The sequence below is a fragment of the Arachis hypogaea genome, chromosome 16, assembly GCF_003086295.3.
Source record: "Arachis hypogaea cultivar Tifrunner chromosome 16, arahy.Tifrunner.gnm2.J5K5, whole genome shotgun sequence".
Lineage (NCBI taxonomy): Eukaryota > Viridiplantae > Streptophyta > Magnoliopsida > Fabales > Fabaceae > Arachis > Arachis hypogaea.
Window position 1 is genome coordinate 8,112,497 of NC_092051.1, and position 115,806 is coordinate 8,228,302.

The window sequence follows — 115,806 nt, forward strand, 5'->3', positions numbered from 1 at the left end:
ATCAAGATGCCATATGATTACATGCAATAATAGTTTGGTCAAAGTTTGAAGTAACGGTCATTTTTCACAAAATTCAGAACTCATTGTGATTTGTGGCTTTATTCCTACACAATGCTAAGTTCCAACTACCGAGCATGTGTTTTACTTTTACAGACATGCTATTTATTTTTTAATCCTTTTCATGATAAAGGAGTCAAAGTGCCAATATGCCTGCATTACAAATACAAGGCATTTCTGTTCAGTCTTGAAAGATTACCATTTGGATGTAACGTTGTTTGGGTGATTATGGATCGACTAATAAAGTTGGTTCACTTTTTATCTATTCGAATGAGTTGTACGTTGGAGGAGCTAGCATGTTTGTACATTAAAGAGATCGTGGGGTTGCATGACGTGCCTACCACTATAATATCCGACAGAGATCCTCATTTCACCTCAAGGTGCTGGGGCTCTTTCCAATGGGCATTTGGAACTCAGTTAAACTTGAGTACTGCGTATCACCCTCAAAGCGATGGTCAATCAGAGAGAACAATCCAAACCCTAGAGGATATGTTGAGGGCTTGTGTTTTGGACCAGCCGACGAGTTGGGATCGGTATATGCCACTAGTAGAGTTTGCGTATAATATCAGCTACCATGCGAGCATCGGAATGACTCCGTATGAGGCTCTGTATGGGAGAAAGTGTCAATCTCCTCTATGTTGGTATGAAGCTGAGACAAAAAGCTTGTTAGGGCCTAAAATGATAGCTGAAACTACTGAACAAATCAAGAAAATCCAAAGCCAGATGCTTGTTGTTCAAAGCCGTCAGAAGAGCTACGCCGATCAGAGGCGGAAACATTTAGAGTTCGAGGAAGGAGGGCATGTGTTTTTGAAGGTTACTCCAACAACCGGAGTGGGTAGAGCAATCAAAACAAAGAAACTAAACCCCCGTTATATTGGTCCGTTTCAAATTCTAAAGAGGATTGGACCGGTAGCTTATTGGATTGCTTTACCGCTGCATTTTTCGAACCTGCACGACGTGTTTCACATGTCGCAGCTTTGGAAGTATACTCTCGATGCAAGTCATGTTCTAGAACCCGAGTCGGTTCAAGTAAAAGAAAATTTGACACTTCTAGTAACCCCGATGAGGATTGACGACACCAGCATCAAACGATTGCGTGGGAAAGAGGTTTCATTAGTTAAAGTAGTTTGAAGTCGGCTTGGTATCGAAGAACACACTTGGAAACTCGAATCTGATATGCGGAAGGACTACCTACATCTTTTTTCAGATAACTGAATCTGAATTTTTTGAAGGCAAAATTTTTAATTAGGTGGGTAGGATGTAAATTCCGTAAAATTAACAAATAATTAGTCAATAAATTAATTTTTAATAAAAGAGACTAGAAAATTGAATTTTAGAGTTTAATGTGGCAGGATCAATTAAAATATGAATTTTGACACTAATTTTAATTTTGGGCCGAACAGGCCAAATTGGACCTGTATTAGGCCCAAGGCCCAACCCAATGACTCTTTAATGAAGGCAACAGCCTTCCCTTCTTCCAATTAAATATAACACACGTTGAAATGAAGGGGAGCTCGAAAACCCTTGCCCCAAATTCAATCCGGAGTTTCGATCACCGCACCGTTTGTGGCCACGCGACCGCAGCGTCGAGCTCTACAAAATCCAGTCCTTGATTAGGTATGGAATCCACTTTTTCCTCCCCAAATTTCGAAATTCAATGTGTAATTATGTTAAATTTTGCTTGATTTCGGTGTTTAGGTTTGAATTAACTTGCGAGTATTGCCGGATTTAGCTCACTTGAGCTGTGGGTAAGGTAAGCACCCTCAAATCTTTGGTATATATGTTAAATTAGTGAACTATATATTCATTGTGGTGATAAATGTGATCTTAGATTGAAATTGGTTGTTGATTGGAGTCAAAGTGAGAATTTGGAAGCATGAGATCAAGTTTTTGGAGGCTGGGTTTCGTTGGTGAGGGGCCGAAGTTGAGGAACTTGTGGTATGGTGAATGCTTGAGGTGTTCCGGGATTAACGAGGAATCGGCCAAGATATGGTTTCGGTTTCTTGTAACTAAAATATAATGTGTTGTGAAAACTTAGGCTATATGACCTAGGATAGGTTGAACCATGTATCGTTGTATATTGTGTTGAATTGAATGTAAATGTGGAATGGTTGAGTTGGTTATTATTAGGCACGAGAAAGTTGATGGTGTTGATGAATATATATATATATGAGTTGTTGATATGAATTATGTTGTTATTGGAAATGAATTATTGTGTGGAAGTGATTATATTTGTGAAATTAGTAAAATTGGTGTAATATAGAGTAGAATTGGTATATTGGAAAATGTTGGGACTTGGTTTGATGTGGTTTGGCAAGTTTTAAAATGGGATGGAATTGTTATGTTGTGAATATTGAGGTTTAGAATTCTTGTGAAATTTTGTCAAAGATTGATTTTTAACGAAACTTCGGCGAGTCATAACTCGGCTTCCGTACCTCCGATTTTTGCCAAATCTGTTTTGAATGAAAATTGGGTCCGAGAAGTTATACGCGTCGGAAGTTTAGTGTGTAAAATTAAAATTCTGCAGCACTTAGCCATTTTTGCCATCCTGCAGAATTTGCGTACACGACCACCTACATGCAACGCAGCCATTCCTTTCGGGTTTGGTGCATCGCGTATGTGAGCAGGGTATGCATACGCGAGAACTGGGTTTTTGAGGGGTTGCGTACACGACCACCTGCATGCGATGCGGCCATTCCTTTCGGGTTTGGTGCCTCGCGTACTCGCGCAAGCCAAAATACACCCCCGTGTATGCGAGACCATCCATGCATACGTGAAGCCTGTTTTCAGAAAAGTGAATTTTATGGTTTAAAACATAATTTGGAACCTCTAAACCTATATTTTTACTCTTTTAGCCCCTAAACCTTAGTTGTAAGTTGAAGGATGAGGTGAAGTTAGGAAGGGGTGGTAACTTGGAGATAAAGAAAGCTTGAGATGAAATGAATTATATATGAGAAGTGCAAATATGTGTTATGTATGTGATGAATATGGCCATTGTGAATTATTATGAATGAGTATGAGTAACTATAAATGAACATGAATTATTATGAGGTTTATGCACTTCTTTATTTGAGATACGAGTTTTTCTGGGTAGATGCAGTGGCTTACCACCACGTGCTCCAAGTTGAGACTCGATATTCTGTTGACCCTACGTCGCAAAATGTGGTCGAGCACTTTAACTCCCTGGAAATTCCCCCAATGAGAGGAATTTATTTATATTTGAGAAAAAGCTATGCATAGACTCTTCCGGATGCACGCACGAGGGACTGTCTAAGGTTTAGCAGCCGGACATATCAGGTTGGTTTGATAACCGACAGATGAGACTCATCAACCATAAGGCAGGCATACATCATATGCATTTGTCTATTTGTTTTGGTTTGCATTCTTGAGTTTGCCAATTTGATATCCATGCTTAACTACTATATGCTTTGTTCTTTGTATTTATAAACTACCTATGTTTTCCTTGTTTATTGTTTGTCTGTGCAACTGAGACACCCATCATCTAGAGAAGGAGTGACGAGGACAGTTCTACCGGTATCCTGGAAGGTTGGACGAAAGGCGGTGAACTTAGGGACTTAGGTTAGAATTGTGATAAAACCAGGAATCCTTAAACTTAGATACCTCGCCTTATTTTATGGTCTTAAATTTTAGTTTTAAGTTTGAATCTTTTGTCAGAAGTTTTAAGATCGCCTTTGGCTTTTCCGCGACATTATATGTTAGTTATGTGGGCACTGTTACCATATTGAGAACCTCTAGTTCTCACCCCATACATATTTTGTAGTTTTTAGATGCAGGGCGTGAGGCACCTCGTTGAGGCATTCTGGAAGTTTCTGAAGCGAAGAACTCTTGCCTTTTGGGATTCTATTTTGGTTCTTGATATATGTGTAGATAATTTATATCTCCATTGTATATATTATGTTTTATCCCTCTTAGAGGTTGATTTGGAGAAACAGGTTCTGTAAACAATATTTTGGGTCTTTTTGGGATTCTTATGTATATATGTAGATATGTTTATATGCTCCGTCCGGTTTTAACTTCGCGAGCCGAGTCAGAAATTTTGTTATCTGTATCTTGGAACTCTCTTGTATATATATGGATTAAGTACGATTTTGATCCCTAAGATAGGGGTTAAAATTTTGTTGTCCCCGGTCTTTTTTCGCTATAAAATGGTCCCAAAGATTTCAATTTTTTTTAAATCATCCTTTGGACGAAAATGCCCTTGCTCTTTCGTCTCCAAAATGCAGAAACAGAAGCAGGCAGAAGCAGAATGCAGAAGCAAAAAGCAAAAGCAGTGAAACAACAACCACTAGAAGAATAACACCAACAACAATGGATAATGAAATCAGAGCAACAACAAAAGCAAAACTAGAAGCAAAAGCAAAAACAGAAACAGAAGCAGCAATGGCGAGGAGCATCAACGACCGAGCGAGGAGGAGGAGTAGAAACGATGAGCGGCGCGCGAGTGGCGGCGGTGGCACTAAACGCGGTCTCCCTCTCCCTTCCGATCTCTTTTTTCTCCCTTGCTCTCTGTCTCCCCCCTCTTCATCCGTGTGTGTGTGGCTGTTTCCCCTTCCCCTTCTTCCCTCCCCCTCCCATTCTCTTTCTTTCCCCCTCCCCCCAATTCTCTTTCTTCCCCTTTCATCGTTCCCTTTCTTTCGTTTTATTTTATAATTTTTTTAATTAGGGGTAATTTGGTAATAAAAATAAAAAATTTGGTAAAAAAGTACGATTTTAAAACAAACTGAAACTTTGGGATTATTTTGTAGCAAAAAAAAGGCCGGGAACGAAAAAATTTTTTAACCCCTACCTTAGGGACCAAAATTATACTTAACCCTATATATATCCATGCTTAGTTTATTCTTATCTTGCTTCGGTCACGTTAACGTTTACGAGAGTGCTGCGCCTTTTCTATTTAACGCTTTTATCTTAATTTTCCTTCAAAGGCTCCTAGATAAAACTTCTTTTTAACTATATTATATATAAGATTTTACTTTTAGAGGTGGTAATACCTCACCACCTCTATTTTATGACTTAAGCATAAGACTCTATGTGGTTGGGTGTTACAGGTGCGATAGCAGTGACAGGGATGAGAAAGCTTGAGGTTCAGTATAGTGACGTTTAGGGAGAAGTGTGCGAGTTTTGGGATGCCAAATGATGTCGTTTGTGGAAGTGAAAAAAAAAAACAAAAAAAAAATTATGATCCAGTCCGAGTCATGTAAATTGATCGGTTCGACCGGATCTAATAATAATTGTGTTTATTGTTATTGTCATAAAAAACCGATTTTATTCTGATTTATTAAAAAATTCAAAAATAACTGGTTCATTAATACGTTCAATAATAACATGACACGTAAGCATCTTTAAAAAAAGAGTGAATACTCAATCCGACTCCTGACAATTACCTCAAAAAGACTATGAGACCCTTAACAAAAATAAATACCCAATTTGGCCCCTGAATTTTATTTTTATGGGACTGATTAGCCTCTATGCTAAAAAAACAAAAAAAAAGTACTAATCAGTCCCATAAAAGTAAAGTTCAGGAATCGGGTTGGGTATTTTTTTTTATTAAGAGTCTCGTTGTCTTTTGAGATCATTGTCAGGGACCGTTTAAGGTTTTTCTCTTAAAAAGAAAACGTTTTATGCGTCTTTACGAGAGTATCCGCCATAAGAGATTCCTTAGAACTGAAACGGATCCTCTCAATTTTTTTTAACAATTGAGGGAGTAAAGTAGTGACGGATCCAGAAAATTTTGATAGTGGGGGCAAAAAAAATACATATATAATAATAATAATAATAATAATTTTTATAATAAAAATATTATGTGTACATAAAAATTAGTTATCAAAATATTTATTAATCATTATGTATTCGTATATAAATATATGTATTGTTTAATTTATTTTTAATATGTATTTTTTATTTCAATATATATATATATATATAGGTAGTTATTTTTTATGTAAATATAACATAATTAGTTTTTATAATATCTAATTTTATAAATTAAAACACTAAAATAATCATGTATAAATAGGTAAATATCTGTCTTTTTATATAAGATAATGCTACATATTCATATTTTTTTTGTTAACCAAGTCCAATCAAATTTGTCTATGACAACAAAAATCAGTTATGACTAATATTATTTTAAGTTTTATTATTTAACTTGATTAGACTTAATTAGTTCATAAAAAGACTTGGATGTGTAGTATTTCTTTTACATATATATAAGTAAATACTTAGAGGTAACGACCAAATCAGTACCCGAAAGATTCAAACGCTGACATTTTGGTACCTGACTATTGTTATTGACAAAATGGTACCTGAATGTTTTAAAAATTTGCCAAGCGTGTCCTCGTGCTTGCCGGACCATGGCTCCGGCGAGTAAGATGCTTACGTGTTCATCGGTTTTTGCTGACAAGAGAAGTTTATTTTGAGTTAGAATTTGTAATTAAAAATATTATTCCAAACCCTAATCCCTCCCCCTCCTTCATCGTAGCCCCCTTTCCCTTTCCCTTTCCCTTTCCCTCTCCATCGCAGCCCCCTTCCCTCTCCTTCCCTCTCATATCATCTCATCTCATCTCATCTCATTTCTGCAATAAAAAAGAATAACAATCTAATATCTCAAAATTCCATCCTTTCAAAGCAACTACAAACCAAAACAATAGTGGATCTAGCACTAGAGGAGCTACAATTCCTGAACATCCCAGAAATCTGTTACCTTTTCTTCCTCTTCGCTTTCTCTCTCCTCTCCACCGCCGCCTCCGTCTTTACCGTCGCTTCCCTCTACACCAACAAAGATGTCTCCTTTTCCTCCACCATCTCTGCAATCCCCAAAATCTTCAAGCGTTTGTTCATCACTTACCTCTGGGCCACGCTTTTGATGTTCATCTGTAACTTTGTCTTCGTGATTTTCTTAGTTTTGCTTATTATAGCAATTGATACACAGAACTCGTTTCTGCAGTTTTTCACGGTTATTGTGGGTGTGTTGGTCATTGTGAATTTGGTGGGATTGTTGGTGTAGAACATTTTTTACTGTTTACAAGAGTTACCATCACCAAGAGATTGATGAGAGTGCTTTACATGATCATCTTGGTAAGAAATTTGGGCGTTTGTAGGTGAATTTTTTCTTTTTCTTCTTTTTTTAATGTAATTGATGGAATAGTGTAATACATTTGGAAAGAAACACAAATAGTATTGGTAGATTGTAATTTAAATTGTGATATTGTATTCTATTGTGCATGCTTCTATCTGTGCCTTTATATGATCTGCGATGGGAGGGAGAGAAAACAGGACAGCAATGGAAAGGGAAAGGGAATGGGGCTGCGATAGAGAGAGAAAGGGAAGGGGGAGTGTGTTGGAGGGCTGCAATGGGATGGAGGGGGAGGGGGCTGCGTTGGGTAGGGGAGGGCTGCGATGGGGAGGGAGATGGAGGGGAAGTTTGCGTTGGGAGGGAGGGCTTTGGGTTTGGGGGGTGGTTTGCCATGTCACCAAAATACGGTGGTCATTTCAGCATTGTGTTTGCCGGAGATTTGCTCCGGCGAGCACGAGAACACGCTTGGCAAATTTTTAAAATATTCAGGTACCATTTTGTCAATAACAATAGTCAGGTACCAAAATGTCAGCGTTTGAATCTTTCGGGTACTGATTTGGTCATTACCTCTAAATACTTATTTAAAAATTTACTTCTTATACAATTAGAAGTCAATTCTTATTGAGATTCATAGTTGAAAAAGTTCTTTCAATTAATGTAGTTATAGAAAAAAATTAAAACTAATATAAAAAAAAAGATAAATAACACTCTTTCGAGCTGATTTCTAAGAGAAAACACAAATTTCATTTAAATTGAGAATTGATCATTCTAATGACATCTAATATAAAATTTTTAAATTGACTATGAAGTACCAAAAGTTGAGTAAAAAATTATTGTGGAGTCAAATTTAATAATTTAGTGGGGGCAAATAAATATTAGAGAAAAGGACAAATCGGTCCCTGACCTTTTTTTCGGAAGACATTTTCGTCCCTGATGATTGGAAAATACAATGATGTCCCTGACCCTTAAAAATTGTGGACAAATCTATCCCCCGTTAAACTCAGCCCGTTAGCCCCGTCGGAAAATGCTGAGGTGGTTGTCGTGGCTCTGACGTGGACGTAACGGGATGACACCTTGGCAGGACTTTCTGAAAATAGGACATATTAGTCCTCAGCATCCAAAACGACGCCGTTTCCCCCCCACCCCCAATCTTTCAAATTCTTGAACCATATTCCCTCGATTGCATAGAAAGGGTGAAGCTGGTGAATGAAGAAAGGGAGCATGGCATCGATGGGGTATCATCTTGCTCGCGAAGAAGTGGAGGTGTAGGAAGAGAAGAGCAATTCGCTGAAGGTTCTGGTCCTAATGGGAAGGATGGCAAAGATGGGGTGTCACGGAAGTGCTTCTGTGGAGAACACGCCATCATGTTCATGTCGAAGACGAGCAGCAACCCTAACAGATTATTTCTCAACTGTCCGTTTTATAAGGTATGTATAACTATGTAGGAATCTGTTAGTGTTAAGGGTTAGGGTAACCCAGGTTTTCATGGTGATATATGTGGACTGATTTTGTGCAGGTGAGACAACCCCATTGCAAAAAATTTTTTGTGGTTGGATGAGCATATTGGAAGGCTTGGGTTGAGTGATTCAAGGTTCCAGGCAGAGAAGGAATTTGGTGACGTTGAAGAGCATCAATGGAAGCATGGCATGGAAAAGAAGATCAGTTGTTTTGAGAAGAGGATAGTTGCTTTAGAGTCCAAAAAAAATCCAATAAGATGGTGTATATATGTGATTTTAATTGTCCTGATTGCTGGTATTTTAAGTTGTAAGAACTGATTGATGGTTGAATATGATAAATTTTGTTACGTGTTGCCTGGAAAAATTTGAACATGTTCTTTCTAGAAATGTATGAATTTTTAGCATGTATATTGCAAGGTACAGCAGAAAATGAAAGCTGGAAAAATAACAGATAATCAAACATTGAGTAACTGGCATCAAACCTTTGAACCTAAACATTGTTCATTGTAAGTGACAACCCAAAAAAAGGACGACTAGTTGGTTAGTAATGTTTGCACATGTATGGCATGCTACCATTAACAAGTTTTTGCTGAACCATAAACAGGTAACCAAAAAACTGACTGATACAAAAAAAAAAGATAGTTTTGGTCTGGAAGTTGCCATAAAGGTTTACAGCAGGACACATTTGTTACAAAATAAGATAAGACTTGACTTGCTTCATTCCTTGGAGTCCTTGGACGCTGAGACATTTGGTTTAGATGGTTGTGGAGCCTGTTGAGGCTGTGCAGCTGCTTGCGTGCTAGATGGGACTTGGTGAACTGCTTCTTGGTGCTGTGTGCTAGATGGTGCTTGGTGAACTGCTTGACCAAGTGGAGTAGGTGACCTGAAAATCTCCTGTTTTGGTCTGAACTTTGACGGTTTAGGTTGAGCTGTGCCGGTGACCATGGATGGAACATTTCCTGGGGCCTAAAGGGCTGGTTTAAACTTGGGGCGGCTGGCCTGCCACTAGAAACCGTTGGGGTAGGTGGTCCTAATACAATTGTTGATCTTGTAACTCTTGTTGGAACAGGTGCAACATTCGTCGCACTTGGACCAGCTCCGCTCGGAACCTGCCATAATAGATGCCAATATAATCAGGCAATAATTACTCAGTACATATACTAAACAGCTTATAATGACAAATAATTGAACAGTTACAGTAGGTTGTTGCTGTTGGGGTGTTGAGCTGCTTGACTGGCTGTTTGAAGCATCCTGGATATAATGGTCAAATTAGTTGACAATTTAATATGAAGACATATTAGTCCCTCAGGAATAATATACTAATACAAATCAATCCTTGAAGATTCAGGTACTAAGACATAAAAATTTCCTACCCCTGCATTGTCCGGTTGCACACTAGGATTATCACCACCTCCTCCTTGATCATTCGGCCCATCAGCCTCCTGACCACCAGTATTATCCCCTGCACTATTTTCTCCTCTAATATTTACCCTGGTCCTTTCTGAACTCTCTTCTGTTCAACCTTAGACTTTCCATTTGACCCTTGCCTCTTTGCAACTAGCTTCTTTGGGGTGACTATCTTTTTTCTACCCTTCGTGCTTCTTTTTCTCTTACAACCAGTCCCCTCGCCATTACTGTCACTCTCACTACTAGAGGTCTCCACTCCAGCTGGTGGAAGTTTGTACAGCACATCCTTCGTGCTTTCGTACCCGTCATCTGATGAAGAGGATGTCTTCAGTTCCTCTAATATCTCATCCACATCCACATCCACTGCCCCATTACCATCCCTTCCAGCATCTTCAACAACCTCAGGGACATCTACTCCGTGATTAAAGTATATATGGAACTCAGCAGTGTTTTGGTTCTTCGATATGTTATCTCGCATTGCATTTATCCCAGCATCCCCAGTTAACTTGTTCAAACCCGACTCAATGTCGCTACTTGTGGGATCATACCAGTATACTTCCCTGTATGACTGGTATCCCAAACCCTTGAATAACATAACAAGGTATCCGAAGTTCACAAAGTCCAGGTCCATCTCAAGAACCTCTTTTCCTTCCTATTTTCATAAACCAGGGCTCCATCAATCCCTCTGACAAACTTCCCTCTATGGTGAAAAATCGGCACCACAAAAACATCAACCATCTGAAATTAACCAATGATCAACAACGTATCAGTCCAGAAACAGTTACCAAAAGTATGAAGGAAACTCCTTTGCCCAAACACAATCCCTCATACTAATCCTACCCATAACGTTTTCAAAAGAGTTTTTCCACCGCATTATACCCCCTGTTTCCCACACTCTCAACATGCACACACACTGCATTCACCCATTCTTCGCACCACGATAACCAAAACTTAAACGAAAAGCATCACGATCTTATCTTCTAAGGAAGACAGCAAGTACGACCTCCATGAAACCCTCCTTCTTGGCCTTCCATAGCAACTTCACGACGAACCGAGTGATCTTCCACGTAGTGTAATTTTTGGAGGGAGAAATAGGGGGAGGAACTTTGATCGTTGGTCTTCTTAGGTTTTCAGTAATTCAGAGGAGAAAACATGGGTGTTATGGGTATTGCATATGGGAATTAAACTGTATTTGGAGGGGTGGGGGAGAAACGGCGTCGTTTTGGACGCTGGGGACTAATATGTCCTATTTTCAAAAAGTCTTGCCAAGGTGTCATCCCGTTACGTCCACGTCAGAGCCACGGCAGCCACCTCAGCATTTTCCGACGGGACTAACGGGCTGAGTTTAACGGGGGATAGATCTGTCCACAATTTTTAAGGGTTAAGGACATCATTGTATTTTCCAATCATCGGAGACGAAAATGTCTTCCGAAAAAAAGGTTAGGGACCGATTTGTCCTTTTCTCAAATTATTACCATATATTACTAAAAAAAATTTCAAATCGTAGCGAGGGCGATTGCCCCCACACTCATATACATACATTTGTCTCTGGAGTAAAGTATGATCTTTCATCATTAATTTTATAAATGTGACAAAAAATAAATATAAAACTATAAAAAAGAGAACAACAAAAAATTAAAAATTACACTTTATACTCTTAATTTTTTTTAACAATTAAGAGAATCCATTTCCCTTAGAACCTATGCGAATTTTTTATTTTTAATATTGGAGTGGTAGTGGTGTTTTTCTTAAATGTGAATTGTTGGAGTGTTATACTTAAATGTGAGATCGTTTAACTAGAGGTACAGAAATCGGACCGACTGATTTGTGAGAGGTACACAAATCGGTCCCAGAGATTTCTGAGAGGTACACAAATCGGTTCTAGAAATTTGTGTTAAAAAAATTAAAAAATTTTAAGTACAGAAATCGGTCCCAAGAATTTGTATACTTCCACAATTTTAAAAAATACCAAAAATTACCATATTAAAGCATATCACTACTTTTACTTCTATAACAAAAAAAATTAGCCAATCTATGCACCTTTTCCGACAAAACTACTCGTTCATTTCCATCGTATTGCATCCTTATCAAAATATTCTCCATCACATTGGAAAGTCTATCTGGGTAGGAATGATTAAATTTCACCGACCTCCTCCTTTATTTGTGTTATTTTTCTTTGTTTTTTTCTAAATTAAACCTAATTCATTGTTATTAGGAAATCGGTTCCGCTACGTTACCAACAGCATATCTGCCAACTTCTGCCAACTCTTATTTATAATTATGTTTCATGGAAGTGTGTTCGTAGATGTGTCTAATAAAAATATTTTTTTTATAGCTGTATTTAATAGAAGTGTCTTTATAGATATATTTTCTGGATGTGTCTTTTTATATATGTATTTAAAATATATTAATTATTAGACACATCCATAAACACACTTCTATGAAACACAATTATAAATAAGAGTTGACAGAAGTTGACAGATAATATGTTGGTACCCTATACTTTTCCTTAAGAAATTGATAGGACTGTGGGGTATTGGTCTACCAATTAATCAGTTTGTTTCTACTTTTTTTTTTTTAAAAAAAAACGTCTATAGTATTTTTTTTAACAAAAATTATCGCCTAATATTAACTTGATACATTATTATTTATTAAAGTATGATGAAACATTTTATTATCATGTGCTGGTATATTATCTCCGAAACCATATTTAAGAAAAAGAAAAACAGTTCTAGAAAATAACCATTGCCATAATAGTTATAAGTTCTTAGATTTGATAATGATCTTTGTTCAACTTTAATCCACGTAAAAAACATCAAGTCCTTGGTTATATCAAACGGATAAGCACGGATATAGTACCTAGCAATCTTATTTTGGGTCCCAAGTCCCAACTCATTTTTCTCATCCCAAATTCGTGGGACATACATATTAATGCATAAGAATGGTACTCTAGTTCCAACATCCCCAACATGAATGAGGGTAGCCATATTAAAAAAAGATTTACTCCTTACATTCTTTAATAATATGTTCTTTACATACATTTAAAATTTACTTTCGCCTAGACAGCATTGGATTCATTGTCTACTATGAAACTTTTAACTAATTACTCTGTTTACAGCAATAGGGGAGCTAACGGATTCTTGAAGAATTTTAAAAGGAATTTAAAATTATTAATAAAAAATAAAATATTAAGTAATTTTTTTCTAAATGTAATGAATTTATAAGTTTTTGAAAATTATATTAGATAGAGTTTATTTTGTGATGTTCAAGATCGGTAAATCTATTTATACAATTTTGTAAGGACTTATTTAGTATTTCTTTTTGAAAAAAAAAACTACCAAAATTTCACAAAATTATCTAGTGAATTGTTCACCGAGTCGAAGGTAAGAATACTTACCAGAAATTCATGCTCTAGTTAGCATTCGTCAAAAGATATAGAGATTAGAATTGGATTACATATATATGAGATGTCTGTTAAATTTTTTATTTATAGTATTTAAAAAATATATTATATTTTTAAATTATTTACTTAAATCTTAATATTTAGATAATTATCTGCACAACTAATAAATTAAATATTCGATATATTCATTATTCACATTATTTAATATTTTTATTATTTATCTATATTTTTTTATTAATAAATTAATCATTAGATTAACTTTGTTGGAGAGATGCTACTTTATATAGTGTGAGATTAGATGAAAACTTAATTAATTTGATAATTGAAAATTTTTAAATAATTTAATATATTTTTATTATTTAACTATTTTAAACTATCAAATTCACATCAAATAACTACAGTAAATTTCCACCGTAAGATTAATGATTTTGACTGATTTTCCAGCTAAATGATTGAGATGAGAGAGCAGGTGGCATGGTGGCAGGTTAGCAGGTAAGTTGCCCCAGCAGGGGAACCAGAAACCCACGTGGCACCCAACATTGCACCTTCCTCCCAACTCATAATACTTTCAAAACCTATCAATTTACATTCTTACCCTCACTCAGTCCTAGCCGTTACACATCATCTAAAAACCCTCCACAACAGCGCCCTACAAAGGGCATTTCAGTAACTCCACAGCATCACCCCCTTCCCCTCTTAACAGTTGATCCATTCTCTATCTCACTTCACTCACTCACACTGAAAACCAAAAACAGAAACAAAACGCTCGCACACTGAAACTCTTCACTCTCTCTTTCTCTCTCTTAGGGTTTTGGTTCTGTTGTTAACGTCATGGCTTCGTCTTCCTCTGATCCCGGCAAGTCAGATGCCGGAGGCGGCGCTGCGGACACGTCGGAGGCGGTGGTGGCAGCTGCCAACGATCAGCTTCTGCTGTACAGGGGACTCAAGAAGGCGAAGAAGGAGAGAGGCTGCACCGCCAAAGAGCGTATCAGTAAGATGCCACCGTGCGCCGCCGGCAAACGCAGTTCCATATACCGCGGCGTTACCAGGTTTGCTACAAATATTACTAACCGAATTCAGATTGCGCGTTAGTTCTGATCTTAGTGTGTGCTAAACAGAAGGTTGAAATGAAAAATTGAGATTTGCTTTGTGCTTTTTGTGACTTAGTAACTGTTGCAACTTGCAAGTTGCAACTGACTCTGATAGACTAATAACAATAGCTTACTATGTTATAGCATATTTGTGTTTTCGTTTTTTCGGGTTAGCTTAAGTTTAAAATAGCTTGTGAATAAAAGAAATTTTCTATAGATGATTATTAATCCGAAATTATGATGCTTTTACTTTTAATTATGATTTAAGGTTCTGCTGATTTATTTATGAATTTTTGTTACGAGTTTTCTTTATGATTTTGGACTCATGTTGGAGTGTCATGAATGATATATCATTAGGCATAGATGGACTGGTCGTTATGAAGCACATCTTTGGGATAAGAGTACGTGGAACCAGAATCAGAATAAGAAAGGGAAGCAAGGTTCTGCTCTGGATATACCTTCCTCTGTTTTCTGTTTTCTGTTTTCTGTCTCTTACTAATTTTGTTTGTAAATATATGAAGGTATTTCTTAATACTAACGTTGTTTATATGTTGTGCATGAATTTATTGGTAAAAAATTCTTTGGGATGCCAGTTTACTTGGGTAAGTTATCCCTTTTCCTTTGGTTTTTCTTTCTTTCTTTCTTTTGTTGGTAAACGAATGTGTTTGTTTTCAACAGGAGCTTATGATGATGAGGAGGCAGCAGCTAGAGCATATGATCTTGCTGCTTTGAAATACTGGGGTCCAGGAACGCTTATTAACTTCCCAGTAAGATGATACTAGTAGTATTAATTTTAAGTAAAATCTGTTCTGATGTTCCTAGATGAAATTGATGCCCTGCATTTTTTTTACTGCTTCAGATTTTTCTGGCAAAATATTATTTGGAGATATTTATAGTTTATTTATTTATTTTTAAGCTTGATTTCTGTGCTATAGGTGACTGATTATACAAGAGATCTTGATGAAATGCAAAATGTTTCCAGGGAGGAATACCTTGCGTCTTTGCGTCGGTGCGTTACTACTTAGCCAAAATATTTCTTTAACATGTATCATACTGCTGCTTACCCCTGATGCTTTCTGCAGGAAGAGCAGTGGTTTTTCAAGAGGAATATCAAAATACCGTGCCCTCTCCAGGTGCGAAACATCAAAGTTCTGCCAGAGGCGTCCAGTAATAAATATATACACAATCACACAAAGATGAACACACAAATAAATTTTTACCTGTTGTCTTTTTTAATTTGTGCTTGTTCTCTGCCAGAAAGCTGTGTTATGCACTCATGGATAAGTTTGTTCCTGAGCTTTTCTGGCACATAATTTTATTTTATTTTATTTTTTTTTAAATAATAATAAAGCGTGTCTAGGTTGTGGATAGCTATTTTTCCCCAAGTTTTGGAGAGGCAAAAAATCCCTTCAAAGTAACTAGAGGTTCTTAGCATTATTTTATGCCCCAATTAGATTGAATAATTGTTTATGTTTATTTATACTTTAAATTGTCTGACTTTAATATTAGATCTGTATTCTCGTTTCCAAGTCTGTGTGGTTATTTGATCTAGTTATCATCCACTTGTGTATGATTTTTAACTTCCAACATTTTATTTTGCATGTGGTGATACTAAAAAATAGTCGATGGGAGCCGTATGGTCGTATAGCAGGATCAGATTACTTCAATAGCATGCAGTATGGTATGTTCTAATAAGTTTTAAGTTCAGTTTAATCTTCTAATAAAAATGGAGTTATTTTGTAGGGACCTTCAATGCCTATTGAAAAGAAATTTGATGAAATAATTTGTTAACTCTTCCTGTTTTATAATCTTTTTCACTGATGTTTAACATTAACATTAAAAATACAGGTGATGATTCAGCAGCAGAAAGTGACTACATGAGTGGTTTTTGCATAGAAAGAAAGATTGATTTAACAAGTCACATCAAATGGTGGGCATCTAACAAAAATCGACAACCTGATAGTGGGACAAGATTATCAGAAGAAAAGAAACACGGATTTGCTGGAGATGTTTGTAGTGAACTTAAGACACTGGAGCAGAAAGTGCAACCTACTGAGCCATACCAAATGCCAAAGTTAGGTCAGCCTCACAATGAGAAAAAACATAAAAGTTCTTCAGGATCTGCCTTAAGTATTTTGTCACAATCCGCTGCTTACAAGAGTTTGCAAGAGAAAGCAGCAAAGAGACAGGAGAATAGTACAGAAAATGATGAGAATGAAAACAAGAATATAGTCAATAAGTTGGATCATGGCAAAGCAGTTGAGAAATCATCAAATCATGAGGATGGAAATGACCGACTTGACATTGCAATGGGAATGAGCGGAGCTTTGTCACTTCAAAGAAACGTTTACCCGTTGACTCCATTCTTGTCTGCCCCACTCTTGACGGCCTACAACTCTGTGGATCCATTGGGAGATCCCGTTCTCTGGACATCTATTGTTCCCATACTTCCAGCTGGCATGATTTCTCGTACAGCTGAGGTTGGTATAAACTAAACTTATAGATCTTTCTACATTGTCCAATGGGGAGTTATAAAAGTCTTAAATATGAACCAATTTGTTATATTAATAATGTCTTATTAAATCCAAATGAAATTCGAAAAATACATTTAGAGGATGTGGTAAGATGAGAATTTCTTCAAGATTTTCTTGTAGGTTCACCTTACCAATATCACTTGGAATTGCAGGTTACCAAGACTGAGACTAGTTCAACATACACTATGTTTCAGCCAGAGGAATGAATCGGACACTCAGAAATCTCTGACTGAGAAGAAGGGCAAGTGCCTCAAGAACCGAGTTTCTATCAAAGTTGGGCAGTAAAAATGTTGAAGAAGCTCAAACTGGTCCTAGAGAATGCTCTCACTGATTCTTCTGCAAATGGATAAGCACAAGCATTCTCATGGTAATACAAATGATATATACATACATAGAGAGAGGGGTTTAGCATAAGTTTTACATGGGTTTAGTTCGTCCGAGAAAAATAAATTTTACCTGATGTTTATTTCAAAATTCAAGATCAGACGTGTATCAGTTGATATCTCTATCATGTATATTACACCAACATTATCGACAAATTTTGATTTAATTTGAAATGTTCTGTACAGAATAAGTGGTAGAGTCATGCAATAAGGTTATGAATTAATATGCAGAGGATTTTCTGTATTGCTCAGGAAATTTGTTATTTTGGCATTGATCTCCCTCCGGGAATGAGATGAATTACATAGTTTACAGTTTAAGTTTTAGTCAAGAGAGATGTTTAATATTTGTATTATGTTTTAGTAAGGAGTGCAACATTCCTTATTTAGTAAAGAGTGTTTAAGGATGAATCTTTAGAAATATGTTTTTTTAAATATGCACTAATCTTGCATTAAGGAAAAAGGGAAATACAGGCTCAAATCAACATGCCAACATTGAAAAACTGAACGTTTTGATGGAATATGATGAAATTTATCCGCAGCAAAGGCTTGCATCAGACGGAGACTACTTATGAAACATGCAAAAAAAAAAAAAAAATTAGGTCTTTCGCATTTCATATCAAATTATCAATCCATGCATAGTTCATAGCATTATTATTAGGGCATTTTAAATTCTGTTGTACTATGGTTTTCAAACACGAGACGAGTATGAGACCGCTAATTAATTAAGATAATAGAACATGCCATTAATTTAATCAACAGTGTAACTAACCAACCAGGGTATCAAGTATCAACTATCAAGTATCAACCAAGGACAACTAATTATTAGGTAGATTGCAAACAAGCCAAAAAAACATTTTAAGACCAAGTGAAAAGAAACATAAAAAAAAAATATTTAGAACCAAAAGAAAAGAAACATTCGAAATCTAATAAAAAAAACATCTAAATTTATTGTTAAAAAAAAATCAAAATCTAACAAAAAAAATATTCGAAATCTAATAAAAAAAATATCTAAATTTATTGTAAAAAAAAATCAAAATCTAACAAAAAAAAAATATCTGAAACGTAACCAAAAAAACATGTAAAATTATTGTAAAAGAATATCCAAAATCTAATAAAAAAAATATAAATTTTAAACACAATAAAAGCTCTTTTAATTATGATAAAAAAAAATATATCACTTTTGGAGGTTTCTTATACTTAGATTTTGAATGTTTAAATTTTAGAAATTTTAAACTTTTTTTTTCTAGAAATGTGCAATAAAAAATAAATAAAAAAACTATTAAAAAATAACTTATCATTTCAAATATTTCTTATACCTGAATTTTAAATATTTAAATTTTAGAGATTTTAAATGTTCTTCTAGTAATATACTATACGATCAAAAATAAATAAAAACAAACAATACTTCTAAATTTCAAATGTTTAAATTTTAAAAGTTTTTGATAATTTTTTTTCTATAATTTTAGATGTTTTGTTTTATTAAGTTTTGAATGTTATTTTCTATGATTTTATATTTTTTTTCTATTAAGTTTTAGAGTTTTTTCAATAATTTTAGATTTTTTTTATTTAGTATTTTGTTATAAAATTGACTAATTTATTAAAATATTGACTAAAAAATGTGTTGGTTACCTAGACTTTTTCTTTGATCAAACATATCTTAGTCTCTAATTCTCTAGCACAAAAAATTTAAAATCGATTAAAGAGGAAGTTTTGTAAAAGTTACAAGGAAGAAAAATGTATATTTTACAAATAGAAAAGAAGGGAGTGTCATTTTTGCATCTCTCAAGAGAGGAAAGTAGAATTTTCTCCATAAATAATAAAGCTTCTACCAAAATCTTTCCCAGAGCCCAGCCATGCATGCACACTACATTTCTAATTTTTTGAGTGGTGTATTAAGTATGGATCCCGTTAGGAACACAATGGACTATTTGTATATAATGTGTACAATGGGCTATTGAGTTACAAAATAAACATCCTCATACTAACTAGAATAACCATCCGAGTACTAGCGATAATAAACATCTTCTCAAAAGCTTAAAATTATATATCTAATACTCCATAAACCTCTATTGTACACATTATATAAATATTCTATTGACTTCTCATACTTTTCTATTAAGTATACATTCCGGAGGGGGGACTGATGTAAACTCTGATTTTGGTGCTTTTTATTGTCTTGAAATATGGAGAAAATTATTAGTGGAAAAAAAAGCCAACTCTTAAAATATCGACAAATTAGTAGTTAGGATCTGCAATGTGTACCAAGAAAATAAGAATAAGAATTAAGCCAAAATTCGAGCAACGTGTTGATCGAGTTACTATAGAAGTAATTAAATTATATAATAACTGATTAGTCATCATCCATAAGCCAAGTTATTTTATTGACCAGCTGTCATTTGTTGTTATTTCTTAACTTGGAACTTTTAAGTTTCAATAACTTCAAATTTCTACGGCTAAGTGTCAAAAAATAAATAAGGTTGATACCTTTTCCACAAAGAAATATTTGTCCTCCCCCTTGTCTTTCAAGATTTTAGGTTTTAGACCAATCTTGCTCAAATGCTGAAATAGATATCGTCTTTTTCGTTTTAGACATTAAAGTCTTTTTTTAGTACATCAATATTAAGAATATTTAAATCCCTTATATCATACCCAACATTCAATTTCTTACCATCTGAAATTTACTTATTATTTAAGGCATAACGAAATAATTTTAAGCAATTAAGGCATCTTTTTCTTCCATGGGAAATTTTATGTGGAAAAGAATGGAGTGATGAAAAAGGGATGCAACAACGTAATTCTTCCAATAACTACTTATTTACTTGGTTGGGAACACAATCTTGAAAATGACTTATGAGTTATGAGATGAAATATGATTGAATGAAGAAATGACATTCAATTTTTGAGTACAAGTTATGCCATTCTCCTAAGTCTTAAACTCTTAAATCAATCTTAGTCCCTACCTCAGCCTCAAATATCTATCTAAATAGTAAGTATCAATCACAAAATTGTTGGATATCTTGACAGCTAAGGGATAGCTTTTTGTTTTTCTTTCCTTCTAATTTTTTGAATTTTCAAACAAAAAATTATAAAAGAAAAAAAAGAAAGGAGATAGTTACATATATTTTTTGGGAGACATTCCGATAAAGATGCTTAAAATGTCTTTTTTTTAAAATGTTTGTTATTAACTAAAATTTAATACATATAATTGATTAAATTATATTATTTTTGTCAAAATTAGATCAGACAAATTGATTTAGTCAAAAAATCGGTAAACAAAACCTTAAATCGATTTAAATTAATATTCTTTTTTATAAAAAATGACTACAATAACCTTATTATAGAAAATGACTAAAATATTTTTATTATATATTTTTTTAATTTTATAAATCCTAAATTCTAACCCTATAACCAAACAAAGAAAAGAAATGGGGTTAGAATTTAAGATTCTTTTATATATATATATATAAAAGAATATTTTAGTCATTTTTTAGGGTAGAAATATTGTAATTATTTTTTATAAAAAAAATATTAATTTAGACCGATTTAAGATATAATTTATCGATTTTTTGGCCAAATCAATTTATCTGATCTAATTTTGATAAAAATAACATAGTTTAATCAATTATATATATTAAATTTTAATTATTTAAAAACATCTTTAAAAAAAGATGTTTTAAGCGTCTTTATCTAAGTAGCTCCCATATTTTTTTAGATATTGGTAAAATTTTGGTGTACAATTCAGTTATTGAATTTTATGGTATTTTTTAAAATTTAGGAAGTTGCACAATACACCCTGCGTATATTGACGGTCTATTTCCCACATATTGTATATTTTAAATCATGTTCCGTCCTTATAATTTTATAAAATATTATAAAATTTAATAATTAAGTATTACATTAAAGTTTTATCAATATCTAAAAAATTTAGCTAGCTAACTACAAGTAATAAATAAAATATTTATTATTTTTATTATTTACGACAAATTTAAAGAATAAGAAGCACAAAAAGGCAAGAGGAAGTAAAAATAAAAACAAAAACAACTTATCTTCAATTTTTTCCCTTTATTATTTTGGGGTAATACATTAGTTTCTTTCAAAGGGAATATGCTCTCTAAAGCTTCGTTGGGATAGAGAACTATTCTCCAAGTTGGTAACCATTTAATTTAGTCCATCACATATTTGATTAAAATGTAAGAGACAAACCACAAAATTGGAAAAGAAAAACACACACACAAAATAAAATCGTGTTCAATTAATTCTGTTTGTTTATTTGCTTCGAAAAGGCACATTTCTTTTATTTTATATTAATAAAATAACATTTATTTTTGAAAAAAAAAAATGCACATTTCTTTTATCTTATTTTATGACAGGATAACTATTGAATAAATAAATAGGATTTTATACTTTGGTTTTACTTTTACATCAAACTTGATATATCTAATTAAATAATCATAACAGGGTATAAAAAGTGAATGGTAGCACTTTATTTTTATTTTTTTAAATACATATAATATACATTTGTTTGCTTGCCAATCTTTCTTAATTCTTACCGGATTCCCCATTGATAAGGATTAGAAAATTTATAAGATTTTATTTTTTGCTTGAAGTCCAATAAACAATAATTAAGAACGTCTCTTAGTATAAGAAAAGAATCACAAGCAGGGGAGAAGGAAGATTTGAAGCTTCAAACTCAATGATGAGCCATTTACTCAGAGACAACAATTTTATTGGTGCACCAAACATATTTGATGATATTTATATGAGGTCCAATAATTAATTTGTATTCCACAATTAACTAATCAGCAACTAAATTATTAAATATTAATTATGCAATCTATTTGTCTGTGTGCGGAATGAGATAATGGAATATATTATCTTTTAATTCTAAATAATCTTTTGGATTTTTTAAAGAAAAAAGTAATTTTTTAATTATATAAATGTGTGAATATAATTCTTTTTTTAAATACTCATATTAGAAAAAATAAAAAATATTTTATTCTAAACAAGAAATATGTTACTTTTTAAAGATATAAAATTTAAGAAGATTTTAATAATTTGTCTAATACACAAAATATTTCTTATATTTTCTATCTAAATACAAAATTATTTTTGGATTTGTTTTGATGAGCATTTAGAATTATTTTCAAAATATTATTTTAAAAATAAAATACTTTGATGTTTGAAATATCTCGTATAAAAATATTTTTATTTATGAATTATACTTGAGTACAATAATAAAAAATGTTTTTTCTCTATTTACATATTCAAACATTTTTCTAAAATTAAAAAATATTTTTTAAAAATGAAAATGATAACTTTTAAAAAAAAATATTTCTATTGTTCTTACGTATACTTAAAAAAATTTGTCATACATAGTAAAAAGCCTAAAAAGAATATTTTTTATTAAGAAATATTTTTCTTATAACTCAATGGCAACCTTTATTCTAATTGATTGATGTATTTATCGCTAAACGGCAAATATTTCACGCACAGTTGTGTAGAGTCTCTATCTCTATTTGTGATTGCCAAAATTGACCGATCAACCCTCTTAACCACCCAAACCATGTTGCATGCATTGAGAATATAGAATAATGTAGAAATTCAGGTACCGTCGACTTCACGTGAAATCAGATAGTCATTAGATAATTTTATTGATTTGACTAAATTTTTATCTAACAACTCTCAAATATCAACTTCACGTGAAGTGAACTTCACCTGAGTTTTCACCTAATCAGTAATACATTGATTCAAGTCTATAGTTAAATTAACATATTTTTTTTTGGTGCACTGTAGTGACATATAATCAAATATGGAGCAAACCAAACAAAAAATAAAAAATAATAAAAGATCATCATTCTTTTTAAAAAGAAAATTGAGGTGTAAAACTAAAACTAATATACGAAGGGACGGCTATAAAGTGAACAATAATTAGAGTCATCTCTTATCCATTTTAGTTATATTAATAATTTAATATAAGTCAATTACCGACCAATCCCAAATTCCCAACCTTTAACGAGAACAATAGAAACATTTATCTTATCTTGTATATTTTTTTTGCACAAAGCTCATAATAAATTATGAAAGAGAAAGTACAAGGAGCTAATAAAATATTTATACAATATGTATAATAGAGATTTAGAAAGTATTAGAGATATAATCATTAGTGTTATCTTTTTTTATTAGCTGAAATTTTTGGGATGAATAATATCATGATATGATATTAGAACTCTAAATCCGAAAGGTAAAAAGTTCGATCCTTGTTGAACCCGAAAATCAGTTGTCTCCCTAACGGGACTCATTATGAAAATATATATTAAATTATACAATAATAAAAATTAAGTGTCCAAGCTTTTTTAAAACTAAATTTTAAATTAAGTCGTCATGCACTTTTTTTTTTTTAAATTATAACACATTATTGTGGTTGTGTTCTTTTGCTTATTTTTTATCTTCTTTTATCTTTTTCGTTAGTTTATTTTTTTATGCTTCTTTTTTCAATGTTATCATTGGATTATTGTTATTGCTGTTACTACTACCTTTTTCTTCTTTTACTATCGTCTTTTTTTTTCTTCGTCTTTTTTTCATATCATTATTATTATCTATTTTTTTTCATTTTTTCATTTTTATATATATTTAACAAAAATATTAAACACATAATTTTTTTGATACACAATAAAAATAATTTACTTGGTTTCTCAATATTTTCATTCCTATTACCAGAGAAAAGATTTGCTTAATTTTTGGAGCATAATGATCAAATTTACTATTGTAATTGACATATATTTTATCATTATCCTTCTTAATTAGTTTTTTGCTATTATTAATGAACAAAGATACATATACTATATGCTAAAATAAAATCACAACATATGTCCTTAATAATCTTAGACCGCTGCTATTAGCCGCCTATAATAGACTTTTATTGATTAAACTATAAATATGATTGAATATTGACATTTGACCCCACCAAATTGACTAATAAAACAAATTGTAGTGGGACCAATTATTTAATTTGAATCTTTATAGAAGAAACATGCCCTCACTCTTATGACTTTCCAATTACATTCCTTATCCTATATACGCCTTACCCTACGAAGCTTCTGTTTATAGTTCAACTGTTCAATCATATTTAATTTTCCACAAAAGATAAGATAAAAGAAAAAAAGAAAAAAAAGAAGTAGGAGGTAAAGTTTAAGAGTAAATTAAATTCATATAGAGATGATTTTCTAGAAATGTATTGTTTTCTTTTCCTGTAAGCTATAACCAGATTTTATATATATATAAAAAAAATGTAAGTTTTAATAAAAGAGTATTGCTACATAGTAAAAAAATATTATCATTTTTTTTGTTGGTATTTAACTAATAATAACTTACACTTATATTTGCCAATAAATTATAACTCAAATAGCATATTTTTCCATACTCACTTAAAATGTCGCAAATTTGAATCTCCCCCTCTTTGTTTAAAAAAAAAACTTACATTTATATTTATAAAAATTTTGTACAAAAAAATATATAATTTATATTTATATTTTTAAAAATTTATATTTATAAATTAATAAAATTTATTTATTAATAATAATTTAATATTTATGCTGATGAAATGATAGTTAAAAATAATAAAAAATAATGATTCCAAGAGTTTTTATACATTCAGATTATACACATTTTTTAGAATAAATATTAAATATACATTCAAATAGCTAAAATATTAAATGATATTAACCAAATAATTTTTAGTTATCATTTACACAAAAATATTGTCATATAAATAGTAATTAATAATTTATTTACACAAGCGATATATTCTGTAATCTGGGTTTCTGTTTCGTCTCACGAGTCACGAGACGATAAAGACTGCAGCGGCGCGCGAACCCTCAACGGAAACCTGGTGTCACGACACAGCACAGAGTCGCAGACCCCTGCTTTATCGTTCTCTTGTCTTCAACGTTTTCACTCACTTCCTCATAAATATAAATATTCTTAATTAATAACAAGAAAAAATGAATTAAATGAAAAATAAAATATAAATTGGTGGTTTTTGTTTTTCAGTTATGGATGACTAGCTCAGTCGTCACACTCGTAACCCACCAAATTGAAGTGTACACAACGCAACAACCTCCACCGAGTCATAACTGAACAACCCTTTGTTTTTTTCTCTTCTTCTTCTTCTTCTTCTTCTTCTTTAGAAGCAGGGAACGACACCGTTTCGTCGCGTCTGGTTCTAGGGTTTCGCGCTCTTGCGTTGCAGCAGCCATGGGAACTGCCTCCAGGCAGTTGAAGGTTATGCTCCGCAAGAACTGGCTCCTCAAAATTCGTCACCCTTTCGTTACTGCAGCTGAGGTTCCTTCTTCTTCATTTTCATTTTTCGCTTCTGTCTCTTGTTTTGTTCCATTCACTCTGTTTCTCTTTATTTGCTTTTGATCCTTTTTGTAACGTCATCGATTCCGTGATCTTGTTTTTTTGTTCGGTGATCTTCACTTCACTTGGCTTATTTATTTATTTTCTGTCGTTTTTGTAACTATTCTGAGTTTCTGTTATAGCGGTTTTCTTTTTATGGCTCTGGTACAATTGTGTATCTATAATTCCTACGTTTTTGTAACGTTCATGTAATTATGTCATTTTTTTGGAAGAGATGTTTAGGGTTCTGTATGTCATTTGTTCCAATCGCATTTGAATTTGGTGAAGTATGAGTCAAGTTTAGTGGGAATTTTGATGTATGTGGCTCAATTCATGGCAGATATTGCTCCCTACGGTTGTGTTGTTGCTGTTAGTGGCTGTGAGGACTCAAGTTGACACACAAATTCATCCAGCTGAACCGTCAGTATTTCTATTCATCTCTTCATGTCTTCTTCTACGTCCTTTTTTTTCCTTTAATTTTTTTATTTTTTATTTTTTGTGTTTTTGCACTTTTCTCTTTGTCGTCTGTTTTAAGGAGGCACTAAACTAAACAAATTGAACAAAATGCAGGTTTTCAATACATTCCATTTTTGATATTCAAGTACTGTTTTATTTGATGAAGTAAAAGTAGATTGTATTCGTTTTCTGTAGTAAAAGTTTATGGAGGGAACCGAAAGCGATTGCTGTTTCATTTCCGGAATTATTTTTTTATTTTATCTTTGATTTTATATGAGGAGTAAACTTTTATGTGGAAATGGAGCAGGCACATTCAGAAAGAGATGTTTGTGGAGGTGGGTAAAGGTATATCCCCTAACTTCCAACAAGTTTTGGCATCCTTGTTGGAGGAAGGGGAGTATTTAGCTTTTGCACCAGATACCGATGAGACGAAGCTGATGATAGATGTAGTGTCCATAAAATTCCCACTCCTGAAGGTAAACTACTAATACTCTTTTTAACCATGGTCTTACCAGTGGAACAGTTTAATTTGCTTGCTCCAAAATCTATCCAGTATTTCTTTGGCTGCTTTATCAATTCTATCTGTGAGTCGTAACTTTGTTCCATTATTCTAATTTTCGACTTTTTGTCACCTGTAAGGGTTTAGGGTTTATGAAAGTCATTTCTGTCTTTTATCTGAAGTCATCTCTTCAATTGTTAAAGGGAGTGAATGGCAACTAGGCAGGTTCCCATTCCATGCACTATGTAGATGTTGTTTCCTTGCCGTCTCATCCCTTTTACGGAAAAATATGTCTCTGGTTTCCACGTCTTTCTGTCTTTGTACACAGCTAAAGCCTAAAGGCATCTTCAATCCAGTCTCCACTTGGAATTCATGTGTTTTCACGTGCATACACACAAAATTTGGCTTTTGAAGAGTAGTTATAACTCGACTTTTAATATGCAGCTTGTTAGTCGAGTGTACAAAGATGAGGTAGAGTTGGAAAGCTACATTCGCTCAGATGCTTATGGTACCTGCAGTCAAGCAAGGTAAATAATTTGTGTTTATTAAGGCTCTCTGCTGGATTTGAAGTTCCGCTATAGCTGCTATAATAGGTAGGCTCTGACACATGCAATGGTTTTTGAGTTACATGCTAGGTGATATAAGAGGTACTGAATGAAAAATGTAGAATATTTAAGATTTCTCCTGATTTTTCATATCATATTGAGGTTTTGGTTGCATTGGAGACTATTTATCATGTTTGTATCTTGGGTTTCCTTCATTACGGATTCTTATGTGCTTTATACCTGTAATACAATGTCTCTCCCGCTGTTAATGGATACTTATATACTTTTTTGGTTCTTGCAGTGTACTATTTGTCTATTCATTAATTCTACTATGATATATTGGCTCTTATGAAGCTGTCATGATGCTGGTCCATTTTCAATATCAATATATATTCTCATTATGCAGAAAATAATCATGTTCTTTCTCGTATCTGATATTGTATTTTCTTTATTCCTCTCCTCTTCAATGAGATTATATTTTTTTAATGAAAATGGAAATTATTCTTGTGACTAGGTGTCTTAGATTATTGCTTCTATAGTTTGTACAATTCTTTCCCCTATTTTTTATTAGACGCGACATAAAATATGAAAATGATGTCTGTTTTAAGTTGATTGAAATTCTTTGAGGAGCTGAACTTTTGACTGCTTTACTTATAAGTTCTATTTTTTTCTATTCTACCTGTTTAGGAATTGTTCAAATCCGAAAATTAAAGGAGCTGTTGTATTTTATGAACAAGGTCCTCAGTCGTTTGATTATAGCATACGCCTCAATCATACATGGGCATTCTCCGGTTTCCCAGATGTAAAAACAATAATGGACACAAATGGCCCATTTCTTAACGACTTGGAATTGGGTGTTAGTGCTGTACCAACAATGCAGTACAGCTTCAGTGGGTTTTTTACTGTATGATATTTTCTTATTCATTCTTGTTATTTCCCCCTGATTTTGTTTTCTCTTGCAAGTATATGTGCGCGAATTTTTTCCTTTTCTTTTTTTTTTGGTAAAAAATATTTTAGTATAGATCCATGAAACTTTATTTTATATTTTATTATTATTATTATTATTATTATTATTATTATTATTATTATTATCCATTGCAATTCTTTTTTTTTTATTTTTGTAACAACTTGAGAGTGTCTTTTTTAATTGCACATATTAACTTATACTCTCTATAATCTTCTTGCTTTCTGTCTTTCAATTTGATATCTGTACTGTTAAATAATACTCCATTAATCTAGCCTTTTGTGTTCTGCAGCTCCAGCAAATGGTCGATTCATTTATAATATTCATTGCTCAACAGTCTGGCATAAATTCCAGCACTGAACGCATAACCCTTCCTCTATCAGGCTTCTATTACACTGATTTCTCTCTGAATGCTACATGGAATCAGTTTAATCCCACTCATATACGAGTATCTCCATTTCCCACTCGAGAGTACACTGATGATCAGTTCCAGTCAATCATAAAGAAAGTCATGGGAATATTGTAAGTTTGTGTTAGTATTATGTTTATACATTATACATTTAAAAGTTTTTTTTTTTAATTTTTTTAAAATATTATTTTTATCAATGTTGTGTGTTACATTCATTTTGCCAAAATCAATGTTTAGATAAAATTTACCAACATAAATCACTTTTCTCTTTAATCACTTGTAATTAAACTCGATTTTGGTCAATATAAGGTCATCATGAATCAAACTGTAAACACAGAACTGTGCAGGCACTTGTATACTAATACTTATGGGACATGTGCAGATACCTATTGGGTTTTCTCTATCCAGTTTCGCGCCTCATCAGTTATTCTGTTTTTGAGAAGGTTTGGTAATTTGATAATTTTGAATTATGCTATTAGCAGCCCCCCCCCCCCAAAAAAAAAAATTTTTATATTTAACATACCTTTCTTTCCAAATATTTATGGGATAGAAAGCCACCCTCTTGTATTTAGTTCTTGCCTCCTGATTTTCTAATGTAATATTTCAGGAACAGAAGATTAAAGAAGGACTCTATATGATGGGCCTGAAAGATGGGATATTTCATCTCTCTTGGTTGATCACATATGCTTTGCAGGTATGCCTTTTTCCATTCGATATGCTATAGTTTTTCCCTTTGTTTGCATGTATGTTTTTCTTTTTATCCACAATATGTGGTGGGTTATTATTACTATTTTTATTTTGTCTTATACCCTCTCCCCCCCCCCCCCCAAAAAAAAAAAACATTCTTTTCCCTTTAGTTTACCCTTAGGCACTCCTGCTCTGTGTTAGGATGAATAACTTCAAAGGTCTGGTTGGATATCAATGGCTTTATGAGAATTCAATAGGTTAGTTAATATTAATCAATTATAGACCAATCACAGCTTTGTATAAATCATTAAATGGCAATATCTCTTTTGTTCAAATGACATTTTAGAAGATACTACTTTGGTGAAATAGTGTGCTCAGAAAATCTTAGATGTTGCTTTAGTAGCTACTGAAGTAGTTCATGACCCGAGGAAAAGGTCAAGTGGTGTTTGCTTTAAGTTGGACTTTGAGAAGTCTTATGTGACAGGAGTCAGCAAGCTTGAGTTGACAGGCTTTGGAAGAGGAACCCAATTGACACATGATTTGTTAGAGGTAGAGAGATGAAAGAGGTGTTGGATCGTTGAAGAGAGGGGAGAAGAATAAGCATATTGTTGGATGTTGGAGGAGCTCTTGGAGTTAGGTCACATTTGAGGGGGCTAGCTGATTATTTTCTTGTTAATCGAGTTAGGGTGGCTTATTTTATTGGGAAATTTGGATGCAGGTAAGCGTGGCCGCGTGGGATATTAATTCTTTTGGTCTGAAATTTTAGCATTGTAACAATACACTTTTTCTATCCGTGAAAAACTGTACAATGATATCTTATGATTTTGGGAGTCCATTCTCTTATTACTAATATTGATTATAGAAGAACATTAATAAGTAGAGAAGAATGAGGAAAAAAAAAAGATGGCGGCACATGGAATCCTTATTCCTTCCTACCAGAGCCAAGTGCCAAAAGAGGTGGAAAATAAAAATTACTGGAGCATAGCTTCCAATCTCTAGGCTTGTTTCAAAAGGAAATTCCACTAAAAAGTTCATGAGCTTTACACCAAATAGTCTCAAATCTCTTACTCTGTAACTATTCTAATACTAATACAAATAAGGTAGATATGTCTTGAGAAAATCTAGAACATGTAGATTGTTGCCGCCTTGCCATCATTGCTGGTGTGGTATAAAGTAAAAGAGACTGCTTGGATGATTCATTAATGGAATTTAGTTCCTTATTTTATCTGTGTTGAAAATTTATTACATAACTGAGAACCAATAATGTGACGATTTGATTCTTTCTTTGTCTAGATCAAGGCATTATCTTGGTTTTATCATCTCATCTTTGTGCAATTTGAACATTACAGTTTGCAGTGTCTTCCGGGATCATTACTGCTTGCACCATGGATAATTTATTCAAGTATAGTGATAAGACATTGGTGTTTGCCTACTTTTTCATTTTTGGGCTTAGTGCAATCATGCTGTCATTTTTTATATCAACATTTTTCAAACGGGCCAAAACAGCTGTTGCAGTTGGAACGCTGTCTTTTCTTGGTGCTTTTTTCCCTTATTACACTGTCAATGATGAGGGTGTTTCAATGTGAGTACCTTTTTTTATCAATATATAATATCTTTCTTGTCCAAGTTTTTTGTACTTGAGTGTAGAGTTAATTGATTTGAGATTGTCTGCTCAGGGTATTGAAGGTTCTTGCTTCTATACTTTCACCTACAGCCTTTGCTCTCGGGTCAGTTAACTTTGCTGATTATGAGCGTGCTCATGTGGGACTGCGTTGGACCAACATATGGCGGGTGAGTTCATGCAGTACCAACTTTGCAGCTACTATTGTTATTTTGACCGATATCTCTTTCCCAATTCTTTTAAGATTATTTATTGTGCAGGAATCATCTGGAGTGAATTTTTCCCTATGTCTTTTGATGATGATACTTGATACACTGCTATATTGTGCAATGGGTCTATATTTTGACAAGGTATGACCTCAATATTTTAATATATCTTTTTTATCTCGAGTAAGCTAACTAAAATGGTAACAAATGACTGTTTTGTGTCTGTCCTTTGTGTCCTAGCTAGATTGTCTAGCTGAAATCAACCATTTGTTGCTTAGTTGGGAGATAACAGATTTAGTTTGTGTTGATGTATATACATATAGATATGCATGAAAAGTTTCAAGAAAGGTGCTGTTTCATACTTGGCTGAACATTGTGATGCCTCTAAACAGTTTTCTTTCTGGGAAACATTTAAACTTAATTTTACTCACCTAATGATTTGGCTGTATTTTCATGCACTCTGAGTTAATTTCAACTTTCTCATTTTCTGTCATGTATAATTTTTAAATTGTGCTTATTTGTGTCTTTTATCTGTATACTGGGGTTTTAATTAATTGATTGCTTGAAAGTATTTCCTCTTCAAAACTGGTATTAAGCATGTTATAAAAAATATGATTTAAAAGTAGGTATTCAAATGAGAAATTTTAGGGATATTATTAGAGAAGTGCCAAATGGATGAACTAACAAAAAGTGGTTCTTTTTAAGTTATCTAGTGTTGCAAGGCTGCTGTTGTTTTTACATGTGAACAAACTTTTACTACTACCTCTTGCTTGTGTTTTTGTGTGTGTATTTGTCTACAATAATTTGTGTGTGCATAAATTTAGATATATTTTTCCCTTTGCAGGCCTTCAGATTTGGTCCCTTTTCTCCGGTCTTGCTTCCCGAATTTTATTTTTCTCAACTTTTTCTTTTTCCAACTATAATATCATAGAAGAATGCTCATTTAAGAAAGTACAATTTAGTTAGACTAACCTACATTTTGCAAAAGTGACGAATTTCAAAGCATACACAGCTACAAACAAGCAATTGCTGTTGTGTCCTAACTGTTAGCAAACAAATGTTCAACCAAGATGCTCAATTGTTTTTATAATGAATCTATGTGTGTCTTCCTCTAAAGCATTCTCATTCCACTTCCCCTTATAAATGATAAAACCATTCAAACTCTGCTTACGTTGAAGGTTCTTCCACGGGAGTATGGACGGCGATATCCGTGGTCTTTTGTTTTCCGAAGAGACTTCTGGAGAAAGAATAAAACTGGAAAACACTGCCCCTCCAATTTTGAAGTTAAAGTTGATGGTAGGAATTCCGAGTCAAGACCTTCTATAGAAGCAATAAGCCTAGATATGAAACAACAGGAGCTTGATGGCAGGTATATATGAAATACAATTCAAGTGAATCAACTTGGTACGTTGGAATCGTGTTCTATGTAGTCTCTTTCTGACTTCTTGTTTGGAAACTTTAGATGCATTCAGATAAGGAATTTGCATAAAGTGTATGCTACTAGAAAAGGAGATTGCTGTGCTGTTAACTCCTTACAACTTACATTGTATGAACATCAGATTCTTGCTCTTCTAGGTGAGTGCAATTATTCTTCTTTCTTAATTTCTGTTTCTTACATTACAGTCATACATATGTTTTATATACAAGCTATCTTTCTCTTAAAAGGCTTGATCTAAAAACTTCCTGTGTATTATTCTTGTGTGTAATGAGTATTTTGAGAGATTGTATTCCCGTTACAATAATTCTTTATTGTTTGATTTTCTTGTTTTAGGATGATTTCTTATCATCTACTCTCCCAATTTTTCTTTATATATATACCTATTCCGTAACAGTGGTCGCTCATTGATTATACTTTTTGAAGGACATAATGGAGCTGGTAAAAGTACAACAATCTCGATGCTTGTTGGTCTTCTTCCTCCTACATCAGGGGATGCTTTGGTGTTTGGAAAGAACATTGTATCAGATATTGTAAGTTGTTTGCTATAGAATCACAGATACTTCATAGTTCTAGCTTATTGTTCACAATCTATCTACTTATTATTCTTTGATAAAAGAAGAATAGAAGAATAATACAAGGAGAAGGAGGCTACGGGATCCTCTATACAATAGCGAAAAACAGCCAAAAGAAGAGTTATCTGTAAAGCATTGCTTTCCAAACTATCAACATGTCAGAGGGGAATTAAAAAATCACGAGCCTTAAACCAAATTGATGTCAAACCTCTAAATCATATACTTTCTTGTGATTTAAATATCTTGAAGCTTTAATCATAAGTGCATGCTAACTGCATATCTGGTTTCATTAATTTCCATAGAATCAGCTTTCTGCAGCACTTCATTCATTGTAAACTCTTCTAATCACAAAATTTGCTAATCTGGACATACGTAATACAAAGACTAATACCATCGCCCTTATGGCATTTTCTGCTACAGTTGACAATGCCATCTGCAAAAAAGAACGTGGAGCCATAGACTCGAGTAAATTGAACAAAACTTGTCAATCAATAATTTCAATTGCTCTTCACTATGTTCTTGTGCTGCTACAAACTAATCCAATTTATCGATCCATAGTATTTATTTCCCTTTGTGCTGGACAAAAGAAGCTAGAGGAAAAAAGAAAAAGAGGGGGGGGGGGGTCATGGCTGATAGCATGTGTTTCTTGGTAATCTGGGACATGTATATGCTCTCTTTGTTTTTGTTTCTTTGTGAATATTCTTGGTCATGTGTTCATTCGAATGTGATTATCTTGTTTTGTAGGATGAGATACGGAAGGTTTTGGGTGTGTGCCCACAACATGATATACTCTTTCCCGAATTGACCGTAAGGAGAAGCTTGCTTTTATATTCTGTTATCCATACCACGACTAAATGTTATTATCAATTTGTTGAATGCTTAGTTCAGGATATTAGTAACTGCTGTTTCTTTTATAGATAGATGTATGCTTCTATACTTCCCGTATAAGTTCACAACCTGAAACTCTGTAGACATTTCTTTTGTTTCATTCTGGTGGCCTCCCAACATATTCTAATGAGTTGCGACAGTGTTATCCATTTGCGTAAGAAATAATATTAATTCATTTTTGTCTAATTTTAAATTATTATAGTTTTATGTGTACAAGTGTATTAAAAGCCATGTTTACATTGTGGGTGTACATATTATCGTTAGTCTTGCCTGCCCTACTGAAAATTCAGCACTCCATCGCAGCTTTTAATAGCTTTTTTTCCCTATTTTGAACATACAGCCGCCACAATGCTATACATTTATGCAGTCAGAGAATTAAGGGCTCCCTTTGACATCCTCTCATCACTCCTCATAGCACCTTTTTATTTTTTTTTAAATTCTTTCTTGTACTTGTTCTCTTTTCTAATTTTTTTTCTTGTTAATCTGTATCATCATCTAAACATAGCTATATACCCAGAGTTGATTTTTTATTTTTGTTGCATTGCTTACTTTTTTTTAAAATTTATTTATATTTTTACTCTCATATTATACTGAATTCGTGGGCCATTGACGTTATGTAGGTAAGGGAGCATTTAGAAATATTCGCCATATTAAAGGGTGTTGATGAAGACTCACTGGAGGCTGCTGTTACCAATATGGCTGACGAGGTGAGTTTGGTGCTATTAATAATTCCTTTTTTTTTGTGGTCATAAAAAGTCCCCAACTATGATAAATATAGGGTCAAAGGGGGTGGTTAGGAGACAAAGGAATGTTTCTTCCCAATGTTTTACATTCTGCAATAACATTCTAGGAATTTGGCTGTTGTATGCCCAGTATTGAAAGTTATAGGGTTGCCGTGGGACTTGTTTGTAGCTGTATTTGAAATTGATACAATCTTAAATTGTTTAGGAGTTTGTGATCATGTTTTGATGAACCTTTTGCAATGTAGACATTGTCCTGCGTCTCCTGTCCCTAAATTTTTGTTTTTCAGCCCTTTACTCTGTTCAATTATGAATCAATATGGGATTCTAAATAACTGCTATTGCATGACCAGGTGGGCCTGGCTGATAAAATTAACAGTGTTGTGAGAGCTCTTTCTGGTGGCATGAAGAGAAAATTGTCTCTTGGAATTGCATTGATAGGGAACAGTAAGGTAGTATGCATATCAAAAACACTTGCTTTTTTTTTTTTGTATTCATATATTGAACAAAACTGGAACCCCTTGGTCTTACCTGGCAGGTTATAATTCTTGATGAACCTACCAGCGGAATGGATCCATACTCAATGCGTTTGACTTGGCAGTTAATAAAAAAATTTAAGAAGGGCAGGATAATCTTACTAACAACTCATTCAATGGATGAAGCAGATGAACTAGGTGATCGGATAGCTATCATGGCCAATGGTTCTCTGAAATGCTGTGGAAGGTTTAATTTCCTTCTCACTTTCTCCAATTAATACCGTTCATTTGAAAGCTAATGATTGAAATGAAATATGAGGATCAATGACGAAATTTATATATGAAGGTTAAGTTGTGTATATATGTATATATTTTGTTGTATGCCTTTATCCACTTTCTACTTTCCTTTCTCAACTAGTTTAGTTTCTTTTTCTACTATCCCTCATGGTGCACACACGCATGCATGTGCACCCACACATGTGTGTGCACTGTTTGCCTATTTCGTATTTCATATTAGGCAATTCATTAAATTTTATGTGCAGTTACTTTCTGAATTTCCAGTTTTACCTCTGTTGACTTGATTTCTAGTGGCAAAATTGGTGGGAATTTAGTTTAACTTTTAAATGCACATCTAGGTATCATGATTGTATTATGCATTTTTTTCCTCCTCTTATTTGTAGTATTTTTTGACAGCTCACTTTTCTTGAAGCATCATTATGGAGTTGGTTATACTCTAACTCTTGTAAAGGTTTGTTCTATCCTGATAACTTCCTCTTCAATTCATTCAGGTGCTGATGTTTCATGGCTGAAATGCTCTATTTATTTATGTATTTTAGTTTTTCATTTTTCTTTAACTCTTGTCCTTTCAGTCAGCTCCTACTGCTTCTATAGCTAGTGATATAGTATATCGTCATGTTCCCTCAGCAACCTGTGTAAGCGAGGTAATCTCTCACAGTATAGCTATTTGCAACTCACTTTAATATCAGTCTGATGAACTTAGTAATCATAAATGAACAGTAGGCAGTCAACAGTCTTCTTTATATCACTTTAAAGGGAGAAAAAGTAGCCTACTTTTATCATATATTAAACTTATTCAGATAATTCATTACTTTGGACATGAATAAACTAACTTTACCATGGTGATTATTAATTGTTACTCTAAGTTTGGTCACTTAATATTTAGCTTTACAGTAAAAAGGAAAGAAACCTGATGCAGTGAAAGAAGAGAGTATGAAAGGAAGAGGATAAGAAATCTCAGAAAGGAGAGAGCAAAATTTAAGACATAGGTCTAACCTTAGAGATTGAGCCGTGGTTCATGTTACAGGGAACCCGGATCTGTTTTAGGAAAAGAATAACACGTAGGTCCTAACCATAGAGATTAGCCATGTAACAGGATATCTCATATTTTTGCATATCTAGGCACGAAAATGCCCCAAAAGAATGCACTACTAGAATATCTAAGTACGGAAAAACCACTCAATATCATATGTTGTCCAAAGATGGAAAAGTTCGCTTGAAATATCTGTCATTCTTTTTCAGCCAAAGCCGCCGAAAGTGGAGAGGTGAGGTGTAAAAAAGGTAAACGTAAAAAACTTACATAGAATAGGTTGAATAGCTCTTTCCCAGCTCTGACAGCATTACGGATTTGGATGCAAACCTTACATGCTTTAAGATTAAAAACCTGGTTTCCTCTTTCTTTCATTGTTTTTAATAGTTAATTTTATTAAGGAGTTAATTGTCTATATCATTTGAAATGCAAAAAAAGAAAAAGGAAAAAAATGGTAAGGTAGTTGGTTTTATGTTCGATTTCATATAAACAGTGCTTCGGTTATGGATAATCAAGTTCAAACTCAATTAAAAAATACTTCCTCTTCATACATTGTTTTTAAATTTGTTTTGCATGACGTTATGATGATTGATTCCATTTATTTAATTCTGCCTCGCTGGATATGCATTTGCAGGTGGGAACTGAGATTTCCTTTAGGCTTCCGCTGGCATCTTCATCAGCTTTTGAGGGGATGTTTAGGGAAATTGAAGGTTGCATGAAAAAACCACTTTTGAACATGGAAATAAGTGGTAGTGGTAACGAAGACAGTCTTGGTATTGAAAGCTATGGTATATCAGTCACAACCCTAGAGGAGGTATTTTTGAGAGTTGCAGGATGTGACTATGATGGAGTCGAATGCTTCGAGGGAAATGATCATTCCCTTGTGTCTGACTCTGTGGCTTTGCTTGGATCTTATGACCATCCCTCCACCAAAAAATGTTTTTTAGGAAATTATAAGAAGTTCCTTGGTTTGATATCTAGCATAGTGGCAGGAGCTTGTGGTTTGATTTTTGCTATGGTTATAAGTTTCATAAACTTCGTGGGTATGCTGTGTTGTAGCTGTTGTCTCATTTCTAGGTCAACATTCTGGCAACACTCGAGAGCTTTATTCATTAAAAGGGCAATATCTGCTCGGAGAGATCACAAAACAATTATATTCCAGCTAATTATTCCTGCTGTTTTCTTGTTTATTGGCCTTCTTTTTCTCAAGCTCAAGCCACATCCTGATCAGCAGGGCCTGATCCTTTCAACTTCTTATTTTAATCCTCTGTTGACTGGTGGGGGTGGGGGAGGTCCAATTCCTTTTAATCTATCTTTGCCTATTGCTGAAAAGGTTAGTCACTCACTGTTGTTTCGATTTTTGCCTCATGAAATTATGTTGTATCATGTCTCTTTTTAGTCTTAGAGGCTGGTGGTCAAAAGTTGACACTAGTGCATTCTGACGGGGTTTCACTGGAATTTCTATGATGTTGAAGGTAGCACAAAATGTCAAAGGAGGGTGGATTCAAAGATACAAGCCAAGCTCATACAAGTTTCCTAATTCAGGGAAGGCATTAGCTGATGCAGTGGAAGCAGCAGGGCCAACTCTAGGACCTGCTCTACTTTCAATGAGTGAATATTTGATGTCTAGCTTCAATGAATCCTACCAATCTAGGTTCGTAAACTTCAACTTCCTGGTCCACTCTTGGTTTGTCATATTTCAGAACTGTAAGCATTTGTGATAAGAAATTATATCAGACTTGGAAAGAAATGTATCATTAATATGGGAGAGAATGGCACAAGATGGGAGGATAACAGGCCTGTCTTACAAAAGAAAAAAACAAAGAGAAAAGAAAAAGCAATCACTGAATCATAGCCTTTCAATCTCACAATATATCTAAGCTGGGAAGTCCTCTAAAAGGATGACAGTCTTTGCACCATATAGAGGCCAAATATCTAGTTCTGTCCCATAAAACTTGTTTAACCGAAAATCTACCATTGAAGGTGCATAAATTGCATTCCAACCAAATACATGTATAAATTTTCTAAAATAACTAAAATGAAAAAAATTCAGCATTTTCGGAAAAGCTAAAGAGAGTAGCATTTGATCGAATCAGTTTCAGCCTTTTTCAATTATATAAAGAAATCCAAGTTGTAAAATCACTCTTTTGGGAAGAAGAAATAAACACACCCTTACTAGGCAACTTAAGAAATACAACTAAATACCATTTATATGATGATGAATGCCTGATGTAGTATACAAATGATTGCAATGTAATTTCATATGAAGGTATGGGGCAATTGTGATGGATGAACAAAATAGTGATGGGAGCTTAGGCTACACTGTATTGCACAACTGTTCTTGCCAGCACGCTGCTCCCACCTTTATCAATGTTATGAACAGTGCCATTCTTAGACTTGCTACTGGTGACACAAATATGACAATTCAGACACGCAACCACCCACTACCAATGACACAAAGCCAGCTCGTACAACGTCATGTAAGCTACCATGTTCTTTTTATGTTATCAAACTGGGTATTTTTCAAGAATTATGATGCATGTTCCAATTAGAACTGTAAGCTACCATGTTCTTTTTGTTTTATCTTTTCATTTTTTATATTTTATTTTTTACGTTTTCACATCCAAAGTACATAATGGTTGGTGATGCTAAAGATGTCCAACTTGTATACTCAATGCTCATCTATAATTTCCTTCCCTCCATACTCTTTGATTAAAATCAAAGATTTGATGAGCTGCTGATGAAATTCTGTAGGACCTGGATGCCTTCTCTGCTGCAATTATTGTCAATATTGCGTTCTCTTTCATACCTGCCTCATTTGCTGTTCCCATTGTTAAGGTAAGTTGTGTTACACTAGTTTCATCAGTATATCATTTTTTAATCATTTTCTTTTCCTTCTGAAAGAAATGTAAAGAAGAACTGTCATGGATCATACATCTCAAAAGCTCAAAGTTATTGGGTAAAGGCACATGCACATGCACAGTTTTTATACATTAATACCCTGCCTAATGAAAGAGCTCCTTTTGTTTGAAGCATTAACTATGAACAACACACTCACCTTACCTTGTGCTGAAAATTTTATGCCATTTAGAAGAATGTGAGCAAATAAAAGGATCAAGACCACTTTAGTTATAAAGTTTTGATATCACGTTATAAACATTTCTTCCAAATGTACGAGCTATTGGATAATAGAGGCACATAGAAGTGTGGATGCTTAAGTAGCATTTTACTCTCTATATTTACTATTTAGAGTGTGAATGCATTTTACTTTCTTTTATGTTCAAGGGCTAAAAGTTTCCAAACTTGGTTGGTGCAGGAACGTGAAGTGAAAGCTAAGCACCAGCAGCTAATTAGTGGGGTATCTTAGTTTTCTTGAAAGAACACTGTTTAACATATTATTGAGTTATCCTTGTCTTCACTCTGATACTGATCTTGCTGATCAGGTTTCTGTCCTTTCATATTGGGCTTCTACATATATTTGGGACTTCGTGAGCTTCTTGTTTCCGGCCTCATTTGCCATAATTCTCTTTTACATTTTTGGTATGTTTTCTGTTAAAAATATTAGTTTTTTAATTATTAATGATAAATTAATTATTTTTATGTACTTCCATATTTAATGTAATAGCAGCTGCTCAGATAATTTTTTTCGGTATTCTAAACCATTTTCTATACACATCTTTGGTTAATATTTTGATGGTTTGCTTGTGCTATGGAAGGCTTGTAATAGAGTTATTTAAAACGGTATCTATTTTCCCTCGTTTCAGTGTATACTCTCAGATCAACTACTTCCATAAATATGGTTCCTATGACATCTCAATTGAACCAATCCTTGAGGTTTTGCTTACAGAATCATAGTGTTAGATGCTAATTCTTGCCTATTAATTAATATTGTAGGTTTGGATCAATTTGTTGGAGGGGTATCTTTGTTACCGACTACACTGATGCTTTTGGAATATGGACTTGCAGTTGCATCATCAACTTACTGCCTTACATTTTTCTTTTTTGACCATACCATGGCTCAGGTAGGGGGACACAATTATTTTTATTTCGTTCCTTGCCGCGCATATTAATGCTAAGACATTCATTCTTCTTTTCAGAATGTGGTTCTTTTAATTCACTTTTTCACTGGATTGATTCTAATGGTTATCTCATTCATTATGGGACTTATACCAAACACAACAACTGCCAATACTTTTCTTAAGGTAACCGCTTACTGCTCTTAAGCTTTTAGCGGCATGAATCCCATGCGCTTGCTTTGACTGATTCACCTTCCTGAAGGTAATAGCCAAATATGCAGGACTTTTCCCATTTGAGGCTCCTTTTTTTTTGGGAAGAGAAAAAAAAAAAGAAAGAGAAAGAAGAGGGGGGAGGAGGGGATGAAACTATCAGATTATTATACTTCTAAGCTCCCACCCCAAATTTGTCTCTTTACTTTGTGCTTGCAATTTGTTAATCAAGAGTAGACACATTAGTTTCAATCACAAATGTAAAAAATCTGCTTGGTCGTAAAGAAGTTTCATAAAGTTTCCAAATATTTCATATATTTAAAGTAAAGGACTGAATTTTACTTTCTGTTTCTCTCTGTCTGTCTGTGCCCAAGCTTGTTGCTTGAGATTGTCGGTTTTAGATAGCTAAGGAAGAGAGAAGAAATATTCTGAATAATATGAAAATATGTTGCTGGCTGTGCTCATGAATCATCTAGGGACTTCATTATATAGCGATACTGGTTACAACTTACAAAACTAAATTGGATAGCAAAAACATGTAGATGTAACTTACAGAATAAATAATAAGATAAAACAAAGCAATTCTAAATCCTAACAGGAACATTGAGATACTTTTTAATATTTTAAGATATCATGCTATTCATTCTGTAATATTATATGATTTAATGTAAATACCACTACATACTCTCTAGATAAATATTTGTTCTGTTTCAGAATTTTTTCAGAATTTCTCCTGGATTTTGTTTTGCTGATGGTCTTGCTTCATTGGCACTTCTACGGCAAGGAATGAAAGATAAAACAAGTGATGGGATATTTGACTGGAATGTTTCAGGTGCCTCTATTTGTTATCTTGCTATTGAGGTATAACTCTATTATATCAAAATTTTCTGCTGTTTTGTTCCTTATGAAATATGAATTATGATTCAAAGTACAAGTTCTAGGTGGGAATATAGTAGTAATATAAAAGTGAACAAGTGATAGTCGTTAGGAGGTTTTCATGTATTAATTTTCATGTGCTCTTTATTATAATATTCTTTTTATCAACATACACCAATGATGATATATATTATCTATACTTCTTTAATACTACTAAAGTGACTAAGGCAGAAAAAAAATACTACTTGGTCACAGTTTATATATTCCCAAAAATGCCCTTATTTACAGTTCTTACGTTTCAAATCTTTAACAAAAAAACACACCAATTTTACTAATAATGCAGACAAACAGCATTACTATTTTATTTTTTGCTATAAATATGTTACTTGTATTAAATAATTCTAAATAAAAATACATTCATATTTGTGTTCTCATTTATATTAATTCTTCAATAAATTTATACATTAAAAAAGTTATAAAAAAAGTACATATATTACAGAAAAAAAAAATTGCTGCATATGCATGCGAGTGCCTATTAAGTTGCTAGTTTATATGATAACAAAGAACAAGAGAACATAGGTTGTGTCAAAAACAGAATGCTTTCTCATTCTAATCTATTTTCCTGTATGACAGAGCATTGGTTACTTTTGTTTGACACTTGCACTTGAAGTTTGTCCCTCCCTCAAATTAACTCCGTTTATGATCAAGAAGTGGTGGCAGAGTTTAAACATCTTCCAGCGTAATACCACTTATCTGGAACCTCTCTTAGAACCTCCTTTGGAAACTGTTTCAATGGACTTTGATGAAGATGTGGATGTGAAAACCGAAAGAAATAGAGTACTTTCTGGTTCCCTCGATAATTCTATTATCTACCTGCGTAATCTTCGAAAGGTATTTTCTTTGATTATTCACTTGCTTTTTAACATGGCAAAAAATGCTTTTTATTTAATTATAGTTTTTTTCCCTTTGAAATTTAAGGTGTATTCTGAAGGGAAGTATCTAGGGGAAAAGGTTGCAGTAGATTCGTTAACCTTTTCGGTTCAGGAAGGAGAATGTTTCGGCTTTTTAGGAACAAATGGAGCTGGAAAGACCACAACTCTTTCTATGTTATGCGGTATATCATATGTCTACACATCTAATACTGCATATTTTACTCCTGTTATAATAGGAACTTCTTTAGCTAGCAAACTTAAATGTGCATTGATAACATTGTTTTGATTTTCCATTCATTTTCTCTTGTGAGTATAGTTGTTATTATCTGTTCCATAGGTACAATCTTCTAATCTAAACAAACTTGAGATGATGATTTGTGATGTTCTGGAAAAATTTTGATAGATCTCATTCAATTGCACCAATAGAGGTTTTGTAATATGGATTGTTGTGAACTAGGCATTTCTCTGTGATTCTTATGGGCTTATTGCTTAATGTTGTGTCTTTTATGTATAGGGGAAGAATCTCCTTCTGATGGGACTGCTTTTATTTTTGGCAAAGATATATGCTCCCATCCCAAGGCTGCTCGCCAATATGTATGCATATTCTCTCTTATGTGTACACAATGACTTACAGTAGAGAATGAAGATTTATGTAAATCCATTTGACTATTTATTGTTTATCTCAATATTTCACTTCCAGATTGGATATTGTCCGCAATTTGATGCTTTATTGGAGTTTTTGACCGTTCAAGAGCATCTTGAGCTTTATGCTAGAATAAAAGGTGTTCCAGAATACACTATAGATAATGTACGTGTAACTCTTATCCCTTTCATACTTGATGTGTCTGGACAATTCGTGCATGTTTCTATCCCTTTCATACTTGATGTGTCTGGACAATTCATGGCAATAACATGCACGTAGGTAGCTAATCGATTTGTAATTCGACAAGTTTGAAATAAGAACACCTGTACTTTTCCTTTTTTATGGAGAAACCAAGCAAATACAACACTTACAGACAATATAAACAAAATAAGTTGAATCTCAGTGCCAGGTAGGTTGGCTTGTGCACTGTTCATGCCTCAAACTGTTAGGAACCAATGTATTAGAGTGCAACATAAAAAGGGTAATTGGGGAAATAGACTTAGTGGAGGGAATGCATATTTGCAACCAACTCTCTGTTGGGGTGGTATTGGGGGTGAGGTGGTTATCACTATATAGGGCCATGGGAAACACCAAGGGAGTGCATTCAGAATTGTTGGGTAATAGACTCAGGATTGGAAAAGTGCAGGCCTCTTGAAAGCTTGAAATATCACTATGAATTTTTATATTAATTAGCATTCATCAATAAAATATGATCATAATAGATACAGCATAATTGTCGCTTCTTGTCTATGATCACTTCAACAGGTTGTTAAGGAAAAGATGGTGGAATTTGGCTTATTGAAGCATGCTAATAAACCGTCATTTACTCTTAGTGGGGGGAATAAAAGGAAACTATCTGTTGCAATCGCAATGATTGGAGATCCTCCTATTGTCATTCTTGATGAACCATCTACAGGTACGATAACGGAGTTACTTGCATTGAGATTTTCATTTAGCTTTTTTAATTGTCTAAACTTTTAGTTCAATAGATGCTTGACATGTTAAGAAACCCACTTCATTTTTTTCCTGAAAAAGGAACCCACACTTGTTAAGAAACCCACTTCATTTTTATCCTGAAAAAGGAACCCACTTCATCAATTGACCTTGAATTCTTGTTGCATTCAATTCTATGATCAAAACCATGGTTCAGAATATTTTTTTAGCATCTGCATAATCTCGTTTGTTATGTATCATTCATGCCCAGCAAGCTGAGGTAAAGGGGAATGTTAGCTATTTGTAGGTTCTTACTGAATGGATTAAGCTTAGTGATTCCCGACAAAGCATCTAGGCCTCTCATATTGGTATTTTCAGGTATGGATCCCATCGCCAAAAGATTTATGTGGGATGTAATATCTAGGATCTCAACAAGAAGGGGGAAAACTGCAGTAATTCTAACTACCCACAGCATGAATGAAGCTCAAGCCTTATGTACCAGGATGGGAATAATGGTACAACCTTATTTTCTCTTTTCATTCTTGGAACCCTGGCAGGCAGCTACTGACATGCTTATTGCCTGATATTAATTATATTTGTTTGCAAGGTTGGTGGACGATTAAGATGCATCGGAAGTCCTCAGCATTTAAAAACAAGATTTGGGAATCATCTGGAACTAGAGGTAGGAATGGTTAAAATATCAAGAAGCACATCCTCTTTGTACTTATTCTTTTACCGCTGATGAAAAAGTACCTTCATATATTAATTCACCTGTTTCCAGGTAAAACCTACTGAAGTGAGTTCTGCAGACTTGCAAACGCTATGCCAAGCTATTCAGGAAAGAGTTCTCGATGTCCCTTCTCATCCTAGAAGCTTGCTTGGCGACCTTGAAGTTTGCATTGGTGCCACTGACTCCATTACTGCAGAAAATAGTTCCATTGCAGAGATTAGCTTGACACGAGAAATGATAAGCTTAATTGGGCGCTGGCTTGGCAATGAAGAAAGAGTCAAGACACTAATCTCCTGTACACCTGTCTCTGATGGAGCTTCTAGGGAACAATTATCTGAACAATTGTTTCGAGATGGTATGTTGAACTTCCATTGAAGGCTTTGATTCTTTGTCTCATTTTGATTTCTTCTATGACTCAATGACGCTTTTCTTGTTGGAAAATGCGTGTAACTGAAGTGGACATCAATCGTGAATTATACAGTATTTGAATGGATTTTCATTTGGTATAGTGTATTTGTTTTTTCTTTACCTGTTTCCTCTTTTCTACATTAAATGTTGATACAGTATTCCTTTATAATATTCTGGCAAATAATTTGAGGGTAAACCATAATGTCTTCCCTCAGGTTTAACAAAGTACAAAATCCTTTCTTGGAATGGGAAAAAATATGGCCCTTATCTTAAAATTTCACATAATACTTGGGCTTCGTGATTTTAAATTTTTACCTTCAAATTTATTCTGCAATTTAAGCTAGGTCACTGTAATAACTTAGACAAGGAAGGTCTTGAAATTTTGTGAAGCTGAGGAGATTGGATCAGATGGAGAATAGTTCTATAGCTAGATTTGTGAAGCATGTGATCTATGATAGGGCACAATGTTATCATTTGATCCATGTAGCCAATCTCATCCAGTGGAACAAGACTTGTTATTATATAAAATAAAAAAAATGCAGAAAGATGAAGTAGAACACATTTCATGTATGTTAGATATATGTATTAGAAATAAATCATCCATGACCTTTTGCCTAATAACTTAGCCTTTTAGAAGAAATGGCTCTTGATATGGTAAGGTAGTAGAGCCTTTTAAGATAATGTCATCAAGTGTTTCCAGCACATGGTAAAGTGGCTAGAGAATCCTCATTAGAGGAGATGCATTATATATATAAACTTTTTCCCAATAAAAATTGCATAAATTCTCTTCCGGTACTGATATTTCTTTTCTATTTTGTAATGTAGGTGGTATTCCATTACCCGTATTTTCCGAGTGGTGGTTGTCGAAACAAAAATTCTCAGAAATTGATTCATTTATACTTTCATCATTTCGGGGAGCAAGATGGCAAGGGTGCAATGGTTTGAACATCAGATACCAGGTACTTTCACTTTTTGCCACGATCATCGGAACATCTGCATATGCATACACATTTTGCAGGACATATACTAATTCACAACCTTTTTTCTTTAAATTATTATCGCAGATACCCTATGAAGAAGGTTTGTCTCTGGCTGATGTCTTTGGTCACCTTGAAGGAAACAGGTAAAGTACAAGTATCACGTGATATAATTAGTAGGATATCTTACTTGTCAAACGAACTGACAAAATGCCACCTAACTTTTTGCAGAGATAGATTAGGGATTGCTGAGTACAGCATCAGCCAGTCAACTCTGGAGACAATATTTAATCATTTTGCAGCTACTTCATGAGATGTCAACATTTTTGTCATTTTCTTTCATAAACTACGGCATAGTATTGCAAATTTGCAATGTCTTATGAGCTATCAAAATGGTGCATTCTTTCTAAACGGAAGACCATGTATAGTGTGGATCAGTGATTTAGTGGCATGGAATTGTATATAGATTCCGTAGGGCAATGGTTTTGGCCGTTGAGAATTGTAACATTAGTGTTACTCATTGAGGAAGGACTTTGGCTTAACTGCCAGTTTTTCCCTTTGGTTTGTCATGTAAAATTAGTGTGATGTAAATAGTAGCATTTAACTTGGGTTGATAAAATGAACTTTTGCTCGGGATTCTCTTTCTTGAATTGAAATTAGTCTCACAATTTGAAGGAAAAATTTATGACATATAAGACCATAGATGATGTATATAAGACTGATGTTTCGGCCGTGAAAAATTTGTAGAAGAGAACAGGGCTAATGTTGGCATCTATGACTGTTAGAACTGTTAGAATGTTAGTTGGAAATGAAGATATTGGAGAGAGGGATCAGGATGATCAAGGGCATTTGACGTTGGAGAATAGGATGAGGATGATTAGTCTTGCAAGTTGCAATGATAAATGATCATTAGTTAATGTATCAGGATTTAGGAACAGTAAATATTGATATTTTGAGGCATTGGATTTTGGAAATATAGTGTGTTTATTATCCTCAATTCCTCATCATTATGATTTGTGATTACTAATATGGAAATGGCGGCTTATTTTGAAGCGAAATTAATTATTGGGTGCAATGAATTATTTCACTATAAAATGCCAATAATGTAGCCCGTTTCGTTCTATTATATATGAAACTCTGAAAATAAATAAATATCTTATTTGGGGATGTTGTTTACCCTTGGATATATGTGTTTTGTGAGCGATTGAGCGCGCCTTTCGCTGTAGAACACTATTTTTTTTTTTTTTTACTAAAGATAGGAGACTCGAATTCGCAACCTCTTAATTGAGTATGGAGACTATGCCATTTGAGCTATTACTCATTGGCCTGTGGAACACATTATTACTACTTATTAATGAGTGATATTACACCTTTGAATATTAAAATTATAAGTACGTTATAAACTCTCATTTTCCATATATAATATATAATTGCAAATGAATTTTACATAGACATATCGATCATGTTCTTATATTACGGTTGTTGCAATATTATGATGATTTAGCAGTCTCCAAAGTTCTTGATATATACCAATTACCAAATATGTGATCATCACATTAATAGCACAAGAGGGAGGAAAAAACATTGGGAAAAAAAAATTCTGCAAACCTAGCTAACATTTGATTATTACACTTTTTGAGTAACTATATTTATGTTTTGAAGCTACTATAGGTGTATATATATATATGTATCTATTTGCATGATTGAGAGAGCAAAATGCTTGCGCTTTCACGTATCTCGTCTCTCTTCCTCTTCACCTGCCTCTGCCCTTGAACATCCAATCTTACTCCAAACAGCATTGGCCTTCCGGCCTCGGCCTCGTTCTCGTCCTCGTCCTCTTCCTCCTCCTGAGCATGCGAGTATTTCGCCACCAAATCAAGCAGTTCCCTACACTTCCTCTTCATGGTTGTGAGCTCTAAACTCAACACCCCATTCTCCTTCTTGAGGCGCTTGTTCTCATCAACTAGAGTGGTGTAACCCGAAGACGAAGAAGTCGATGAAGACCTTTGATCTTCATCGGAGTCTTGGGGTGCACCTTGATTTTGTGCTGCATTCCGTTGCTTGCTTGTCCATGCTCTTCTTCTTCGAATTTCACATAGCATTTCTCTTTCACCTTTCTTGAACTTCTCATTGGAGAATTCCCATCTGCTTGTTGCAACTTTACGAAAACCCTGTTTGTACATCCAATCCAACATTCGGATAATATTAGGTCAAGAAACATTTTACCATATTCCATGGAACATAATTTTCTTACTCCATAGCAAATGCTTTCTCAATGTCCATGTCAATAATAATAATAATAATAAAAGGAGATGGTATGGAACAAAGTTAATGGGATATAACTTAATGTAACTTCTAAGGAAATTCCTTTTCAGGCATTTATTTTTAATTAATGGGAGATTATATTATTTTTAAAACTAAAATTTTAAAAATGGTGAAAACGCAGGTGCAGTTATCTCCATGTGAAGTTGATAGCTAAAAATCGTTAGATGATAATTTAGTCAAATCTATCAAATCATTTAATGATTCTCAGCTATCAACTTCATATGACATTAACTGCACCTGAGTTTTCATCTTAAAAAACATGCATATATTCTTATAGAAAATATCTATCATGGCTAGCTTAGATATTAACACACAGCTTTAAACTCACCCACTAAATATTCAGTATTAAACATGTTATTATTAGAGGCTAGATAGATCATGCGTTAATTGCGGCAAGGCAATAAGCTAGAAGTTCTCTTCTTTCTTGTGTGGACCGATCAAAAAGAAAAAGAGGGTTAAATAATCAACGCCCACAAAGAATTAGAGAAATAGAAGTTCATAAAGGAAATATGAATTGAAATAGTCAAAACCCGAAAACTTCTATATACAATCTAAGACTTTAAAATTAGAAGTCACCTACCATGGTTCACGTAGTCAAAAGGAATAGATATTTTATTTTAAAATAAATAAATCTGAATTGTAGTTGTAGCCATGTGATTAAAAAATATTTGCCTTGTATTTGAGTTAAAATTTGTTAATTGGTTGCTTTTTTTTTTTACTAAAAATATTTGTTAATTTGGTTTATTAATCATAAACCTGAATTGAATAGTATTAATCAAATGGGATCATTCTCTTATAATTCTACTAACACAACCAACAAATTCCGTATACATATTACTTTCTTTGATGATGAACCAAAATAAATAAATAAATAAAATTTTATTAACTTTCACCTTCTCAATAATAATAATAATAATAATAATAATAATAATAATAATAATAATAATAATAATAATAATAATAATAATAATTATTATTATTATTATTATTATTATTATTATTATTATTTAATATCTTCCACCTATATATATCATGAAAGCTCAGCATTAAATAAATGGCTGCCTTAGATACTTTACAATTTGCATTAAAATAAATAAGTCTGTGAGTATTCCGTTTTATTATTAAACCATATAGCGCCCACAAAAATTGATTTTTGTCCGTTTTATTTATTATGGCGGTTCCCACCTGAACCGTCACAAGCACATGTACGTGCATAGCATAACATGAACTGAAAACAATACAAGAAAAAAAAAATATTTTTGACCAGTAATAATTTATTCTAATCTACTATATACTATAGTTTCTAACTTTGATTGAGTCTTCCCTAGAACATTTTCACACCGAAGCAACAACACTTCATTAATAAGATACACGGTTATATATTCTATTCTAGTTTTGAGTGATAACAAATACTCAAATAGAACTTTAATATATGTATCATACATTCCTCAATTAATGAAAAAGCTTCATTGAATATTAAACATATATATGACAAAGCCTAATAGTTCCTAGAAATATTGGTAAAAATGTTCCATCATGGTGAACTAAAGAGAATGAAAGTTTTTTGTTTTCTTTTACTTTTTATGACAATAACTTTCTAGTAGTCAACTTATTGACCAAAGAGGGATATTCATCAGCCGTTTAGGTTTTCCAATTTATAGAAATGTTAATTGGGATAGATATTATGAAATAATAAAATATTAAAGAGAGTCACAAATTAATGTCCATCTATCCAAATTTCTCGCTTTCAAAACCTACCACCTTCACTTATAATTTTGTATCACTTTCCATGATGGTCATCATGAGATGGGCACTCTTTAATTTGATATTCAAATAAAATTTTTCTTGATCAATTTAAGATAAAGTTTAGAAATAACAAAATTAGGATCCTTAATTTTATGTTCCTTACTAACAAAAAAAAAATAAAAAAAATCATAATATATCATATTATAGGAACTTATATAATTATAGTAGTCCATAAATTTAAGTATTAAATCATCAAAGTACTAGTTATATATTGTGATGCACTAATAATATAAAGCGTTTTATACAATCGTATAATCACATTTGTTTTTTTATGACCATTCATGCAATTAATATGAAAAATAATTATTTTTATCAGCGTGATATTACATAATTATTCTATTTTTAAATATACGTACATAGGTATTGAGCTGGCGAACGAAGCTAGAGAAGTTGCTATGCTTGAAGAGTGTAGGGAGGAGATCACGGGCAAACTCCGCCGGCTGCCACACCACGAACGCCGTGCCGTCGGCATTCCACGATACGACTTCGTCGGTGGCCGGATCCTCCACAAGCATGTATGTCTTCAACAAGAACGGTGGTGGATTATTGCACTTCCTTCCACCACCACCACCACATTCCAATAATAACCCTTTATTATTATTATTATTGTCACATAATATTGTTGCCTCCATTTCTTTTTCTAATTAAAAGGAAAGTTGATTTGTGAAGAAGTAGACGAATATATATAATATGATGAAATTAAGTATCTAATAAGATTGATTGATGAAAGAAGAGGAGAAGAGAAGAAGGGCAGTTAAGAACTCCCAATCCCAACAATAGAACCCCAACACGACACCACAGTTCATGAGATTTGCAAGTGCTTCGGTTTTTCCTTCTCTCTCTCTCTTCTCTCTCTCTCTCTCTCTCTCTCTTTTAGTTTCTTTGAGAGAATAAATGCTTGAAACGTATTCACTATGCCTACCCTCTTTTTTATATATAGTGTGTCAAGGTTGGTTTTTTCTTGTGCCATGCACATAGTCATGCACTTTGAAGTTTGATCTCATCATCATATCTCTTCTTTTTTAATTATTTATTTAAGTATTACTATATCAATTTAAGAGTTTAATTTTAATGTACTAATAGTATAAAATATTTTACGCAACAATTTCGCTACGTTACTAACATTATTTCTGCCAACTTCTGCCAACTCTTATTTATAATTGTATTTAATGGAAGTGTCTTTGTGGATGTGTCTAATAAAAATGTTTTTTTTATAGCTGTGTCTAATAGAAATATCTTTATAGATATATTTTTTAGATTTGTCTAATAAAAATATCTTTAAAATATAATAATTAATTATTGTTAGCAATAAGTTGGCAGATAATATATTGGTACCCTATATTTTTTATTTACGCAATCATATCTATTTTTTTAGATGATCATTCACGCGATTAATGTAAAAAATAATTATTTATCCTAATATAACATTGCGTAATTAAATACACATATAAAACTACTTAATTTATGCTGACAGTGTATTAAAATTAAATTTTTTTACTTACTCAATGATACTAATATGTTTTTATTATTGGGTTTTTATAAAATAATAATTAGAAAGATAATAGTTCCTTTTTAAAAAAACGGAAGTGTTTATACTATTGATAAATGTTTATTTATCTATTTAATTTTAGACGAAAGATAATAATATAGTTTACTTATTGATGACTTGAATGAAAATATAATATGCTAGCTAGAGGTATTCAATAATTAAAAAAATGTAACGTTTTTAAATAATTTATAACTTGAGATAAAAAAAAAAATTATAAGGATACAGCTCATTTTGATTTAAAATTAAAATTGATTTATTGAGAAATACGTGGGTGATATTTTGCCACTAAACATAGTCATTTTTATCCCAAACTATAATTTTAGAAAAGGACCACTTCATACTTTTTTTTTATTTGCCATAAGCACCTCACATAATATATGAAATTTAAATTCATGTTCTTCAGATGATTTACCAAATTAAACTATCTTTAGTTTCTTTCCACAAGCTAAGTGGCACTACTAATTAAATGATAATGACAATGTTGAAAAATTAGAGTACCTTGTCGTTTAATTTATGAAATTTTCACTGATATTCTTGATGAAATATTGAATCTAGAATTCATTATTTGATATTGATCCAAACCGGAAGAATTTTAACCTTTATTGGCAATTAAATTAAGTAATTATTCCACAACAAATACACTTAACATAGTTAATTAAAAACACTTCACCATCAAATCTTGAATTGTTGATAGCCAATATAGATATCTTTATCAAAGAGTACGAATGTCAAGCAACTTGATTATATTAACTTGAATAATGAATACAACATCACAATAAAATGTAAGGGAAACGCTACCCATTAAAATAAAATTCATTTTTAAATTAAAGTTTTGTGAATAAGGTTTGTGAAAGATAGATAGCGTTAGCACGTGGGAGTGTTTGGTGGGATTATCTCAGAGTCTACAAAATAATGGTAGTTTAAGCCCTTTAGCCTTAGGTGTATATATATATATATATATATAAAAGAATTTTACACAAATAATCAGTTAATTGTATGCTATTATATTAATAAAAATAACTATTTTTTAAAAATATAATTTTAAAAATTATTTAAATATATTTATCTGATTAAATGATTATGTAAAATTATTTTTATTATTATTATATTAAATAAAATTAATATATACGTATATATATATATATATTCTTTTAATAGGAGTTAATTTTTTATATGTTGTCAATATATGTGAAAAAATAATTATATGACTTCTATCTAATTATAAATTGCCATATTACTTAATGTATTTGTGTTAATCAAATTACTTATTATATAAAAATTTTACACAAAAATCAATATCTGTTTTATAAATATTTTAAATTTATTTTCTTAAGCTTTATCGTGTCTATTGTTGGAAAATTTTACATACTTCTGTATGTAAATATATTTAATAATAAGAAATTAAAGTATACATCAAATACTAATCTAATACGTAATAAAATTACTTTTATAAAAAATTTAAAATAATAAATAAATAAATAAATAAATAATTATATATCTAACACGTTCTTTTATACGTAAATTTTTCTTTTAAATTTATATAAATAAAAATTAACTTCTAAATTTTTAAGTCATAAAAATACTGATATATATTACATTATAATTTTTTTTAAAAAAGTTTAAATTAATAAAAAAAGAAGTACATATATTATTATATCTCTAGCATATGTTTTTAATTAATTTCTTTTTTTTATTTCAATATCTTTCGTGCAAAATCTAACATGTATTTTTAATTAATCTGTTTTTTTAATTGAATAATATCTTTCGTGCAAAATTTCATCTATGGAAGGATTTGTTTCCTTCTAACATGATCTAATGTTTTTGGAGGTTTTCAAAGGAAGCGACTTTGTTTGACTTTGTGTGCTATTTCCATTTTCCATTTTCCATATCTACAAATAAACTTTCTTCCATTCAAACAAGACTGATTCTCCAACCATAAAGCCAAGTTAGCGCGTGCAGAAAAATATATGATATTGATTATGAAAAAGAAACTTGTTTAACTTAATCACACGATTACACATATGTGGCCCCAATCTTCATTTAGGGATTTTTTTCTTCTTTATTAATCATGATTAATTATACCAATATTATAATAGTATTAGTATCATGCTTTTTGTCTTTTCCACCCTAAATTATTCTCCACACCATGCATACGGATATGGGATAGAAGAATGCTACTTCAATTTACCATCTTAATTAAATTATAAGTCATATATGATATCTCCTTTAATATTGAAAATATACATTAAATAATTGGCCTTCTATCACTTATTCATTTATTTATGTATTTATTTAATTATTCTATTAGAGATGCATGTTTATATAATATATAGAAATTGAATTTAATTTTCATATAATGGTTGATGTAAAATTTTTTATACATTATCAATTGTGTATTATGATATTAGTAAAAATAAGATTATATTATACTGTCAGTTTTTATAATTTTATAAAATTTGTAATTAAATTTTTATAATTTAAAAGATTTTAATTCTAATATTTTTTAACATAATCAAAATCTAATTACAAAATTTAAAATAGTGTATGAAGATTTAATTGAAAACTTTTAAACTATAAAGACTTTAATTATATATAAATTTGATAAAATTATAAAAACTGACAAAATAATTTAACCTAAAAATAATTACTTTTAAACTCATAAATTTGATTAAGTAACATATAAAACTTTTTATTATGTCAATGAGCTAAAACTCAATTGATATAACCTTCTCATATTCATTTAGAGGTCGCAAGTTTGAGTTTTATTCGACAAATTTTTTTTCAAAATTAGAAATGAGATTCGAACATATGACCTCTAGATAAAGATGAGAAGATTATATCATTTAAAGTTATAATACTTTATAATATATTAAATAATATATGATTACAAGTACATTTATTTTTTGTTATATATTATTATTCGTGTAAAAAAAAAAACTATTTGAATAAGGTGAATACTATCATAAAGATTTTATTATTATCTTTATATAAAGATGCTTCTTTTTTATCATTAGATCATAAATTGTATAGTTTGAATTTAATATGTTATAAAAATATTATTTTTTTTAAAGTAAAACTAAATAAATAAAATACACTTTTAATACAAAATCTTTATAAAACGATATTTTTAATATCTTTATTTAAATAGGTGCCTTTGAATAATACATGCTCGTATGCATGTAATTGCATATGTGAAGGAGAATATAATGGAACTAATAATATTACTAATTAATTAATATATAATAAGAGTTATGTTAGTTGCACCCTTGATTGCCAAGTCTTTTTTCTTGAATCTCATGAGATGATAATTATTTTGTAAGGATCGTCCGAATGTCTTCATTCATTTAGTTAGTCCTTGATGGGCCTTTGTTCTAAGACTATATATATATATAGTCAAAAGAGATGACTATGCTTTTTTTTTCCCTTAATTATCCGCTATGTGGCTATATTATTCATATATATCCTTGACTTTATCTCTAAATAAAAACCATGTAGTAATGATGTATTGATCAATTCAACTTGCTTCATTCGTATATTATGCACTAATAATAGTTAAATAAAACACACAGTATAACTAGCTATCCGAAAAGAATGAAATTTTCAATTCAATTCATTTCTGTTCTTAATTAGAATTAAAGTAATAAATAAATTCCTGAAAAATAACGTTTTGGACAAATTAATTTTTGAACAAAAAAGTATTAATAAAATTTTTTATAATAGCAAAAATTGATATATTATTAAAAATAAAAATTTTAATTTAAATTAATTTACCTATATTTATTATTATTAAAAAAATTTTTAAAAAAATTAATCTATCTAAAATATAAATCTTCAGAATTTATTTGGTTTATTTGTCATTTTAAGTTGATAATGGCGAATAGGGTAAGTTCATGAGGAATTTTTTTTTTCTCAAATTATTAAAAGATATCTTAGACCATCAGTAGGCTATAGTTTTTTAAATGTTGTGGAAGCCATGATTTAATTATGGACTTATTATATGTATAGTTAGCTAGCATGCATTGTATATGAATTAAACAGAAGGTTTTGTGGGCGTGGTTGTGGAACATTTTAGAAGGTTCTGAATTTTGTTGAATGCAGCTACACTTTCTTGACTTTCCATTTTTCCTATGAACCCTTTATAACGTTCCTTCAATTCCCTCTTAATCAATTAATTTTCATTGAAACCAAAAAAAAAAAAAAAAAAAACATCAATTAATTTTCATTATTCCGCTAACTATATATATTTTTCCTTCTGTGTGTACGTTTTATTTACTTATTTGGTAATATGGAAACTACTCCTATATTCAATTATTCATCCAACTATATATATTGTCCTCATTTTTTTTTGCTTCCACATTTTTCAACATGAATGAAATGTAAATATGAATATAAGTTCATTAAATTTGTTGACAACACGGATCAAGGAGAACCTAGGAGATCAATTCAAAGGGTCTAAGATTTGTACCTTTTCTATTTGTTTTCACATATTATTATATTACTACAAACAAGTATTATTGCATTGATTTAATCTTTCTGTATATATATATGTATTAATTAAAATGTTGGGTTAGTTTACCAATTCAACAAGCAGATAAGCAAAATGATGAATCTCTAGTGAAAGTGACATACAAGTTTATAAGATTGTATGTAGTGTCCAGCTTTCGGAAATATTTAGAAAGTTAATATGTAAGGAATATATATGGTCACTTCTATTTTAATAATGTCACTATTTTTATTTTTTATTTTTATAAAAGAGCTGTTATATATTCAAATTTTTTTGACAATTAAATCTAATTAAGTTGATCTAAACCTAATAAAAATCAATTTTATTAGCCGAATGTGAATACACATTCTAACTACGTAAACGTTCTCGTGTTTTTCTTCTCCTCCTTCTTTGCATTTTTCTTACTTTTTCTTCGTGTTTCTCTTTCTTTTTTATTTGCGTTCTTTTTTCTTGATTTTATTCCTCTCAAAAGAGTAAATCAAGAAGAATTTTGAGAAAATAAAATAAGATGGAGAAGATGAAGAAAAGAGAAGAAGACGAAGTAGAAGATGAGGAGAAAAAATTCAAGTGAAACGAAACCAAATGAATCTAAATTAAACTAAGAAATAATGAACCCAAATTTCTTAAGAAATAGAAAATTTGGTCATTACTTAATAGCAGCATCAAGTGAACCTCAATTAATTCACAAATGAACCGAAATTAGTTCAAATATGAACAAAAACTAATTAAACAACCACACATGAACAAGATCAGTAAATTCAAGTAAAACGAAACCAAATGTACCTAAATTAGACTAAGAAATAAACCAAAATTTCTTAAGAAATAAAAAATATGATCAATACTTAACAGCAACATCAAGTGAATCTCAGTTAATTCACAAATAAACGGAAATTAGTTTAGATTTGAACAAAAACTAACTAAACAAGTTCAGCAAATTCAAGCAAAACGAAACCAAATGAACCTAAATTAAACAAGAAATAAACTGAAATTTTTTAAGAAATAAAAAATTTTGTCAATACTTAACAACAACATCAAGTAAACCTCAGTTAATTTACAAATTAGTGAACTGAAATTAGTTCAGATTTGAACAAAAACTAACTAAACAACTACACATGAACAAGATCAGCAAATTCAAGCGAAACGAAACCAAATGAATCTAAATTAAACTAAGAAATGAACCAACATTTTTAAGAAATAAAAAATTTGGTCAATAATTAACAGTAGCATCAAGTGAACCTCAGTTAATTCACAAATAAACTGAAATTAGTTCAGATTTGAACAAACAGTAAAAAACTCAATCATAAACAAAAACACATCGAATTCATTATTTCTGGATCCAAATGAATCTCAAATAAACTAAGAAATGGACTGAAATTATTTAATAATGGCAAAAAAATCAAGACCAATAAAGATGTTAGCAAAATGTTGGTGTTGTTGGTGATGACGATAACAAAAGAGAAAGAAGAGGCGACAACAGTGAAACATGCGTACATGAATTTAAAATACTTGTTTGACTTTAGTCTATCACTTAGATGTAAAACTTTATTCTTTTTATAAATTCACCTAAGTATACAATGCAAAATAATTATATGTAGAGTGAAATTATAAAAAATAAGAGTAAAAATGTTTTTTTTTTAATATATAAGCATACTTTATTTCTTGAATTACCTTTTAAAACTTTAACTTGGTATTTTAAGGATTATTACAATAAACATTAACTAATAAGGGCACTTATTATTAATATTTTTCTGTTGTAATAATTGTTATATAAAAAGTAATATATATATATATATATATATATATATATATATATATATATATATATATATATATTAAATGATTGATTTAAACCAACCCAAGACTGTTGATGATAAGGGATAGGTGCAAATGAGCAATATCATGCAGTTAAAATGCAACACACGTATAAAATTGTGTTTATTTGCTAGTTGAGACATAACAAAAATTTAATTATATATATATATATATATATAAGATCTTATCTCTTTTACAAAAATTTACTACTATTGTTCAATGTGAATAAGATTTTGTAGTAGTTTGACATTTTTCCTACATATGAGTTACCAAAAAAGGCCATGCAATTTAAGACAACTTTGAAAAATAAATTCAGATAATTTAAGATAAGAAGAAACTTTCTTAAGTCATATGTCTTAATTAACGTTAGTGATTGATTAGGATGGGTGTTCGAGTAAGACCATTCTAATAAAAATAAAAATATAAAATAAACCACATACAAATTATATAACATAAATAACTTCATGGTTTAATGCCATAATGGTAGCGCCATTGGAAAATAGCTATGGTATATAATTTATTTATAATGACATCACTAAACTGGAAATTAAATCTTTGCATTGTCATCATCAGTTTGACATTTAAGTAATTTTCTTGCACTAATAGTCATGTTTTTGCAAAAGACTTGCATTGGCTTAATCTATTTTTCGAATTTATTTTATTCATTTTAATTAATTCATCATTCTGCTAAGTCGAAATAAAGATTAGAATAATATATAAGAAAAATATAGGTAGACAATAAAAATATTAAATAATGTGAACAATGAGTAAATATTGGATGTTCAATTCACTAGGTGTGCGAAAATAATTATTCTAATATTAAGATTTAGATGAGTAATTTAGAGTGAAGTGTGTTTTACTTAAATTAGGTCAATTTTAAGATCTATTATTCATATTATTTAAGAAAGTCATTAATTACTTAATATAACTCGTATTATATGTCTCCAAAAGTGATTGATGTGAGTAAAAGTTGACTATGGCAAGTAAATTTTACTTGCTCTATCATGAATTTGAATATTAAACTGATCATTTTGAACGATAAACCAATATGTTACTTATATTATATAAATTGATGAGAAAATGCAAGATATTAATGATATAAGTAAACAATAGCATTTGAAAATAGATCCCACTTATCATGTCCTGAGTCACGCTTGCGTTTAAAAGATTGAAACTATCACTTAGTATAATTTTGGTCTCTAAAATTTAATTTAAAAATTTTATTTGTTTTTAACTTTTTAAATATTAAATAAGACAAGTTATGATTATTTTTGATAAATTTTCTTTACGTATCAAATATTTTTGAATTTTTTTGCATTCAAATTTGTTTCTAACATTGAATTTAAATTTAAAATCATCTTTCAAACAAAAATATCCTTGTTAGTCTCTCTCTTTTTTTATTACAATCTTTTGTTTCTCATCACCATTAAAAGCTTTCTTCTTCCCTTTTTATCTCCTCTATCACTTTTCATATTTACCAGATTTCATTACGTTTTAATGGCGACACTACTACTACTACTACCGTGTAATGGCGACACTACTACCGTCGCGTACTTTCTCCACATCATCGCATCTAACTCTTCTCTCCTTCACCTCGTCTCTCTCTAACCCATTAATCATCAGAGTAGTACTCACATTGGGCCAATATCATCTACCCTTCATGTCGAAGAATAGCTAGTATGTGAATTTGTTGGAGTTGACTGAACCTGCAAAGAAAGGGCACAACCCAGGTTTGGTGCGGGGTTCGAGAGGAGAAGAGGTCGGAGAGGAGAATGTTAGAGGTGTGGTGTCAGGAAGGAAGTTAAAAGAAAAGAAAAGATAAAAGGTGTTGTGAGCTTCATTGAAACTGTGGATATTGTAGAGGGAGTGAATGATGGTAACAAGGTTGCGGTTGGAGGGCGAAGGGAGAGAGATGTGGGACAGAGGAGAGACAGGAGGTTCAGATGGCTACGAGGGAGAGGCAGGTGCAACCGGTGAGGTCAGACGAGGCAGGAGAGAGGAGGGCGGTGAATTTGAGAACTGATGATGATGAGTGAAAAGAAGAAGGAGGATATTTTTGTCCAAAAATTAGAAAAAAAAATGATTTTAAAACTAAGTTGAATTTTAGTCACGAATTTAAATGTAAGAAAAAATCAGAAACGAATAGAATTTTCAGCCTAAATGTTAGAGATAAAAAATCGTACTTAACTCTTTAATTTTTCATAACATCTCACAAATCCAACAAATAAAAAATTAATCTGTTGCGAATTTGATTTTTATTTAAAAAACTGCCACTGATTATAACTAAAAGAATAAACACACAATCCAATTCTTTTTCATTATCAGGGAAAACAATACGATTTCTAAACATAAAAAAGGGTCAATTGGTCATTGTCTCTAAAAGTCGTGAGAATGGTGAGAATTGGTCCTTTCATTTTTTACTCCGTTAACACCTAACGGAATCTATCCACGTGAAATGTTAAATTGATATCACTTTCGAATTAGTAAACGACGAGATAAGTCTCAAAGTAGTCCCTGAAGTTGCACTCGAGTCTCAAAGTAATCTCCGAAGTTAATAATTCCTCAAATTCGTCCCTAAAATTGCACTCCAGAACTCATAATAGTCCTTAAAATAATTTCCGTCCATCCTTGCTACCAGAAAACTGAGCTGAACTGAAACGACGTCGTTTTGTATTTATTAAAAAAAAAACCTAATACCCAATACGACGTCGTTTTATATTTATCAAAAAAAAAAAAAACTAATCCTTATCTTCACCAATTCTCTTCTTCATTGATGTTCTTCTTCTTCTTCAATTTCATACAAGTAACAACAACAACATCTTCAGAAACCAACAAAAATCACAGAATTGGAAAAACTAACAATTACAAAAAATCACAAAAAAGAACCAACAACAATTATAAAAGATCAATTAACCTAAATAACCAGCATCAATCAACCGATCAAAAACAACAATCACAAAAAAACAGCAACAATTACAGAATCAAAAACAACAAAAAATCAACCATGACAACTACATTAAACACAATCATGAGCAGCAATAATCATCCAAAATATTAAACAATAATGATTCAATAACTAAAAAAATAAAAAAAAACTAACCTTTGCTGCAGAGAAAGAGAAGGAGGATGCAGAGGGAGACAGAGAGGAAAACAGAGAGCAGACGACGACAAATAGGGAGGACCGACGAGTGCGGCGGGCTCGAAAACGAAGACGTTGGCGACGGAGGGTTGGAGGCGGTTGACAAAGTGCTTGAAAATAGTGGGAAAGTGTGAAATCTGGACGGCGAGGTTGGAGAGCACCTCGATCTTGTGGTGGTGCGAAGAAGCATATTGGGAATGTGAAAGACTAGGTTGGGGAGGGACGATCGGCGCGGCACCGAAATGGAGGCCGGTGACAGAGAGGGTTGAGGAAAGCTTGCTTGTGAGGGAGAGAAGGGGAAGGGAAAGGGCAAATTGGGGAAGGGGAAGGGGAAGGGTTGGGAAAGGGAAAGGGAAGGCTCGGGGAAAGGGTGGAGATGTGGGGTTTAGCATGTTTTTGTTTTACTTTCTTTTCTTTTTTTTTTTTTTAAATAAACACAAAACTACGTTGTTTTTAATATTCTTTTTTTTTTACTTCTCAAAACGACGTCGTTTTAAGATTCCGATGAACGGAAAATTCTTCAAGGACTACTATGAGTTTTGGAGTGGAATTTCAAGAACGAATTTGAGGAATTATTAACTTCGGGAATTACTTTGAGACTCGAGTGCAACTTCAGAAACTATTTTGAGACTTATCTCATAAACGACTGACACAAGATACTAGTTAGGACCTGATTATTCCTAATTTGCCGCGCATCTAAGAATCATTATTTAAGAGCTTGCGAATAATGTCTAAAACTATCATTTATTTATTTATTGATATTATAAAACTTTTATGTATATTCTAAGAAAATAATAATGTCACTTCTAATTTTTATAGTGTCACTTCTTAGTTCTTATTGTTTTTGGTATTGTATTTTGTATGAATTTATAAAAAAAAGTGCCATTATCTATCATCATCTCTCTATATTTTATAATATTCAACAAATTTTTTTTGGGCTGGAAATATATTCAACAAAATCGTTTCTGGACACGAACGGGGAGAGGGTAAAAAGAGAAGAATGAATGACATTCTAAAAGAAAGCCGGTTAACGAAAACTGTTTGTGGGCTAAGCCCAATAAGAAAAGCATAGTGGGCTAAGCCCAATAAGCGAAAGCATAGTAAGCAAAAGCCCAATAAGCCCAAGGTTTGGGAGCGATGAGTGTTATATTTGAATGGTGTGTGTAAATGAAAGTTATGATTAAACCAATGGCTCAGCAAGTGAGCATCATCTTCTCTAACTCGCTGCTTCCTCCCTCCACAACCACCACCACTTCCTCTTCCATTTCCGCTTCCAGGCTCCGACCAAGACCCTCCTCCTTCTCCCCTTCTTCTTCATCCTCACCACTTCCACCTCTAGGTAACTTCATTACTATTGCTTTCAATTGTTCTTTCTTTCTTTCTTTCTTTCTTTTTTACCATTTTAGTTTGTTGAGTGCAATTGCAATGCAATAGTTACTGGCTAGGGTTCAAATGGTGTTCTATAGAATGAGAGCATCATGTTTCTTGTTCTTAACAAAGAGGTAAGTAGCGACTTTCAAGACTCGAGCTAATTTGATTTCAAGAATGAAGTCAAAAGATTGGTACACCTCGTGGATCATCAACTTTAGCACATTGAATTCCGTGAAACCGAATCTTGGATTTAGGTTTTATTATCATTTTCTCTGAACTGATATTTTAGATAAAAAGAAGGAATATTAGCAGAATTTCATATTTATAATAGATTTTTTTTTTCTCATTTGGTTGATACATTTGCTGATTAATAGTTATCACTTAATATACTTTCATACGTGCTCATTAATAATTTAGATTCTGCTCGTTTATAGTGTGGATTCAGTTTTAATTCATAGTTAATGATAAAATATAGTACTATTCCGCAGCTATTTATTTATAGGGTGTTTTAATTGTAGCATTATCAAATAATTTTGAGAACTGTTGTAAAGTTCAGTAGTTGTTGATCACTCAGAACATAAAGATTTGATACCGTTATACCTTGCACCTGTGAGCTTGGTTAATCTTGAAGCACGTGTTCCACACTTTCAGATATATGTAGTATATAACACATTTATAAAGCAGTAATAAAAATTAGAAGAGAGAAAAAAAATGCACCAAGAAAGAGATATATAAGATGCACTTAGAGTTTGTTAGTCAAGTTCACTCATCACTCATACTTTTCACTATTTTGCAATATTTGTATGGTGAAAAATTATTATTAAACCAATGGCTGCTGCTAATATAGGAATCGGAATCAGAATCGGAACTCAACGATTCACCTTTATCTCCTCCAACGTGATTCTTCCTCCCTGCACCACTTCCAGTTCCAGGCTCCGAGTCAAAGCCTCATCATCACCTCCTCCAGGTCGCTTTATTATTAGTTTTTTCTATTTTCCGATTGGTTGTTGAATGCAATGCAATTGCTATGCATATATGCTCTATGTGAGTTGGATACTAAAGGAACTACTAATTAATTAAATTCATCACTTTGTTTGTTGAGTAACGCAATGTAATCCATGAAGTATAAATGAAAAGTGGTGCTGATAGTGGGAATTATATTGGTCCATATCATACTTATACACAATAGAAAAGCTTTTGTTGGAATTAACAAGTTCAAGGAATATGTCATATATATTATTCTAATTTATTGGGTTATATACAGTTTTATGTTATTTTATTTTTTAAATGTTCCTCTTAAAGTAAGAACCCAATATTTTAGTTGTTTTCTATACTCTTAAAATTTAGATAACCAAAGTTGACAGTCGAATTTACTTGTTCTCTTTCTTATGTTCTTATTATTACAGGAAAAGGGGTTGAGAATTTGGTGATTATAGGTTCAGGGCCTGCAGGGTACACAGCTGCAATATATGCAGCACGTGCCAATTTGAAGCCTGTGGTGTTTGAAGGGTACCAAGTTGGTGGTGTTCCTGGGGGGCAGCTCATGACTACCACTGAAGTTGAGAATTTCCCTGGATTTCCAGATGGGATTACTGGACCTGACCTCATGGAAAGGTTTCATTTGATAAAAAGACATAACGAATGAACAAAACTAACTTAACATCATAACTGTCACTCATGTTCTTTTGTAATTCAGTTACATTAAGTCCACATAGATTTTCTCACTATATAGGATGCGAAATCAAGCCGAACGTTGGGGTGCAGAATTGTATCAGGAAGATGTTGAAGCTGTTGATGTGAAAAGTAGCCCTTTCACCATCCAAAGTACTGATCGGAAGGTGACATGTTTGTTTAAATGCAAGTTGGTTTGTGATTATGACTGCACAGAATATTGATATGTCTTTGAATACGTTCTTTTAGAATGATCTGAGTTAGAATACAGCTACTTGTTTTTGCCACAAATAGGATTAACAAATTCTATGTAGATAATCATTTATTGATTATCATGGTCAATTTGGTGATATGGTGATAAACCATAGAGATTATTGAAATTATAGAATACCTGCTGAAATAATAGTCATTAAATGTGTTACACTCGCATCAAATTTACTCATTTTATTCACTGGTGTTTATTTAGATGGAAAGTTGTTTTTGTTGTTGTAGTTATATAAGGTGTTCTTGATTGTATTATACTCCAGGTTAAGTGCCATGCGGTCATTTTCGCCACTGGAGCTAATGCAAAAAGGCTAGGACTACCCCGAGAAGAGGAGTTTTGGAGTCGAGGAATAAGTGCGTGTGCAATTTGTGATGGAGCATCACCACTCTTTAAAGGTCAAATTCTTGCTGTTGTTGGAGGTGGTGATACAGCTACAGAGGAAGCATTGTACTTGACTAAATATGCTAGTCATGTTCACTTACTAGTTCGTCGCCATGAACTAAAAGCTTCCAAAGCTATGCAAGATAGGTATGTTGGATCAGTATTTCCCAGTTTTTGTAATCTTGTTACATAGTAGTTATTAATGCACAACTAATTATTCAAATGTTTGATACTCAAGTTTTCAACTCCTGAATGTTTGTTCAAGAAGGTTGATTATCTCAAATGTTTTCAGAGTGTATAACAATCCGAATGTCACCGTGCACTTCAATACAGAGGCCGTTGATGTTGTGAGCAATAATTCAGGACAGATGTCTGGCATTTTAGTCAGAAAGGTTGATACTAAGGAGGAATCTGTACTTGATGCAAAAGGGCTATTTTATGGCATAGGTCATTCACCAAATAGCCAACTTTTGGAAGGCCAAGTTGAGCTTGACCAGTCAGGTTACATACTTGTTGAAAAGGGTTCTGCAAAAACTTCAGTTGACGGTGTATTTGCTGCTGGAGATGTTCAGGTAATCTGATATAGCTGTTTATTTAATAACATTAATGCTAAAAAAAATGTAAAGTATATTCCTTTAAGGAAATACGGGAAGAGGAGAAGGAAACCATTTGACCAAGTTTATATCATATGCATTATACCATTTTCTTAAAAGTGATTTTCTCCTCCTTTTATTCATTTAAATCTTCTTGGAAAGGTGTGATGGAGAGAAGTCTATGGTACAGATTCTGCCATTGCAAGTGTTCTAGTAGGGAGCAGCAATTTGATCTTTCCCCTTAAAATAGATTTGGTTGCTGTTAATACCAACTCAGGCCATGTGTATAAATTATGAATTAGAAACATTTCAGAGATTATTTTCTTCATATATCTTGTGTTTGATTTGACCATTTGTTTAGAGTAGCTAGTAAGTAGTAACTTCTGTAGGAATTCTAGTAAATTTGTTCCTTCTAATTCTCATAGGACCATGAATGGAGGCAAGCAATAACTGCTGCTGGATCTGGATGTATTGCTGCTTTATCATCTGAGAGATATCTCGTGAGCAAAGGTCTTCTTGTAGAGTTCCATCAGGTATTGGAATGAGCCCCATTTCAAGTCTTAGTTATTCTCTTCCTTATATATAGTGGTACATAGTCAGTTTCGTATCTCTTTAGTTTATTGATTCTAATCCTTATAAGTCCTAAATGGCACTTGCAATTTCTTTATGTAGATTTGGAAAATCTCTTTAGCTGATAAGTTGCAAATAAATGTTTAGAAATTTAAGTCATTTGTCGTCAACTTTGAATACTTAAACTCTATTCACCATGCACCATATTCCACTGTGAATCTCATCCTTACAAATTTGATTGCTTGTAATAGCCTCAAACTGAAGAGGTCAAGAAGGAACTTACAGAAAAGGATGTTGAAGAGGGCTTTGATATAACACTTACAAAGCATAAGGGACAGGTAGGATAATAAGATTAGTCTTAGCATTGGTTACATTCAATCAAATCCCTTTCCTTTTTAATCTATTGGTTGTAATTTATGCATTTCTTTTGCTTTTCTTGTATGATTTCCTTTTTACAGTATGCTCTAAGAAAATTGTACCATGAAAGTCCAAGGCTTATATGTGTATTATATACGTCACCAACATGTGGTCCATGTAGGACACTCAAGCCAATTCTTGGCAAGGTAAGTGAGAAAATGAGATGTTATAAAGTTATTTCATGATCTTTAAATTTGGTGTCATAATAGTTGTCAGCATTGTGGACATCTGAGATAATGTGTATTCACTTATTAGCAATGTTCATTTTCCCACCTTGACATCTGGCATAGCAGGTAATCGATGAGTATGATAACAATGTACATTACATTGAAATTGATATAGAGGAAGATCCAGAAATAGCTGAAGCAGCCGGAATAATGGGTACACCATGTGTGCAGTTCTTCAAAAATAAGGAGTTGCTGAGGTTGGTTTTATTTTTATCTTTCTTACACTTATTTTGTTTCACTATTTTCTCCTTATAGTTATGCACGTGTTGCAAGACTAGTTATTGTTACCATCATAATGCGTTCATGATTATCATCAATTACTGCTTATTGATTTTGTACTTGAACTGCACCTAAGAGCTGATGGAAGTACTATATAGTTGTGTTGTTTACTTTTTGTCCTTGATGATTTCGAAAAGCTTAAAAAATATCCCCCAAGTTTAATTTGTTTGAAACTTTTCGAAAACATCCGGATCAAAAAGTAAACTTTACCTATTTTTATTATTTATTTGTTTGCTGGTTCTGCATTGTTATGGCATGAAATTGCTTGAGACATGTTGCTATATAAGCCAAAATGAAAAACCTTTGGAAGAAGTTATGTTATGACGTGTGTTATTAGAGACTAAGAGGTCATTGTTGCATATTTGCTAATTGGTTGTACTTTTACACTGATTTTACAGGACTGTCCCTGGGGTCAAAATGAAGAAAGAATACAAAGAATTCATTGAAACAAATAGATAGAAGTAGTAAAAAAGATTGGAGGTTGATTCCCTCATTCCATGATTCAATTTTGTTTTTCCAAATTGGTCAGCTTATTAATGCTGTCAATTTTGACAAGCCATACCTAGTCCTTGAAGTAATTAGCAGAGAGTCCTCCTGTACAAGTATAGTTGCCAATCACTGCCATACTTTTGGTTGTTCAGTGTTTTTTCTTTTTGGATTCACAGGGTGTAAGATACATACTTCACAGTCATATGGTGAATGAATGAAGCTTGTATAGGTTTTCGCCATATCATAGTCCAAACTGAACGTTTTATTGATCCACTTCTTTTTAATATCCAAATGAATATTACTTGAGATTTTACATCAAGCAAGTGTTAGAACTTGGAACTAATTTCCCCCTTCAGGTTCTCTATACTCAAATTAAAGGAATATACATTCGTTCACCATTGAATGGGATGCGGAATAATAACAAGATGTGTATCGATGTAATATATGAGGTAAAATAAGGGGTGAATATTCAATTCGGCTCCAACAATTTTTTCGAAGGAAAACGAGATCTCTAAAAAAAGAAATCACTTTTCGGCTCTTGATATTTTCCTTCCGTGAAATAAGTTAATCGCTACGTCAATAATCTATCTTTGGGATTAACGGAACGTGAATACGTGACACGTTAAGATGGTGATGGATTGGCATGTTAATGAATCATCTAACTCGGTCTAATGAATCATCTAACTCGGTCTCTGACAATTCTTTAAAAATATAACTTCGCATCTTAATTGCGCAGAACACGAGCAACCCTATATTTTTTCTCCTTTTTCTTTGTGTAGAATCCTAACTGTACTACCACCATGAGTCATGAAGATCATTCTTTAGAAACTAAGAGTCGCACTCTGCGTGATTATAGTGTTGGTAAAGATAGTAGGAGCTGCACCCTTTCTTCTAGAAGTGTTGAGCAATCAAAAAAGAAGAAATCATGTCTCCAAAATATTATTGTGGCACCTATGCGATTCTCTTCCAATCTTGCACAAAACTTAACTCAGATAGGTCTAATTACAATGTAGGTATTGATTTATAATTTTTGCATGAAGTTAATTTTTTTTGTATACTTTTTAAATTTGAAAAATTTATATAATTTTGTATTTTTACAATCCAAATTTTTAATTTTAGACACCCATCCCATATTGCAAGTATTTCAGGTGACTAGATATATTAGTTTAACAAAATATTAATGAGGACATTACTTTTAAGAATGCTATTTTAATAGAAAAGAGATTGAAGGAGGTAGAATATAGAATGAAGGAGTTAGACATTGAATTAAATTTGAAAAATCAAAATGAAATTGAATCTCAAGATAGTAGATATTACTTCAGATTTAGGCTTATAATTTTGGATATAATTAGTATCATAATTTCTTCAGCCTTTAGGACATGTCCTTAGTTGTCATAACTTTTATTTTGACATTTTATGATAATTATGTTGCTTTGTAATACTTTTAAGATTAACTAAATCTGTATAAGGTTATATTTTATGTTAATAAATTTACTATCACTTTAATTTAAAATGATATTATATTAAAAGAAATTAGATTATACTACAAAAATAAATTGTTCACATTATCAATTTTTTGGAAAAAAAAATAGTCTATCCATTTGTAATACAAAAAAGAACTAAGGTATTTTTACAATTATTTTAGACATTTGACAATTTTTTAGTATGTCACATTATATGTTTTTTAGGTGGCATACACTTCCTTATTTGTTGTGAATGAATATAAGAGATTAATTAGTTTATATTGGTACTTCACTATGAATATAAGAGATTAATTAGTTTATATTGGTACTTCACTATATATATATATATATATATATATATATATATATATATATATATATATATATATATATATATTGTATTACTTTATTATTGAGTACAGTAGTAGTACAATTTTCAATGAATGACTTTCACTTCACTACTTTGTGTGTGTTTGGATTACAGTTTGCAAACGGAAGTTTGCATAAAATTGATTTTGCAAACTTGATTTTGGTTAAAAGTAGATTTGTGTTAAAGTGATTTATGTTTGGTAATTTTTGTATCAAAATGGATTATAGTAAAATAAATGTTGTTTGGCTTATACCATTTAAAATTATTTTTAGATAAAAAATTACTAAAATGGACATCAACTTAGATTTTTTTTTATATTATCTTATTGTTTTAATTTAGATATTTAAATAGATTTTATTAGTTAATTTTATAATAAAATTAATATTTACTTACTAAAATAAAAATAACATATAAAAATAGACAAAATATATTTTTAAATAAAAATAAAAATTATATATATATATATAATCAAATATGTTACATTTTTTAATTATTAAATATTACTTTAGTATTTTTTTACATCGTACTCTTATTCTAGTACTCTCAATAATCTTATTTTTAATATTAATTTATCCAACGTTTATGATTTTATTATTATATATGATTAATTTTTTATTTAATTTATCTTTTTTAATGGAATCATAATCTATATTATAAAAAATTACACTAAAACATAGTATAGCAGAATTACAATTATAAAAGATAGTACTGAAAATAATAAAAAAAATTAAATATTTACTTTATAGTGATTGAAACAAATCTAAAAGTTCTTAATGATCTTTTTATATAATATATTTTTAGTATTTTTAGTACTCTTTTTTAGTATGTTATAATTTTTTACTATTATTATTATTTACAGTTAATTTTTTTATTTAATTTACTTTACCTAATAGAATTAATAAATCATATTATAAAAAGATAATAACAAACATAATACACAAAAATCACGATTATAAAAGTGTATAATGTCAAACAAATAGCTAAAAAAAATAAAAATAATAAATAATAAAAAAATAGAATTCATATAAATAGAAATAACAAGAATTTTATAAATAATACAATAACATATACAAAGGATAAAGTTGGTAAAAAGTAAATAAAATGTTAGTATCTATGGCTAAAAGCCCGTTAAGAAAACGCAGAAACTAAAAATAGTTCTTCTTGTAAACGCTAGTTTTGGCAGCAGAATCACTTCTGCGTTCATGAGAAAAAAATTTGCCAAACCAAAAGTTGAAACTTTCAAAAAATTTAAACGTGCTTCTTCCCTTCCAACGGGTTTCCCAAACACACCCTTTCATCTTTCACGTTTCAAAGTCTCCTTCTTCTTCAATTCTACTTCCTGCATCAATGTATGAGAACACACTCATGCTTTCAATTTCTTACTCTATCTCAATTGCTATTATGGTATCAGAGCATTATTGACGCTGCAATTGCCGTGACAAGCACAGTTGGGTTTGCACCTCCGGAGTGCATCCCTGCAGGAGCAGCTAATGGCACATGTACCCTGACAAATACATGTTTCTTCCCGATTTGGGCGCCTTCGGTTCCTCCTTGGGTGAGCAAGATTAACGGCAGCGTTGGCCAAAACCTCCAATTCCATTTGGTGCAGCTGATATAGCAAGCCAAAAGCAGTCACGTAAAGAAAGAAGCGATGATGATCCTCTAACAGTAAAGAAAGAACCTCAAGAAGTAATGATCTTCGATCCCAAGCGATGAAGAAAAATGAACAAGAAGAAAACCTGAAGCTCATATGCGTATAGAGAGATTGTTGGATCACTTCAGTATTTGACTATTTCAAGACCAGATCTTGCTTTCTCTGTGAACAAGGTCTCTCAATACATGCACTCTCCAACAATTGAGCACTGGAAAGTTGTCAAACGCATCCTCAGATATATTACAGGTACAGTATCAGCAGGTATTAAATTTCAAAAATGTACTGACTTGAGACTACTTGCATTCGCAGATGCAGATTGGGCAGGGGATTTGGAGGACAGAAAATCAGTTACTGGCTATTGTGTATACTTAGGAAGCAATTTGGTATCATGGAGGAGCAATAAGCAAGCCAAAGTTAGTCGTAGTAGCACTGAGGCAGAGTATAGGAGCATGGCAGCATCTCAGTCAGAATTAGTATCTATACAGTATCTTCTAAAGGAGCTTCGAATTCCACAATCCATAGCACCTACTATTTACTGTGATAATCAAAGTGCTTGCTCATTAGCGGCTAACCCGGTCCTTCATACTAGGTGCAAACACATGGAAATTGACCTTCACTGCCTAAGAAAGATGGTAAATCAAAAACAACTTTATGTCCTCCATATACTTTCTATAGATCAGATTGGGGATATTTTCACCAAATCTCTCTCATCATCTCTATTTCACAAATTTCGAGACAAACTTAGAGTGGTTCTTCAACCCACTACTAAGTTTGAAGGAGACTGTGAATGAATATAAGAGATTAATTAGTTTATATTGGTACTTCACTATATATATATTGTATTACTTTATTATTGAGTACAGTAATAGTACAATTTTCAATGAATGACTTTCACTTCCACGTTTCATCCTTTCACTACTTTCACCTTCCACGTTTCAAAGTCTCCTTCTTCTTCAATTCTACTTCCTGCATCAATGTATGAGAACACACTCATGCTTTCAATTTTTTACTCTACCTCAATTGCTATTATTTGTATTATATTTTAAGATGTTTTTAATCTTTTTCTACCTCCTTTGAGTATTTATTTATTTTTATATTATTTTATATTTTTAATATTAATATTATTTATTTTTAATATGTATAATTAAATTCCAATTGTGATTAGTCATTTTTACTATGTGTCTTTTACGTGTGAATTTATATTCACACTTATTTACTTTATATATATATATATTATTTTTAACAAAGTCTTTTCCCTTATGATTTTACACGGTATGAAATTGAAAATTCGTTTATTTGTGAAATGAAAATTTCTTGGCGTGCTTTTAGGTCTCTCAAATTTTTGGCTTGAAATTCATTTCGGAATTTGTATTTCTTTTTTCTTTCGTAGTCATTATTTATTTTATTGTGCTAAGATCTCTATTATTTGATATGTGATGCATTTTCATAAGATATTTGTTATAGTGTCTATAAATAGTTGTCTAATTTACTTAAAAAGAATAAATAAATAATTTTTAAATATTTAAAATTTATTATAAAAAAAGAGTTCGATAAATTCAACACCAAACCTAGAAGTACCAAAGAATTTACCTTTTAATAAAATTAAAAGAGTATATAAAAAATAAATAAAAATAAAGAATATGGTCATGTATTTTTTTTATTTTATTATTTTTTATGTATTTTTTATTTTTTTAATATTAATATTATTTATTTTTAATATGTATAATTGAACTCTTATTACTTATCAGTTATTTTTACTATTTGTCTTTTTATGTGTGAATTTATATTCACATTTTTTTTATTATATTTTTTTTAATGAAGCCTTCTTCTTTATGATTTTACACGGTATGAAATTGAAAATTCGTTTAGTTGTAAAATGAGAAGTTCTTGGCATGCTTTCAGATCTTTCTCTTTTCTCTCTTCTTTCGCCATTGCTAATTTCTGTTTTCGTTGTTCTTTTGATTGGTTGCAGATCTCAAATTTTTGGCTCAGAGTTCATTCAAGTTTTTTTTCATAGTCATGATTTGATTTATTGAGTTTTGCTAAGTTCTGTTATTTGATATGTAATGTATTTTAAAAAAGTGTTTGCTATAGTGTCCATAGATAATTGCCTAATTTACTAAAAAAATAAATATTAATATTTAATTTAAAAATATAAAAATAAATAATTTTTAAATATTTAAAATTTATCATAAAAGGTAGGTTTAGTAAATTTGGTATCTAATTTATAGACACCAAAAAATTTGTTTTTTAATAAAACTAAAAGGGTGCATAAAAAATACGTAAAAATAAAGAATATTATTATGTATTTTTTTTAGTTTGATTATTTTTTATGTACCCTTTATGTATTTTTTATTTTTTTAATATTAATATTATTTATTTTTAATACATATAATTAAACTCTTATTACTCATTAGTCATTTTTACTATTTGTCTTTTTATGTGTAAATTTATATTCACTCTAATTTTTTTTATTATACTTTTTTAACAAAGCCTTCTCCCTTATGATACTACTGCCCATTGTGTGTAATCGTTATCGTTTGTATTTGGACTCGGATTTTAGCCATCTTAATTAATTCACAGATGAAGAGAAACTAGTTCATAACATTTTTTTTTTCTCTCTGTCTCTCTCAATTGGCTAGTAGAAGTTGACAAAATTTCTTACATGTCAAATAAAAACAGAACCTAATTGATGATTGAATTAATTTGTCAAACAAATATAGTCTTTTGAAAATATTGGATGATAGTTATGTTTGATACAATAACCTAGATAATTATTGGAATGAGAGGAGCTTCACATGCTGCAGATTAAAAAAATAATTGGTGTTTTTATGTTGCCTTCTAATAATTGGTTGCTGATGAATCTTTAATTGTTAAATAATGTATAATTATGACTTGATCATCCATGTAACACTATAGAAATTAAATTTGATAGTTTTTTAAAACATATTTATGATACAAGCAATCGATGGAAGAATCCACAAATGAATCGAAATTATTTTAACTTTGAACATTAGTTCATTTAAAAATAAATTAAAAGTAGTTCAAATTTAAATAAACAGACAAAAAATTTAATTATCAACAAAAATATATCTAATTTATTTTCTAGATGTGAATAAGCACACATTCCAAAGCTTTTACTAAAATGTACTCACATAATTAGCAACTATTTAATAAATCAATTGAGCCATGTTGTACAAGTCTTAAGCACTGTAAAAACCAAAATCTGTGTTAGCAATACATACATAAGGCTGAATTTTTTAGAGGAATTTTAACAAACATTTAGTGTGCAGGTTTCATTAAATAAAAAAGTTTCATACTAATATGTTTGACAATTAAAAAAAAATAGTAAAGACAGACGTATATTTGAATTCAAATCATCAAAGTGTCATAGTAGATATAGGTTTATTTGTTGTAATTTTTTTATAATGGAACATAAAGAGTATATAGTATATAAGATGTAATAATTTAACGAATAATTTTTTAGAGATTTTTTATTTTTTTTAAAATGAGAAGAACTTATTTTTTTCACTCTCTCAATTCCTTCTTTTCTTTCAAAATAGACGTTTACGCTCAGTTTTCTCTAAAAAAATATTTCAGATTCTCCACAAAAATTAGACGAAAATCCAGTGCTATGAACAAGTAATTTGATCCGAACAAACGCAGTAGAATCTGAAATATTTGTGAGAAATTTTGATAAAAGATTTTAAATTTCTTTTGTTGCAGTTTTGAGAAATCAAAATCAACCGAAAAAAATGCAAAACCTACTCAAGTAAACAAATCAACGAAAAAAGATGGGAAAATGCAAAACAAATCAATGAATATAACAAAGAAAACTTCAAAAAAAGAGAGACTAAAAACCTGAAAGAAAAGTTTTGAGGATTTTTTTTTTCAGAAATAAAATATAAAAAAATAATTATTTTTCTATACATAATTTTTTAATTTTAGTTTTTCAAATACAATTTTAGTTCAATTATTTTTTATGTACTCTTTATGTATTTTTTATTTTTTTAATATTAATATTATTTATTTTTAATACATATAATTAAACTCTTATGCTCATTAGTCATTTTTATTATTTGTCTTTTATGTGTAAATTTATATTCATACTCATTTTTTTATTATATTTTTTTAACAAAGCCGTCTCCCTTATGATATCACTGCCTATTGTGTGTAATTGTGATCGTCTGGGACTCGGACCCGAATTTCAGCCATCTTAGTTAATTTAGACTGCGTTTGTTTTTAGAGACAAGACAGAACATGATATTGGGACAGTGATAATAGGATGAAAACACTAAAAATTATTGTTTGTGTATTGTGTTTGGATACATATACAAGACAAGAATGTAATGTTCAGTGTTATGTTTGGATACACATGGACAAGACTAAAATATTATATGAAATGACTAAAATAACCATATGATTCTAAATTTTCTACATCAAGTACAAACTAATTTAATAGAAAATGAGAATACGTAGGAGTACAGGCAAAACTTGAAAAAACGTCTGAAGAGACCAAAAATTTTAATAAAAAAATATATAATAGTATTTATATTAAAATAAAAATTATAAATATATTTATTTTATTTTTAAATTTATTATTAATATATAGGAATACATATGGTTAAGATTAATAAAAAAATAGATCTGAGTTTGATTAATAAAAAAATTTGTTTAGATTAATATGCCGAATTAATTTTAAATAAAAAATCAGTTTTAAAAAAGAATTCGTTTTTACATGGGAAAAAAAATTAGTTTTTGCACATAAAAATCTATTTTTATTTAGAAAACCAATTTTTTTTAATCTAAAGACTGATTTTTCTTTAAATTATATAAAATCAATTATAATTTATAAAGTATTTTTTAGCAATTTAAAAATCAATTTTACTTTTAATAATATTTATTTTTCAAAAGTTTCAAGACTAATTATAGAAAAAATAAGAAGGGATAAAATAGTGGAATAATAAAAAATATCTATGGATAAAAAGGGAAACAAAATTTATAAAAAAGTCGTGTCCACTCCTCCAAATTCCGTGTCTATCATTGTCCTTCGTAAAATAGTGGACACAAAAATATAAAAAACTGTCTCGGAGACAATGTGTTCCGTGTCCATGTCTCTACTTTCAAACACATTTTAAACATGTACTGTCCATGTCTCTGTGTCCTGTCTCTGAAAACAAACGCTACCTTACAAATGAATGGAAACTAATTTATATTTGAACATATAAAAAAAAACTCAATTATTACTAAAAATACATTCATGTATTAAAATTTCTCAAATATAGCCAAAATGCATCCAAATTTCAAATGAGCTTCCAATAAACTAAAAATAAATTGAAATTATTTCAGCCTTGAACATAAGTTAATTCATAAATTAACCGAAATTCTTTAGACTTTGAACATAATCTATAATTCTTTAGCATGTTGGAATAAATTAATTTCATTAACTCAGATCATTCATATTGAATTATCAAAAAATATAATATAATGCGGAAGCGTACCTTTACTTATAAGAGTCAGAAATTAATGGAAGAATTTGGATCTTGTGGTTCTTTCGATCTTCCTTAACCAAAGCCTTCTGTATTTCTAGGCGGCTGAACTGCAACTCTTTTGATGAGAAAAAAGCAACAAAGGCGGCTTTGGTATATTGGAGACCGAAACCCTGAAGGTCTATTTATATTTGAGCATGACACCCATTAGACCCTAAATCCCAAATAAAATAGTATCTAAAGCCCAAAAGATAATATATCTAAAATTCAAAAAAGATAATTACCTAAAGAACAAAAGATAATATCCGGTTTTATTCTCATTTAATTCCAAATCAAAAGTAATAATGACTTATTCAATTAGCATTTATAACAATAAATGAGATCATCATTATATAAGTCATTTAATTTGAAATAGCATAATTTGTGATTATAATTAATATATGTATTGCCCACAAATAAATTAGGAAGTTAAATAATTTCCTAACAATCTCCCACTTGGGCTATACATATATTTTTTCTTAACATAATCACATCTTATAAATTTTATGCACGCATATGAATGCTATTTCTCTCATTACTTTAACAATCTGGTTCGTCTCATACATTAGATATGAAACTACCGCAGCTTTTATCACATTAATGTCGTGACTAAACCACGACAATCACCATCCTAATATACTTAACGATATAGATCAAATTTGGATGAGTAATATGGAAATTACATGCCAAGTGATCTCATATATGTCTATTTCCAGCTGGTCCAACTTTATTGAGATCAAACACAAAATAAATATTACAAAATGAACATTTCATACAACATGAAATAAACCATCAACTTAATTCTGCAGAAAAATAATTCAATATATGTCATAGGTCATATAGCATAAAATAACTCCCACTAAACCAAGGTATCACTAATATTGACACTCATCCGAACAGTGTGCTCATGAAAAGACTTTAGGGATCAATTTCTTGGTTAATGAGTCTGCTAGCATATACTCTGTTCCTATATGTCCTATGGAAATCAGTTTTTCTTAAACTTTCTCCTTGACAACTAAGAACTTGATGTCTGTATGCTTCGATTTTGTCAAGCTCTTATTGTTATTGAAGTATAGTACTGCTGACTTATTGTCACAAAATATCTTTAATGACCTTTCAATGTCATCTACTATATGAAGCTCAATGACAAAATTTCACAACCATATGCCATGAAATCGGAATCAGAGTACCCAATGATCTCCAAATTTTCTGATCTCCGATAAGTAAGCATGTAATTCTTTGTTCTCTTTAGATAACGCATTACGCGTTTAACAGCTATCCAATGATCTATGCTCGGATTGCTCAAGTATCTACCCAACATTCCCAATATAAATGATATATCAGAATGTGTGCAGACTTGAGCATACATTAAATCCTCTAGTGCTGATGCATAAGGTTTATCATGCATTGCTGTCTTCTCAAAATCATTTTTAGGGCATTGCTTGAGACTGAACTTGTCTCCTTTAGTTACGGGTGTGTCCATTGGTCTACATCTTTCTATGCCATATCTATTTAAAATTTTTTCGATATAGTTATTTTGTGATCATCCAAGAATACCTTGAGAGCGATCTCTTAGTATCTCGATTCCTAATACAAAAGAGGCATCACCAAGATCTTTCATTTCGAATTTGTTCGATAGAAATTTTTTAGTTTCAGGCAACAAGCCTATATCGTTACTGACAAGTAGAACGTCATCAACATGTAAGACCAAAAAGATATATTTACTCCCACTGAACTTGCGGTATACACACTCATCTATGATATTTACCTCAAAACCATGAGGTAATGACTTGATGAACTTGTGATACCATTGACGGAAAGCTTGTTTGAGACCATAGATGGATTTTCTCTTTTCTCTATTGGATCTCCTTAGTGACACTTCTTGAGGTTGTTGAGCTTGCTGTATGGATTGGGATTGAGGAGGATTCTCATTATTTTCCTGTGCTGTAGTAGTATCTTGAGAAACAACGATATTCTCATTGTTCTCTTGTACTGTAACTGGATCTACAGTAGAATTTTTATTGTGCTCTTGTACTATAAATGTGTCTTGAACAATAATAGGTATAAAGACCAGATCATTGTCAGTTACAGAATCCTCATCAAAAGCAACATTCCTAATATTTCCTTCCCCCCAAACTCAACATCTTCAAGAAATCTCGCATTTTCCGTTTCAAAAATAGACCTTGATGCAGGATTGTAAAACTTGTACCCCCGTGAACGCTCAGCGTAGCCAACAAAGTAGCAACTAATTGCCCTTAAGTCCAATTTTCTTTCATGCGGCCTATAAGGTCGCGCCTCAGCTGGACATCCCCAAATATGCAAATGCTTTATACTGGGCATTTTTCCAGTCCAAATTTCATATGGGGTTTTGTTAACTGCTTTGCTTGGCACCCTATTAAGGATGTACACTGCGGTCTTTAAGGCTTCTTCCCAGAGTGATTCAAGCAAGGAAGAATGACTAATCATATTTCTCACCATGTCCTTAAGAGTTTGGTTCCTTCGCTCTGCAACACCATTCATGCTAGGTTTGCCTGACATGGTGTATTGCGGAACATACCACACTCCTCTAGAAAAAGAGTAGAAGGCCCGGGACGTTGCTCACCTGAACCATCATATCTTCCGTAGTATTCACCACCACGATCAGATTTGACAGCTTTAATTTTCTTTTCAAGTTAAAGTTCAACTTCAGCTTTGAAAGACTTGAAAACATCCAAGGCTTGGAACTTTTCATGAATTAAATATAGATACCCGTAACGAGAGTAATCATCTATGAACGTAATAAAATACCGTTGTCCATTCCAAGAGACAGTAGAAAATGTGCCACATATATCGGTATGTATCAGTTCTAAGACATCTTTAGTTCTCTCGGCACCTAATTTCCTTTCGTTTGTCGTTTTTCCCTTTATGCACTCAATACAGACTTCAAAGTCCACCAAATTTAGGGGTCCAAGAATTCCATCCGACACGAGCCTCTGAATTCTCTGTTTAGAGATGTGACCTAGGCGTTTGTGCCATAATGATGTCGAATTCTCATTTAGTTTTCGTTTTGTACCCGTTTGCAGTATTTTATTATTATAGGAATTTAAGTTAAGCCTATATAAATTATCCACCAAATGACCAAAGCAAATTTTATTCGAATTATAAACGAGACTGACTTTATTGTCTTCGAACGAACAAAAATAATCTGATTTGTCCAAACGAGAAATAGAAACCAAATTCCATCTAAGTGACGGTACATAAAATGTCTCTAATAAATCCAAGTAAAATCTACTCGTGGAACATAATCTAAAGGTTCCTATAGCTTTGACTGCAACTATATTGCCGTCTGCCACGTAAATGTATCTTTCAACATCACTTGGCGGTCGGCTCCACAAGCAACCCTGCATAGTAACACTTACATGAGTAGTAGCAGCAAAATCTACTCACCAAGTATCAACAGGTGCATAACTTAAACTAGCCTCAGAACAAACGAAAGTAAGAATTATATCCTTCTTTACACGTCAGGTGGCATATTTGGTACAATCCTTCTTCATGTGTCCCACCTTCTTACAGAAGAAATAAGTTGAAACTTGATCTTATTTCTTAACCTTTTTCAGCTGAGAAGGCACATCCGCAGTAGTATCACGCTTTCTTTTATACTGAGAAGATGAAGGCATGTGAGCACTTTCAGTCTTATCTTGCTGTAGCCTCTCTTCTTCTTGCACACAGTGAGATATAAGCTCATTTAAGGACCAAGTGTCCTTCAGAGTGTCATAACTCACTTTGAATTACCTAAAGTGTGCAGGAAAGGAAATCAAAATGAAATGCATGAGTAAATCTTCAGACAACTCTAACTTTAGTGCTTTCAATTTTGAAGCAAGATGAGACATTTCCATAATGTACTCCCTTATGTTCCCTTTACCTTTATACCTCATGGAGACAAGTTTGCTCAAAATACTACTTGCCTCCGCCTTTTTATTCTTAGTAAAGAATTTTTCAACATCCTTTAGGAACTGTTTGGCATCTTTATCCTCAGTAATTGAGTCCCGAAACGCTTCAGGAATTGAGCGTTTCATGATCATAATGCTCATTCGATTGGAAGTGGGTTTCTCCTCTCGAAGAACTATATCTAGATCCATACAATCGAAGATAAACTCCACGGTATCCTTCCAAACTTTAAAGTTTGAACCATTCGGCATAGAAATACTGCTAATTTGTGCAGAAACATTGGTAGCTGAAGCCATAGTTTCTGGATTAGAACAAAAAGAACATGCAGTAAACATTAGTTAATTAATGAGAAAAAATATCCATATTAAGATATCTAGCACAACATTAATTTTCAATCTTTGGATAGAAAAATTAACTGTAAGTGATACTCTCATTGCAGTAATCAAATATTGTCAAAATTCCTGTCACACACTAAGCCTTTCTTTGGACCGACTTAATGCGCACATGGAAACTTAAACTTCACAACCTATTTATTACCGCATATATTTTCTATTAATTGGCCAAACAATAACCTTCCTTTGGGCCGATTATTGACCGCATAATTAAGAAAATAAATAAAAATGTGCAATACTTATTATTTGGCCAAACAATAAACTTCTTTGGGGCGATTATTGTCCGCATAAATAATAAACATTACTTTATTCTTAATTAGTTACCCAAACATGTATTTACCATCAATATGTGTATACAATTCGACCAAATATAGACTTTTCTTTGGGCTGACTAATATTCGCATGAATTACATATCACCATATTCCTAATGTTTTAAATAAATCAATTTTCACAAAAGAGGCTACTTCAACAGCATAATGTTCAATCAATTTATTCCAAAACCAAATCTTTATAAAATAAATGGGTATACTAATCCAAATTGTTACAAATTTTTTTATGTAATAATTAAATAATATTTTTATTATTCAAATATTATTAATATATACACATAATTTGACCAAATATAAATCTCTTTTTGGATTGATTAATATTCACATAAGTTATTATACCTAATAATCATTATATCCCAAAAAAGATTATTAATCAATTTTATTCCAATTAATGGTACACAAACAGATCGGAGACGATCAAAGATTAGCAATAGTTTATTACTATTTAAAAAACAAATCAATTTATTACTTAAAAAAAAAATTTTGCTAAACTAATAAAAGAAAGACCGTCTCATGTAAAATATATACATGTCTCAATATATAATCAAATAATGATATATATATATATATATATATATATATATATATATATGATTAATATACATATATGATTAATATACATATATTTATATATATACCAAAGTAACCCAAACGGCGACATATTATATATGTGAAACAATACCAAAAAAACACATATATGCACACAGTCGCAACATCTAATATATATATATATATATATATATATATATATATATATATATATATATATATGCAATATCATAATGTAATATGTAACGCATATATATATTGATCCAGAGAAAATAAAAATGGAATATTTTGATGATTAAATTATGGATGGCTTTGATATCACTCGTTGGAATAAATAAATTTCATTAATCTAGATCATCCATGTTGAATCACCAAAAAATATAATATAATGCGGAAACTTACCTTTACTCATAAGAGTCAGAAATTGATGGAAGAATTTGGATCTTGTGGTTCTTTCGATCTTCCTCAACCAAAGCTTTTTGTATTCTTAGGCCGCTGAACTGTAACTCTTTTGATGGGGAAAAAGCAACAAAGGCGGCTTTGGTATACTGTGGACCGAAACTCTGAAGGTCTATTTATATTTGAGCATGACATCATTAAATCCTAAAACCCAAATAAAATAGTATCTAAAACCCAAAAAATAATATATCTAAAATCCAAAAAAGATAATTATCTAAGGAACAAAAGATAATATCTAGTTTTATTCTCGTTTAATTCCAAATCAAAAGTAATAATGACTTATTCAATTAGTATTTATAACAATAAATGAGATCATCATTATATAAGTCATTTAATTTAAAATAGCATAATTTGTGATTATAATTAATATATGTATTGCCCACAAATAAATTAAGAAATTAAATAATTTCCTAACATAACATTGATGGCGGCAATAACAACCATTATCATCGTCTCTAGATATACACATATGTACAGGAACAAGCCATATTTAACTAGGTTTTTTTTTTCATTATAAATTAAAAAAAAACTATTATTTCTCCAATAAAAATATGGCGTATTCCTGTATACTCCTACATACTTTGAAGAGGATGATAGTGAAATTTAAGAATTTGAATTAGTCATTTTTTTTAAATTTAAAATTGAGTTCTCCGGGAGCTAGCCGAACTCTATAAAAAAATTATAGAGTTCGACGGGTGCGGCAAAATTGTTTTAGAAAAAAAATCGTATTTGAAAAATTAAGGTTAAAAAATGAGATTTTGAAAAATAATAAATTTTTTATTTTATTTTAGTGAAAAATCCAAAGTTTCGAGCCAGACTTTGGAGTATTAAAAACAAGTTAAAAAATTGGATCGACTGATTAGATCGGTTTAACCACAAACCAAATACTTTTTACATTTTAGTTTAGCATAAAAAATTACTACATTTAAAACTGTTTACAAACTGTTAAACCGGCCAAAAATCGGTCGATCAGACCAAATTCAAACTCAGTCGGTTTTCATAAAATATTTGTTTGGATTATTTTATTTTATTTTATATAAGACAAATAAAAAGACAAAAAAAATTATACAAGACCATTGTATAAAGAAACGTGATAGACATATAACGTATTTTTTTATTAGTTTAAATTTAAAAATAATTTTATAACATCTTTTTAAACATGAATAATTAACTTAAAAAAAATTTTAAGCCACTTTAATTATTTGGCAATTTTCTTTATTTTATTTAACTAACATAGTAGACATTAATTAAAAATATTTGATCCTTTAACTTTTATTCTGTATGGGTTTTATCACATATTTTTCTTTTCTTTCAAAATTCTTTAATTGGTTATTGGTGTAGTTTATCTGAAATAAATATGTTTTACCCTTTGAATTGTCTCATTCTAACTTTTTTATATTTATAATCTAACTTTTTTATTTATATTTTTTTTTATTATCCACGGTATCTTTCAATCTAAAGCAGGAGCAGGGACAGAGTTAGCATAAAATTTGGGGAGGAACAAAAGTTTAATTTTTGAATGTAAAGAGATCAAAATAAAATTTTTTAGCAGGTTAAACCAAAATTTACACACAATTTATAAGAAAAAATTAAAATCCAGAGACGAGTAGTGTTTTATCTAAAGAACCTAAGACTTATGACCAATGACATTTGATGTAGTATTTTAAATTTAGAAGATATTTTAAAGTTTATATTAGACTATTTTAAAGTATAGGTAAACAATGAAAAAATTAAACAATATAAACAATAAATATATCGGATGTTCATTTTACTAGTATACGGATAGTTATTTTAATATTAAAATTTAGAGGATTAATTTGGAGGTGTAATGTGTTTTTATTTGATTAGTAGTTGTTCATATTGTTCAACAAAGTTATTGTCCCCTAGCATTCCCCATAATTTATTTATTATTTTAATATAAAATAATTTTTGGGAGAAGAGTGTAATGGAGACCATTGACGAGCTAAACCTCATCTCAAAGAGAGTGAATTTTGGTAATTCAGGCCATGGTTGTGATGTCAAACATGATGTCCCGGCCGTGTTCTTCTCAAATGGGGGCTATACCGGCAATGTGTACCACGAATTCAACGATGGAATCATTCCTTTGTACATTACCTCCCAGCATTTCAACAAGAAGGTTGTGTTTGTGATCCTTGAATATCACAATTGGTGGATCACCAAGTACGGAGACATTCTTTCTCACCTTTCGGATTATCCGGCCATCGATTTTAGAGGAGACAACAGGACTCATTGCTTCCCTGAAGCCATTGTTGGCCTTAGAATCCATGATGAGCTCACGGTGGATTCGGCTTTGATGCAAAGGAACAAGAGCATTGTTGACTTTAGAAACCTTCTCGATAAGGCCTATTGGCCGCGGATTCATGGATTGATTCAAGATGAAGAAAGGGAAGCACAAGAAAAGTTAAGAAAACAAATGTCTTCATCCCCATCATCAGAATCGGAACCAGAATCAGAATCTCCACAGAAACAAGAGTACATAATTAAGCAAAAAGTACAAGAGAATCCTTTGAAGAAACCCAAGTTGGTTATTCTCTCTAGAGACAAATCAAGAGAAGTAACAAATGAAAATTCTATGGTTAAAATGGCTGAGGAAATCGGCTTTGAAGTCGAAGTCTTGAAGCCAGACAGAACAACAGAATTGGCCAAGATTTATAGGTCACTGAATGCAAGTGATGTGATGATCGGCGTCCACGGCGCAGCAATGACACATTTCTTGTTCTTGAGGCCTGGCTCAGTGTTCATTCAAGTTGTTCCTTTGGCACAACTTTGCAGAAACATATTATGGTGAACCTGCAAGAAAACTTGGTTTGAAGTACATTGGCTATGAAATTCAGATTAGAGAGAGTTCTTTGTATGAGAAATATGATAAGAATGATCCTGTTCTAAGGGACCCCCAAAGCATCACAAAGAAAGGTTGGGAATTCACAAAGAAGATTTATCTTGATAGCCAAAATGTTGTGTTTGGTCTCAGAGGATTTAGAAAAAGGTTGCAGCATGCTCAATAATAATTTTTTTTCAATTTGTTCTTTTGTTTCATTTTACTTCTCTATGTTCATTCTTTGAAATGTAGAAAGAAAGAAAGATTACATTTTTTTTAGTATTGAGCATATTATACAGCAAAATACTTAAAAATGAATTATAGAATGTGTAAGTATAAGAGCAACAACTTTCCATTTTGGTATTAATAAATTAAGGATTTAATTTGTAAATTTAATTCTGATACATAATACATGTATCTAATTAAGTAACACCACATAGTAAAAATAACTACCTTTTACACTAATCGAGTGAATAGTTATCTAAAAAAACATATGATTGTACGAAACATGTACTCTTAATTTAAATTTATTGATGAGTTTTAGTATCTTACACAAATATTTGACTTAACTGTTCAATATTTTTTAAGTTGGTACAATAAAATTCAGTTTTTATTCAGCCTTTAAATTTAATATTTTATTATTTTAATTTTTTAATTAATCATATTTTCTATTTTTAAGAAATCACTTTTATTTTTAATATTTATCACTATAAAATTTGTAACCATTTGCAATACATTAATTTTTTGCAAACAAACCATAAAAGTAATAAAACTTGTAACAACTTTTTGTGTACTAATTTTTAAAAAATCATTAAAGTTTTCAAAATTAATTAAACTCACTTCAATTATTTTTTTATTCAAAACATTTAAAACTCATGTCAAAAAGACAAAAACACATCTAAAATTAAATAAACATAATCACATTTAAAATTATGTATTAACATATCTAAATTATTGTCATTATAGTTCTAAATTATATATTGAACACAGAAAAAAATTAAATTCAAATACACATTCAAAATTATAAGAATGCATCCTAAATATTTTATTAACACATTCAAAACTCAAGTAAAAAAACTTATATATATATATATATATATATATATATATATATATATATATATATATATATAAAAGAACATAATGAACAACGTAAACACATCCAAAATTAAGTATAAATTTATGGTGAATACTACCCAACTCCTCTAAAATAACATATAAGTTACCTTTCATTATATGTCACATTGTAATTGGTCCTTATCTTAACCATAGTTGGGGCGCCAACGTCATCGCCATCTACTGCCCTCCCACACAACATTTCTTCCCAGTATAGCCAGCGCCTCTTTTTGCCATGGATCACTTCTTACCCACATAATTAATGGTTAATTTGGTTATTAAATTTTTTTATTAAAAAAATATATCTTTATTTAATTACGTGATAGAACATATATTTATATGTAAAATATAATATAATAAAATAAATCTATTCAAAGTATTTAAAAGTATAATTAAAATCATGAACATACAAATATAATAATAAAATTTGTACTCCAAACAAATAAACATATTTTTTTATCATACATATATTATTTAAAAAATAAATATATTATTAAAATTAATAACAGAAATTTAAAATGATAAAATTCAACTTTTTTACCTAATTTTTTATAGTATTTTTATTTTTTTAATTTTTAATTTATTAGTACTTTATTATTTAATTAATAATTAAACAAATTATTTTTATGAAAATTTATTTTTTGTATTATATTAGAGAAGAAACCAATATAACAGTTTAAAAAATAAATTGTATAAATATTTAAGAGATAAATATGAAATACATACCTAAGTAATGTTTAGTTTGGTTATTAAATTTTTTTATTAAAACAATTTTTTATTTAATTACACGATAGAACATATATTCATATGTAAAATATAATATAATAACTCTATTTAAAGTACTTAAAAGTATAATTAAAATCAGAAAAAATATATTTTTATCGCACATAAATTATTTTAAAAAAAAATAAATTGTTAAAATTAATAACACAAATTTAAAATGATAAAATCTAACTTTCTTACAAGTATTTTTTATAGTGTTTTTATTCTTTTAATTTTTAATTTATTCGTACTTTATTATTTAATTATATTTTACATATAAATATATGTTCCATCACGTAATTAAATAAAGATATGTTTTTTTAATAAAAAAATTTAATAACCAAATTAATCATTAATTATGTGAGTAAGAAGTGATCTATGGCAAAAAGAGGCGCTGACTATACTGAGAAGAGAGGTTGTGTGGGAGGACAGTAGATGGCGATGACGTTGACGCCCCAACTATGGTTAAGATAAGGACCAATTATAATGTGACACATAATGAAGGGTAACTTACATGTTATTTTTAGAGGGGGTTGGGTAGCATTCACCTAAATTTATATGTGTACATAAGAATATAATAAACAACATAAACACATCTAAAATTATAAGAATGGATTCTTAAGAGTGATGAGAAAAAAACAGAACAACAGAATAAAGCTTAAAATGACAAAGAAAGAAAATGAAAAGATAGAAAAATAGAATAGATTCTATGAGAAAAAGAAAAGTAGAAAACACAGTAAACGCAAAAAAGAGAGGAGGTTAATGAGAAGGGGAATGAATGAATTGAAACCCAGGCTGCTTGCTTCCATTTATAGACTAAGCAACAGGAGCGCCAACACGAGTTTATGGGTATTTCACAACATAGGAAAATGAATTTTGAATTTTAATTAATTTGATTTTTGTATGTATATTTAAATCGTAATATATTAATAATTAAATATATTAAATTTAAAACCGAAATTTAAAATTGAAATTTAAATTTTAAATTTTAATTTTATTTAATTTGTATTTTAAATGTGTATTTAATTTTAAAAAAATATTAAATTTATTTATAATTTTTAGATGTGTTTGTTTTATTTATTTTTTAAATTATTGTAATAAAAGGTTGAATATTGTACAACTTTTAAAGGATACTTAGTTAAATTGGTATTTAATTAGGTAATGCCACGTAGTAAAAATAACTATCTTTCACACTAACCACGGAAATGGTTATCAAAATTAAACTCTTAATTTAAATTTATTGATTAATTTTAGTATCTTACACAAATATTTGATTAAACTGTTCAATATTTTTTAAGTTGGTACATAATTTGGTGTACAACAATCCCTACAATTTACTTAGTATCATTGTCTTGTTGTATGTTAATGTATCTTCCAAATACAAAATAAAAAAATATATTGGTCTACTACTTAAATGTTAAAATGATTTGTTTGAATCTAAATAACATATTATTTTATTATTCAAAATATTAATGTGTGAGTTTGTATGATATTTGTAGCTGCATAAATTTGTTTATCAGGTTTAATGGGCATAATTATACCGATTTTTACTATGAATTTAGGCTTAATTTAAACACATTTTGGTTACTTTCACCAATTCACTTGAATCTTATGATTTACACTTTTTTCAATTATTTCTCTATTTCCTTGACCCATGCACTTATACTTAAATGACCTTACTCCTCATGTATTATGTCATTTTTCAATTTATGTGCAAGTTATATACTTATGTTTTGAAAGGTTCGACACAACAAATGGAGCAGAGTACAAATAGAACCCACTAAATAAAGAAAAAACTATACAAAATTAAAATTTGATACCCCTGTCATCTTTGACATTGTCCTCAACTAGGGCTGGCAATTCATACCCTACCCGCGGGTACCCAACCCGGTCCAACCCGTTCGGGTAGGGTAGGGTATGGTCCGGGTATGCCTGCGGGTAGGGTAGGGTACGGGTTTAGGGTGTACCCTACCCTACCCTACCCGCACCTCAAATATATAACACATATTTTATGAAAATTAAGTATATAGTGAAAGAAATAAGAGTTGAACCTACAACCTCTCTTATATAATGACTTACAATAAGTGAACAACCACTAAACTAGTTAGTCAATTTAGTAATTTAGAGTATTAGTTTGTTATTTTTTATGTTATTAATATGTATAAAATTTGAAATGATTGAATTTTATATTTATTTTGAAAAAAATTGATATATCTGCGGGTAGGGTAGGGTAGGGTAGGGTTTAGAACTTTAGGGTGCGGGTAGAGTTAGGGTTGAGAGATTCTCAACCCGCGGGTAGGGTAGGGTAGAGTTTTAATAGAATTTTCAACCCGCGGGTAGGGTTAGGGTAGGGTCCAAACCCTACCCTACCCTACCCATTGCCAGCCCTATCCTCAACAATAGAAAGGATCCACACATATTCACTCCTTGCAAGCTATATACTTGTAAAACTTATCTTCACAAATATAATTTTGAATCTAAATCTTCTCTTAGTATAGTCCTGCATCAACAAAATATTCATCTATCTCACTATTTTTAGTCTTCACACTAGCTAATTGGAACTTTATCATGCATATTGTGAATAATGGAAAATATTTGTTGACAAACAATTTCCTTTGCTTAAAAAAAATGAAGAACAATGTAAATAAATAATAAAATTAAAATTTATTAAATATCAAATATTGCACATCATCAAATCAAAGAAAGCAAAAAAACTAAGATCTATGTCTAAACACAAGCTAAGCTCTCAATGAACCCAAAGGCTCTGTACCACCCCTTAAATCCAGGGGAACAATAACGGAGGAAATTTCCTTTTACTCTTGTAAAGTCCAACACATCATCACAGGTATTATCCTTTAACCGCAGAGCAATAACTTTGTTTGGTATCTGCAACAACAAAGTCATCTCATCTTCACCATCTTCAATGAGATGGAGTATACTGCATGCATACCCTAAATTGAAGTAGTTTTTAAGAATTATTATCTGATAAATAGTTCGAAGATTTATACATCGTCGAAGATCAACGCTGTGCATCAGAACCCACCGTGATGAATAATCATCTTCCTTCAATCGGAAGATGCTTATACGATACTTAGAGTCAAATCCAACTGAATTCATGTAACCGCATGCAGGTGCAAGAACCCATCGATATCCGTAACCAGCAGCATCATGTTGATGATGTTGTTGCGGCAAGGGAGGCATGTCATCCTTCACGAGCTCTTCGTTCAGATCAAAACGCAGTGTCGTTTTGCTTTCTGTGTCGATCCAGTAAACTGAGTCTTTGAAATAAACACCACGTGCAAAATGCATGTTAATGGGAGCCGAGAAGGAAGAGCCGCAGTGCTTCCAAAAGGCACCGGATTCCGAGGAGTAAATCATGGTTCGGTAACTGTCTTCTTTCGAATACTCGCGATGATAAATGCAGATCAGCTTATAACCAAGAAATCGCAAGGGATCAAAAGCCAGAGAGTAGTAATACCTGAAACGTGATTCGTCAAACGATGGAAAGGGAGAAGGCAAGGGTTTCTTGTGTCCGGTGGTAGGGTTATAGATGAACGTGTCGCTCCTCGATTGGACAAGCATTAAGCCGTTGCAAGATTGTGATATACGTGAACGAGGCAGATCGAGGATTTTGGGGAAGAACGAAGCTGTTTTCTGATCCAAGTAGAAGAAGTTTAATTCCTGATGTGGAGAGTTGACGGGGGGATTTAAGAACAAACAGGAGATTCTTCGTTTTACGGTGGTGTGGCAGTGGCGGAAGTAAGGGGCGGAGATGAGAGAGCGCCACCGCTTGGAGACACGTTTGAAGGTTTTGACATCTCTCAAAGGAAGACGAACAAGAATTTGAGTAAGTAAGTAATCGTTTCCTTCAATTACTTCCATTGTGGAACGGATTAACTTTGTGTTGCGTTGCTCTCCACTTTGGTTCATATTTGAAATTTGAAGGTTTCTTATTTCAAAGGAAAAGTAAAGTATAGGTAGACAAGGTGAATAATGGATATGTTAAATGTTCAATTTAATAGGTATGAGATAGTTATTTTAATATTAGGGTTTAGAAAGTATTTTGGATGGAGTATTTTTTTTATTTTGTTGGGTTAATTTTAGAGTCCATTATTAACAAAAAATTATTGTCTACCTAACAAAATCTTATTTTAAATTAAAATTAATTATAACTATTAAATTTTTTTATTAAATTTAAAATTTAAATTAAAAAATAAAATAATTAATTATTTGTAATTTTTATTTAATATTTTTAATTATTATATTATTATTAGATTTTTTTAATTAAGATAGAAATTTTATTGATATGAAAAATTTGGGTCTAAATATAGGTCTCATATATCAGCAATTCTTTATTATTATATTGTCTATGCTAATAAAAAATATAATAATATTTAATTCGAATTAATATAACTATTTATTTTATTAAATAAAATTAATAATTAAATAATTTTTTGATAAAAATTATAGTATTTTTCACTGTATAACCTCATAAAATCAAAAGATTGACATTTAGCCATATTCATCAACGAATAGATAATATAGAGAACAAAATACACAATTAAATTAAATAGAGGTCTAAATTATATAATTCTACTAAACAGAAGAATGTTAGTTAAATTTCCTAAAAGCATATTCTTATGCAAATCGAATGAGCTTTATTCGAATAAAATAAACCAACACTAATTTGAATTTGACCAATTCGAATTATGCATACATGTAATCTTAGAATAGTTAGAATCAGGATGATTCGAATTATGCATGCAAGGGATGTCCCTAGTCATTCGAATGAGTCTGTTTCGATTTAATAGCATATTGAGTTCTATCTATAAATTGAATTTAGACTATTAAATTTAATGTAAAATTAAAATATTATTTTTTATTATAAAAAAGAGTACTTAATTTATTAATTTTTATATGTTATTTTTAAGTTAATAAATAAATAAATATTAATTTTATTATAATAATAAAAAATTATAGCATACTAAAATAGGATACTAAAAAAATACTATATAATATAAAATAAAATACTAAAAAGTATAAAAAATAATTATAACAAATTTAAAAATATAATATTATAATTTAAATTATATTTTTTTAATAATTATCTATTTAAAAGTGATTTTAACTAATATTATTCAAATAATATTCATTTTATTTTAAAATTAATTTTAGTATAAAATTATCAAACATAAATTAATTTTAACTCTTATTAATAAATTGAATTAAAAATAATATATAAAAATATACTAATATTTATTAAATTTTAATAACATATAAATATTTAACAACTTTTTAAATACTCTTTTAATAACATATTTATTAAATATTCTTTTTATAAATTATTTAAATACTCTTTTTATAAAGTATTTAAAATATATAAAAATGTACTCCTATTATAAAAAGAGTATTTAAAAAATTGTTAAATTTTTATATGTTATTAAAATTTAATAAATATGAGTACATTTTTATATGTTAATTTTAATTCAATTTACTAATAGGAGTTAAAATTAATTTATGGTTGAAAATTTTATATTAAAATTAATTTTAATAAAATGAATATTATTTGGATAATATTAGTTAAAATTACTTTTAAATATATAATTATTAAAAAAATATAATATTAAATTATAATATTATCTTTTTAAATTTGTTATAATCATTTTTTATACTTTTTTAAGTATATTTTTTTATATTATATAGTATTTTTTCTAGTATCTTATTCTAGTATGCTATAATTTTTTATTATTATAATAAAATTAATATTTATTTATTTATTAACTTAAAAATAACATATAAAAATTGATAAGTTAAGTATTCTTTTTTATAATAAAAATTAATATTTATATAAGTTATTTTACATTAAATTTAATAGTCTAAACTCAATTTATAGATAAAACTCAATATGCTATTAAATCAAAACAGACTCATTCTTTGACATGTGGGAGGAAAAAAAGATTACAATTTTTTTTAGTATTGAGGATGTTGTACAGCAAAATACTTTAAAATGAATTATAGAATGTGTAAGTATAAGAGTAACAACTTTCCATTTTTGTGTGAATAAATTAAAGATTTAATTTGTGAATTCAACTCTGATATATTGTCACACATGTATCTAGTTAAGTAACACCACATAGTAAAAATAACTATTTTTTACACTAACCGCCTGAATAGTTATCAAAAAACATATATGATCGCACAAAACTCTTAATTTAAATTTATTGGTAAGTTTTAGTATTTTACACAAATATTTAACTAAATTGTTCAATATTAAACTTATAACCCTACAATTGGCTTAAATTCTATGGAGAGATTGAAGTTGTTTGTGCAGTTTGCCCAACCAATGGTTAGGTATAGATTGAAAACTCCCATAGCAGGTTCTTTACTAATTTATTTATTTTCTGTAAAATTTAATCCCTTAATTTTACATATAAATATATAAAACTTCAGCTTCTTGAATGAACTTGAGGTTGCATCATTGAGGTGTGAGGTAGTTAATTGGGGAATGACATTCATGTTGCTGTGGGTCTAATTTCTTTGGTAACAACACATGTTACAATGTGACTTGAGAACTGATCCCTGCATTTTCTATTGTTCTTTATAAAATTATTATTGCTTTTATCTTATTTATTTTAGTATAATAACATTTTGTTACTATGAAATGGAAAAGATGTAGTTCTCAGTTATAAATCTAAATTTGATGAAATGAAAATGGTCGTAGTTCTCAGCTATAAATCTAAATTTGATGTATTATTTCAAAATAGAGTTTGTGGAATATTACGATATTGCTTTTTACAATATTCGAAGAAGATTATGTATGAGTAACAGGGGAACAAAAAGATTTAACCATCAAAAAAAGTTAACAGCAACATCAATTGAATGTCAATTAATTCACAGTTAAATTGATATCAATTGATATTTTCGTGTGTTTTTTAGTTGATTGCAAATCTCATATTTTTTGTTTTGAATCCATTTCAAGTTCTTTTATTAGTAGTCATTATTTGATTTATTGACTTTTGCTAAATTTTCTGTTATTTGATCTGTAATACATTTTAATAAAGTGTTTGTTATGATGTCTATAGATAGTTACTTAGTTTATTAAAAAAAATAAATATTAATATTTAATTTAAAAATATAAATATAAATAATTTTTAAATATTTAAAATTTATCATAAAAGATAACTTTATCAAATTTTTTACACCAAATTTTTAAAAAACTTATTTTTTAATAAAAACAACAGAGCACATAAAAAAATACCTAAATATAAATATTGTTATATATTGTTTCAATTTTATTTTTTTTTTAATGACTAATTTTATTATTCTTTACTTACTCTTTATGTACTCTTTATTTTTTTATTAATATTATTTGTTTTAATACGTATAATTGAACTCTTATTATTCATTTTTATTATTTGTCTTTTATGTGTGAATTTATATTCACACTTATTTATTTTATTTTATTTTCTTTTATAATATTATGTTTTTATTTATTTTTTATTCTATTTTTTCTTTTCGTATTATAATGTAAATATACCTATCATATTAATATAATAAAAATATTTTAAGTATTTATTTATAAATATATATTTTAAAATATAATTAATTTTAATAAAATATTTAAATATAAGTTTTGTGTCATTGTCTTTTTCATTTAAATAAATTTTTACATATGAGTTGTTAAAATAATTTAATCAACTTTAGCATTAAAAAAAAAGATACAACTTATATTAATTTTACCCATAGTATCTTGTGATGCACGGCACTTAATCAGTTTATTTTTTAGAATGGATTTGTTATTCTGCTGTTGTTTTTTTTTTTATTTCTGAGTAAATGGAGTATGCTGTTTTTGAATTTTAATGGATAAATTTATTGATTTCTGATTTAAGGTGATTAATTGTTGCTGTTTTTTAATTTTTGTTGATTGTTCTTAATTCCTGATTCTGTTCAGTCTCTTGTGTTGTTAATAATGGTATTTTTGATTGAATTTATCCTTTTGAGAGATACTGTTAGTGTGTGTTATCTTATTAGGTTGTTTTGTTAACTTTGATTTACCTTATTAGATTGTTTTGTTAACTTGTTTTGATTATTAGGTCGTTGTGTTGTTTTTTGAGATTTTGATAACTTATTAATTCAATAAATTGTTTTTGTTGTGGTTTGTTGTTCTTGATCTTGATTTTATTATTGTTGTTTTGATCTTAATTTGATAATTTATGTTTTTATTGAATGATTATCTTATTAATGATTATTGATTAGCTCTGGCTGCTCTGTTCTGCTGCTGTTTTGTGTTTTGTGATATGGTGCTGGTGATGTGCTGCTTGTGTTTCTATTTTGTAACTTAGTTATGCCTAGATTGTGACTGCTCTGTTCTTGCTGTTCTTTAAATGCTGGAAATAGACTGCTTCTGCCTGGGTTGTGAAAATAGACCATCCTTTAGATTTAATTATTTTTGTCAGGTAATTATTAGTTGGACAATTATAATGTTTAGGATTTTTAATTTGTTGTGTTTGGAATATGAAGGATGAGCTTAAGGAGAAGTTTGCTAGAAACTATATGATCTTAAGGACTCCCAACACTGCGTTTGTGTTCAAATTCCGCACCCATTTTGGAGGGGCAAATTCACTAGTTTTGGTTTGATTTATAATTATTGACAATGTTAAGAAGTATGAATCTAAGTACAGATTTATTAGCGTAACATAACTCCATTTTTTTTTGTTCTTCTGATATGATTTTTGTTCGTAAGTGTAATTGCTATAAAATAAGAAACACTTTCATTCAATTAAGATGTATTTCTTTCGATCTTTGTAAATTGTAAGACTGGTATGTTAGTGCATACTAATATTAATTGTTATTGGATAAACTCTATGTATAATAACGTAGTACTCCTTCCATTCTTGTCAGTTATTGGATGAACTCTATGTAGTCTAACTATAATAACATAGGACTCCTTCAATTCTTGTCAATTATTGGATGAACACTATGTATAATAATATAGTATTCCTTCAATTTTTGTCAATGCTGTTCTTAACATAATTTTAATATGTCTACTCCTTCATATTTGGAGTTTATATATTTTTTTAAGATTTTAAGATTTTGGTTTATGATATTTTATATATTTTTTAAATTTAGAAGATATTTTAAATTTTATATTACTGTAATTACGTTTTAAGAGAGTTTATTTATAATTTATTTATTATTTTATTATAAACAATTTTTTTAATTGGATCACAATTGAACCAGTTAAACTAATAAACTAATAAATCAATAACTAAAATGGTTCGATAACCAGTACGATTTTTAGAACCTTGGTTTATTGTTAATGTAAGTGTCAAGTCACTTCGATTGCCACCTTACCTTCAATAAAATTTTGTACAATTTTCAAGTTTTACATTACACAATCAACTCCTATTTATAATCTATAAAAGTTGAGTCACCAAAAAATAATCTACAAAAGTTGATGTTAATTTTTTATATAATAAATTTTAGTCATTTTGTTTTTTTTAATAATGTCACATCAACACTTCTAAATATATGACAATATATAAAAATCAGTCAATTATCTTCAAAAAAAAAATTTACCTATTATTATTCAATCGAAATATAAATTACTAATTGAATACAATAAATAAATACATATAAAGTGTCATAATAATTATAATTATAAAAAATTTTAGTTACAAATATTTAAATTCCACATTATTTAGCTTAATTATACATATTATATAAGATTCTCACTACTATACTATTTAGTCTATTTACAAATCATATCTTGGCATAATATCTCTTTACTAAATACATTTAAATACATCATCATAGTTATAAAATTAATTCATCATTTTATAATATATTTTGGTATTTTCAGTTGAATTCATTTTTTTCTAACTTTCTTCTTTAATTATTTGTAAACAATGAAAATAACAAAAATATAGATTTTTACAACTCTAATATAAAAAAATTATGACTTTTTTAAAAATAAATGAATTCAAATTCCTAAAAACAATAATTTATAATCCAATTTGTATTATATTTTTGTTGAATAATTATATAGAATTATATACAAATTATCAAATAAATATTTTGTAAAATATTTTTAATATAAAATATTTCAAATTTAACATTAGTATATATATTATATAATCAATTTCTAAACAGTATAAGAATATATTATATAATATAATTAATTTACCTCCTCACAATATGCGCGAATCTCATTCTAGTTATAAATAAAGTGGGAAGTTCAAAATCAATTTCCTAATCCGTATGTAAAACCCCAAATTATTTAACTATGACATGGAAATGAGAGACAGAAAAATAATGGAGAATAGATTCTCAAATACATTTATTTTTATCTAAAATTAATCATTAAAAATTATTAAACATATAATAAATTTTAATTATTAATTCCATACAAAAATTACTACAAGTGAGTTTTTACTCAAAAATATATGTAGTAAGATAAAAATATGAAGCGCTTATCCTTAATTATGTGAGATGAGGATATTGACTACTCTTGTGAGTAAAATGTGAAGGAGAGTCATTCACTCATTGTGGTGCGTAATATTGATGAAGCTCTGTCCCTATGCTTAAGAGCCAAGTAAAAAAGCACTCTATAAGATATTAACAACAAAACCAAGACTCCAACATCCCACCATTTTGAATAATCTGTTTGGATTCCAAGTATTTCCTTAAGTATCACCTCACCTTTTATCTTCCTATCCCCAGGTATTAGTGGTTCAAATTCAAGTCCAACGAAGTCATTCTTGTATTGACCCTGATTCTCACAATAAAGATTCCTGTGTTAATATATCAATCATGCATTACCATGATATATATATGTGTGTGAATGTGTTAGGGACTTGCGGATTATGGGATGCCCCAGGTTTCACATCGACTAGTATGAGATGCTTGATGTTGTATAATATGAGTATGAACATTTGTACCTCTATGGACCATGCAATATAACTGATGTAGGACATTGGATAGCGCCAGAAGAATTTAGGAATGTCTGTTATCCTTCTGGCTACATTTGATGGCATCAACATGAGTACCTATTTGAAAATTCAAACTTTTATCAAAACCAACTTAGATTAGTCGAGTGATCTGCTCGCTGTGTGAAGATGAAATGCTTACAGATACACCAGCTGCAGTTACAATAGCTAGCAATTGGTTGGAGACTAGTGCTGCAACCACAAGCATGGAGCCTTCTGTGACAGAAATGCTGCAGAAGAGGTTTATGCAAAAGTAGCAGTAATGAGAGAATCCAGGGTGAAAATTCACCATGTGGTAAAGTATTGTTCCTGAAGTCAGGGAAATGGCAACAACAAAAGGGAGTGATGATATGAAACTCGACAGCACGTAAATGGCCTCGCCATAACGCCTCCCAAACCTTTCGCCTTCGAACACCTAGTACTCGAAATCATGAAGGAAGTGAGACTCTTTTTGTTTCCATAATCCATTGGCATGATTTGAGATTTGTGTACCTTTAACTCCTCAAGGAAGAAGGGCATGCCACCAATACAAAGGAAGGTCATAAAGCCATAGATGAATCCATCACACTTGCTTCTTGGCAAGATTGCATTATTACTTGTTCCTACATTTAGATAAAGAAAACCAGCACACACTGATACTAAGATGTAGAACAAGATCCTTAACCAGTAGTAACCAATGTCTCTAGTCATGTTAAGGAATGATCTGTGAGTCAAAGTGCATAGCTGCTTCAGTGTGCTAGTATCATATGCTCTCTCAATAACAGCTTCTTTCTGCAACATATTGAATTGAAATTTAATGAAATACAAACAATAGAGGAATGTTATCTTATAAACTGACTTACTCTTAGTTTGATTTCTCTGATTTTTTCTCTCACATTTGCTGAATGCATGGAATTCTTGAAACTGTTTATCAGATTCCATTTGGTCTCCTCTGTAGTCATATTCACTAAAGAATTCCATGATGATGGGGTATCCTAAACATAAAAAACACAAACAATAAAAGCATTTTAAGAAAAGTCTAAAAACATTGAAACAATTACTACAAGATAATTTTTTATGTACTAACATTGACATTTTTGGACCGCATTAGACTTAGAACATTATCAAACTCTGGACTAACGCATCGAAGGAAGTGCTCCGGAGGATTCTTTCTTGTTGGACAAGGAAACCCTGCATCAGCAAAGAACTGAATTGGAAGAATAGAATCTAGTAAGTTCTTCAAGTTTTAGATATAACATTTTGGGTAGTTGTAGTTCTTAAGACAAAAAAAACAATTAATTTTAAGTTTTTAACCAAAGAACTAAAATAGGACGAAATAAGACCTTAGAAAATAAAAGAGTCTAACTTTTCACCACCCACCTTAATAGCATTAGTTCTTTCTCCAAAATAGACAGTTTCACCTGCTGCAAGGAGCACCAAATCATCAAAGAGATTGAAAACTTCACTGCTAAGTTGGTGAATGGAGCATAATACTATTCTTCCATTATGTGCTATGCTTGTGAGAGATGAAATGACAAAGAAAGCAGCAGCACTATCCAATCCACTGGTAGGTTCATCAAGCAAAAGTATATGAGGCTGAGTTAAGATTTCAATGCCAATGCTGAGTCTTCTCTTCTCTCCTTTACTTATTCCTCTTGAATGCCAATTCCCAAGCCTGCTCTCTGCACATTCTTCAAGACCCATTTCATCGAGCGTCTTGGCTACAACCTTGTCAATCTCATCTTTGCTCTTGTTTGCAGCAAGTCTCAGATGAGCAGCATATGTTAGTGTTTCCCTCACTGTTAGAGTTCCCAGGAAATAGTCTTCTTGAGTTACATAATTCTGCAGATGCATCATAAAATCATGTTCATTCAAACTCCAATTTGATAAATGCCAATCCAAATATATACAGCATGTGTTTGGATTACAGTTTATAAACATAAATCACGTTAACTCAAACTAACTTATCATTAAAATCAATTTTACAAAATCAATTTTATGCAAATTTTCGTTTGTAAACTGTAATCCAAACACACATTAAATGATTAGTATCCATAGCTAAAAGCCCATTAAAAAAACGCAGAAACTAAAAATAGTTGCTAGTTTTGGTAGTAAAATCACTTCTGCGTTTATAAAAAAATAATTTGCCAAACCAAAAATTAAAACTTTGAAAAAGTCTAAACGTGATTCTTCCTTTCCAACGGATTTCCCAAACACACCGTAAGTGATTGGGTATAGTTTCATAGCTGAAATTTATGTAGAGTTATTTGCATGTACATTTTTGTGCAATCATCTACTTCTTGTAACTCATTTGCAAACAGTAAATTACTCATGGTATTAAAGTCATATATTTGGTATCTAATAAAAAAATTATTTATACTATTATAAATAAATTAAATTATTCTTTAATTACAAGTTTGATTATTTTAGTGTTAATTATTTAGTTAAAAAATATGTAACTTAATATATATAAAGATTAAAATTTATATGCAGTTAACTTCACGTGAAATTGATAGCTGAGAGTGATCAGATGATAATTTAGTTAAACCTATCAAATTATTTAACGACTCTCAACTATCAACTTCACATAAAATTAACTGCACATGAGTTTTCACTATATATAAATGTATAATAATTTATATCATTTTTTTACATTTTTTATAATATAACAAATAAATTGTTTAATTTTTTTATTAATTATTTTTAATATTAAAAATACAATGTATAAAAAAATGTGCATAAAGCAAGTTAGTACATATTTCTAGTTACATAAAGCATTTTTTTTATAGTCAATCAATAAAAAAATTTTGTACATACATATCTTAACAGATTAACCGTATTATCATTTATATTATGCATCCACACTCATCTAAACCTGATTTTCTTTTTAGGTCGATACTTTATTTCTTTGTACAAGAATCATCAGCTGTAGTTGGTCGACCTTATTTTTTTTTGTTTCGATAAAAGATCCAAAAATAACATTTTTCTGTGCAAGAGAATAATATCAACAATAGATTTCTAATGTTTATGAAATATTGTGATACAATTATAAATGTGGACTTGACATCTGTAGTTAGATATTTTCTTTACTCTTTAGACACTATGTATTATTAATTTATTATTGTTTTGAAACTTACAATGTTTCTGCAGCTTGTAGTTGTCTTAGTCCCATTGAGTGTTACATTTCCAGTGATTCTAACATTGCCGCCAAGCCTTCCTGAATCAAAGGGGAATTAATGTGATTTTTAAAAAGAACTTATAAGAAAAAAAAAAGGGAGAGAATTTGGAAACTTTTAAGCTTTTTTTTTTTCTTAAAAAAATAATTAATTTAATTGTTAAAATCAAGTCATGGAATAAGTCTTGTTTCTCATATGCTTGAGAAATCCACATTCAGAGAGAGTATAAGAAATTCTTTTTTAAAAAGAAATAATACATAATAGAGAACATACGATCAATATTCAATATATCTTCCTATTTTTTTTTGCCAAATTCAAATAAAATTACAATGACAAAAACACACACACATAATATTAGATTCTCTTTGTTTTTGGTGAACAAATAAAATTACAAATTTGAGTGACAGAGAAAGAAAGTGGACTTTTAGGGGTAAGAAATATATTTTTTTAGGTTGCTGTGCTACTAAAAAGTGGTAATTATTGTCAGATTTATGGTCGAATTTTACGACAAATATTATCATCGAATCCTGTGACGGTTTAATGTACAATTTTGTCGAGCTTAAATATTACCATTAAATTCGTATTTTCGCAAGAAAATTCAATAATAACAAATGGCGCATAATGTCTTTAAATTGACACGCATTTTAAATAAGATAATTTTAGATTATTATAAAAATAACCGATATCAATAATTAGTCAGGAGAGATTTATTTTTTCGTCAAAATTAGTGTTAGTTAATTATATTAGTGTATTAATAATGTGTCTATTAATTTTGATGTAATGTTAATATAAAGCAGTTTTACATGTGTATTTAATTCCGTATTCCCACGTTGACAGAAATAACTGTTTTTTTTATATTGATAGTGTGAATGGTCATTCAAAATAATAAATATGATTAAAAAATTGTATAAAATATTTTATATTATCAGTGCATCAAAATTAAATTTTAAGTATAATATATACTAAAACTAAAAAGATTGTGGATTCAATTCTTAAACTTAACAAAATATTTTTATAGATTATACATATAATAAAAGGTATTTTAAGAAAAAAAATATACACTAATTATTTTTCATGTTCCATTATATATAGTAAATTAACAAAAATTATTTTTAATATGATGCATGAATATGAAAATTAGAAATAAAAATAAAAATAAAAATCATACCCATCGATTTTTATTATTTATTGTTTTAAAGAAAATTAGAAATTGCATCTAGTTTCATTATTTAATATTTTTTAAATAAGAAATTGCACACATCCACTTATCTTTTTATTTTTTTAACAATTAGAAATCGCATCCATTGATTTTTTAATTTAAAAAAAAAAATCAGAAATTGCCCTAAATTTTCCTTATATCAGCTTTTATATTACAGTATTAAAACTCTAAAAAAATTCAATATTTTTTACTTTTACCAAAAAAAAAAATCATATATAAAAAAATAAAAAAGTTCCCGTAGATTAATCTATATAAGTAATAAGAGTGTGATGGATTACAAACCATATATACTATGAACAAAATATACTAGACATACAAAAATATTATGTGTATATAAAAAATATTATATATTTTAATATAAATAATAAGCAATAAATTTGGTGATTGATTTTATATATATCTATAAAAGATGGTTGATCAGAAAAAGATAACAAATGAATCATGGTTAAGAAGTGATGGCTGAAAGCAAAATGATTATATAAAACATATAAATAATGGGATAAAAATTTATGTACAGTTGATAAATGAGAGTTGTTAAATAAAAAGCTATTAACTATTAATTTCACGTAAAATTAACTGCACCTGAGTTTTCAACTATAAATGAGTATGAATGAGTAGATACCAGCAAGAGCATCAAGGAAAGTGGATTTGCCAGCACCAGAAGGACCAATTAGAGCCATGATTCTGTTTGGTTCAGCATATCCACTTATTCCATTCAACACTTTCTTCCTTCTTTCATTACTATAACTGCTTACTACTTCCACTTCCAAATTCTCCCAAACCAAGCACACTTCTCTAATATTATTATCACTCTCCATGATTGCACCACCATCATGCAACTCCATTGTTGTTGGAGCCATAATAACAGGCAACATGCATGTACACATCTTGTCTTTATGTTATGTTTATATATACAGCTGTCTACATATTTAAATGAAATACATGTTTAAATTGATATTCAATTTGTATATTTCTTCAATTTAAGTTTGAAAAAGCAAAACAATAAAAAATAAAAAATTTTAAAACCACAATTAAATTATTAATAGTGATAGGTGCAAAATATATATAAGTAAAGAAAAAGTATAGGGTACTAACATATTATTTGTCAATTTATTGTCAATAATAATTAATTATTATATTTTAAACACATATATAAAGAGACACATCTAGAAAATATATCTATAAAGACACTTCTATTAAACACAGTCATAAAAAAGACATTTTTATTAGACACATCCACGAAGACACTTTCATTAAACACAATTATAAATAAGAGTTGATAGAAGTTGACAGAATACTGTTGGTAACATAGCGAGACCGATAAGTAAAACACTGAATCTACGAGATTACAAACATTATTTTTTTAAAATGTTACGTGAATACTAAAAATTAACTATTAAATTAGTCACTGTATTTATTTTTATGTATGTATGCATAATTTTAATTTTTTTTCGTCTTAAATTTAAATTAATACTAATTAACTTTTTTTTTTCACATAAAAGTTTTGATCATCTAATATTACCCATAATAAATTCTCTGACAAAATGACAAGAACCTAACAAGCATTTAATAATCGAAGAAAGTGATGAAAAATATGAAAATATAATAATACTACTATTTAATTTGATGGAGCACATTTAACATATTTTTGTTTTCATATACAAACATGATTTAAGAAGAAAAGTTCTCAACCAAATTAGTATTGAACCGACAACAGAGAAAAGTCAAAACTTACAATCAATTCCAAATTAAGAACTTAAATTGATATATACCTAACTTAAGTTCTCAACAGACTTAATTTTTTTAGAAACACTTCACGTCAGTTTTATTTCTTAACAAATTTTAATTATTAAATTATTTAAGTTCTTCTTATTAAATTATTTGTTCATATATATAAAATGATTAATTTGAGAATTTTAAATTTTTGTAGTTTTTATTTTTTTCTTTAAATATTAATAGCGACTGAACTACTAACAGAATAAAATATTGTGGCGTGTTTAGAATACAATAAAATTGAAATTGAATTGATTCCAAAATTAAATTATTTGTTTGAAATGAATAAAAAATAAGAATCGAAGTCATTTGTAAAGCTCATACATTTATATTATAACTAAATTTAAATGAGTTAATAGCCAAAATCGTCTCTAAAAGATACTTCGATCTCCATTTCGGTCTTTGAAAGACAAAATTAATCGAAATCGTCTCCGAAAGATACACGACTTGGTTACGTTAGTCCTTCCGTCAGTTGGATGACGAAGTGTCACGTTAAGTGCCACGTGGCATGATGACGTAGTGAGTTAATGCCACGTGTCACTTGACATGTAAAAAAGTTATTTATAATCAAAATAATCCTCGAAAGTTCAGACGTAAGTCATTTTTATCCCTAAATTTTTAAAAATTAATCAAATTAATCCTTATATTTTTTTTTATTTTTTCTTGATAATATTAAATTTAAAATATTTTTTGATGCTACTAATTTTAATAGAAATGTAATTGATAAACAAAAAATTATTAATTGTATCTTTTCTTCTTAAAATTTTTTTCAATAAAATTATCTCTCTCTTTTAATTCTTCTCAAAATCTCTCTTATTCTTTTCGATTCTAAAACATTTTTCTTACATTATTACATTTTGCTGGAATATATATATATATATATATATATATATATATATACTCAAAATTAAAATGTATGTATTTGTTAACCTAAACAAAGTTATATGCTCAAAATTAAAATTTATGTATGTTAACTTAAACAAAGTTATACCACTATTTTTTTCTACTACATCTTTTTTTTTTTTCCATTACGGTATTACTTACATATAGGGTGTAATGGTAGTGATATTAAAAGTCAAAATTTAAGAAGATCCACAAATTTTGCTTCAATTTCAAACTTTATAAAATATTAAAAATTTGTTGCTTAATTATTATTATTATTATTATTATTATTATTATTATTATTATTATTATTATTATTATTATTATTATATATGCTAAACGAATTGCTTCTTAAGCGTACTACATGCAAAGATCATAATAAATTTTTGTGTGCTTCGTATGTTTGAGATAGATTATATAATTTTTCTTTTAATATAACTACCATTACATCCTATATGTAAGTAATACCGTAATGGGAAAAAAATGTAGTAAAAAAAATGGTATAACTTTGTTTAAGTTAATAAATGCATACATTTCAATTTTGAGTATATATATATATATATATATATATATATATATATATATATATATATATATATATATATATATATATATATATATATATATATATATATTCCAGCAAACTTAATAATGTAAGAAAAAGATTTTAAAATAGAAAAGAATAAGAGAGATTTCGAGAAGAATTAAAGGAGAGAGATAATTTTATTAAAAAAAATTTAAGAAGAAAAGATACAATTACTAATTTTTTGTTTGTCAATTACATTTCTATTAAAATTAGTAGTATAAAAAAAATTTTTGTTGAGTTAAAAAATTAACTAAATTAATTAATGATGACAAACATTAATTTATTGAAAAAATTAACTAATTAGTTTTAATTATTTTGGTTAAAGTGATGCAAGCCAAAAATTCAACATTCAGCTGCAGTCCAAATTGGATGAAATTAAAACAAGGCTGGTGGACTACAACTAAATAGAAGCCCAAAAAAAAACAAAACAAGGAATCAAACGAGTCAAGCAAATCAAACCCGATCCAAGCCCATATCCATTATTCCAAGCTGATTCTTCTAATGTGCTCTCACACCAAAAGCAACGTACACTTTTTCCTGCTTTGGCCAGAACTTAAAGAAAGTGAGAGAGAGCTTCTTCCATAAGTCATTCACCAAAGAAGCAAGAGAGAGAATGTTAAGCAAATAGTAGAAGTCTAATCACTCACATCAATCTGTATTAAGAAGAAGTCAGAAGCTAAAGGTGATTTTATTTCCTTCTACATGCATCTTATTTTCTTCTCTTCATCTTCAACTATCTGCTACTCCATATTAGGATACATGGGAAAGATAAAGTTTGTTCTTCCCTGTTGTGCATCTACGGTCACAAGTGAGTCTTGGGGACCAAGTAGCTTCTCAATGGCCAGGATCTGGATTTACCATTGAGGATATTTGTTTTAGCTTTTCTATGGCTTTCGGTCAACAAAAAGAGGTCAGAACCAAAGTTTTTACTCTAAGGATTAATGGGAAAAAGTGAGATGGTGGGTTGGTGAAGCACAAGACTCAACAAGTTGACCTAGGGAGAACAACCCAGCAACATGCAAGGAGATAAAAGAATATTTCTGTTCATTCAGAAAGCAAGCAGAAATAACCAGTGTTCTTGAAGTGTATTTTATAAGAAGTGTTCCCTGAAGAAATTCATCTACTTGGATAGTGCTTTGTTTCAAAGAAGCATTCCGCCAAAATGAAGAACTGAATTAGAGACATGCAAATCTGGTTTATCACATAGCAAATAGGCTGTTGAAGAAGTCAATCTCCTTCATATTTTATAGATTGTAATTTACTTTTTAATGTTTATCTTTCTGTAATTTCTTGAGTGAAAAAGCATATTGAGAGAGTTCAAGTAAAAGCCAATGAGTGAAAAGAGGCTGAGTGATACACTGGAGAGAAAAGCCTGGAGTTATTTCAGATTTCTTTAGGCAAGTATGTGTCTTGTATCTTGTACCTGTGAGGTATCCCTTTCTTAGTTAGGTTAGCACTAAGAGTGAATAGTTAAGTATTAGTATAGCCAAAGTCAAGTTAGGATAGAACTTGAGTGTGAAAGAATTGTGTCAATCCTATGGAATTGGTGTATGTAATATTTTAACTATAGTGAAAATTCCACCACTGTTGTGGTGGAGACTGGATGTAGGTTGCATAGCACAAGGCAATCGAATCAGGATACATGATGGTGTTAGCTTTTCTCTTCTCTGCTCTGTCCTGTTTTCTAATATTCATGAGACAAAATAAAATTGTCTCATAAATTTTTCGCTGCTGAGTTCAAACAGATTTAAAGTGCAAATCAGTTTTAAAGGGTTAAGTTTATTAACACAAAAGAAGGTCATAGATTCAACCCCCTTCTCTAAACCTTCTACAACCTTCAATTTCAAATTTAATATTATAAAAAAATAAAAAAATATATATATATATAAGGACTAATTTGATTAATTTTTAAAATTTTAGGGATGAAAATGACTTACATTTGAACTTTCAAGGACTATTTTGATTATAAATAACTTTTTTACATGTCAAGTGACACGTGGCGTGATTGATCTGACACATGGCATGCTAGGTGTCACTGATCTGACACGTCAACCAATCATCCTGTGACACGTGGCATTAACCCATCATGTCATCATGCCACGTGGCACTTAACGTGACACGTCACCATCCAACTGACATAAGGACTAACGTGACCAAGTCGTGTATCTTTTGGGGACGATTTCGATTAATTTTGTCTTTCAAAGGCCAAAATGGAGATCGAGGTATTTTTCAGGAACAATTTTAACTATTAACTCAAATTTAAATTCTTCATTTTCTATGGTATTAATATAAAATAAATCATTTTTGAAAATAAAAAAAAAAGATGTGGTAAAGGTCCAGTGACATTCTAGTAGTGAATAGAGACGGTGACAGGGATCAACTTAGATTGATCGAGTGCTCAATTCACTTGTTCGCTTGAGTAAATATTAGGAGTTTGAATTCCGTCTTGTGCAACCTATTAACCAAAAGATGGTTGATCAGAAAAAGATAACAAATGAATCATGGTTAAGAAGTGATGGCTGAAAGCAAAATGATTATGTAAAGTATATAAATGGGGTGGAAATTCAGGTGCAGTTGATAAATGAGAGTTGCTAGATAAAAAATTTATTAATTATTAACTTCACGTAAAGTTAGTTAACTGCACCTGAATTTTTAAGTATAAATAATTATGAATGAGTAGATACCAGCAAGAGCATCAAGGAAAGTGAATTTGTCAGCACCAGAAGGACCAATTAGAGCCATGATTCTTTTTGGTTCAACATATCCACTTATTCCGTTTAACACTTTCTTCCTTCTTTCACGTGTGTGTGTTTCGATTACAGTCCGTTTGCATAAAATTAATTTTGCAAACTTGATTTTGATTAAAAATAAGTTTGTGTTAAAGTAATTTATGATTGGTAATTTTTGTATCAAAATGGATTATAGTAAAATAAATATTGTTTGACTTATACCATTCAAAATCACTTTTAGATAAAAAAAATTACTAAAATAGACATCAACTTAAATTTTTTTTATATTATCCTATTATTTTAATTTAGATATTTAAATAGATCTTATTAATTAATTTTATAATAAAACTAATATTTACTTACTAAAATAAAAATAACATATAAAAATAGACAAAATATATTTTTAAATAAATAAATAAATAAATATATATATATATATATATATATATATATATATATATATATATATAATCAAATATGTTACATAAGAATATTTAATCAAATATGTTATATTTTTTAAGTATTAAATGTTATTTTAGTATTTTTTACATCGTACTCTTATTCTAGTACTCTCAATAATCTTATTCTTAATATTAATTTGGAATCCAACTTTTATAATTTTATTATTATCTATGATTAATTTTTTATTTAATTTATTTTTTTTAATGGAATCATAATCAATATTATAAAAAATTACACTAAAACATAATATACGAGAATTACAATTATAAAAGAGAGTACTAAAAATAATAAAAAAATTAAATATTTACTTTATAGTGATTGAAACAAATCTAAAAGTTCTTGATGATATATTTATATAATATATTTTTAGTATTTTTAGTACTCTTTTTTTAGTATGTTATAATTTTTTACTATTATTATTTACAGTTAATTTTTTTATTTAATTTACTTTACCTAATAGAATCAATAAATCATATTATAAAAAGATAATAACAAATATAATACACAAAAATCACAATTATAAAAGTGTATAATGTTAAACAAACAGTTGAAAAAAAATAAAAATAATAAATAATAGAAAAATAGAGCTCATATAAATAGAAATAACAAGAACTTTATAAATAATACAATAACATATATAAAGGATAAAGTTGGTAAAAAGTAAATAAATTGTTAGTATCTATGTCTATAAGCCCGTTAAGAAAATGTATAAGCTAAAAATAGTTGCTTCTTGTAAACGTGAATTTAACAGCAAATTTATGAAAAAAAAAAATACCAAACCAAAAGTTGAAGCTTTCAAGAAATTTAAACGTGCTTCTTTCCAAACACACCCTATAACTGCTTACTACTTCCACTTCCAAATCCTCCCAAACCAAGCACACTTTTCTAATATTATTATCACTCTCCATGATTGCACCACCATCATGCAACTCCATTGTTGTTGGAGCCATAATAACAGGCAACATGCATGTACACATCTTGTCTTTATGTTATGTTTATATATATAGCTGTCTACATATTTAAATCAAGTATTACATAAACAGGCATGTTTAAATTGATATTCAATTTGTATATTTCTTAAATTTAAGTTTGAAAAAGCAAAACAATAAAAAATTTTAAACCACAATTAAATTATTAATTAATAGTGATAGGTGCAAAATATATATATATTATACAAATAACTAATTTAATTATTAATTTTTTATGTATACATAATTTTAATTTTTTTCGTCTTAAATTTAAATTAATACTAATTAACTTTTTTTTTTCACATAAAAGTTTTGATCATCTAATATTACCCATAATAAATTCTATGACAAAATGACAAGAACCTAACAAGCATTTAATAATCGAAGAAAGTGATGAAAATATAATAATACTACTATTTAATTTGATGGAGCACATTTAACATATTCTTGTTTTCATATACAAACATGATTAGTCACCAAAAAAATATACAAACATGATTTAAGAAGAAAAGTTCTCAACCAAATTAGTATTGAACCGACAACAGAGAAAAGTCAAAACTTACAATCAATTAGAGGCAAGCATATATAGCCAAAGAACTTAAATTGATATGATATATACCTAACTTAAGTTCTCAACAGACTTACTTTTTTTAGAAACACTTCACGTCAGTTTTATTTCTTTACAAATTTTAATTATTAAATTATTTAAGTTCTTCTTATTAAATTATTTGTTCATATATATATAAAATGATTAATTTGAGAATTTTAAATTTTTGTAGTTTTTATTTTCTTATTAAATATTAATAGCGACTGAACTACTAACCGAATAAAATATTGTGGCGTGTTTAGAATACAATAAAATTGAAATTGAATTGATTCCAAAATTAATTATTTGTTTGAAATGGATAAAAAATAAGAATTGAATTCATTTGTAAAGCTCATACATTTATATTATAACTAAATTTAAATTCTTCATTTTCTATGGTATTAATATAAAATAAATCGCCAATGAGTAATAGCTCAAATGGCATAGTCTTCCTATATTCAATTAAGAGGTTGCGGGTTCGAGTCTTTTATTTTTGGTAAAAAAAAATATAAAATAAATTATTTTTGAAAAAAAAAAAAGATGTGGTAAAGGTTCAGTGGCATTCTTAGATTTGTCAAGTAGTGCTTAACTCACTCATTCGTTTGAGTAAATTTTGGAGTTTAAATTTCGTCATGTACAACCTATTGACCAGAAGTAAATCCTTAAATGAATTTCTGATTCACAACGGATTAATTCTTGGTTTATTAGATTGGAGAATACCATGAACAATAAAAATAAAAAAAACAAAAATAAAAAGAGACGGTGGTAGTGATCCAACGATAATAAAACAATGGTGATTATTAATGATGATGGAAAATTATGTGGTAAATAAAAAATTAAAATATGAAATCAAATTATTATATTAAAATTTAAATTTAATCAATTTATTTTTTACATAATTAATTCTAAACACAATAATTCATATCTAATTTAATTCATTTTAAATGAAATAAAAACAATTTAAAAAATGTGTTTTAAACACACTCTTATATGGATTCATTTGACAATCGAGATTAAAGTGTTTTACTAAATATTTGATAAAGACCGATTTGTTTTTTTTTTTTTCCCACCCTCAAAAGCTATGATAATAATGAAAATTTATTATTTTAAAAGGAAAAAGAGACGAGAAAAAATTTTCAAAAATAATTAGCCATTCCTTTTGATATTGTCATCAAGGACAATTAAATATATAGTAAATAATCAATAGAGTCACTATAAGAAAAAATAACAAATTAATTACGAAAACAAGATATCATTTTTATTACATATATTAAAAATGATCTCCATTTCCAACATTTAAAAAAATATAGATTTAATTAATACGTCAATGCATTTATAGTTTTATCAAATTTTAAATTAAGTTTTTATTTTTTAATTAAATTTTTATACTATATTAAATTTTGTGATAAAGTTCTGATAAAAATATTAAAATTAATAGAATATTTCATTAAACAAAATAAATACGTCAAACATTTGATTGAATATTTTTTTTATTTAATAGAATATTCTATTAATTCCAATATTTTTGTCATGGCAGAGATTTAATTACAAAATTTCATATGTTATAGAAATTCAATTAAAAAAAATAAAGACTTAACTAAAAATTTGGTAAAATTATAAAAACCGATGGAATAATTAAATCATAAATTTATCGTTAAAGTAAATGCTGATAATTTAAGGGTTTACTTTAAAAAAAATGTGAGCGCAGTATCTCCATAATTTTTTTTTCGACACGATAAAAAGAGTTTATTTAAAAAAATAAAAAATCACATGAATAGTTGAACTTAAAAAATTAAAGGATAAAATATATTTATTATTATTGAAATTTATCAAAAGCTTTAAAAACATTCTTAAACTTTTGTTTTAATTTTGTATTAAAAAAATTTTATTTATGTCAAATATACTACTGAGTCCTAAATTTTTTAAAAATTTAGGACTAATCTAATAAAAATGTATGATAATTATTTCTAGATTTATTTGTATTAATGATTGCTAAATTTTTTGAAAAATTAGCATCGAAAAATATATTCCGTTTGAATACCAAAACAAACAAAAGAAATATTTTATTAATATGTAAAATTAACGAGACAACGCCTATTTTCTCTGCTCTCTTCATCGCATCTCTTGCTTTCAACGTATCTCTCATCTCTGCTCGGCAACAATGGCGATGGCGGCTTCGCCGACACTATTTTTGTTATTACGCAAATGGTCAATAATATCGAATTAAGTTCCCAACGTCTAACATCTTTTGTAATGATCCAAAAGAATAATCCAGATATAATAAATTATAGAGTGACAGTTGGACAAAAGTTTTTCAAATATAAAAAACAAAAAATTCTAAAGACGCTGGATCAACAACTAAACTATTAATGCTTGCAAGGTTTTGAGTTGGATGTGGTGTCTTCTCATCTTATGTTCTTTTGTTTGATTCTTCCCAAAGTCTCTCTAGTGGTTGAAAACTTTCCACGGTTGGCCCAACACTTCGGACAACACTTGTAGCCAGCTTGTCTCATTTGGTTCAAAATCTTGCACCAAGCATACTCCTCCATAATAGCAAGATAAGAACACATTAATGGTTTCAACTGGTTCTGCAGGAGGTCAGGCCTTCTAAATTCTTTCAAATTCATATAACTTATCCAGGTTTGCATACAAAGGAAACAAATATCGACCAAGCCAAGAATTCTCTTCAGTAAAAATCAGTAAAATAAACATACAAAAAGTCAAAAGTTAACATGGGAACATAATTACAACAAATAACTTATGAAAAGATGCCCGTTACTTGGAACAAAAAAACAATTTTCTCACAATCAGGTGCATTAACAGCTGATCAACATGACATGATTTTTCCACAGATGCAGCCATAACTACAGAGTCTAAATGAGAGAATTTGGCAGGTCACAAATGAAATTAACAGTGGTAATGTTCGATCGACATCATGAACCAAATTCTCGTCATTACATAAAAGGGGTAATCATACTGTGAAAATTTGAGGGAGTGAAACTAGGGATGTCAACGGAGGAGGGCGAGAAATGCCTCCCTACTCTCCATCCTTTTTCTGCAGTGGAGAATATTACTCCCATCTCTATTTTCTGTGGGATCTCATTCTCCATCTCCCTAATAGTTCTGACTAATTATTAATTTTCATAGAAATAGAGTTTAAAGTATCCGTCCTATATAAAAAATAGCAAAATTTTATAAAAAAATCTAAACGATAAGATGGTGACTTCTTTCAAAATGACGCAGAGAATGAACACGATGACAGAGTTGTGAAAAGGAAAGCCATGAATACAGAGAACAACACGGTAAGGGTGATAAAACGGTGATGAATGATAATGCGGTGAGACCGGAGAGTGACAAAGAGGTGGCTGCAAAGAAATTGGATGGAGTATAGACCATATTAGGGATCTATGAATTGAAGAATGGTTATGTAAATGAAGACTATATATATATATATATATATATATATAGCATGTGAAATGACTAAAACATATATATGAAAAATAAATTATTAAAAATAATTAAATAAATTTATGAATTTCGAAAATTAACGGAAAAGTAACGAAAATCCCTGCTCAGATCCCACACCTGCCTCGAGAGAATTTTATCCGTTCCCATATCCGCAAACAAAATTCTCCTAAGTACCAAGAAGATTCTTCTTAAAAATAATAAAAAAATGGCATTTTTTTATTTTTAATATTGGATTAACAATGATGTTTTTTTAAATTGTGATCTACTGTGGTATTTTTTTAAAATGTGGGATGATTTAACGTACGGAGTATAAATCGGACCATCCGATTTATAAGAGGTACAGAAATCGGACCGTCCGATTTTTAGGTACACAAATCGGACCGTCTAATTTCTGTACTCGGACCGTCCAATTTGTGTTAAAAAAAATTTAAACACAAATCGAATGGTCCGATTTGTGTACTTCTCATAATTTTAAAAAACACCAAAAATTATCACGTTAAGATATAACACTCATTTTACTCTCATATCTAAATTTTTTAGTTCAAAAATGGTTAAGGTATGAACAAAAAATTATGTACTGAGTATAGCATGGCATGACATTACCTGAAAATATTATTCAATAAAACATCAAATATCCACCATTATTGACATATATGGGTAAGAGAAATTAATTTAATTTACTAGCACAATACTTTTGATTTATATGTTCTATTTATGGGGATGAAAATAGTTATATCCAAATATCCAATTACCTGCAACCTAACCTAACCGTCGCCCTAATAACTGATACACCCTATCTTTACTGATGGATTTGTCTTTATCAGGTTCAAAGTAGCAGCTAGTGTCTTTATCAGCTCCTGATCTTTCGTGCTCCTGACGTCAGCTTGCGAAGAACGATGGTAAAACATATTCGGCAATAAAGAACGATTACTTGTGTGCATTTGTTTAAATATTTGTGTGCATTTGTTTAATAATTTTTGATAAATTAGTTTGAGTTACCATGTTATTAGTTTTGATTATTTATATTATTTTTTGAGTAATGTTAGGGTCAGTAACTTTTGTGATTAGTAACCATTAAATAGTCATCAATGATGATTTAATGATGTAAAATTGATGTGAGATTTCATCTAATAACTCATTTTTTTCTGCTGATTACATGCTGGCCAATATTCAATAAAATTACTAATTCCTTAGACTTTTTCTTATTTTCTTATATTCTCGATATTTGTGTATGTACTTGAACCAATTGAATTATAATTGGTTTGAATTAATTTGAATTTATATTTTTTTTTTTGTATATGTATCTGAATCAAATCAAACCAATTAAAAATAGATTGATTCGATTTAGATAATTGTGTGAAGGCCGTAGTTAGAGACTGTGATTCACAATATGAGAAGACTGAGATTAAGTAGTATGGTTAAAGTTGTATTTATATCTCATTAAATAAAACATGAATTTTATATAAATAAAAGTGTTATTATTAAAAGTTGATAAATTTGATTGAATGGTTAAGAATTTTTTGTACATGCTGAAAGTCTTTAGTTCAATTTCTATATATAATATTTTTAAATATATACATACATAACCGGAATGTGAGTAGAGTTGAGGCTCACTCAGTAAATCAGGTTGGTAATTCTATCTGATCGAGTAAAGTCTATACTGTCAGACCTACCAACACGACAACACTTCAATTATGTTACATGTCAATCTAATTCAAAATACGAAAAAAAAAAATTTTATTATTTTTGGCTAATTTATTATATTATTTATATTATATTATAGAATTTTATTAATTTGTGTTTTAAGGACATAGATTAAATATATCAT

General features: G+C 30.1%; 7 protein-coding genes and 1 long non-coding RNA gene across 17 annotated transcripts; 4 read left to right on the top strand and 4 right to left on the bottom strand.

Annotated features, from left to right (window-relative positions):
- Positions 1–14,127: 14,127 nt before the first annotated feature.
- On the top strand, positions 14,128–17,681 carry LOC112756336 (AP2-like ethylene-responsive transcription factor At2g41710). Of its 2 annotated transcripts, XM_025804874.3 has the most exons (9): positions 14,128–14,466; positions 14,866–14,948; positions 15,102–15,110; positions 15,187–15,275; positions 15,444–15,517; positions 15,591–15,641; positions 16,131–16,189; positions 16,357–16,988; positions 17,195–17,681. In XM_025804874.3, exons 1-9 carry the CDS (start codon positions 14,249–14,251, stop codon positions 17,246–17,248), a joined length of 1,269 nt encoding a protein of 422 aa, XP_025660659.1. In that variant the 5' UTR covers positions 14,128–14,248; the 3' UTR covers positions 17,249–17,681. The 2 variants fall into 2 exon arrangements, with proteins under 2 accessions (XP_025660659.1, XP_072075856.1); XM_072219755.1 differs by lacking the exon at positions 15,102–15,110.
- Positions 17,682–25,216: 7,535 nt separating this feature from the next.
- On the top strand, positions 25,217–47,025 carry LOC112755462 (ABC transporter A family member 1). Of its 7 annotated transcripts, XM_072219751.1 has the most exons (42): positions 25,217–25,371; positions 25,475–25,765; positions 26,163–26,242; positions 26,586–26,754; positions 27,222–27,304; positions 28,010–28,226; positions 28,579–28,808; positions 29,078–29,138; positions 29,303–29,389; positions 30,732–30,784; positions 30,889–30,964; positions 31,059–31,173; positions 31,264–31,353; positions 32,388–32,578; positions 32,672–32,784; positions 33,071–33,177; positions 33,964–34,026; positions 34,728–34,814; positions 35,201–35,299; positions 35,386–35,570; positions 36,017–36,071; positions 36,193–36,264; positions 37,285–37,983; positions 38,126–38,304; positions 38,920–39,130; positions 39,405–39,488; positions 39,967–40,008; positions 40,094–40,190; positions 40,545–40,672; positions 40,748–40,852; positions 41,591–41,737; positions 42,386–42,643; positions 42,731–42,866; positions 43,199–43,278; positions 43,385–43,492; positions 44,093–44,243; positions 44,639–44,775; positions 44,868–44,942; positions 45,042–45,345; positions 46,224–46,357; positions 46,463–46,521; positions 46,607–47,025. In XM_072219751.1, the coding sequence occupies exons 9-42, from the start codon at positions 29,379–29,381 to the stop codon at positions 46,686–46,688; spliced, it is 4,533 nt and encodes a 1,510-aa protein (XP_072075852.1). In that variant the 5' UTR covers positions 25,217–25,371; positions 25,475–25,765; positions 26,163–26,242; positions 26,586–26,754; positions 27,222–27,304; positions 28,010–28,226; positions 28,579–28,808; positions 29,078–29,138; positions 29,303–29,378; the 3' UTR covers positions 46,689–47,025. The 7 variants fall into 7 exon arrangements, with proteins under 7 accessions (XP_072075852.1, XP_072075848.1, XP_072075851.1 ...); XM_072219747.1 differs by having other exon boundaries at positions 30,732–30,964; XM_072219750.1 differs by having other exon boundaries at positions 25,219–25,765.
- An 849-nt stretch (positions 47,026–47,874) lies between these two features.
- On the bottom strand, positions 47,875–51,466 carry LOC112758177 (heat stress transcription factor B-3). The gene is made up of 2 exons (XM_025806777.2): positions 50,863–51,466; positions 47,875–48,546 (listed from the first exon to the last, which is right to left on the bottom strand). Exons 1-2 carry the CDS (start codon positions 51,136–51,138, stop codon positions 48,067–48,069), a joined length of 756 nt encoding a protein of 251 aa, XP_025662562.1. The 5' UTR covers positions 51,139–51,466; the 3' UTR covers positions 47,875–48,066.
- A 9,199-nt stretch (positions 51,467–60,665) lies between these two features.
- On the bottom strand, positions 60,666–61,869 carry LOC112758981 (uncharacterized). The gene is made up of 2 exons (XR_011873771.1): positions 61,472–61,869; positions 60,666–61,158 (listed from the first exon to the last, which is right to left on the bottom strand). It is a non-coding gene; the product is annotated as an uncharacterized lncRNA (long non-coding RNA).
- Positions 61,870–62,656: 787 nt separating this feature from the next.
- Positions 62,657–68,012, top strand: LOC112758222 (thioredoxin reductase NTRC). Of its 2 annotated transcripts, none has more exons than XM_025806832.2 (11): positions 62,657–62,849; positions 63,729–63,848; positions 64,288–64,495; positions 64,614–64,719; positions 65,080–65,345; positions 65,491–65,770; positions 66,217–66,324; positions 66,613–66,699; positions 66,820–66,924; positions 67,072–67,202; positions 67,683–68,012. In XM_025806832.2, the coding sequence occupies exons 1-11, from the start codon at positions 62,678–62,680 to the stop codon at positions 67,741–67,743; spliced, it is 1,644 nt and encodes a 547-aa protein (XP_025662617.2). In that variant the 5' UTR covers positions 62,657–62,677; the 3' UTR covers positions 67,744–68,012. The 2 variants fall into 2 exon arrangements, 1 of the variants encoding a protein (XP_025662617.2); XR_003179531.2 differs by having other exon boundaries at positions 62,674–62,849; positions 67,121–67,202.
- Positions 68,013–84,381: 16,369 nt separating this feature from the next.
- LOC112756562 (xylan glycosyltransferase MUCI21-like) lies at positions 84,382–85,483 on the top strand. The gene is given in 2 exon segments (XM_072219754.1): positions 84,382–85,229; positions 85,231–85,483. Coding segments are annotated over 2 exon segments (1,080 nt in total). The 5' UTR covers positions 84,382–84,390; the 3' UTR covers positions 85,472–85,483.
- Positions 85,484–89,889: 4,406 nt separating this feature from the next.
- LOC112756563 (F-box protein At5g07610-like) lies at positions 89,890–91,092 on the bottom strand. Its single transcript, XM_025805181.1, has one exon. The coding sequence runs from the start codon at positions 91,090–91,092 to the stop codon at positions 89,890–89,892; it is 1,203 nt and encodes a 400-aa protein (XP_025660966.1).
- Positions 91,093–97,531: 6,439 nt separating this feature from the next.
- LOC112759182 (ABC transporter G family member 15) lies at positions 97,532–103,426 on the bottom strand. 2 transcript variants are annotated; one of them, XM_025808003.3, is made up of 9 exons: positions 103,147–103,426; positions 101,267–101,346; positions 99,510–99,971; positions 99,217–99,336; positions 98,993–99,124; positions 98,643–98,921; positions 98,293–98,565; positions 98,103–98,210; positions 97,532–97,933 (listed from the first exon to the last, which is right to left on the bottom strand). In XM_025808003.3, the coding sequence occupies exons 1-9, from the start codon at positions 103,409–103,411 to the stop codon at positions 97,697–97,699; spliced, it is 1,956 nt and encodes a 651-aa protein (XP_025663788.3). In that variant the 5' UTR covers positions 103,412–103,426; the 3' UTR covers positions 97,532–97,696. The 2 variants fall into 2 exon arrangements, with proteins under 2 accessions (XP_025663788.3, XP_072075854.1); XM_072219753.1 differs by having other exon boundaries at positions 103,107–103,290.
- Positions 103,427–115,806: the final 12,380 nt, after the last annotated feature.

Coding starts and splice junctions, on each gene's coding strand:
- LOC112756336 (XM_025804874.3), top strand. CDS start 14,249: ATGGCTTCGTCTTCCTCTGATCCCGGCAAGTCAGATGCCGGAGGCGGC. Junction 14,467..14,865: donor ATATACCGCGGCGTTACCAG/GTTTGCTACAAA, acceptor ATATATCATTAG/GCATAGATGGACTGGTCGTT. Junction 15,518..15,590: donor TACCTTGCGTCTTTGCGTCG/GTGCGTTACTAC, acceptor TGCTTTCTGCAG/GAAGAGCAGTGGTTTTTCAA.
- LOC112755462 (XM_072219747.1), top strand. CDS start 25,679: ATGGGAACTGCCTCCAGGCAGTTGAAGGTTATGCTCCGCAAGAACTGG. Junction 32,785..33,070: donor TCAGATTCTTGCTCTTCTAG/GTGAGTGCAATT, acceptor TACTTTTTGAAG/GACATAATGGAGCTGGTAAA. Junction 46,522..46,606: donor GGTCACCTTGAAGGAAACAG/GTAAAGTACAAG, acceptor AACTTTTTGCAG/AGATAGATTAGGGATTGCTG.
- LOC112758177 (XM_025806777.2), bottom strand. CDS start 51,138: ATGGAGGCAACAATATTATGTGACAATAATAATAATAATAAAGGGTTA. Junction 48,547..50,862: donor TTCGCCAGCTCAATACCTAT/GTACGTATATTT, acceptor ATGTACAAACAG/GGTTTTCGTAAAGTTGCAAC.
- LOC112758222 (XM_025806832.2), top strand. CDS start 62,678: ATGAAAGTTATGATTAAACCAATGGCTCAGCAAGTGAGCATCATCTTC. Junction 66,325..66,612: donor TTCTTGTAGAGTTCCATCAG/GTATTGGAATGA, acceptor TGCTTGTAATAG/CCTCAAACTGAAGAGGTCAA. Junction 66,700..66,819: donor TTACAAAGCATAAGGGACAG/GTAGGATAATAA, acceptor TCCTTTTTACAG/TATGCTCTAAGAAAATTGTA.
- LOC112756563 (XM_025805181.1), bottom strand. CDS start 91,092: ATGAACCAAAGTGGAGAGCAACGCAACACAAAGTTAATCCGTTCCACA.
- LOC112759182 (XM_025808003.3), bottom strand. CDS start 103,411: ATGTGTACATGCATGTTGCCTGTTATTATGGCTCCAACAACAATGGAG. Junction 98,211..98,292: donor TAACTGCAGCTGGTGTATCT/GTAAGCATTTCA, acceptor ATTTTCAAATAG/GTACTCATGTTGATGCCATC. Junction 97,934..98,102: donor ATATTGCATGGTCCATAGAG/GTACAAATGTTC, acceptor TGTGAGAATCAG/GGTCAATACAAGAATGACTT.